The 140890-nt window shown below is 50.7% G+C and overlaps 6 protein-coding genes across 12 annotated transcripts; 2 read left to right on the top strand and 4 right to left on the bottom strand.

The window, feature by feature from the left end:
• The first annotated feature begins 5476 nt into the window (after positions 1-5476).
• Positions 5477-13628, top strand: LOC106834150 (zinc finger protein 709-like). Its single transcript, XM_014845623.3, has 4 exons — positions 5477-5635; positions 10944-11070; positions 11936-11996; positions 12407-13628. The coding sequence occupies exons 1-4, from the start codon at positions 5633-5635 to the stop codon at positions 13488-13490; spliced, it is 1275 nt and encodes a 424-aa protein (XP_014701109.1). The 5' UTR covers positions 5477-5632; the 3' UTR covers positions 13491-13628.
• A 13879-nt stretch (positions 13629-27507) lies between these two features.
• Positions 27508-42341, bottom strand: ZNF556 (zinc finger protein 556). Of its 4 annotated transcripts, none has more exons than XM_070491679.1 (6): positions 42173-42322; positions 40116-40238; positions 39330-39431; positions 31444-31570; positions 30817-31000; positions 27508-30430 (listed from the first exon to the last, which is right to left on the bottom strand). In XM_070491679.1, the coding sequence occupies exons 2-6, from the start codon at positions 40155-40157 to the stop codon at positions 29218-29220; spliced, it is 1668 nt and encodes a 555-aa protein (XP_070347780.1). In that variant the 5' UTR covers positions 40158-40238; positions 42173-42322; the 3' UTR covers positions 27508-29217. The 4 variants fall into 4 exon arrangements, with proteins under 4 accessions (XP_070347780.1, XP_070347782.1, XP_044608006.1 ...); XM_070491681.1 differs by having other exon boundaries at positions 27508-30427; XM_044752071.2 differs by lacking the exons at positions 39330-39431; positions 40116-40238 and having other exon boundaries at positions 42173-42341.
• A 16235-nt stretch (positions 42342-58576) lies between these two features.
• On the bottom strand, positions 58577-72097 carry ZNF555 (zinc finger protein 555). 3 transcript variants are annotated; one of them, XM_070491678.1, is made up of 4 exons: positions 72002-72097; positions 63379-63505; positions 62770-62953; positions 58577-62148 (listed from the first exon to the last, which is right to left on the bottom strand). In XM_070491678.1, exons 2-4 carry the CDS (start codon positions 63410-63412, stop codon positions 60582-60584), a joined length of 1785 nt encoding a protein of 594 aa, XP_070347779.1. In that variant the 5' UTR covers positions 63413-63505; positions 72002-72097; the 3' UTR covers positions 58577-60581. The 3 variants fall into 3 exon arrangements, with proteins under 3 accessions (XP_070347779.1, XP_014701111.3, XP_014701110.3); XM_014845625.3 differs by lacking the exon at positions 72002-72097 and adding an exon at positions 71490-71651; XM_014845624.3 differs by lacking the exon at positions 72002-72097 and having other exon boundaries at positions 63379-71483.
• A 312-nt stretch (positions 72098-72409) lies between these two features.
• On the bottom strand, positions 72410-88945 carry ZNF554 (zinc finger protein 554). Its single transcript, XM_070491464.1, has 6 exons — positions 88906-88945; positions 88678-88787; positions 83085-83159; positions 79932-80058; positions 78527-78718; positions 72410-77776 (listed from the first exon to the last, which is right to left on the bottom strand). The coding sequence occupies exons 1-6, from the start codon at positions 88943-88945 to the stop codon at positions 76590-76592; spliced, it is 1731 nt and encodes a 576-aa protein (XP_070347565.1). The 3' UTR covers positions 72410-76589.
• Positions 88946-97005: 8060 nt separating this feature from the next.
• THOP1 (thimet oligopeptidase 1) lies at positions 97006-117276 on the bottom strand. The gene is made up of 13 exons (XM_014845627.3): positions 117063-117276; positions 114063-114275; positions 111425-111573; positions 110141-110248; positions 108427-108529; positions 105112-105272; positions 103360-103495; positions 102634-103000; positions 102161-102362; positions 99283-99469; positions 98935-99063; positions 97942-98078; positions 97006-97467 (listed from the first exon to the last, which is right to left on the bottom strand). Exons 1-13 carry the CDS (start codon positions 117076-117078, stop codon positions 97312-97314), a joined length of 2064 nt encoding a protein of 687 aa, XP_014701113.1. The 5' UTR covers positions 117079-117276; the 3' UTR covers positions 97006-97311.
• Positions 117277-118746: 1470 nt separating this feature from the next.
• On the top strand, positions 118747-136257 carry SGTA (small glutamine rich tetratricopeptide repeat co-chaperone alpha). Of its 2 annotated transcripts, none has more exons than XM_014845629.3 (12): positions 118747-118919; positions 125298-125435; positions 126680-126786; positions 127037-127121; positions 128478-128577; positions 129621-129725; positions 130684-130822; positions 131552-131614; positions 133055-133092; positions 133598-133687; positions 133915-134037; positions 135011-136257. In XM_014845629.3, exons 2-11 carry the CDS (start codon positions 125336-125338, stop codon positions 134027-134029), a joined length of 942 nt encoding a protein of 313 aa, XP_014701115.1. In that variant the 5' UTR covers positions 118747-118919; positions 125298-125335; the 3' UTR covers positions 134030-134037; positions 135011-136257. The 2 variants fall into 2 exon arrangements, with proteins under 2 accessions (XP_014701115.1, XP_014701114.1); XM_014845628.3 differs by having other exon boundaries at positions 118779-118919; positions 127013-127121.
• Positions 136258-140890: the final 4633 nt, after the last annotated feature.

Raw genomic sequence — 140890 nt, 5'->3', positions numbered from 1 at the left:
CTACCTTGTAAAACAGAACTCAACGGTGAGATTAGTCGCTGGAGAGCTGAGGGTGTCTGGGGTCTCCCATGGGTGGCGAGACTTTCCCAGCTCTGGTGTAGTTCGGGCTCCCAGTGTATGGTTAGAAGGTGGCGTCTTGAGCTGGGGCCATGTCATCTGAGGCAATGTCATCTCCAGTGAGGTCTGGGGTTGGCGTGGTGTCATCTCCAGTGAGGTCTTGGACTTAGGCCACGTTGCCTGGGGCAATGTGGGGCTGGAATATCCTTTCCAAGTGGCTCCCCACTTGGGTGGATGTGCAGTACACTTCTGTGGCCTCTGCGATATTGTCATGAGGCTGAGCCGCTCGCAGAATCTGAAGGCAACATTGGGCCTAGGAGCTTGACTTGCAAATACCTTGAAATCAAGGTGCACAGCTAGCTAGGGTGACAGTGGCATCGTGAAACCACCATCCTTGGACCTGACTGGCCCAAGTCAAGCCCCAGGTAAGGGTGGCTGCGTCTAAAAGCTCCCAATGGTCCCGGGTTTTGCCCAGAAGGGTGATGAGCTGGTTCTGGTACAAAGAGATTTTAAATCACATGGTCTGCCTTGGATGTATGTTATTCATAGAGTGTCAGCTGGTTTGCCAGTTAAATACCTATGGCTGAGGCTGGAGCTCCAGCATTAGTCTATAAGGATTTAGTTAATAAGAACACATCAGTATTGGTTCATTATTTGTAACAAATGTACCAGACTAAGATATTAATCACAGGGGGAAACCAGATGTGGGATATATGGGAAATCTGTACTATCTGTACATTTTTTCCTGCATATCTAAAATCATTCTAAAACATAAAGTGAATGTTAAAAAAAAGTTATGACATTGTGATGCTATAACATGGATGAGCTTGGAAGACATTAGGCTGAGGGAGATAAGCCAGACAGAAAAGGACACACACTGCGTGGTCCACTCACAGGAGGTCCCCAGAGGAGCCACATCCACAGAGACAGAAAGTAGACGGGGGGGCCAGGGGCTGGGGGAGGGGTGGGGAGTCAGTGTTTAATGTGGACATAGTTTCAGTTTGGGAAGATGAGAAAGTTCTGGAAATGGATGGAGGGGATGGTTGCATGACAGTGTGAGTGTACTTAACACTACTGAGCTGTGCGCTTAAAATGATTCAGATGGTCAATTATATATCATGTTTTACCACAATAAAAACAAAAGTTATGACAAAATGAGACCAAATGTATCATGCATATTAACAAGTGTGAATTGGCCTAACTCACCATTAAGTAGGAAAAGGTTCTCAGTCTGGCTCAGAAAACAAGATGCACTTACAGACGGTAGGCAGAAGACACGTGTAAAATGAAGTGATTCAGGAGGCAAGAAGGAGCGAGAGGTACAAAGATGTATCAGGGAATTGAAAACAAAAATGAGAGGTGGGGTGGGTATAGTGATGTGAGAAAACATAAAATTCAAGACAAGACCATTGGATGAGATAATGAAGGACACTTGTTGATGCTAGAAGTCACAATTCAGGACAAAGATAAAACATTTATGAACAGGATATAGTTCATGGATCTATGGAACGCAACACCGTGACAAAAGACAATATGAATTTGTCTCAGGTGCCACATTCCAAAACACAGATTATAAATTAAGGCATAAAGAAAACATCCACAGTTTCCAGAAAGTAGAAATACTCTCAGATCACAATGCAAAAAATAAATATAAAAAATGAGAAATTGTGAACAAAAACAAAAACCAGAAAGGCCTTTCCACTTGGAAAAGTAAAAACCTTCTGTTACACAAATCTTGGGTACAAAGGGAAGTAGAAACTGAAACACAAGAATTTATCCCAAGACACCCAGGAAACCACAGGTGTGGGCTTAGGAGAGACCCCTCTGGCGTGTTAACACGCGCGGGTGCAAAGGGAGTTTCAGCCATCGGCTCACTGAGCCCACTCGTGCTTCCAGACGAGCTCAGGCCTGGACACATACATCCTTTTCCCACTTTGCCAGTTTACGGTCCAGCGGATCAGACAACACCCAGCTGAGGACGCTCATCACGGGTCCTTGTTATGCGGTGGCCTCATAGTCTGGGGGCCACTGGCAAACCAGGCTCTTTTTCAAACTGAGAAGATTTTTCACCAGAAGGGAATGTGACCTTACGCTCAAGTTCCAGGTTTCTGGGCTATGATTTCCCTATCTGGGGTTCCAGAAACCCCATAGATCATCCTCCAACACACCATTTGTTCCGTCGTGTCATAAAACCCAAATGGAAGGGCAGTTGCACTGAAACATGAAGCTGTTTCAGATTTGCCCTTGTTGTGGTTCTCGGCCACACTCAAAATTGGCACTCGCATGTGTCACCTGCTATGAGTCCCAGATAGCAGGCCCAGATATGGTACGTGTGGCCTCCATAACCTGAAGCTCCCCACCAACTTTGGTGCTCCTTAATTTCAGCGAGCGGCACAAAGTGCAGTAATTTATCTCCCACGTGTCATCCTGTTCTCGGACAGCCCGACCCCTAGGAAACTCAGTAATGTGACAGGCTCATGAACTTTCGCTGCATTTCTCTTCCACTGTCCGACGCGTGTTTCCGTCCTCTATTTGGACAAAGGTAGGACTGTTGATCGAGCAGGAAGACAACACTGGAAAATACACCGAGGGGCCTGCCAAACAAAGGGAAATGAATCCTGACTGCATCTCCTGGCAGAACGGGTGGAAGGCATTTGCTAAGCGATAGATGCCCAGCAGATGCTGGAAACCTGGGCTGTCTGCACCAGTAAAGACACACACGTGGAATACAGCTGTGACGAACATCTCAGCCTCATCAAGACTCTGATATCCCAAACTCGCCAACAACCGAAGGTTGTAATGAAAGAGCAAGGTACTTCGACGGCAGTACACGCTAATCTCTGAAATTCCTCCAGGAGCTAGGTGTTCCTTTGGCTTTGCTATCTTAAGGAACAGTTCCAGAAGCATCCCCTTGACCTTTCCCCAACAATAGGCTTCAACAGCCAAGTTAGGAAACCAAAATGGCTACTTTGCTAGTTAATACGCACATCTATTCCTACTATCCATCCTGGGCCTGAAGAGCTAACCTATTTTCATGTCTTTATTAGGCACATGTTGTTTACAATTTTGTAGGTTTCTGAGCATAGCCTTTGCACATTTTAATGGATTTTTATATTTTGGTTTTGATGTATAACAGCTTTAAAAATATTAACGATACTGCCTTTTTCTCAATACTACTGACATTTCCCACTTGGTGTTTCTTTCACCTTGTATTATTATTTGCGACATTTTAACTTTTTAATTTTTCAAATCTAGTCATGATTTTATATACATTTTTTTCTTTGTCCTGACTTTCACTCACTAAGTATACAGGAATACGGATGTTTTCTTCAGCATTTTTATGTTGTCTTTTTTTTTATGTTTAAATCTTTAGTCCATTGGGAATTTATTCAGATGTAGCAGAAAGGACGGCTGCAGATTGCAAAGCGTCACATATTTTATTATATTCTTGTGTCTGTTTAAACTCTCACGGGCGTATGTGTTCATTCCAGGATTTCTCAACATAAACACTATTGATATTAGGGGTCAGATAATTCCTTGTTCTGGGGCCACTTCAATTATTTGTACTCATTAATTATTTTAATTGGTGATCTGATCAGAAAGTTCTTCCCCCCACTTCGTTTCCAAGATTTGCCTGGCTATTCCTTGCACTACCTTTCAGAGATTCTTCCAGAGTGATCTTACCAAGAGGCACAAAGCTCCTGATGCAAATTTGGTTGGGAATTTCTCTAAATTTCACGGCTGTGTTTAGAGAGCCCTGCGTCTGCACGGAGTTGTCTTCAATCCAATAAGTTGTCTTCAATCCAATAAGTTGTTTATATGTCCATGAAGATGACACCTCGGGTCCCTTCATCAGGAAACACCTGTAATGGTTCTCACATGGATCCTGCACTTATGTTAATGCACATGATTTTATATGTTTTTATATAAAATGTATATTTTATATAAAATTTTATATATTTTTCCAGAAAGTGCCATTTTAGTTCAATAATACATTTTATGATGTCTATTGCATATACTTAATAACTAGTAAATTGACTGTCATCAGTTCTAACATTTTTACAGTTGTTTGGTGTTTAGTTTCTCAAGAAGGCAATGCTATCACCTCCAATCACATTTCCTTCTTCTGTCCTGTTCTTTCTATCGATCATTGCGTTTTTTTCACATGATCTTATAGATTAAGGCAATGAAGAACAATTGTTTGCTTGTTCCCTTCGGGGGAAGTCTTAGTGGCGCGGGTTCCTCTGCAGGTACGGCTCTCAAACACCTTCTGGGAGCAGGAGCCTGGCCTAGCAGTCACTGTCTGAAATTGATCAGAGAAACTTTAGCACTTGAATGATAGTAATAATAATAGGGGCACTCCGAATGGTGCTTCAGTGAGGTCAGGGAGACAAGACAACAAGCACCTACACGAGCTCATATAAAAACGATGAGTATAAATGCAGAGACTCCTATGAGAGCGATTAACAAAAGGAAAGAATGCGCCAGAAACGGCGGAGGGAGGCAGAGCCCTTGAAACCAAGACCAAGGGGCAGAAGAGGAGGCGCCGATCGCGGGGGAAGGAGGAGGGACGAGTACCCTGCAGGGGAAAGGTCACTGATTTTGCCACTGATTAACTGGATCTGGGGTGGGGGGTTAGGGGGGTGGTGCCGGACCCACGCGGACCTGCGGCTGCAGAAGCTCGGGCAGGCGGGGGTGCCGCGTGCAGACACTGTAAACAAAATACCCGAGAGAAGGACAAAGTATAAACGGAAACATTGAGAGGAAAAATTCTGACCACACATTCAGATGATATAAATGAAATCTTAAAGAAGCAAATCTGAATCGGATCTAAGTGCTCTTAATTTTTTAAAAAAATCAACAGATTTTGAGACCAAACTAGAAAAAATAGGTTTCCCCTGAAAATTCAGGCATGACGATTGCAATTTTCAGTGTCGGTGCGGAAACTCTAGAGGTCGCGGTCCGCAAAGCTCCAGGCCGAACCCTGACCTCGGAGGTCACCAGGCCCTCCTGACCCGCCATGTCTCATCTTGTCCCGGCTCCGCAGGAAGGGGCGTTCCGCGGGGAAACTGAGTCAGGACTTCCCGGTCCAGGGGGAGGACAAGGAGGGGCCGCCGAGGGAGGGGCAGACGCCGGGCTGGCCGGGCAAAACCCGCTTCTGCTCGGACCCCCACCCGGGCGGGCGGGTCCGAATCCGGGGAGGCGGAGCAGGTAAGGGCTGAGGCCGAGAACCGGCACTTCCGCCCGGCTTGGCCGCGTGATGTCAGGCCCCGCCCATCACAAGGGCGTGCAGAGGGGCAAATTGCCCAATCAGCGGCGTCGAGGCCAATAGCCCTGCCCAGTCAGAGTCTCTGGGAGGGGGAGTGGCTGGACTACCGCCCAATCAAGACGTTGAGGGCTGCAGCGCCGTCCAATCAGGCCCGGGGGCGGGCGCGCTCGCAACCGCGTGGACGTCGCTCTCGTCCGGCCGCGTCCCCGCGCGCACCTGCCCCGCGCAGCTCCAGGTGTCCCATCCACGCCGCTGTCACCTGCCGGGGCCGCGGGGAGGACGCTCGGAGAGTCGGAGCGGGCGGAGATGGTGAGTGCGCGGGTCGGGCCGGGACCCGGAGCGGCTGGTTCGAACCGGCGGGAACCGGCCGCGGGCCTGGGTCTCCCCTCGACCCCCGGGGTCCCCGCCCTCGACTGCCGGGTGGGTCCAGGCGTTGTGTCCCTGCTCCCGTGGGGGTCCCGGGTCCCCGCGGGTTTTTCCTTACTGCGTAACTCACCTCGCTTCCTAGAAATAAAGCTTTAAAATGGGCGATGAAAAAAAAAAAAAGGAGATCACAATTTCTCATTGGTTTCTCGCAGCCACAGGGGACAGGGTCTGGCACGCATCATGCACCCAAGATATCGTTCCTGAGCTGGGTGGATCTGGTGCCCCTGGGGCGGTGTCTCAAATGTGAAAAGCTGGGATTCGAATCAGCCCTTCAAGTACCAGGAATGAGTGGACATTTCCTGGAACCTGTCTGTGGGCTCGAGGGCGCATGTACATCCTTAGAGGACTGAGCTTTCCAGCACGTGGGCTTGGCCTGTCTCTCCACTAATTTCGATCTTCCCTCATTTCTTTCAATGTCGTATTGTTTTTGTCTTCAATGTTCTACAAAATCTTCCTTAGACTTATCTTAAAATTCTGCTACTGGTACGTAGGAGTACATTCATGTGGGAGCATGATTCTTGTCACTACTGTCCTTGTTAAGTGGAAGTAAGATTTTAGTTATTCATATATAAATTCTTTGAATTTTACATACAGAAGCTCACCTGCCAATAATGGTATTTCAGCTTTTTTCTTCTGCGATCATTTTGCCTTTCGTTTCTTTTTCTTCCCTTAATGACTCACCAGGACCTCCAGTTCCGTGTACAATGAGGTACGCCGTGTCTTGTCTTCCTGAGGAGAGAACTGTTTGACTATTTCAAAATTTTTCCTTTAACATTGCAGTAGGTATTTTTATGCACCGTCTTTCCCAGTCAGCCACGTTCCTTCTAGTTCTGGTGTATTAAATTTTGATTTCCGTTAATGATGGTAATATATCCGTCACTGTTCCGGATCTAAGAACATGAATTATGATTTTCTATTAATGTGGTAAAATGTATTAATTTGTGGATCAATTTTTAAACATTCTTGGAGTAAAATGAGCTTGGGTGACATTATGCACATTATTCATTACTCTATTAGGGTACTAATATTTTTTATAGAATTTTGCACTTGTATTTGTTAATGATATCATATTTCATTTTTTTTTTCAGTTGTATGGTTCTGGGATGTGGGATTTTTTTCTTTCCTTTGTGTGAATATTTTAAAACACCTTTTTTCTTTAAAATATTTTAAACAACTGAATACTCTGGAAGTACTGAGAATTTAAAAATTTTGGATCATTCCACTTGCCTCGTGTTTAACCCCTAGAACATCCCTAATTATGCCTGCGTCTTCATTCGTAACTTTATTTGCGTGCGCATGCTTTGTTTTTCTTGAAGAAAACTGCGAAAGCTTTGTCAGTTTGATTAGTTTTCAAGAGATGTATTTTTCGCCTCATTTTTGTATTAATTTTGCCCTTCACATTTCTTCCTCCTTTCTTCATTTATGCTACTGCTCTCTTCCACACTCCTGAGTTCACCTTTAGCCCATCGATGGTGTTCTTTCCTTCTTTTCCCGGAGCAGACGGTGTTTCTGCCCTTGGCTGGGGACACTTTGATCCCAGTGTCTCCCAGCTGGGACATGGTGAAGCTGACTAGCAATGGAAACCTTTCCTGAGATTTGGTGAAATCATTCTGTTTCTTATTCTTAGAGCTGAAAAATGCAGTGGCATTTTTAAACCACCAGGCCAAGGTATCCAGTTGCAGTGTCACTCAGAGGGTTATTTTTCTGCTTGGGTTGACCCTGCGCCACTTCCATCTGCTCATTCTGTTTCTCATTCCAAATGCCTTCCTTGTCCTGTATTTTATTTACAGCGCTGACATACCCCATCTACTGGATTATATTTCCTTTACCTATTGTCCTCCCCAATGAGAATTTAAGACTCACGTGCTTCAGAATTTCTCTCTTAAGTGCTGTATCTCTGTGGCTGCACACAGTAGGAACTATCATCTAAATAGATTTTTAGCACATGAAATGGGTCAGAGTTATGGGCAACGGAGAAGCAACTTGGCTGAGACAAAGGGCTTTGCCAGAAGAAGGAGCCCAAGGATGTGGGAAGTGAGGAGGATGTTTCGTTTTCTGGTTTCCACAGTCCTTAGCAGGGTCTGGATCTGCACTGTCCGGAACAGTAGCTCCAGGCCATGTGTGGCTCTTGAGCTCTTGAAATAGCTGTCAAAACCGAGTCGGGCTGTAGGTGTGAAATTCATACCAGATTTGTAGCACTTAGTATGATGTAAAAATATCTCAGTAATTATTTTATGTTCATTACTTATTGAAGTGATATTTGTATTTAGTGGACAAAATAAAACATACTATTAAAATTAACTTCAGGGGCCGGCCCTGTGGCTGAGTGGTTGGCTTTGCACGCTCTGCTTTGGCGGCCTGGGGTTTCACCGGTTCGGATCCTGGGCGCAGACATGGCACCATCACTCATCAGGCCATGCTGAGGCGGCATCCCACATGCCACAACTAGAAGGACCCACAACTAAAAATACATACAACTATGTACTGTGGGGCTTTGGGGAGAAAAACAAAAAATAAAATCTTTAAAAAGAAATTAATTAATTTTAATACTTTGAGTTTTTTAAAGTGGCTACAAGAAAATTCAAAATTAGGTATGTTGTCTGTATTGTCGTCCTATTTGGTGGCACTGCTCTAGATCAGAGGTTGGAAAATTACAGCCCACAGGCCAAAGCTGCTATCTATTTATGTATAAAGTTTTATTGACACACAGCCACGTCCATTCCTTTCTGTGTTGTCTGTGGCTGCTTTTGTGCTACAAAGGCAGAGCTGAGCACGCTGAGCACCTGAACGAAGACCACGTGGCCAGAAAAGCCTGGACAATGTCCTGTCTGACCTTTCTAGACAAAGCTTACTGACCTCTCTGGATCACGTCACTCATGTTGAAGACTCATCGCCATGACCAGACTGTAAGGTGTCTGTCTGTCCAGGAGCGAGGCTTTGAAGGAAAGCTGACTTAGAACATTCTAACTGGGTAACACTGAGTGTGTCATTAATTGACTCTGTCCTCTAAGTCTCCTCTGCTCTGTACTGACTGTAATGCTGTCAACTTAGGACATTTATTATGAGAAATAAATGAGCCAGTGTGTGCAAACTATTTCACACATCATGGGTGTTTGTCTTATTTTAAATAAATTTTTAATAAAAATAGCATTTTATTATTATTATTGTTGTGAGACTGTTAGGGGTTTTGGTGGCTTTAAAATGTCACCTGACACAGCAGTGGAGGAGTTGGTTGAATGCCTCTGGGGCTAGAAGTTTGTTGTGAGACGACACCAGATAGCAGTGTACCCAGCGTAATTAGAGATGCTCGAGGCAGCTGGCTTTACTACTCACCTTATGAGAAGAGCGGTCCAGTTCTGGAGCTTTCCAGTGCTGCAGCTGTTTGTTGTACAGGTTGCAGCACCTGCCTTTGGGTGTGGCAGCCTGTATTCCCACCTCTGCGTGTGGAAGCTGATGGAATGATGTACTTCTCAAAGGCCAGGCTTTCTGGGGACTGCAGGCCATCAGAGCCATGCTCAGGAGCTGGGCAGTTATGCTGGTGTGCATGCCGAGGTGGGGCAGAAACGATTATTGTGTGTAGAGCCCCCAGGAGGCTGGTGATTAAGTCAGGGCCTCTGGATTTTCAAAGAGTGGGAGTACACGTTCTTTTGGAGGACGGTGCTGCCCGGTCCTTTCATGCATTTTATGGTCTTGGCAATTCACAGCCAAGCCCTTCTGGACTTGAGTCAGTTCCCTTCTCCAGCGGGACTCATAACCACCTCTTCACAGGCAGGAAGGACCAGGGCACTCTTTTCTGGGCAAGACAAGGCTGTTCTGGCATCTTGTGACCTCAGTCTTTGTGTGTGTTGAGGGGGAGCTTTCACCCATAATTGGTGGTTCTCAGCACCCAGGCCCCTGAACGCAGGCATTGTGCTGAGGTCTGCAGTCTTACACTTCCTTTCTCTTGCCTGAGCTCCAATTTGTCAATACACTGTTTCTTGGAGAGGATGGAGGGAGAGAAAGAGTTGCTGTTTTATAGGAAAATAAGAGATAAGTAAACATCAATGCTTCTCACAAAGAATATTCGTATTTCACCAGGTGGACCTGCCCGTTTATAATGCATTGGAGCTCTTCAGGGAGGTATATCCATCCTCGTGCCTGGGGGGAAGATTGGGCATAACCAGGCCTCTTGAGAATCAAGTTGTGGGTGACGGGAAAGACAGGAGACGCTCCCAGGCCCTCAGCATGTTGTTATCCATTAACACCTCATCCAGGGCTTACCTTTGCTTCATGTCATGCTGAGGCCTGTCGTGAACAATAAAGGAGATGAAATAATTTTCCTCACATGGAATTGATGTTTTTCAAGAGGCAATAATTGTTTTATTTGTACAGACGGTCCCCAACTCATGATGATTCGACTTAGGGTTTTTCAACTTTACGATGGTGTGAAAATGTTATGCATGCAGTAGAAACCATACTTTGGATTTTGAATTTTGATCTTTTTGCAGGCTAGCAGTATGTGGTGCGATGCTCTCCTGCAATGCTGGATAGTGGCAGCTCTCAGTCAGCTCCGTGATCGTGAGAGTGAACAAGCGATACACTTAGAACCATTCTGTTTCTCACTTTTAGTACAGTGTTCAATAAATTACATGAGATGTTCAACACTTGATTATAAAATAGGCCCTGTGTGAGATGATTTTGCCCAACTGTTGGCTAATGTAAGTGTTCTGAGCACGTGTAAGGTGGGCTGGGCTAAGCTGTGATGTTCAGTAGGTTAGGTGTATTAAATGCATTTTTGACTTATATTTTCAACTTAACAATGGGTTTATCAGGATGTAATCCCCTTATAAGTTAAGGAAGATCTGTATAGTATTTCTTTCATTTCTCCAATGTATTGCGGACTGTCCTGGATGCTTCAGATGGAGAGGAGCAGTGGATGTTGTCACAGTCAAACTGTAGAGAGATGAGTTCATTGGAGATGCTGTTAAGTCTCTGAGGCTGGCTGGGATCACTGAGGAAGTGAGTGCTGAATAGGATAGAAGGGATGGGATCTGATGACTGAGCCCTGGATTGGATGGGAGTCGGCAGAACCATGTGTGAACTTGCTGTGAATCACATCCCAGTTCCTCAGTGCTGTCAGCCTACGTCTTCCTCCTGCACACGCTGGGGGAGAATGGTACTTTGTTGACCCAAAATTTGTTGGATGTTCTAGGACTCACTGGTCTTTGAGGATGTGGCTGTGAACTTCACCCCGGAGGAGTGGGCTCTGCTGGATGGTGCTCAGAGGAACCTCTACAGAGACGTGATGCTGGAGACCTTCAGGAACCTGGCCTCAGTAGGTAAGGCTGGCTTCGTTCCTTCCCTTACTCTCTAGGGCACAAATATTCCTTAGCTACTGAGCTTGTTCTAAAAGTTGGGCTGAACAATGGGAATTTACTACTGACTAAGACAGACATGGGACATCACTATGGAGCATATGGTCTAATAGCTTTTTCATGTATGTATGAAACCTACTACTGTCTCTCTTAAATGCTTTGTCTTGTTAAGGGTTATAATTCTGTGCTTAAGAGGAACAGCCCCTATCAAGGAGCATTACATTTGGAAATATTAATTTAAAAACTCAATTACTCCTCTTCCTGAGGAAGTTGAATTTTGCCGGATACTCTTGCTTCCTTTTCTTGATTTTTCATCCATCCTCACAAATGTCCTTGTCCACATTGAAAGCCTTTCCATATTTCCTGTTTTAAAGTTAGTGTTCTGGCATGTGCATTTTGTCCGTTTCTTTCCCATGTTGCTTTCCTGATAACAGGGTGTTTATGTCACCATAAGGCTCAGTCTTCATGGAAGTATTTCCAGTAAATCACCCACCGTTTTGACCTTCTTGTCCTCATTATTGTTAAAGTCCTGAAACAGCCAAACTCCTCAAAGTCTTTTTGTGCCCAAGAGTGCATTCTTCCTTATGAAATCTGTAGACTTTTGGGATCACTATTTGAAAAAATATGTACATGTTCCCTACTTCTTTCCTTGTCTTCATCCCACCAGTTCTTTCCAAGGAAAGTAATTTTGTTACTATTTTTCATATTATGACGCTCAACATAAAATCAATGGGTCAAATCTTCTACAGTGTTACGTTTGGGGAAGAAATACGAAATGAACAGAATAGAGTAAGATTCAGAAGAAATGATTCCTGGTTCTTCATTTTAGGAGAAAACTGGAAATGCCATGGCGTCGAAGATCAGCACAAGAACCAGGGAACACACTTGAGGTGAGTGACATACACGTGAGAGACAGCAGGTCTCAGGAGAGGACGAGAGTGCCACGACGTGGATGTGTAAGTGTGTGCATGTATGTGTACATATGAGACAGATATTAGGTATTCACAGAGAATTTTCACGAGACCATTTTATAAAAGTGATGCAGATGTTAACTGTTAGAGGCTCAGTTCAGTTGTAAACAGTTGTCAGGAAACAAAATCCCGTATATATAAAACACTGAAATGATGCCTGGGATTGAGCCCTCTGCCAGCATTCAGCTTACACCACTTGGACACAATTCTAACAGGGCAGAAGACATACCCATTCACTGAAAATGGTAACAATGTAATAATATTAATCATTAAAAGATATCGGTGAATCACTAATAAATCATTGATAACATGATCCCTATTTTTAACAGATGTCACGTGGTAGAGATACCCTTGGAAACTAAGGAAAGTAATCAATGTGGAGAAACCAACCAGATTCCAAATCTTATTGTGCATAAGAGACTTTCTACTGGAGTAAAATGCGATGAATACAATAAATTTGAAAAAGCCATCCTGGATACTTCATCCCTGCAGAGTCCCATAGCATCGCCTCAATGTGGACAAAAACCCTATCAATGTAAGGAGTGTGGGAGAACTTTTCTCTGTTACTCATCCTTTAGGGCACACATGAGAGCTCACACTGAAGAGAAACCCTACGCATGTAAAGAGTGTGGAAAAGCCTTTATGTACTTCTCCAAACTCAGAGTCCATGTAAGAACTCACACTGGAGAGAAGCCGTATGAATGTGGAAAATGTGGGAAGACCTTCAGATCTCCCTCAAACCTTTGGACACACAGAGAAACCCATACTGTGGAGAAACCTTACGCTTGTAAAGAATGTGAGAAATCCTTCCCTTCTTCGTCCTCTCTTAGGAAACATGCGAGGGTTCACAGCGCCGAGAAAGCCTACGAGTGTAAGGAATGTGGAAAAGCCTTCCTTCATTCTTTTTACCTGATCATACACGCAAGGATGCACACCGGAGAGAAAGCCTATAAATGTGCAGAATGTGGGAAGGCCTACAGTTGGCCCTCAGACCTTAGGATTCACGTGAGAACACACTCTGGAGAAAAGCCGTATGAGTGTAAACAATGTGGAAAATCCTTCAGTTCTCCCTCGTCCTTTAAGGGACACTTGCGAACTCACACTGGAGAGAAACCGTACGCGTGTAACCAATGTGGGAAAGCCTTCAGCAGTCCTTCCTACTTTAGAACACACGTACGGATTCACACTGGAGAGAAACCCTACGTATGTCAGCAGTGTGGGAAAGCTTTCAGTTGGTCCTCATCTTTTCGAGGACATTTGGGAACTCACAGCAGAGAGAAACCGCATGAATGTAAGGAGTGTGGGAAAGCCTTCAGTCGGCTCTCATCCTTACAGAGACATGTGAGAATACACACTGCGGAGAAACTGAATGTAAGCAGGGTGGGGAAGCCTTTGGTAGTCCCCTATACTTAAAGAAACACACGCGAACTCTCACAGGAGGAAACACTATGCCAGTAAGCAATGTTGGAAGGCCTTCACGCAGATGCCCTCACTTACTGTGCACAGCAAATCGTGTACCATTAGAAAATCTTTATAAAGGTCTTAAATACAGTCTTGGCCTTATTAGTGCCTTATTCTTAAAGTAGAGCCCTATTGCATTCTTTCTAGTTCTTTCTGAGAAAAACATCTAGGAGAGAATTTTCCTTTAAGTATTACTTTGCCAAGGCTGCGCTAACAAAGTGCCACAAAGCTAGTGGCTTAAAAAACAAATTCATTCTCTTCCACTTGTAGAGGCCAGAAGCTGGAAATCAAGGTGTCGTTAGGGTTGGTTCCTTCTGAGGGTTCTGAGGGAGCATCTGATCCATGCCACTCTACTAGCTTCTCTTGGTACCAGCAATGCTTGGTGCTCCTTGGCTTGTAGATGCATCCTTCCAGTTTCTGCCTCCATCTTTTTTTTTTTTTTAAAGATTGGCACCTGAGCTAACATCTGTTGCCAATCTTCTTTTTTTTCCTCCTTCTCCCCAAAGCCCACCATACATAGTTGTATGTTATAGTTGTGGTGCCTCTGGTTGTACTGTGTGGGATGCTGCCTCAGCGTGGCCTGATCAGTGGTGCCATGTCCGCACCCAACATCTGAACCAGTGAAAGCCTGGACCACTGAAGCAGAGGGCACAAACTTAACCACTTGGCCATGGGGTTGGCCCCTCTGCCTCCATCTTAACATCCCCTTCTCCTCCAAGTGTTTTATCCAGTTCTCCTATAAACACACTTGTCAGTGGATTCAGGGCCCACCCTAATCCAGGATGATCTCATCTCGAGATCCTGCTTCCAAATACCTTCCAACCTGTCATAGTCACAGGTTCTGAGTGGATATATCTTTCGGAGGGCTACCATTCTATCCACTACTTACCCTGTCAGCCAAATTACATACCTTTTTTTCTCATTATTTTAAAGATTGGCAACTGCGCTAACATCTGTTGCCACTCTCCTCCTCCTCTCCCCTCCTCCTGAAGCCTCCCAGTACATAGTTGTATATTCTAGTTGTGGGTCCTTCCACTTGTGCTATGTGGGCCACTGCCTCAGCATGGCTCAATGAGCGGTGCCATGTCGGCGCCCAGAATCCGAAGCCGCGAACCCACAGGTGAACCCAACCACTCAGCCACAGGGCTGGCCCCCAAGTTACATACATTTTGAGATATAGTATTTTAATTGTGAATTGCGTACATAAAAACTATTTAGGGGCTTGCCCGGTGGCACAGCGGTTAAGTGTGCACGTCTGCTTTGGTGGCCCGGGGTTCGCCAGTTCGGATCCTGGGTGCGAATGTGGCACCACTTAGCCAGCCATGCTGTGGTAGACATCCCACGTATAAAGTAGAGGAAGATGGGCACAGATGTGAGCTCAGGGCCAGTCTTCCTCAGCAAAAAGAGAAGGATTGGCAGCAGTTAGCTCAGGGCTAATCTTCCTCAAAAAAAAAAAGTTTAAATTTACAGTTTCAGATCTTTTGGCCCCACTGATCTTCTGAAGTGTGTTTTAAAATATGTAACTGTTGGGATTTTAGATAGTTTTATTTATTTCTAATTTTCAGTATGTCATGAACATGTGGTTGTTATGATATTGGTACTTTGGTATCACTGGAATTTTATTTCTGGCCTAATGCTGCACATACTGGAATTTGTATACTTGACCTCTATCCTCTCTTTCCTCCTTTCTAAGAAAAACAGTATTTTTTAAATTCTCAGTCTTTGGTATCAAAAATGTCTGTTTGACATTTTTTTCTAGGTATTGGGCACAGTACTTCATTGTTCTGGCAGAAATTCCTCAGTGTAAAGCTGGTGAATGAGGACACTTCATCTGACTTTCCCCTTTTGCCCATTTCTGTCTATCCTAGCTCCTGGCTGGGAATCAGATACAAGGCTTTGAATTAGAAACAGAGACCTTGTTACTTGAATATATAAAAGCTAGAATAGCTGTGTTGTGCCAGATTGTGATGTGTTGATGTGGGTAAGCCTGGAAGTACATTTTATAGAATCTCTTCCCTAGATTGTTCCAGATTAGAGCTGGCCAGAAGCAAGCCTTGCATGAGATCAGGAAGGCAGAAATGAAGAATCCATCATACTTTGTTTTTGGAGCTCTCATACAGGCAGACAGGTGCATCAGGGCTCGACGGGCACCAATTCCCAGCAGATTTTCCTGCTTTCTGGGCTATTGATCAAGAGTGTCCGCAAACCAAACACCCAGTATTTAACTCTATTCTCTCAAAGTTGGTGCCTTCCACAGGCACCAACTCCAGTAGCCCTCCTGTCACTGGATCCACTTCCATCCTCACATGTCCACAGTGGATTTTCTTGTCAGCTCCAACATGTCCACCCAGGCCACTGATGTATACTTTCTTGGCTGGTGGCCTCTGACACTCCGTGTTTTCTCCAGTTCTTACCATATTTGTGTTAGGCCTAGTGTAGGGAGCCTCTCGTAATATTTCTAGTGGCCCTGACTCAACCCTGAAAGTTACAATTGTGGTGTCAGAAAACACGGAGGACTTTGTTTCCTGATTGCATATTGAGTGGTTGCATTTACCTTCTACTTTTGTTTCTAGATAATTCCATATGAGAAACAGGCACCTTGTAGATATATGAAGCAAACTGTGGGAATTTGGGGGTTATTCACAGCTGAATGCAATCTGTAAACAATAAACTTAATATGTGTTCAATTATTACAATTCTTATGTTTGCAAAATAAGCTACATGTTTTTCAGTTAAACATGAAGTTCTGTATATATTTCATAGAAAAATCCTAGTAAAACTGGTTTTATACTTGCTGTATACTTAAAACATTATCTTTCATGTACTGAGAGGATATGTTAAAATATTCAAAAACAATATGGATTGTCAAATTAATATTGTGATTTTGTCTTTTTAAACATATGTTCTGAGGTTGTAATACATAAATATTTTAATTTTTTAATTTAAATTTTCCTGTTCTTTTTTTTCTTTTTGGGAAAGATTAGCCCTGAGCTAACATCCACTGCCAATCCTCCTCTTTTTTGCTGAGGAAGACTGGCCCTGAGCTAACATCCATGCCCATCTTCCTCTACTTTATTTGTGGGATGCCTACCATAGCATGGCTTGCTGAGTGGTGCCATGTCTGCACCCCGGAGCCGAAGCAGTGAACCCTGGGCCACCAAAGTGGAACGTGCGCACTTAACTGCTGCGCGACTGGGCTGAAACAATTCCCCCATTAAAACCACTTATCCATTCTTAAGAATAAAAGCTTGTATATTGGTTATGTCAGTGCCCACCAGCCAAAACCTAGAGAAACACACCTGCACTTGAACAAACCTGGGTTTGTTGACTTATTGCAGTGGGGAGTGGTGACCTCACAGCACGAGGAGCATGGGATGCCTGAGGAGTCGTGCCAGAAAGAACTAAGGGCAGTTAGACTTAGGTGATTCGGAGGCGGCATCAGGGAAGCAGGCTTTGCACAGGGTTGGCTGTTGTCAGGAAGTGTGCCGAAGAGTGTTAATTCAGCAGCTTTGGGTGCTCAACCTCTGCCCTTTTCAAAGAAAGCAATGGTCCTTAACGCCTGGAAGATCAATTCTGAGTCCTTGGAATATTCTGCCTGGTAAGAGTGTTGTCTGCCTGAGGCCTTGGGCCACACTGTATGGTTTGACTAGTTTGTGCTAAGCACAACTTAGGATGCACACCTGTTATTGTATGGCTAAAGCCATGGGTGATGCTGGATCAGTCTGACCTCTCCTCTGAGAATGGGAGCTGGGGGCTGAGTAGCTGAGCTCAGTTATGGGACTGCTGCATGGCCACGTGACCCCCCACCCCCGCCACAAGATCCAGCAGACCAAGGCTCAGGTGAGCTGCTGTGACTGGCAATACTTCACAAGCTGGGGGTGCCGTCCGTGTGACTACTGAGAGAGGACAACTGGAAGCTCGTGCCTGATTTCTCCTGGGCTGCACCATGTACGCCTTTCCCCTTCACTGACGTCAATATATATTCTTTCGCCATACTCATGAGTATAATGGCCCTTGTGAATCCGGTCAGTCCTCCCAGTGTATCATCAACCCTGAACGTGCTCTTGGGGACTTCTGACACGGGGAGCGAGTGTATCTGTATGAGTGGGAATTTTAATAGTCCTCTTCTGGAAGGCAGAAGGGAGTGGGACTAAAATTGACTTGTAAAGAAGCAGGAGTCCGTTTTAATAGCTAGACTAGGGGAATATTTAATCATTTTTGTGATTTGCATAATTTTCTTTTTACTCTATGTAATGACATGACTAGAGAGTGCTCTTATTTTTGCCTTGCTCCAAAATAATCACCCAGCGGCCTTGTCTGATGACAGTGTTGGGTAAACTTGTTTCTGTTCAACAGAACACCATGGCCCAGGAGTGAAGGCCGGGCCCGGTGGGTCCCAGTTCTCAAGGGCCGATTTTTCTTTCTCACTATGTAAACAATTGAGTATGCTTACTATATATCTGACACTGTCTTATTGTTTTACATAAATTAGCTCAGTTAACCCTCCAAAACTATAATGTAGACACTTGTACCTCCTTTGTGAGTTAACTGATGTCTACCGATTACAAAGCTAACAAGTGGTAAAGACAGGCTCACAATTCAAAATAAGCCCTTTGAGCTCAGAGACCATGTTCTCCACTTCGTGTTAAGTTTTGAACCTTTTCAATCTACCAGCCATTCTAAATTCAAAACAAAATCAGGCTCAAAACTACCCAAGGCATGCATGGTGGGCTCTCCACGTAGAGGCAGAAAACAAGTCCTTGCAGTTCTGGTGCATACATTTTTGTGGGAAAAGCAATGTAAAAAGAGGTGAAGGTTTTTTATGTAAAAAGTAGTGATTTGGTATAAAAATGGAAGTATGGTTCTTGGTGGAAAATAATCCATAACAAGGGAGACAACAGGGAAAGCAGGAGGGCGTAGTCTGTATTTTTTCTATGGAGGGTAGGGGCCTCAGTGAGTGAGGATGTTTCATTAATTTATATTTCCATCATCTACGATGTCTGAAGTGAACAACGTTACACGAACTGCTCAAGGGTGTTTGTGAACATAGTGTGGAGTGATACACAGTCCTGCATTCATGGAGTTAACCGAGTAAGGAGTCTCTATAAAAATAAAATCCTTCTCATGGTTCAGCTTTATTTTTGCAATAGTTAAAAGCTTTCAGTCACATGATGTGTATTTATGAATTGGAATGGGTTTCTGTCACCAGAGTCACACCATTTATTTTGGCCACAAACAGCAACTGTTTATAAACCTTTTGAAAGAGCTGTAAATCATGGTATATATTTGGCATTACCATCTTGCTACTACAGTCCAAATGACAGAACTTGTATCCTAAATCATAGAGTTGCCCCTAGTCTAAAAAAGGGCTATACGGTCAACCGCACAGTTACACCCCAGCATGTGCCCTTTCCTGTAAGCAAAATGATAGCTACACAAGGTTTCAGTGATCTCCAGGTAGATGCAAGAAGAACTGTGGATGGTGAGTAAAAATTTCCTAGGAATAAGGAAAGTGAGCTGGGGTGTCATTTTGAGTATCATCCTAGTTTAGTATGAAAGAAGGTATATTTGGCATTCTCAAACATGGAACATTTTAATACTCTTATAGGAGAAGGTGGAAGATTTGTTTCGGTGATGTGTAAAGCTTTTCACAGGTGTTAATTCCATCTACCGAGTCTTCCAGTACATTTTAGGGTAAAGAAGAAATATAACATCTCTGCTTAAATAGCAAATGATGTCAAACTTCTGTCTATTTTTTCCAATATTAACGTTTTCATAACATTGCAGATGTTTTAATGTCATTCGATCATTGTTACCTCATTTGATCCCCACCTCCATCTCCACCAACCTCCAAAGAAGAAAATTAAGTACAGGGAGCACAGTTTGCATAAGCTCATGTAACTTATAATAGTAAAGGAATGTCAGTTTTGAAGACTTAATGTGTTTCATGAGCTACATTAGGCAGTGCAGAAATCTAAAACTTGGAACATCACTGAAAGGCAAGTATACTCAATTTTACAAATATGACATCAAACATCTATCTTCTATTATATGGCATTTTGGAAAAAGTTAAGGTCAAGGAGTCTAGAACGGATCAGGGTCTTGGGGGGGGAAGGGCTTGACTATGGAGGGGCGGCGCTACTGATTCTTTGGGGGTGACGGGCTAGTCTGTATTACGATGGTTGGTACCATGGTACGCATTTGCGAAAACTCAAAGAACTACACCGAAAAGACGGAATTTTACTCTTATAAACAGTATTGCATATTCTTACATCAACTACAGAAAACCCACTCTTCATGCAAATCGAGAGGCAAACACCTGAACCTGGATTTTTATTTATTTTTATTTTTTTCCGATGTACATCATATTTTGAATTCTGTATACATTACATCATGTTCACCACCCAAACACTAATTATAGTGCATCCCCTCACATGTGAGCCTAATCACCCCTTTTGCCCTCCCCCCTCCCCCCTTCCCCAGTGGTAACCACCAGTCCAATCTCCAATGCTATGTGTTTTTTTTTTTTTGTCGTTTTTATCTTCTACTTATGAGTGAGATCATATGGTATTTGACTTTCTCCCTCTGACTTATTTCACTCAGCATAATACCCTCAAGCTCCATCCATGTTGCCACAAATGGCCGGATTTTGTCATTTTTTATGGCTGAGTAGTAGTCCATCATGTATAAATACCATATCTTCTTTATCCATTCGTCCCTTGATGGGCACCTAGGTTGCTTCCAAGTCTTGGCTATTGTAAATAAAGCTGCAATGAACATAGGGGTGCAAGTATCTTTATGCCTTTGTGTTTTCAAGTTCTTTGGACAAATACCCAGCAGTGGAATAGCTGGATTGAACCTGGATTTTTAGATAAGCAAAAACAATTCTTTCCACCTCCTTGAAAACCTTAGTGGCGATATAAGAGAGAGAGAATCTTGAGCCATCAGGCCTTTCTTGGAGCCCAGTAGGAAATAGAGACATGCCCTTACCTCAGAGACTTAGCCAGGGGAAGGGAGTGGGCATCTGTCCTCCAAGGTCCTGGGGATCCAAGCTCTGGACACACTGCAGGTCTGAAACATGAAGGTGGACCCTGGTTTTCTCCAAGAGGGCCCTCCTGGGCAGGATCCTAATCTTTGGCCATTGCATCATAACCCATTTCAGCTCTCAAATTCTCATCCCAAGCCCAGTTCTGTGTCTTCTTGTTGGGATGCTTCATTAAGAGACCCGCTCTGTTCTCATCTTGGGAACATTTCCCTGGAGCAGCAGGAAGTGGCATTGAGGCCACAGGGAATAGGAAATGAGGGCAACCAGGCCTCGGGACAGTTACCCACACCCCTTGGGCAGAGGAACCGGCTCTGGCACCATTGGTTCAGCAGCACGTGCCCGGTCGCCACGCCCACATCACAATCTCACACTCCACCCACTGACGCACATGCGCACTCACAGCCCCTGTGTCCCAGCCAATTACATACATTTAATTTCCACATACAGCTCCCGACTCAGGGGCAGAGGTAAACTCTTGGCTCAGCAGACCCATGTTTGTGGCTGAGATGCTCTCAAAAAGTGGGGGTGAAGCTGCCTGGCTGGCTCGGCTCAGATCCACACGCAGAGAGGGGTGCACAAGTGGGACAATTACGATCACAAAGCCAGGTGGCAAGAAATGGCAGCCTGTTGTCCAAAGATGCTTGGCAGAACCCAAGGGTCATAGGTCGAGGCTTTCACAGAGACACACAGCCCCAAGTGTGTGCAGCGAGGGAGGCCCCTGAGCTGCAGCCTTGGCCTGAGCAGCAGCCTGAAGCCTCCAAAAATGCGCTGCCTGGAAACACTCGAGGGGGCTCCACTCGCTATTGCAATCTGACCGAGGCGCTCTGCTGCCATCTAGTGTGCCTATTGGTAACACACCCCCACACCCTAGAAAATGACAACCAAAGCAGCTGCTTTACAAGATTGGAAAAGACCACTCACAGCAGTTTTTAGAGTCCCAACCAAGAGAGTATCTTTGTCCTTTTACAGCCTGGTTTTGATTTTGTTTCAGACTAGATAAAGACCAGATTTACCGATGGTGAACTCCAAAGAACGCTTTTGCTAAAAGAGGGGAAAAAAGTTACTGTACTGTTTTATGTGTTAACACTGCCACTCGCTGTAAACTTCCCATCCACAGGATAAAAAGATAGGGTAGGCCCTGGAAAAACTGGGCTAAAAGAACACTCCAACTGGCTCGAGTGGGAGGTGGAGTGGAGCAGAGATGTCTATACCCAGCCCCAGCCAAAGAGCAGATTTGTTAGCAAAATAAACGTTTTAATCTGTAATTTTTGAGGTGATATTGTTATGCAGCAATAGATAGCATATTCCAGCATTAGATGACAAGCCTTTCCCTCCACCGCAGGGATAGACTGGCTACTATTGGATGGATTGGGTTCGGAATTTGAGATAGCTGTATTCGTAAAAATTGTGGTAAAATACACATAACATAAAATTTACCATCTTAACCATTTTTAAGTGTACAGTTCAAGGGCACTAAGTACGTTCATGTGGCTGTGTAACTCTCACCACCATCCATCTCCAGAGCTCTTTTCATCTTGCAAAACTGAAACTATATACCCATTAAACTACAGCTCCCATCGTACCCCCTCCCTGCCCCACCACTGGCAACCACCACTCTACTTTCTGTCACTATGTACTCGTCTTTTTCATGTCTGGTTTATTTCACTGAGCATAATATTTGCAAGCTTCATCCACATTGTAGCAGGTGTCAGAATTTCCTTCCTTTTTCATTCTGATTAACATTCCATTGTATGCATATATCACATTTTGCTTATTCATTCATCCATCAGTGGCTACTTGGGTTGTTTCCACTTGTTGGGTACTCTGAATAACGCTGCTACAAGCATGGGTGTACAAAGATCTGAGTCCCTGCTTTCAATTCTTTTGGGTATATACTCAGAAGTGCAACTGCTGGATCATATGGTAATTCTATCTTTAACATCTGAGGTACTGCCATACTGGTTTCCATAGCAATTGTGCAATATTATATCCCCATGAACAGTGCACAAGTGTTCCAATTTCTCCACATTCTCACCAACACTTGCTATTTTCTGGGGGTTTTTTAATAGTAGCCACCCTAATGGGTGTGAAGGGGCTGAAACAGTTGTATCTTTAACCACTTTAAGAATCCTTTCTCCATCAACAAAATGAACACGTGACAAACAGAATGGGAGAAAATATTTGAAAGTCATGTATCTGATGGGTTAATATCAAAAATATATAAAGAACTCACACAACTCAATATGGAAAGAAAACTGTTTAAAAAATGGGCAGAAGGGGCCAGGCCCAGTGGCATAGTGGTTAAGTTTGCAGGGTCCGCTTAGGCAGCCTGGGGTTGGTAGGTTTGGATCCTGGGCGGGACCTAGCACCGCTGGTCAAGGCATGCTGAGGCAGCATCCCACATAGCACAACCAGAGGGACCTACAACTAGAATATACAACCATGTACTGGGGGGGTTGGGAGAGGAGAGAAGGAGGAGGGGGGAAGGGGGAAGGAAAGAGAGGAAGGAGGGGGAGGAGGGGGAGAAGGCGGAGGGAGGGGGAGGAAGGGGAGGGAGGGGAGGAAAAGAAGAATAAAATATTAGCAACAGAGGGTCGGCCGGTGGCTGAGTGGTTAAGTTCACCTGCTCTGCTATGGCAGCCCAGGGTTTTCTGGGTTCGGATCCCGGGCGCGGACATGGCACCACTCATCAGGCCTCGCTGAGGTGGCGTCCCACATGCCACAACTGGAAGGACCCACAACTAAAATATACAACTATATACTTGGGGGCTTTGGGGAGAAAAAAGCAGAAAAAAGAAAAAGATTGACAACAATTGTTAGCTCAGGTGCCAATCTTTAAAAAAAAAAAAAAAAGGATTAGCAACAGACATTAGCTCACAGCCAATCTTCCTCACCAAAGAGCATTAAGGGGTGGGGGGGCGGGAGAATGAGTAGAAAAAAAAGGGTGGTGATGCTGGTCATTTGGATATGCCAAAGAGAAGCTGTGAAGTGCTTGGTTTAAGTGAAAGTTCTCGGCTTAATAAGGAAAGAAAAAAATCATATGCTCAGGTTGCAGGATCTACGGTAAAAACAAATCTATCTGTGAAACGGTGAAAAAGGAATCCGTGTTAGTTTTGCTGCCAGACCTCAAATATGTATGTATAACAAAAAATAGTCTATCTAGGGTTGGGTACTAGCCCTGGCTTCAGGCATCCACTGGGGGGCTTGGACCCTATCCCCGGTGATAAGAGGGGACTCCTGTAAATTCTTATTAAAAGGCCAGGTTCACAGACACCCCCACCCCACCCTGGCTGCCTTTCCCATCTATCCGGACCCACAGGCTCACATCCACTTGGTCTGCCCAGACTGAACGATTATCCTCCCCATTCCAAACACTACAGGGTGCCCGTTTCCCCCAAAGGATCCTTCAGCGGACCTGCTTGGGGAGGGTCACCCTGCAGAACCCGCATCCTCACAAGGCCCGTGTGCACCCACCCTAGCCCCGCGTCTCCATGACAACCTGCGGGGGCGGCGGGGCATCACCCCCCTGTGATCCGAGCCTCAGGCCTGAGAGTCAGGGCCCCCCACGCTCCAGGCCGTCACCTGCTGGAAGGGGGGGGGGGTCCTCACTCCCTGACATCTCTTGGGGGTTTTATTCGATCCTTTGCTTCCCACCCGGAGCTCGGCCGTGAGGGGCCTGCCGCCCGCTACGCCGCCATGTTCTCCACTGCGGTCCCTCGGCCGCCATCGTCTCGGCTGCGCTCCTCTCGCTTCCTGGCATCCCCACCCCGTCAGCCCTCGGTGGGCTCCCACCATCGGCGCTGCGACCTTTACCGTCTGTCGTCGCAGGATCCCACGCAATCGCTGCACCCCTCCAGGGGAAAAAGTAGGCCTCTTCCGCTCTCCTGGCGACAGGCAGGCGACTTCCGGGGTTGACGAGCCAACCAGAAGCTGGTAAATAGGAGTGGGGGCGGGACAGTAGAGCGGGCTCCACAGCACTTCCGGTTCCTCCCGCAGATCTCCTGCGCATTCTCTGACTCTCTAAAGACCTTCCGTCTCAGCTTCCGCCACAGGAAGAACTCTCCGCAATAGGAACCTGCGCCTGCGCACTCCAGCGAATTCAGAACTCCCAGGTGTCTTCGCGGCACCAATGGGGGTGCGTCCGCGTTGCGTGCTGGGAGCGACCTGAGGAGCTGGATGCTAGGGTCTGAGGAGGCTTTTAGTCTAAACCACATTTCCCCGAGGACTTGAGATCCACTGAGTGGTTCGCACCTAGGAGGTGAGCGTGGTGGCAGCGGGGAGGGCTCTGGAGACCATACGTGGAGCTGGTGGGGTTTGGAAATGAGGAAGCCTGGGGTGTTGACGGCGCATGCGCGGCCCGGCGAGAAGCAGAGGCGGGAGACAGCGGGAACGTCGGTGTGACTGCGCGTGCGCACGGCAGAGGGCGCGTGGTTCTCCCCAGCACGTGGCACACGTGCTAGGTGTTGACACTGTGACAGATGAGAAATCGAGTTTGGCCAGGCGATAAGGTGCTGAGTTCATGTGCGGACGTGTTGCTCTGGATGAAGAATGTGGGTCGCTGTGTCACACGCCTTCCTCCTCGCTGTCTCGTCGCAGCCATGTGAAATTTCTGCAGAGAAATGACTGCTGGAAGGGCTCCAGCGTGCATCTGTAGTGAAGTTGTGCAGCAGTAAGGATGTGGAACTGGGTTAGACCCTGAGCTGGCAGGTGGTCTGGGCTGAGTGGCAGATGGTGTCAGTACAGGACATGGTGTCAATGCCCAAGAATTAGGAACCACCGCCACTTCCACTTCCCCCTGGAGGATCCCCTTGGGCCCTCTCTGGAATTCCTTTTAAGTTTGAAATCACAGCACTCCCAGGGTTCTGGCCCCAGACACATGGTGTGAACCTAGAGACACGATGCTCTCACTTCCCTCGGGTAAAGTGACTGAGGTGAGGGCGGGTGTGACCCTGGAGAGAGTTTCCTAACTTCAGACGGGGTTCCAGTACAGGCCTGCTGGGTCACGAGTCTTTGGGAGGTGGAAGTACAGTTGTTGCACACCTGAAAATCAAGGTTTGGGGGAGTGTAAGTTCTCTCTTAGTTCATAAGAGATTTTTCTGTGTTTTCTACTAATTCACTTTAAAATAGTAAAATTCACAATGGTGCTTGTAGTTCTGTGAGTTTTTATAAATGCATGCATGTACCACCATGATCAGGATACAGAACACTCCATCACTCCCAAGAAAACAACCTCCTAGGGCCCATTTGTAGACACATTGGCCACACTGTTAACCCGTGACCTCTCCTAGTTCCCTATACCTTTGCTTTTTTCCAGGGTGTCATGTAAATGTAGCCATCTTGTTTTACTATGTTTAAAATTTGATGCTATCTTTTGGAAATTGTGTGATTATACTTTTCCTCCAGAGTTGTTTTGAGATTTCAGTTTTGACAGTGCCCAGTACAGGTTGTAGCACATGTTAGGCCTTCAAAATAGAAGGATTCAATTATCATTATTGGGTGCATAAGCTTAGGCAGGACTCTGCTCCCACACTTAACCGTTGTCATCTGTACAGTGGGAAGGGCGTTGCAGAGCGGTGATCAAATGAGGTCATACTGATTATGACATGACACTGATCTCTGCTGTGCTATGAAAACAAGAGTTAACATGGAAAAACGGACAAAGATTGGACTTCATTTGCCCTGTAATTAAACACAGAGCTCTTTTATATTTTTCTCTTTCCAAATATGTGCTGGGAGTCTAAGCATGTGGAAACAATACCTGTGAAAAGCAAAATGGGCATTTGGGGATTTGTGCATCATTAAGACAAAAATTTAATATGTGGTGATGAATGTTAACTGGATTTACCATGGTGATCATTTCACAATATATACAAATATTGAATCATGTTGTACACCTGAAATGAATATAATGTTATATGACAATTACATCTCAATAAAAATGTAGAAGTTTACACCTTCTCCTATAAAAAGGCATTAAAATTTTCCCTATTTGAGTATATCTAATAAATTGGAATGTCACTCAAAATGATACCCCCTGTCTGCAGCTCACTTCACTTATTCCTTGGGTAGTTCCCCTTTTTCCATCCATAGCTCTTCTTGCTTCTACCAGGAAATCATAGCGAACTTGCATAGATATCTCTCTGCTCAAAGGAAAAGACTCATGAGAGCTAGAACTGTGCAGATAACCACAAAGCTTCCTCAAACTGTGAGGAACTCAGTTTTCTGCAGAGCAAACTTTGTCAGGCAAGGTTTGAGAATAGCAAAATGATAATGCCAAATATATAATGCAACTTCAAATTCTTTCACAAGGATGGTAAACACAAACCCCTACACAGTGGTGCAAATCAGTGTGAAGATTCTGGTCCCGGATACCAAAGTCCAGTCTCATAAACACATATGACATGCCCTAAAATTTTTAATCATTGCAAAAAATGGGCTAAACTATCACTTTATTTTTGTGGGGAATAATTACTGTTAACTCCATGAGCTGAGGATTGTTTCTGTATCACTATCCGTTGTTGACTAACACCCTTGAACAGTTCCAGAAATGATGTTTAAGGCATGTTAGATGGTATAAAAATATGTGAATGATGATATCCTTACTCACTGAGGCCCTGGTCCTTCATTCTGCCTTTCCTATGATCTCCCTTGTTATAGCTTCTATTTTACTACATTTCTGCTTTGGTATTCTCCAATAAAGGTTAAAATTTTTGCTCATCAGGGCATTTTTATATCCTTACTAGACTTATTTAGTACTTAATTAAATTGGTAAAATAATTTTTACCATTATGAATGAATAAGAAGTTATATTGATAAAATTGTAACAATATAAGAAACAAAACTTACTAGAAAGAAAAATGCCTAAACTTGTGTGCACCTGGTAATATTGACTCAGCATAGTACTTAAATTCACAAGTTATAAAGTTGATTTGACAACTCATGGTTGCAATATTTTAATATATCTTTCCAGTAAATGAAAAATAGAAATTGACATTTGTTAGTATACAACTCATTTGAAAACACAGTCAATATATTTCTCAGAAACATTTTATATATATAGTATACTTTTTTGAAAACAGTTAATAGGCTATTTCTCAGAAACACAGCTTTTGTCCAACCAAAAAAATACACATTATGTTTAATCACACATAATCAAACTTAATAATTGAACACATACTGAGGAATTGTATTCAGCTCTGAGTAACAGAAAACCCACACAGTCTGCTCAGTATATCAGTAATGTGCTTATTTATCTCAGAGAAGGACTGGCCCAGGGAAGCCTGTCACAATGCAGCAGGGACACACAGTCTCATGTGTTCTTATGGCTGCACCATTATATCTGTTGTGGTGGAATCAGAAACACAGAAGCACTAGAAGTATTAAGAGAATGAGGTGTCCAGTATACAAATTAGACTGTATAAATATGGTAAGATCCAGAGAAAAGGGGAGTCAGAGCATCAGGTGAGATCAACAGCCGTGACATCCTAATCAGTGGTCTGGTGGACGGCATAGGAATTGCAGGAAAATGCAAAGTGGATGTCTGCCCATGGAGGTGCATTCAGATGGGAAAGCTGGTAGGGATGTCTGTGGAAGCCCATACCTCTCATAAAAGGGAAGTCAAGCCGTTGGTGTTTGTTTTGAGGATACTTTGAATCAGCAGGGCCAGCACTCAGGAAAATAGGCTGGAGGCTGATGTCCACAAAGTCCCCATGCAGGTGTCTCTCTCCCTGTAGAGTGGTGGCTTGATGAACTGAATAACTTCTTCTTCCAAATCTCACGCAACTTGAGTTATTACAGAATTCTATCATGGAACCCTATAGAGAAGGTATCCTGGGAAATGTAGTTGCTAGCCTTACCTACATTGATATAACAACAGAACCATCTCCACCTCTAGATTTCACTGTCTCTCTTAATTCAAACCTATCATCCAGTTGCCAGCCAGAAGCAAGACAAAGAACACACAGCAACAGATCAAAATAACAGTTCGTGCAAAACTACACTCTTTCAAGACTTGCATACTTACAAATTTCTGCCAACTTCCATTATTTACAAATTTGCAAGCCAGCAAAATGGAATAATGATCCTCTGGCCAAAAAGATAGCTGTTGATAACACATACTTTATGTAAGTATAAAGTGTTGACGTTAAAAATTGTAGGTTTTTTCAGTAAAATAGTAAGGTAGAATATACGTAATGGGTAAGTGATATCCAGTTCGGAACTCACTGGGCCAGTAAGAAAACCTCAACAAATACCAGTGTCTAATGGCTCCATACTTACAGGACAATTAAAAAACATATAAAAAGTAAACCTAATGCATATTTAAGATACACTTCAAATCACCCAATGGGTACATCACACTTCAAAATGGAAAAAAAAAAATTAATTGAATTTAAGAGGGGAAAACTCATTATATATCAAAATTCATGTACTATAGACATATTTAGAGAATTCTTAGGAATTCTAATCTTAATGTCTACTTGAAAAAGAAATAAAAATTCATTAGCTATGGGCCCACTTTAAGGATGAGGTACTGATTAAGGCAATACCATATTTATAGCTTTTATAAAATTTCTGTCCTGGTGTGAATTTTCTAAACTGTTATACTTGAATTAATTTGCATCAGACTTGCCCACATTACTTATATTTACAGGTTTTCTTTCCACTATGGGTTCTCACATGACCTTGAAAGGATTTGGGACAACTGAAATCTTTCCCACATTTTTCACATTTATAAGGTTTCTCTCTAGTCTGCATTACTGTTTGGGAAGGATGTGGGCCGGTTGAAGGCTTTCCCACATTGCTTACATTTATAGGTTTCTCTCCAGTGTGCTTTCTGACATGTTTGTGTAAGGATGAGGGCCAACCAAATGCTTTCCCACATTTTTCACATTTATAGGGTTTCTCTCTAGTCTGCATCCCTGCATTTTTGGAAGGATGGGGGTCAACTGAAGGCTTTCCCACATTGCTCACATTTATACATTTCTCTTCAGTATGCTTTTTGGCATGTTTGTGTAAAGATGAGGACCAACCAAACATTTTCCCACATTTTTCACATTTATAGCGTTTCTCTCCAGTCTGCATTCTTATGTTTTTGGAAGGATGTGGGCCGGTTGAAGGCTTTCCCACATTGCTTACATTTATAGGTTTCTCTTCAGTGTGCATTCTGACATGTTTGTGTAAGGATGAGGGCCAACCGAATGCTTTCGCACACTTTTCACATTTATAGGGTTTCTCTCCATTGTGAATTCTCACATGTCTTTGAAAGGATGTGAGCCAACAGTAGGCTTTCCCACACTGCTTACACTCATAGGGTTTCTCTCCAGTGTGCATTATCATATGTACTCGAAAGGACTTGGGACAACTGAAGCCTTTCCCACACTGCTTACACTCATAGGGTTTCCCTCCAGTGTGCATCATCACATGTACTCGAAAGGATTTAGGACAACTGAAGGCTTTCCCACATTCCTTACATTCATAGGGCTTCTCTCCAGTGTGACTCCTTATATGTCCAGTGAGGGAATGGGAACGAATAAATGTTTTCCCACAAAGTTCACACGCATAAGGTTTCTCTCCACTGTGAGTTTTCACGTGGTTTCTTAGGTATGAAGAACAACTGAAGGCTTTCCCACATTCCTCACATTGATAGAGTTTGCGTCCAGTGTGACTTCTTTTGTGCCTCTTAAGGGACGAACGATGCCTGAAGACTTTTCCACACTGACTGCATTCATACAGCTTTAGTCTAGTAGAAGTTTTTCTGTACAGTTTACGATTTCGAATATGACTGAACATTTCTCTATATTTATTACCTTTACTACTATCACAGAATCTCTCCACCATATGATTTCTGCTAAAAAAGGAGAAGCATGTTATTAATGGTTTATGTATTAATATTTATTAAGGAGTAGTAGGATACATTTTTACTACTTTTGTGTAAATGTAGATTTTCTGTCCTTTTTGAATTACTTCAAAGTGGAGTAGACTAAATACTCTGGAAGAAGGCTTGACCATAGCTCAGTACTACAACAGTGTTTCTCACATATGGGGTTTCCTGATAATTGTTTCCAACTGAATTATCTTTCAACCACTCAATGTCTAAGTCACATTAAGAAAAATAGTTGGGAGGAAAATTATCTGTCAATAAACAAATTTGGAGCTGGGTTTATGGGGTTGTTTTTAATTTCATGAAATACTGAGGTTCTCTCTGGGATTACTGATTTTTCTCCTGTCACTCACCTCAAATGTCTCCCCTGCTTGTTGTGCTTGTCTTCAATGCACTGGTCTTCCCAACTTTCTGTTAAAACGGAGGTCCAGGAATCATTTTTTGTGAACCTTGCTATTTTCTGTTCATTGGATAATTTTTCTTCAAAAATATCCCGCTGAGAAATGGACCCATTGGTTTTAAGTTGAATCTCATTATCTGAAACCAAAAAAGTGAACAAATCTCATGAGGAAGGCACTTGAGAACAAAGAAACACATTCAGGAGCTTAGCTGTTTCAGGACTTCATTATTAACAGGCACAAAAGGTGAAAATGGTAGGAAATGTAATATGCACAGAAAAACCATCACAAGGTTTCAAACAACAAAGCCCTCTGTGCTTGCAAAGCACCCATGGATATATACCCGCACTGATGACACTAAAGGACCATAAGTCTTTTAGACAGAAAGAAAAACACAGGTTAATAGGTAGATCTTTATTATCACAGAGAAAGTATTAGATTCTACGTCCATGACAGCTGTGACAATGTCTGTCTTATTTGCCAATGTAGTTCCCTTCTATATTGCAAATATTGGAATAGGCTTGATGAGTGAGAAGTATTTATTCTCTAAATAACTAAGTGACAGAATGATGCCGTCCTTACCTACTGAGACCAAGTTTCTGAAGGTCTCCAGCATCACGTCTCTGTAGAGCTTCCTCTGAGCACCATCCAGCAAAGCCCACTCCTCCGGGGTGAAGTCCACAGCCACATCCTCAAAGACCAGCGAGTCCTAAAACAGACCACTTAGATGTAGGAGAATGGGTGACACTGACAACACAGGGGAATTGGACTCAACTCACAGGAAGTTCAAGTAAGCTCCTGTGGTCTCCCCACATGCACTCTGTGTCCACACTCGCTTCCTGTGTCAGTTTTAACAGCACCACTAACTCACTGAACTTCTCTCTCTCTGCATTTCTACTGTGACCCTTCCTATCTGATTCCTCTCTCTTCGCAAAGTCTGGAATAGTCCAGAACACGCTGGATGCTCTATAAGTGAAACAGATATTTCCATTTTATGACTACCAATTCCTTGTGACACGGCTCTTTCCTTACTGCCCACTCCCTCACTCAGCACTACACGAACCACAAGTTCAAACCTGGAGGAGGTTCTAATAAGAAAAAACACACTGGACGAGGTTCTAATGAGTAAAAACACACTGGACAAGATTCTAATAAGAAAAAACACACTGAAGGACTAGGAGCTTTTCCTACTTTTCCCCTTAACGACCATGAGAGGCACAAGGGTCTGTGGAAACCCAACTTGCAAGGTGGGCCAGCTAACCTATGTTTTGATGTACTCCACGCCACCAGAATTAGATCCAGTTGGCTACCTGAAGACATCTTTCTGGAGAAATGTTAATTTTAACTTATATGTGTATTATTTATCATAGAATTGGTTGCTACTCTTCCTTCTTCCATGTCCCTTCAGTTGAGAGAGAAGAGGTATTGAGAAGGAGGAGAAAGGAAAAAGAAGACATGAGAACTTAGACCTTTCCATAATCCCCAAATTCACGAACCTTAGTATTCCTGTGCACCAGTTTTGAGTACACACACACACACACACACACACACTCACACGGAGGTTATAAGATGCCAGAACAGCTCTTTCCACCAGAAGCATAACAGAGAAATTACTATTGGTCTTCTTGACATTGAGGAACAGGTTAAGAGTCCTTAAAAAGGGGCTGAGAGAGATGCTTCATCTTTTCCACATGTGAGGACACAGTGAGAAGGCACCAGCTATGAACCAGGAAGAGGGCCCAACTAGAAAACGACCATGCTGGTCCCTTGATCTTGGGCTTCTCAGCTTCCAGAGCTGTGAGAAATAAATTTCTGCTGTTTATAAGCTGCTCTGTGGTATTTTTCTATAGCAGCCTGAATGGGCGAAGACACACAGCCAGAGACTGGGCTGACTGGAGCACAGTGAGATGGGGAGTAACAGTCAAGGACAGTGGAGAGTGACGGGAGGGGGCACATCATCTTGTGGGAACTAGTTGGCTTGACTCTGTGAGAAATGCAGAAGTACTTCAGGGTTTTGCACAGACGAGTGATGTCATCTGATAGCTTTAATGATCCATCAGTTGCTTTGAGACGAGACTGTAGGAGGCAGATGTAGAGGCCAGGACACCTGCTAGGAGGGTAACGCCATAACCAGCCTGGGTGACCACAGATGAGTGTGCAGGGTAGACACAGGTAAGAGCTACAGAATCCTGATGGTCTGAAGTTGGGGCAAGACAGGAGAACTGAGGATGACTCTGATGATTTCATGCCAGAAACCTGGAATAAAGGAGTTTTCATCCACTGAGATGTAGGCCATACGTGGATTATGTTCTTGGGAAGAGGATGGGGAACCAGCATAGGGCGTACTGAGATGCGGATGCGAACAAGACATCCAAGTGGATACATGCATAAAAGTTTTTAGAAGCACTGACAGTAATGGCAAAAATTTGAAAACGCTCAAGTAGCCACTAGCAGTAGAGTTAATACACAGTAATAGGATATCCCTGCAAGTGAGGACAAGAGAGCAATGAAGGTGAATGAACTGTTTTTACTCCATGGAAGACCATGAACAAAAGAAACCTGACATAAAATAGTATACACACTGTGATTTCATTTGCATGCAAAATTAGAGTATCTTTAAGGCTGCATACACAGGTGATAAAAGTATAAAGAAAAGCATGGATATTACCATCATATAATTCAAGATATTGGTTACTCCAGGAGAGTGAGGGGGCCTGCCACTGGGAATCATTTCCAGTGGGGTGTCTGATGTCAAGCATCGTTCTAGATCTAGGGCTGGGTCTTATTTCACAGGTGCTTATTTTTTATTATTTCTATGGACCGTATGTATGTCTTATGCACTTTTCTCCATATATGTTATACTTTACAATGAAACTCTACAGTCAATTAATATAATTTACCTAAAATCATCTTAAGAGTTATAGAAAGTCACTTTATAAAATTCAACAGAAATACATGAAAAAAACTCATAGCATTTGCGAACAGATGGTAATATGCACAGGCTGATAAAGGGCATACTGAAAAACACTGTTCAAAAAGGATCATATAAATGGTGTGAAGTCCATTGTTTCTACCCAAAAAAGTACAGAACTAGCTTCCTATTGCCTTATTCTTAGTCAACATTATACTAAAGATCCAACCTGGTGACAGCTAAAAATAAACAAATGTACAAGAATTACAAAAGAATCAAAGGTTATTGTTCTGCATAGCACTAACAAATGTACCTGTAGGACCCAAACAGAACAAAATGAGCCATAGAATAAGAATTTTAGCAAGATTCTAGAATAAAAACACAATATAAAAATGAAATTCATTGCCTTTCTATTTAATAACAAAAGTAAGTTGGAAAACTAATGTTAAAAATCTAACCCAGCTGCATGACAGTATGAGGAGCTCGGTGGATCTGCTCCCCAGTGAAACTGGTGAAAACTGCTTTAAAAACAACCCTTTAAAGCCTCTGGAAATAGTCCTAAGAGCATATTGTAAATGAAGAAACAGCTATTCAAGAAAACCTATGAAAATTCAGGAGGAAAAGCGAGAGTCTGTGGTATTGGAACCAAGACCACTCCCTCTCTCCCTGGATTTCCATTTCAGACTGCAGCCACGAACACAGGCTCCCTGTCCCCAGAGCTCCCAGTCAGAGGAGGAAGAGGAGATCAGCATTTCCCATCCTGCCCCAGGTAGCTGTTACTGAGATGAAGTTCCACGGGAGTGCAGTCAAGAGGTGGGGCCCCCTCCTTCCCCCCAACCCCCACTTGTGGAATGGAGGCTCTGCGGTGAGTAGGGGTGCAGAGAATACTGGGGACCCGATTGCTTCTGTTCTGCCTCATAAGGTGTGGGTTCCACACCCAAGAGAGGCAAACTGAGAAGAGCTGAAGCTACTCCCCTTTTCTCAGCTCCTAAAGCGGGGCTGTCACTCAGCTAAGAAGCGTTCCACTGCCCCATCCTGCTCCAGTGCCCAAAGACTTTGGGGAAGAATCCAGCTGTAAGACAGATCGCTCCTAGTCTCTTCCCAAGGAACTAACTTCATTTGCAACAGAGCCTGAAGAAGATCAAGCCTAAGGGTGCTCTCAGAAACAGAGGTGGTGGTGAAAGGCAACTGGAAGGAGATTCAAAATACAGGCAAAATTGTAATCCACCTTGTTTGCAGGAGAGGAACAGGGAAAGGGGCAGCTGGGAGGAGCCCTCCTAGCGTCTGAACAATTAACAAACTGACTTATGGAACTATGCCTTCAAAAGAGCCCAAATTTGACTGGATTAGTCTATAGAGCAAGGAATGCACCATGGCATGTTCAAAACAATAAAGCAATCAGCCTACAATTAGTGGAGCCTGACAGCTGCGGATGGTCGGGGAAGAAAGGAAGAAAGCCCTGTCAACACTACTGCCATCCCAGGGTGTCTGTGGGCGTACACAGAGCGGTGCCTCCCTGAGGAGGAACATGAGAGACTGGACACTACAGGAGGTGGGGAGAGGAGTGACATAGACTGGGCTAAGATAATCCGGCCAGTCACCAAGCCAACACGAATAAAAAAGCCCAGCAAGCCCCAGAGGAGAGGGGCCAGTACCCAAAGTTGCTACTGTATATTATCTATAATGTCCAGTTTCTAATAAAAACTACAAAGCATTCAGAAAAAGGAAATTGTGACCCTTACAGCAGAAAAATAAGCAGGCAAGAGAAACTGTGAGAGTGAAGAGATGCTGCATTTAACAGAAAAAGCCTTCAAAGTAACCATTATAAATGTTCTAAGAACTAAAAGAACGATTAAAGTAATGGAAGGTGTGACGACAATGACGCATCAAATAACATCAATAAAGAAAGAGAAGTTATTTCAAATGAACCAAATGAAAATTCTGGAGTTGAAAAGCACAGTAACTGAAATTAAAAAGGGGGACTCGACAGCAGACCTGAACTTGTCCAAGAAAATACTACAAATTATATTATTCCATTCATGGGAAATGTCCAGAATAAGGAAATCTATAGCGACGTTCATGGTTATTTATGGCTCAGAGTGGGGAATGGAAGGTGATAGCTGAAGGGTAGGAGGTTTCCTCTGAGGCGATGAAGATGCTCTAAAATTGACTGAAGTGATGGTTGCACGTATCTGAATAAACTGAAACCCACTGAATTGGACACTTTAAATTGGTGAATTGTGTGATATGTGAATTACATCTCATAAAACTTTTTTTAAAGCTAATACATAATGAAGGATTCTAAGGAAGGCTATAAAAACATTCTAGAGGGGAAAAAAACCTTAACTTTATCAGATAATATCAAAGCAAAATAAAATAAAGGGAAAGATGCCGTACATATGTTCTTAGAAAGAACTCAATGTCACTAAGATTTCAGCCCACCAAAAGAAACCTCTAGTCTCTGTGAAATTACACTAAATCCCCAAACCTGATTTTCTACAAAAATCAGTCAAAACTATTTCTCCAAACCTAATAGGAAGAACGAATGTCCAAAAAAGACAAAATTTCCTGAAGAACAAGGTGGAGGCCTGCCTGTCATACCACAAGTACTTTTAAACTATGCTAATCCAGGCTGTATGGTTTTAGCAGAAAGATAAAAAAATAGACTAATGGAAACAAAATAATTCTGAACAGACCCCTGTGTAGCTGGAACTTTGATTAATGACAGAACAGCCATCGCAGGGCAGTGCGGAAAAGATGGACACTTTAATACACGAGGCAGGGAGAAACTGGCATCAAATTGGGGAAAATGCATTTTATTCCCATCTATTTCATGGACAGTAATCAATATATGGTAGATTTAAATATGAAAGACAAAACTGGAATACTGTCAGAAGTTACAGGCAGATATTTTATAACATAGAAATAGGGAGAATTTGCTCACATAAGAAAAAAGAGTAGGCTATAAAGGATGAGATTGAGGATTTCAACATTATTAAAATCATGGGACTGAAAAGATAAGCCACAATTTGAGAGAAAGATATTTGCAATACATACAAATATAAAAGGATTAATGTGCAGAGTAAAAATGAATGATGAAACAAATTAATTTTAAAAAGAGGAAAATGACCAAAACATATCACCAAAGATGAAAGACTACATATTAAAAAGAAATGCAGGGGCCGGCCCAGTCGCACAGTGGTTAAGTGCGCACATTCTGCTTCAGCAGCCAGGGGTTCACCGGTTCGGATCCTGGGTGCGGACATGGCACCGCTTGGCAAGCCATGCTGTGGCAGGCGTCCCATGTATAAAGTGGAGGAAGATGGGCATGGATGTGAGCTCAGGGCCAGTCTTCCTCAGCAAAAAGAGGAGGATTGGCCACAGAGGTTAGCTCAGAGCTAATCTCCCTCAAAAAAAAAAAAAAAAAAAAGGCAACCTCATTGGTATTGAGCAAATAGCAAAATAAAACCTCAAATAGATCCCATTTCAAACCAATAAAGGCAAACAAATCTAGACAATCCCATGTGTTGATGATCCTATGGAATAAATAAGCAGTGATGCACAGATGTTTGGAGAATCTATTGGTATACTCCCTTGGAATTTCCTAGTACATCTAAACTTAGCCATGATCTAGAACCCAGCAATTTTTCTCCATTATGTGGAAAATTTACTGTGTATTTGCACTTGGACACTGAAACAAGAATCTAGGAGCAGCATTTTTCACAACAGGAAAACAGACGTGAAAACCCCAAACCCCGAAAGCAGTGGAGTGGAAGAATAAACTGGATGGTCTGCGGCCACAGACACCAGCATGTAAGCAGCAGACTGACGTAAAGAATCCTCAGGAAAGCCTGTTCACTGCAACTCCATGAGTAGTTACTTATTGAAAGTTCTGAAGAGTCAAAACTAAATAGAACACTGCTTAGTGGAAAATCCTAGATGGTAAAGGCATGAAAGTTAAACAAAGAAACAGTGATCATCAAGGTGGCAAGACAGTGGTGAGTTCAAGGAGGGGCACACGTCAGGAGAGTGTAACAGCTACCCAAGACCCGTTTATAAATCTAGATGGTGCGTCCGTGGATATTTACATTGTTAGTTTTAAATCTTCCCGTAAAACTTTTTACGCATTCTGAACATGCTAGATTTCACAGTAAAAAGTAAAAGCTTCAGTTAAGGTTGGAAAATAATATGCTTTTTGTATGCTCGTTTATATGTAATGTGAAAATGGCAGTTTTGATTCACAGCCTTTGGTTGTGAAATATTAGAAACGGACCAAGTGACTATGCAGACAGAACTGATTGCATAAACTTGAGAATCAAAGGCATCAAGTATTGATATGAAAAGATCGCAGGACTATCAATAGAACAAATAAGAAAAGCATGTTGCCATGTGTACACTGTGTTACCTTTACTATAACAAAGGAAGAAAAAATAATAACGTCTGCTGCCAATCCTCCTCTTTTTGCTGAGGAAGACTGGCCCTGAGCTCACATCTGTGCCCATCCTCCTCTACTTTATACGTGGGACGCCTACCACAGCATGGCTTGCCAAGTGGTGCCATGTCTGAACCCGGGATCTGAACCAGTGAACCCCAAGCCGCCCAAGTGGAACGTGTGCACTTAACTGCTGCGCCACCAGCCCGGCCCCTAAAATAATGTATTTTTAATTGCTTGTTTTTAGATAACCACTGATAGAATGCACAAGAAATTATTACACCTGGTTGTCTGAGGGTGGCTGTGGTAAGAGGACTGGAGTAGACCAGGATATGCTGGCACAGAGTCTTCTTAAGTTAAATTTTCAGTATTTTACAGATCTTTTTTTTCTTTTTACTTTGCATGCATTATTTATTTTACATAAAGAGAAATATATATAAATCATATTTTGCTTTTTAATAATTTTGTTTGGTGAGGAAGATTGGCCCTGAGCTAACATCTGTTGCCAATCTTCCTCATTTTTGCTTGAGGAAGACTGTCCCTGAGCTAACATTGGTGCCCGTCTTCCTCTATTTTGTATATGGGACGCTGCCACAGGATGGCTTGATGAGCAGTGTGTAGGTCCAGGCCCAGGATCTGAACCCACAAACCCCAGGCTGCCCAGAGCGTGTGAACCACTATGCCACTGGGCTGGCCCGCTTTTTATTAATTTTTATTTGGAAGGCACTTTTCTATGTAGGAAACCATTTTAATATTTAATCCCCTGAACACTAAAGTTCATGAAAGTGCAGATCAAAAACTGAAATATCTCAAACCTCTTTATAACTGAGATGACAAGTGACAGCCGAGTCGTTTGTTCTTCCACTCTGTCTCAAACTGGGGAGTATTGTCAAGAATGAGTAGAATATTTAATACATTAGGGGTTTGGGCCTAACCTATTAAATGTACTATGATTTTCAAGGATTTACATATCCTTTTAGTTGTTTTCCTTGTATCAGTTAAAATAGGAATTGTCTTAGGAATAGAACAATCTTTTAAATTTCAAAATTCTCTAGAGACAATAACTAATGTAAAAAAAAAAATGTAGAAAGTGAAAAATGAACCTGAGAATTTAAATACACCCACCCCATATCTGGAAGATCTCTTGCCAAAAAAGGAAGAAAAATTCTGTGTGCTTCCAGAATTCTCTTGTCTTACATTTTTCTCTCTCAATTCACTTACATTCACCTGTGGAAATTAATAAAAGAATCTTTAACTAAATTGGAGTCAGGAAGGCCTGTAGGAGGAGCTCTCACACCCTATCATGTGTCAATTAACATCATACAGGAAGAGACATACACTTTCATCTCCGACAGGAAGTGGAACTACTTTACTACTGAAGGAAGATTTCTCTCCCAGCCTGGCAACAGCCCAGCCAATGAGAAGCCTCCACAGCTCAGCCAATGAGAAGCCTCTGCAGCTCAATAAGAAGCCTCTGCAGCTCAGCCAATGAGAAGCCGCCACAGCCCAGCCAATGAGAATCCCCGCAGCTCAGCCAATGAGAAGCCATTGCTGCCCTAAACTGCTACTTTCCCCAATGGACTTTCCTTTAGAACAGCCCCTCCCTACTCCCCCTTTCCTCCTATAAAAGCCAGCTCCTCTCCTTTGTTTTCTGGATCTGCCTGTGGTTCGCCATAGCATGCGCATCCTGAATTGGAATTCTTTGGGCTATGCCTGAATAAACTCATCCTGAGGGTACAATAAGAGGCAAATTTGCTTTTTAAGTTAACACAACCAAGAAAATAGAAATCTTACACACTCAAGGAAATAAAATTACCAAATGCTTAGGGAAACTGCAGTTAGATGGCAGCAGGAATTAGAGGGGAAGAAAACCAAACATTTGCGTTAGCTCCAGTAAAGCCACTGGCTTACCCACAGCTTGCAAGGAAAACCCACATTCAGAAGGTGAAACATTCACAAGCTTGGAGTCCACTCTTACTGCAGAAATATCATCGTTCCGCTGGGTCAGTCCCCAGTGAAGGAGGGTAGAGGGACCTGAGCAGACACAGGAATGAACTCTGGGGCTCCACACATCCTCCTCACGCCTCCTCACAGGGTGGAAATGCTCCCTCTCCAGGCTTCAATTCTCACTAGCTAGGGAACTCTCGGCTGGAATCTGTTTCAAGTTTTAGCCCAAACCCCCAAATTCATAAACTCTTTCTCCAGGAGATGGTCTCCAGAAGAGTCTTTCTCTAAGTCTGACCTTCAGAGACTTTCTCAGTTTTCCTAGTGCACCGCCTCTGTGCATGCCCAAGCGAAACCGACTATCTGGAGACAACCAAGACAGTGGCAAGCAGAACCTAGAAAGGGCATCACCCACAACACACACACTTTCCACTGCCCTGCAGCTTCTCTCGGAGGACAAAGTTCCTCCCCTGATTGTGTGGGCACGCTGGGACACGGGCACAGGGGACAACCCTTAGGAAGAAACCACGTCCTTTTCTCTCCGCAGGCTCATGACTGGCCTCAGTTTGGAGTCCCTGGGCAAAGCCCCACTCCAGCTTATTCACTCCTGCTGAACCCCACTGATTTAAATGAAACAAAACCAGGGTTTGAAGAATCCAGCAAAATCACTCAAGCCAGTGTTTACGTACAAAGGAGGGAAGAAAACTTTTAAGCACTTTTTATAGCTCAGAAGAAAACTCACAAGTCTCTATTCCTTTCAGAAAATTAAAGATGTCACTTTATTATTTTCATGGGAACAAAACGTTTTCTAAACCATTAATCATATTTCAACACTTCTAGGTGGCACAAGATTCAGGACATAGGATTTAGCATTAATCTCTGAAGCCCTGATAATATGAGACAGAACAGAATTATCCATTGTCAAAAATTCCCCACGCTGCCAGAGGAGAATAACTGACATTTTGGCGAGTCTTTGTAACTCACCGATTAATATACCAAAGACTCTTTGTGTGCAAGTGTATTCATTCTTCTGCGGTCCATAATGGGAGAAAGGTTTTCTCTATTTCTCTCAGATTCCTTTTCCCAGTAGCATTCTCAGGGCTAAGCCCTGGAATTCCATTTGTCATCACCGAAGAGAAAACAACAGATGTGAGAAACTCAACCACACATGCTCCAGGAGAGAAAAAAGGCACAGAAGAGTTTTTCACAAGTGGAATGTAAGATTAGAGCGATTTTTATTTCTGAAATTCACCTCTTTCTTGTTTCTTTGGGAATACATTATCTTCTCTTTCAAAGTCTATTAGCTGTGGATTTTATATTTACTGAAAAATTGGAGGCGTAAATAGCCAAATAAGTCTTTCCAAGGTGACAAATGCAGGGAGGGGCCGTGCTGAACTGGAACACTGACACAGATGACTCAAGGGTCAAGCGCGGCCATCCTACCACGTGGGACATCCACCCCCCGCCACCTGTTCACTGAAATGCTCCCTGAACAGCCTCCCAAAGGACACCGGCCCCTCCCCTCGCTGTGTCTCAAGTGCATTCTGCTTTGCAGGTTGTGGCACCACCTCACCAGCTGGGCTTTGTCATTTGGGCTAGTTTCTCTCCCTCTGCTGTGAGAACCCGGGGAGCAGGAACCATTTCTGTCTGTTCCCCTCAATACCAGCGTCTGGTCAGCTGACAACTATGGTCCCTCCAGGGAATGAGAACTGGGGTGGGGGGAAAGAAACTCTCCGCAGTGCCCAGGGGTCAGTTAGGGACCCAAGACCTATCAAGAGACCCCTCCCAGCCCCGGGCACCCAAGCCCGTCTCCCCAGACTCCCCGCCCGCCCCGCAGGCTGTCCTCTGGGAGGAGCCGACCAGGGGCTGATATTCCCAGACACCCGAGAGGATGGCAGCTGTGCGCATCTGGGTCACTCCAGACGAGGCCGGGACAGGACGCGGGGACTCCCACCCCGCGGCCGAAGGCGGAGACTCGGGTGGGACCCCGGGGGACGTGGGGAGACCCGACCCCAAGCACTCACCATCTCCCGGTCCCATCCGGACTCTCCGGGCGTCCTCCCTGCAGCCCTGCGGCCCGAGAAGATGAGAGCGACCTGGACGCGACACCTGCGACCGTGCAGGGCGGATGTTCCCCGGCACCGAGGAGGGCGGAGAGCGGAGTCCACGCGGGCTGGGAGCGCTGCCCGCCCCCGGTCCTGATTGGACGGTGCTCCAGACACTCCTCCCCCCACCACGGCTCCTGATTGGACAGTGCTCCAGGCCCCGCCCCAGCTGTCCTAACTGGATGGTTAGGCAGCGCACCCCACTGCCGCTGATTGGACAGTTCCCACGACCGGAACACTCGTGGGGCTGACGTCTTCCGGTTGGCCAGACCAGGGGCGTTTGCGTCGAAGTGGAATGGGCTGTGGGTTCCCAGGGTGAACTCTGGAGTCTTCCCGCAGCTTGGTGGCGCCTCCTGCATCCAGATTCCGTTTCCCCATGGAGCGATCGCCCTTGTCCGGAAAAGGAAGGGTGCCCAGGCTGGGCTGGAACAGGGCAGGATGGGCGGGCCTGGTGTCCTCCCGGGGTCAGGGGTGGCCTGGAGCCGTGAGGTCACCCATGGATCTGTGCTCTTTGTTTAAGGACACATTTGACAGTGATGTCACCACGTGCAGTGCAGGGGCTGATACGTTTGATGTTTGACCGTTGACAGTGTTAAGGCCTCACCCATCCTTCCCCACCCCACTCATCTGGTGCTTCAGATCAAGAAACTCCAGCCTGCAGTTGCTGAGGGCCGGTGGGAAGTTTGAGGCCCCGCAGCCTGAGCCTGTGCACAGGAACTCTTCTCAGAAACACAAGTTATGAGATGTGTTCATTAAAATTGTCAGGTTCACGTTTTACACTGGAAGGAAATTTATTGTAGATCCATTTTTTAGTATATCCCTAGAGAACTCTGAAATGGAAAAGGCTGTGATAACCGGAAGGCAATTAAACTGAGAGAAGAAAATAACAAAAGCGTATATAAATTTGGAGTGGAGCCAGAAACATAATATACTTAACAGATGGGGTCAAAACTCCTGGTGCATTTAACATGCTTCCCTTTTCAGAGAATACTTTCCAGTTTAGGAGCCACTGGAAGTAAAAACTCTGATGTCACTTAATTTACTTACAAACAAAATAGAAAAAAATTCACGTTTTATAGTTGGCTAAAAGTATTGTCCACTTTCATAAAAAGTAGTGCTTAGAGGATTAGCATGTAGAAAAGAGGCTTTCCCTTCAAAATATATTACTCATTTGATTTATAAAGTATTTAAAAATAAAATTTAGCTAATTATTTTTGTTACTTACTTAGAAGTGAGTGCCAAGTTTAAAAAAATCAGCCTGAGACTTAGAAGTCTGAAAACTCGCTACAAGCATGTCCTCTAACATTCATGTCCACTTGCCCCATGCCCCACTAAATCCAATTTTATTAGTTTTTTGTCCATATGGTCAGTGTTGATGGAGAGAAGCATTTTCAACTATGTATTATTCTTTATTCCCTTTGACATACCAAGGTAACATGGTTTACACATTGATATACACTTTGATTTTTTTGCTCAGAAATAAATCCTGCAGTTCTTTTCACATCAGTAGGTGACTTCCTTAATTTTTATAAAGGTGAATGTAAGTTTTTGTAACCAGTTCTCTCTAAATAAACACTGGGTTCAGTCCCAATCTTTTTCTACTCAAATCCTGCTCAAATGAATATAAAAGTAAATTTAGGGGCAGGCCCGGTGGCACAGCAGTTAAGTGCACACGTTCCGCTTCAGCAGCCCAGGGCTCGCTGGTTCGGATCCCAGGTTCAGACATGGCCCCGCTTGGCAAGCCATGCTGTGGCAGGCGTCCCACGTATAAAGTAGGGGAAGATGGGCACGGATGTGAGCTCAGGGCCAGCCTTCCTCAGCAAAAAGAGGAGGATTGGCAGCAGATGTTAGCTCAGGGCTAATCTTCCTCAAAAAAAAAAAAAAAAAAAAAGGTAAATTTAAATGGACCCAGTATCAAAGACTTGAGAATCCCTTCCAAACTGAGACTGAAGTCAAAACTGGGCAGGCGGTTGAATAATATGGCAAAATAAATATTTTTAAATTGTAATTTTTTCATAAGCAAATAATTTACATTTTCGTAGTGAAGTATATCATACTTAGAAAAGAGTGCATAAAATGTTTTTATTTAAATATTAATATTGTGTGAACTTTGTAGACCGAACACAAACAATACGAACAGACTTTGGGCAGATGATAGACCCCCAGAGCATCCACCTTGCCTCCATTTCCCTCCTACTCCCGGACGTGCCCACTGTGGGGAATCTTATGGGTAGTCTTCATAGCTTTACCGCCTATTATTTATCACTAAGTAGTGTTTCGTTTACCGTGCCTCTTTTGAGATTTTTACGAAAGGATGTTAATAAAATTATCCTTAACGTGGCCATCACTGGTTCCTTTACCTCAGTCCGTTTCACATATGCTGGTGTCAGGTCGTGGGCCACCCAGTTTACTCATCCATTCCCGTCTTTATGGTCTTTGGGCTGTTCCACCCAGTTTACTCATCCATTCCCGTCTTTATGGTCTTTGGGCTGTTTCAAGCTTATTTTTTGCTTTTGTGAAAAATGCTGCTCCTATCATTCCTGTTTTTTCAGTTTCCAAGTGCCAATGCATAACAAATTCTCTACATATTGGAGAAAAATTACTGAGTTGTAGACTATGGATAATTTCAAATTTACTGAAAATGCCAATGGAGTGTGAGTTTACCTTCCAAACATTTTTTGCATAAATTTACTCCACATGATTGACATTGGAATTGCTGAACTTATTGATTTTTGCCTATCTAGTAAGCGTGAAACAGGATTACCTAGTTATTATATATTACTTTCTACTAATTACTGATGATATTGAGCATTTTATATATTTCATCTCCTATGAAATATTTATCAGTCATTCTCTTGTAACTCATTTGCATGTTTGTTGGTTTCTTCTGATTTCTTTATATACTGTAGACATGACTCTTTTTCATTTGTAGGTATTGCAAACATTTTCTCCCAGACTGTGGTTTATCTTTGTACTCCCTTTATTCTACGTTCCAATGGACTGTTCTCAGTTTCAAGAGTTGAATTTGTCACTCTCCCTTTGTAACATACTGTTGTTTCTTATATTAAAAAAAAAAAAAAACTCTTGCTATTCTGAAGTCATAAAAACACTTGCTGTAACTTCTCCTAAGAATGTTCTAGTTTCCTCCTTCACATGTCAATGTTCAGTAGGTTATTATATGTGAAATTGACAGGAAGAAGATTCCTTATTCCTCTGTAGAAAACCACTTGTTACTGTCCATGTGTTAACGTCTCCATCATTTCTACCACTGTGCAGCAATGCCTGCTGCATCTTTTTGGTGAAATATGATGACATTTGTATTTTATAATATAGAAACATTTTTATCCCTATAACGAGCTCTACTCCTTAATAGGTATCTAATATATTGGGAATTCTACCATCCAATATTCCATTTATGATTTATTCTTCATTCAAAAATGAGTTTGGTGGTTCATTTATTATGATCACAGGGATGGGTTCGTGAACCTATACATGTGCCAAAACTTACTTACATATCTGCATTTTATTTCAGTTATTACTCAACAAACCTAAGAATTTAGCTTGATTCCAACTTTTCTATTTCATGCAGCATCAAACTTATACAAACAACCAAAAATAATTGTGAAGCTTTCAAGTTTTTTCATAGACACTGGAGAAATTTCATAATGCGATAATTATGCGCCTCTTAAAGGGTAAATGCAACTCAACTGTAAATCTGAGCCTTTATATTTATAAAGACCTGAGACTGTACATCAGGTCTTTATATTTCATTACACATAGACTGGGAAACACCACAGCCACCCAGTGAAACACACACAGATGCTCAGACACTCCTGGCTGGACACAGGGACCACCACGTGGAACCTCCCAGGCATACTAATGTGGCCCCACAGACAGACCTGCAGAATCACCCACTTGGTCACTAGGAGAGACAGGGGGACACACCCTGAGAGATAATGGACGCAGAGGCAGTAGCTGACTCTCCCACAGACACACATTGCCCAGGCCCTCGGCACACCCCTACTCCCACCTGTTACTATCCTTAGGAATTACCGCCATCCGCACAATGTACATTTTACTTATATCCCTTGTTTTTTTGAGTCCTAGAATGTCAGTTTCAAGGGAATAGTGACATTTTGCCTATTCTGTTCACTGCACAACCTGGAACATAATCTCTTACACAGGAGAACATCGAGAAATACTTACTGAGATGTCTGGGATCACAATACATGCATACAGGGGGTTTGTCCACAAATATCCCCATAGGGCCACATCCCCTGGAACTTCAGAGAATGAAGTGTTCTCATGCCCAACCGTTGTGGCAGAAGGACAGTCCCCAGCCCCCAAACAAAGGTCCTTCAGCCATTCTGGTAGGGGAGGTCCTTCCCGAGCCATCGCCGGCCATATAAGAACTAGAGAAGGGGGATCTTGAGCCCCCGAGTCAGGATCAGACACAAGAGGAATTATGCTCCAGCCCCTCCCAGTACTTTAGCATTCTTCCAGAAACGGGCCCTTCACTACCACACCCAGAATGCTCAGTTAGGGCATTATTGGTTGTCTGCCCCCTGCCCGGCCATCATGTCCTCCTCTGCGGTCACCTCCGACGCCATCATCTCCGCTGTGGTCTCACCTTCCCACCATGGAAGCTCCGTTAGACCGTCAGGGCCCTCCCTGTCAGTCGCTGTTGCCCAAAAGTGGGAAGATGGGAAAGGATGAAGAGGATGTAGGCCTTAGAAGCTTGGCCCACCCGTCCAACCGCCACAAACACGCAGCAAACAGAACCCAGCCCACCGGAAGCTGGGATGGGGAAGAGGCGGGGCTTCCACCACTTCCGTTACACCTTGGGTAGGTACGCCTGCGCACTTCAGCAAGGCAGAAACTCCCGGACGTCTCCCCCGCACAGCTATTTTCAACGCAGGCCCCTGTTGCATGCTGGGAACAATCTGAGGGACGAAACGCCCGGCTGTCTGAGGGGCTTCTTTTCAGAACTACATTTCCCACAGGCCAATGGGAGGGGCTCAGTGCAGCGGCGGTGGGAGGGTGGAATGGGGGTGTTCCACCCAGAAAGAAATGCGCACGCGTCACAGTTGGCCATTCCCAAGACCCTCCCTGGAGTGGGCAGATGAGGAAGACGCTGAGATGCAGAATCTGGCGCGTGGTCGGCGTTTGAGGGGCTCAGAGCTTCAGACCTGAGCGTGTGGGGAAGTCGCGTCAGGTGACTGCGGAAGAGTGGGTGTCAGTGACTACAGGCGTCTTTGTGACGTCACACGCGGTTTTAAGACTCTTGGGGTGTGTGATTGTGCTCGTGGGCGCTGGGCAGACGCATATGCGGCAGCGGGAGTTGGTCCAGGGCCACGTGTCCCCATGACATGGCTTCTGGCCCTGCTGCTTCGGAGCTCTCACCTCCCAGCCACGTGGGCTGCCACAGCGTTCCAACGGCAGAAGGGGTGTCGGAACCCATAACGGCGTTTCCCACCAAGAAGGCCCGGGACTGGCCTGATGGGAAGTTTAGAGGTGGACACGTTCTCAAGACAGGCCCTGGAAAGACACGATGCCGATGCCCGAGGATTAGGACGCCTCCAGGCAGGGTCCCTCTTGGGGGACGACACCGGGGTCCACCTTTAGGTTTCAGAACCAGAGCGTTGCGAAAGGTCTGACCCAGAGAAGCTGGTGTCAAGTCACAGGTGGATTCCAGGAGACGTCTCACTTCCCTCCAGGTAAGTGTGTGAGGTGCGTGTCCCAGAGGGTGTTTTCTAACTACTGACTCGCTTCCAGGAAGGGCCTGATGGGACACGGGTCCTTCCCAAGTCCAGTAATTCTTCCCAAGAAGGATCCCCGCGTGCTGGGAAGACCGCGTGTTGCACACGATACACCCAGGTTCAGGGGAGTTTGGAATTTCCTCTTCGCATATGAAAGCAGGTTTTTCGGTGGTTAATTCTGTTTTTATTGTACATATATCAACATCGTTATTTTAAGTGTAGTTCTATTAGTTTTCACAAATTCGTAATTGTACCACCACAATCAAGATACAGAACACTTGATCACCCCCAAAAAACGTTCATGGTGCCCATCTGTAGTCAACCCCCCTTCACCCCTAATCTGTTCTGAATCTATCTTTGCCTTTTCCCAAAGAACATCATATAAATGGAACACTACGCTGTCTTTTGAGTCCTATGTGTAAATTTTGATGCCACATTTGTAAAATCATGTCTATTTACTTTGCAGTGCTAATCGGACTTTTAAAATTTTCGACAATGCCCAAGGCTGGTGGTGGCCCATGTTAGGCTTTCACTCTTAAAAAAAAAGAAATGGACTGGGGCTGCCCCATGGCCGAGTGGTTAAAGTTCTGTGCGCTCGGCTTCAGTGGCCTGGGTTCCTGGGTTCAGATCCCCAGCGCAGGCCTGCTCCACTGGCAGCCATGCGCTGGAGGCATCCCACATACAAAGTAGAGGGGGACTGGCAAGATGTTAGCTCAGGGTGAATCTTCCTCACACACACACAAATAAATAACATAAATGGAGAGATTCCATTATTATTTTGAGCCACATGAGCTTAGAAAGGCTCTGTGCTCCCTTTGCTTAACTTTCTTCATTTGTATGATGAGAGGGATGACGGGGAGGGTGATCGAATGAGATTCTAATGACTATCCAGTCGCCTTGATTTCTACAGCACTAAGAAAACGGAGTTAACACGGGGAGAACGGACAAGGATTAGGCTTTATTTGTTCCTTAATTAAGCAAAATGCTGTTACATTTTTTTCACTTCCCAGCACATACCGTGAATCCACAAATATGGAAATGATACCCGTGGAAAGTAAAATGAGGCTTTTGGACCTCGTGGATCATTAAAACAAAAAGCTGCCACCTTCTTCTCCTATAAAAGGCATTAAAATTTTTCCTGTTTGAGAATGTCAGGTATATCTATTTTTTACTAAATTGGGGTGATACTCAAAATGGTACCCTCTTGTGCAGCTCATCTCATTTATTCCTTAGATAACTGCTCCCGCCCACTATAACTCACCTTGCTTGGACCAGAAGATTACAATTGGCTTGAATTAATTCACTATGCTTATAAGAAAAGTCCATGATGGGGCAGAACTATGCAGATGACCATAACACTTTATCAAATTAGGTGCAAACCTATGGTTTTTTGGGGTACAAATTGTGTCAGTCTATCGTAGTAGCAAAAATATAATGTCAAATATAATATAATTTACCATTTTTTCACAAGAATGTTAAACACTTACACCCTATAGTCCAAATCACTGGAAAGGATCTGGTCCCAGATACCCATGTCCAGATTGATGGAAGCATATCACATGCCCTGAGACATTAACTACTACAAACATTAAGCTGAGCCATGCCTATACCTTTATTTTTATGAATAATCATTACTATTAACTCCATGAATGCAGCACTGTCTGTATCACTTCCCACTATCTACAAACACCCTTGAGCAGCTCCTAAAACAGTGCTCATTAAAGACAAATTATATGGTGGAAGTATAAATAAATTAATGATGACAGCTTCACCCAATGAGTTCCCTGTGTTCCACTGGAAAAATATACACCAGACTCCCTGCATTCTCAGTTATTTCCTTGGTCATAGTTTACTTTACTTCAAAAACCTTATTTCCATCTTATAAGCCTAAGTTTACCATTTGTTAACCATTACTTTTTTTCCCACAAAAACATAAGCACCAGGACTGCAGTGACCTGTGTGTTTCATGCCTCTCCATTCAACATAATACAACATAGAGTACATTTGAGCATATTTTGAGCCTAGAGTGCACAGCATATAACAATGCTCAAAATTAGCATCAAGTAAATAGTATGGCCTCTGACAATAAGGGCTTGATTTGAAACCTGATTGCATTTATCTCTTGCTATCGTTGTGATCTCTGCAATTTATGTAGACATATACTTCTCAGTTAACTCATAAAAGGATATAATAAATTCCCTTCCTTATAGGATTTGCTGAGGATTCAATGGAATTATATATGTAAAATGACTCACTCCGAGAAAAACACTAAAACCAGTGTTTGATGAGTATTTCAGTATATACATAAGCAGCCCCAGACAATGCAGAATTAGCCTGCCAATCATTGCTAGGCCTAGTCTTCCACTGGTGAAAAGAAACAATTTCACACAACACCATCATTAGATAGTGCTACTCGGTGACCAGGATGGATCAAGACAAAAACAAGGGTGCTCTAAACAGATCTGTAAAAAGGCTAGGAAGAAAAAGGGGGTGGGGGAGCCGGCCCCAGTGGCCTAATCTTTAAGTTTGGCACGCTCCATTTTGGCAGTCAGGATTCAGTTCCTGGGCATGGACCTAGACCACTTGTCAGTGGTCATGCTGTGGCAGCGACCCACATACAAAACAGAAAGACTGGCAACAGATGTTAGCTCAAGGCAAATCTTCCTCAGCAAAAAAAAAAAAAAAAAAGTCCCAAGTCCCCTTTTCTTGCTAATACAACTGACTGTTGCTTCTTTGACAATTAGAATTATTGATACTCCATTCTTCTTGCCTTCTAGATAAAAACTATTAAGGTTACATTCAGTTCCTGATCGCATCCTATAGAGAGCAAACCTCAACTTCCTGAACACAACCCAAATCAACTAACACAAGCACAAATCATATTATAAGTCTTTTTGAACACTGATTTAACCCAAGTCATTAATGGTGTGTCGCTAGAACTTGGAACACTCAACATCTTTGACTACAGGTATGATATTGGTTGTCTTTTTCTAGAGGGTACTGACAAAGTCATTAAGTTTTTATTGTTATTAATGAATAAGAGGTTATCTTAATGACAAAAACTTGAAATACATAAAAATAAAGTCTACCTGAAAAAAATGCCTAAACTTGTATGAACCTGGTAATATTGACTAAGACTTTATAATGCTTAATTTGACAAAGTTACAAAAACCTTCAAAAACTGCTAACAAACTAAATCTAGCAAGATCTAAAAATGATTATACACCATTACCAAGAAGGACTTATCCTAGGAATGCAAGATTGGTTTACATTGAAAATTAATTAATGTAATACACCATATCAAAAGAATAGAGAAATTAATTAATGTACTATGCCATATCAACAGGTTATAAGAAACCACATGATAGTCTTAATCGACAAGGAAAAGCACATTTGATAAAAATCTAACACCCTTCATGATAAAACACCCAGCGAACTAAGACTAGAAGGGAACTTCCTCAACCTGATCAAGAAAAATCCCAAACTTAACATCATACCTAATGCTGGGAGACTGAACGATTTCTCCCTAACATCAGACACAAGACAAATAAGTCTGCTTTTGCCACTTCTATTCATCACTATAATGGAGGTTTTAGCCAGGGAAGATAGGCAAGAAAGTAAAAGACATCAGATTAGAAAGGAAGAATTAAAACTATGTCTCGGGGCCGGCCCCGTGCCCGAGTGGTTAAGTTCGCGCACTCTGCTGCGCTGGCCCAGGGTTTCGCTGGTTTGGATCCTGGGTGCAGACATGGCACCGCTCGTCAGGCCATGGTGAGGCAGAGACCCACATGCCACAACTAGAAGGACCTGCAGCTAAGACATACAACTATGTACCAGGGGGCATTTGGGGAGATAAAACAGGGGGAAAAAAAAAGATTGGCAACAGTTGTTAGCTCAGGTGCCAATCTTTAAAAAAAATAAAAAATAAAACTATGTCTCTTTGTGCATGGTATGATCTTATACGTAGAAAATCTTGTACACCAAAGTAATTACAGTTGATAAACCACTTCAGCAAGGTTGCGGGGTACAAGATTGAAAAGCAAAAGTCAATTGTGTTTCTATACCCTTCTAAATCGCATAAACCAATGGAAAAGGATACTCTGGAAATAAACCCATATATTTAAAGTCAACTGATATTTTACAAAGGTGTCAAACTAATTCATGAAAGCAAGCATAGGGGCCGGCCCCGTGGCCGAGTGGTTAAGTTCGCACGCGCCACTTCAGTGGCCCAGGGTTTCGCTGGTTCGGATCCTGAGCGTGGACACGGCACTGCTTATCAGGCCACATTGAGGTGGCGTCCCACATGCCACAACTAGAAGGACCCACAACTGAAGTGTACAACTGTGTACTGGGGGGATTTAGGGAGAAAAAGCAGGAAAAAAAAAAAGAACATTGGTAACAGTTGTTAGCTCAGGTGCCAATCTTTAAGGGGAAAAAAACAAAAGAAAGTAAAGCCTTTTCAACAAATGGTGCTGTATCAAGCAGACATCCGTTTATGAAAACAAAACAAAGCAAAAAAACTCTCACTCCCTTCCTCACACTATTCACAAAAATTAACTCAAGATTTATAATAGACCTAAATGTACGATAAAAACAATGAAACTTCCAGATAAAACAAAGAGAAGAATTTCTTTGTGACCTCGGTTAGGCAAAGATTTTTAACAGATAACACCAAAAGCAAGATGGAACAAAATTGATAAGTTGAGATTCATCCAAATTAAAAACTACTTTCCTAAAGACACCAATAGGAATATAAAAAGACAAGCCACAGGGCCCAAGAAAATATTCTCAAATCATATGTCTCACAAGACACTTGTGTCCAGAATGCATGAAGAACTTTGACAAAACCATAATGACAAAGGCCCCAGTAAAAAGTATGACCTTATTTGGAAATAGCGTCTTTACAGATGTGATCAGGTTAAGATGAGGTCACAATAGTGGGTCCTAATTCAATACGAATTGTGTCCTTTTAAGGAGAGAATGATGCCATGTGAGTCTGGACACACACGGAGGATGGCTAGTGATGACAGAGGCAGAGACTGGAGTGATGCAGCTCAAGCCAAGGAATGCCAAGGATTTAGGGCTTCCACCAGAGGCTAGGAAGTGGCAAGCAAGGATTCTATCCAGAGTCTCAGAGGGAGCATGGCCCTGCTGACACACTCATTTCAGCCATCTAGTCTCCGAAACTGAGAGAATAAATTTCAGCCACCTAGTTCAACAGTCCCGCCCCACACTCTGGAAATATATGCCTTCTTTTTCAAGTAACCCTTCACAAGAGTTTTAAATGCTCCAGGTAATGGTCATCAAGGTTACCTGCTTTACAAAAGGGTAAGTCACCTCCTTTTTGAGGTTTTTGAAGCTGATCCAGGAGCATAGTTGGAAGTAGCATACAGGAGCTTTTTCAGGCACAGGTTTGCATCTGGAGGAAGTCCGTCATAGCATGAGACCATCCAGAGACAAAGGCAAGGAGGGCAAGGGAACTCCCAAGGGAGAGGGGAACCAGAGAGACACTTAGGTGTTTAGATGACATCGCTCTGCAGCCCAGCGCAGAGGGAAGTCTGGATGAGAGAGCTCCAAAGGGTGGCAGCAGCCCAGGTCCTTTATAGCAACAGGGATTATCTTATTTATGGCTAGCAGCTGTTGGGCACAGTTTCACAGGGTATGAAAAGCAAGCAGCCTCTTAATAGCTAAAAACCTGCTTATTTGGGCAATCTTTAAAATAATTGGATCTGTAAGCATTTTAGGTTGGGGCCAGGGGGCTTTTGGGCCAATGGTTTGCCATAAAGAAAGAAACCACATGGGGCCAGTGTACAGAGGCCATCTTTGTCTCAAGTATATAATACCTAAAGATTCTTTGTGCCTCTTGCTGGAAGTAACAAACAGTCTCTGAAATATTCTTATCAAATTATCAGAGGTGGATATGGTCACACCTCTCCTGCAAATATAGGAACAAAAGGAGATGCTGAATAACAGCATGGACATGCAATTAGAAAATCCATCCTATCAAAATATCTTTGTGATTTATTCAACAGTTACATTACAAAGGAAAACATATGATAATGTAACTATAGATTAAATAAATATAAATGACATAAATTGAAATGTGTGGATCTTATTGGATCCCAAAACAAAAATCTAACGGCAAAAGTTTTAAAATTATGTAAAATTAAGGAAATTGGCCAATGCCTATCTATTTGAGTATATTAAGGAATAATTGTTCACTGTTAGGTATGACAGTGGCATTTTATGGTTATGTTAAGCGAATAGATATATTCCAAAATATTCAAGGATGAAATGATATGCGAAGAACTGCTTCAAAACTATCCAGAGGGACATGGGTGTGACAGAGAAGAAAACTGATGGAAGCCAAGGCAGGTAATGAGTATATGAGATTTTCTTAAACCATTCTCTCCACTTTTACAAAGTTTTAATTTTCCCAAAATGAAATACTTAAACAATGGAGACCTACTTATGAAAGAAATCTTATGTTCTCTATAATATGCCGTGTAATGCAGTCTCTTCCCTAACAGGATATTCAGATGGTGCGGTAGATTGCATTATCGATTCCAATTTTTCATCCCTGTGAAACAGACTAGCGATGTCCTCATGGTAGCAAGATTGCAATTCTTCTTCCCTTTCATTTTGAGCCACGTGACTTGCTTAAGTCAATGCTATGTGAGCAAATGTGATGGGAGAACCCCTGCAATGTGTTTGTGCATTTGGCTTTCCTCTATTCCTCAAGCGATCCATCATGAGGAACCTTCCTAAGGTGACTGCTCTCCATTCAGCTTCAGCCCCAGGATGGACATGCTTGGATGAGAGCCAGTCGGCGACCAGAATGGACTTGAAGACCCGCCCCTTGTAGCAACCTACCCAGGCCAACAGCTAGACCCGTGAGCATGAAAATAAACATATAAGCAAAGTCTGACTAATACAGTTTTTTACACAATTCCAATAAATTACAAAATTTACACAATTAACAAGTTAATGTCAGACAAAGCATGCCATTATTATTAAGTAGAAATGGTAGGTCCGAGAAGGAAGAAAATTTAGACTGACAAAGGATCAAGAAAATCTTCACGCAGGAATGCTTAGTGGGTGCTTGCATTTCCTCATGCTTTGCAAACAAGATTAGGTGAATCTGAAGTATTTGGAAACAAAATGTTACTGAAATAATGATACAAAATAAAACTGATTTTTCAAAGATTGAATGAATTCAAACTGAAATGTAAATTGTGTTTATACTCTTGCCGTGGAGCAGTCTGTCTTTGGCGTTCTAGAACTAACAACACGGCACTGGGTCAACCACATTACCTTATGTACACTTTGGAGAGTCATGTTGGTGTCATCTGTTCTATTACTTTAACGACAATTATCACAATCTAAAATATCTCATCAGATGACAATTATCATTCAAGAGTTTATCTGATGGAACCACTGTTGGTGTTAGAAAACTAGAGTAAAAGTCAATATATTTGGGAAAAAATTAGACATGAGAAATTCTACAGAGAGGTCCACACTACTGCCAGCGTGTGCCATGCTGTTAATGTAGAAGTACGCCCTCTGTGAAATGTTGGGGCTCATGAAAACCTACTGAAAATGACTGCGAAGCCGTCTCTTTTTATATATTTTGTTAGAATTTAATATTACAATAACTATTTGCCTCTTAAAAGTTAAATATAAGCCATTTGTAAATCCGTCTGGGCTTATTGTGTGTTTAAACGGGTCTCAGTACGCACCCAGGGGCAAACCCAGAGAGACAGACAAACACTACAGCCACTCAGTGAGACACACGGACAATCAGACACTCCTGCCAGGACACAGGAACCACCAGACACCTGAGCTCTCCCAGACATACAAAATCACACAAACTTACTGGGACATATAGGTGGACACAGACACACAATTCAGACACATTGGCAAAGATGATGTCTCGAGAGAAACTAATACATTCCCAGAGACACAGCCCAGGCCCTCTGCAAACCTCCGCGCGCCACCCACAGCTCTATCTACTTACAGCTAAGCGACATCAGATGCACTGTGTACTTCTCTCTCTCCTCCTGGAAAGGGGACCTCACACTTCCCGAAGCTGCACGGTACAAACAGCCTCTCTCCAGAAGAACCACAGACGGGATCCCGAGGAAGCAGCGTCAGGGGCCCGACGCGGCTGGGGTTAAGATACTCCAGCCCCCCACGCTGCTTTAGGATTCTTCCAGAAACGCACTCATCACGACTTTGATCCTGTGTCACTTCGCTTTTCCGATTGAAAGCTCAGTGAGGGCAGCCACGACGTCATCTCATCGGCTGGCAGCCACTGTGTCCTGCCCTGCGGTCCCCTCGGCAGCCCGCTGCTCTGCTGGCCCCACGTGCCCGCAGACCCCGCTCTGTCCGCCTCGGCGGCCCCAAAGTCCTCACGGAGACCCGAGGGTGGACGCCTCGGGAGCCCGGGCCACAGAGACGGCTCCTGCAGGACCCAGGGGAGGACAAGTAGCTGAGGCGAGAGCCGCACAGCCAGGCCTCCACCTTTCCCCGCGCATCCTCTTCTCTGAGGCTCCGCCCACCCGCGTGCGCCTGCGTACTTCCCCGCAGGCCGAGAGCGCAGGCGTCCCCGGGCACGTTTCCTCACCGGGCGCGTTGCATGCCGGGAGGAGTCTGAGGGCGGGGCTCCGAGCGTCTGCGGGTCTCCCTCCGAGATCTCCATTTCCCACAGGCCACCGGGGCTGAGACCGCGCAGAGCGCGGGCGTCGGTAGAAGTGCGCATGCACGGCGGCGGGGTGGCTCTGGGGACCCGGATGGGCCGTGGGGACGAGGCGGGAGCTGAGGTGAGGCGTTGGGCCTGTTAAGTCCTGAGTCCCGGGCGGGCGGTCGAGACCGCGTGGGGCGGCGGAGGGAGGGCGAGTGGGCGGGAGTGCGCGTGCGCGCCCACACGAAGGCGGTGGCGGGAGGTCCCTTTGTGACGTCCCTGGAGGTCTGAGACTGGCGGGCGCGACTGGGCTGGGGGCCTGAGCTGATGCTCTGCTTCTGTCACCTCCCAGCCCGCTGGGCACGGCCCGCCACAGTGCTCCCCCAGCGGAGCGTGGACCCCTAAGGACGTCTCCCGGCGCGAAGGCACAGGATGGGCCGGATGCCGCTGTAGAGCCGGGGGCCCTCGCGACAGGCCCCAGGAAGTCCCGATGCTGATGCCAAGGCCTAGGATGCCCCCCCAGGCAGCCTCCTTGGGCAGGACTGTGGGGGCACCTGTATGTTTAAGGCCACATCTTCCCCAAAGATCCGACTGCAGGGCCCTGGCGTAAACTCGAAGGCGGATCCTAGGAGCCCTGCCCCGTCCCTCCAGGTCTGCGTGGCCCTGGGGGCGTTTCCTAACCTCAGGCCGGGTTCCGAAAGAGGTGTTTGGCCAGGAGTCCTTCATCCCCAGTCCTTTACTTCTTGAGCATCCCAAGATGGTGCGGGGAAGTATTCAAGGTTCAGGAGTTTGAATTTCCCCTTAGCAGATAAAAGCTTTCTTCGTTGATTTTCTATTATTTTTCATATACGTGCAGTAAATCCACTATTTTAAGTGTAGTTCGATGACTTCCCATACGGACGTAATTATACCAACACAATCAAGATAAAGAACACTCCGTCACCCAGGAAAGAACACAGGTGCCCATTTTTTCTAAAATCCCCCAGCCCTAGCCACTGATCTGTTCGTTTCCTGTACCCTTGTCTTTTTCACGTTCCATAAAAGGAAGGCCATTCAGCCTTAGGACTCTTTTGGCAAAATTCAATGCCGTAGTTCTAAAATTCAGAAATTACCCTTGTTTTCCAGTGTTCTGGGTTTCCAGCGGTTCCCAGGAAAGATCACGCACAGATCAAGCCTTCACACCTGACATCCCGTCTTTATGAGCTACGTGAGTTTGAGCACCTTTGTGCTCCCTGCGTTTAACATCTTCACCTGCATGATGAGGGAATGATGAGGGGGTGTAAAATGAGATACAAAGGACTGTCAAATCACGTTAAATTGTGGCATTTTATGAAAACATGTTAGCATGCAAAAAATGGAGAAAGACTAGATATCATCTGCTCTTAAATAAAACACTGAGGTGTTACATTTTGTCCTTTTTCTGGCGGAAGTCTACAGAGATGGATTTGAGAACTGTGAAAAGTAAAATGGGTGTTTGGAGCTCTGTGGATCATTAAAACAAAAAGCTTCCAGCTTTTCCTATAAAACATTAAAATTTCTCCTGTTTGAGGATGTCAAAAACAACTTCTTTTCTACTACATGTTACTCAGATGATCCTTTATGTTCTGGAGCTCAGCTCCAAACCACAGAAGTGATTAACATTCCCCTCTCTCAGTAATATGACTGACTGTGACTGCGTTGACCAGTTTTAGCTCAGCTCAATTATTTCTGCCTTCTAAAATCACCGAACACAAGCCAAAATTTGAAAATATATCCTTTTAAACACTCTGATACATCCCACAGTCCTTTGTTCATTCAAATTGCTTTAACTTAATACATGAAATTTTCTTTGACTTACCAGCATGATCTTGGTGAGTTTTCACTAGAGAGCAGTGACAAAACCGTTATTTAAGCTTTTATTATTAACAATGAATAAGCAATCCATTTAATAACAAATGTTCAGGTAATAAAACAAAATTTACATGCAGAAAAATACCTTGTGTACACCAGGTAATATTGATTCAGAATGTATAATGCTAAAAGTACAGTTGATTTGAAGTCCATAACTGCAATGGAATACTTTAATATATTCTCGCAAATGAAAAAGAGAATAACATTTGCTAGTGTTACGGATTGAATTATGTCACACTGAAGTTCTAACCCCAGCACCTCAGAATGTGACCTTATTTGGAAATAGGGTTGTTGCAGATGTAATTAGTTAAGATGAGGCCCTGACCCAGTGTGTGTGATGTCCTTATAAAAAGAATGCCATATGAAGGACAGACATGCACCCAGGGAGAAGGTCATGTGAAGATGACAGTTATGCTTGCCACCAGCCAACCAACTACCAGAAGCTAGGAGAAGGCAGGCACAGACCCTTCCCTCGCACTTTCAGAGGAAGCGTGGTCCAGCTGATACCTTCATTTTGGACTGCAATTTGTGAGACAAAAACTTCTGTTGTCCTACGTCACCCAGTTGTGGTACTTTGTTACAGCAGTCCTAGAAAACTAATACTATACAAGTGATTTAAAAACAGTCAATGAGATATCTCTAAGAAATGTCTACAGGTGATTTTCTTTGAAAATAAAATGCACGGAGTTTTTACTGACACATAATCAAACATGATAATTATACCCTTATCAAGAAAGGGCATTCAGCTCTGAGTAACAGAAATCTCCCAAAGTCTAATATTTGAGGAAGGTGTTTGTTCTCACATAGAAAGCCTAGGTCAGCAGACTTCAAAATGCAGTGGATCAGCAAAGGTCCATGGGGTGGTTTGTTTTGCTGCAACACTGTAGCTTTTGTGGTGGAATCAGGATCAGAGCCATTAGAAGTATTGAGAACAAAGTGTTCACTATACAAATTAGTCCTTGTAAGAGACCTTAACATCTAGAGAAGAGGGGAAACATAGCATCAGAGATCACTGACCGGGAGTCTGAATTAGTGGTCTGTAGGACACGTTAGGGTTTGTAGAAAAATCCAAATTGTCAGTGCCTGACACCCAAGTGGATCCTAGATACTGAGCTCATGGAGGCATTTGTGGAAACTTATGCTTCCAAGAGAAATGGAAATCAATCATTTGGCATTTCTTTTGAGGGTACGCTTGATTGGCAGGGCTGAAAATCAGAAAAATAGGCTAAAAGCTCATGTCCAAGAAGCCCCTATGCATCTGTCACATGCTAATGTGGCTCCAAAAACTTAGTTACGGCTTCTTCAGTTCTGCCTTCGAAACCTCATGCCAATTTAGGGTACTGGCGAATTCAAACATGGAATCATAAAGGGAAGGGATTCTGGGAAATGTAGTTCCCAACACTAGCAATGTTGACATAACACGATCCAAGAGAACTAGCTCAAACTCTGTCTCAGGGTCACATCACAAGTATCTCCTAAGTAAAAGCCTACTGTTCAATTCCCAATCACAAGCAAGGGCAAACAGCAATGGGGAAAAGTTGAAAATAACAATTCACATGAGACTATACGCTTTGAACAACTCTGCATAATTACACATTTCGGCCAACTATTTATAAGGAAAATGGAATAAGGCTCCTCTGGCCAAAAATAAATAACAACTCTCTTGATGAGAAGTGGAAAATATATATGGGTGATATCCAGTGAGAAAATCCCAACCAATACCAAAGTATCATTGTGCCAATAACCTCTTCTTAAAGAACAATTTAAAGAACTAAGACATTAAGACTATTTACATATTGAAAATACACTTCAAATCACCCATAAGTCCAACAAACTGTAAAGGTAAGTTTTATTTACTGAAATGTAAGAAAAAATAATACCTGCAAAGTTTATGTACTATAGTTGTAATACTTGGAGCGTTATCTTTCACCTAAAGGTTTCTTTGCAAAAGAACTGGAAATATGCTCCCTGTGGGTCCATTTTATTGATCAAGTACTCATAAAGGCAATACCATATCTATAACTTTTATAAGATTTCTCTCCTGGTGTGAATTTTCTGAAGTGCTGTGCATGAATTCATCTGCAGGAGAATTCCCCACATTACACATGTAGTGTTTTTCTGTAGTGTGTATCCTCACATGTCTTCTTAAGGATGAGGAACAACTGAAGGCTTTGCCACATTGCTTGCATTCATAAGGTTTCTCTCCAGTGTGCATTCTCATATGTATTGGTAAAGATGACGGCCATTTGAAGACTTTCCCACATTCCTTACATTCATAGGGTTTCTCTGCAGAGTGGGTTCTTACATGCTGCTGCAATAGTTCGGGCCAACTGAAAGCTTTCCCGCACTGCTTGCATTCATAGAGTTTCTCTGCAGTGTGCCTCCTCATGTGTTTTTGTAAGGATATGTGGCAATAGAAAGCTTTCCCACATAGCTTACATTCATACGATTTGTCTCCAGGATGCATTCTCACATGTTCTCGAAAGCAAGCAGGCAGATTGAAGGCTTTCCCACACTGTTTACATTCGTAGGGTTTCTCTCGTGTGTGTGTCCTCATATGTTTCCGTAAGGATATGGGCCAGTTGAAAGTTTTTCCACACTGACTGCACTCATAAGGTTTCTCTCCAGTGTGCACTCTCATATGTCCCCTAAAAGATGAGGGATGGCTGAAGGCTTTCCCACACTGGTTACACTCATAGGGTTTCTCTCCACCGTGAGTCCTTTCATGTCTTCGAAAAGACTGGGGATAGATGAAGGTTTTCCCACATTGTTTGCATTCGTAGGGCTTCTCTCCAGTGTGAATCCTTTCATGTCTTCGAAAGGACTGTAGATAAATGAAGGTTTTCCCACACTGTTTACATTCATAGGGTTTCTCACCAGTGTGTGCTATCATGTGCCTTCGGAAAGCTGAGGAATAACTGAAGGCTTCACCACATTCCTTACATTTGTGTGGTGTCTCCCCTGTGTGTGAAATCATGTGTCTTCGAAAAGTGGAGGAATAACTGAAGGCTTCACCACATTCCTTACATTTATAGGGCTTCTCTCCAGTGTGCGTTATCATGTGCCTTCGAAAAGTTGAGGAGTAACTGAAGGCTTTCCCACACTCCTTACATTTATATGGCTTCTCTCCAGTGTGAGTCCTCACATGACTAGTCAGACTTGAAAAGTCAATGAAGGCTTTCCCACACTGCTGACATTCATAGGTTTTCTCAGCAGTGTGAATCCTTATATGCCGATTGAGAGAAGAAGTACGAGGAAAAGTCTTTCCACATAATTTACACGCATAGGGTCTCTCTCCATTGTGGGTTCTCACGTGCGATCTGAGGTGGGAACGGCAGCTGTAGGTCTGCCCACATTCCTGACATTGATATGGTTTGTGTCCAGTGTGAATGGCGACGTGACTCCTGAGGGATGAATGATGCACGAAGCCTTTTCCATATGCACTACATTCGTACCGTTTTACTCCAGCAAGAGTGTTCTGGTAAAGATGATGATTTGGAGTCTGACTGAAGCCTTCCCCACACTGGTCATTACTTTCACAGAGTCTCTCCACCACAAGATTTCTGTTAAAAACAAGAAGTATGTTATCAATGATTTGATTAATAATGATTTATTATTTATTAGTAAGTATTAGGATTACATTTTTCACCAGTTTCAGTGAATGGGTAGGTTTTATACCCTATCTGACTTGTTTTAAAGTGGAATGAACTGAATATTATGGAAGGGAGCTCAACCACAGCCATTACTGAAACAATGTTCCTTAAACATGAGCTTTCTTCCTAATTGTTTTCAACTGAATTGTTTCTAACACTCAACATCGATGTCACTTTTTTTTTTTCCTTCTTCTCCACAAAGCCCCCCAGTACATAGCTGTATAATCTAGTTGTGAGTGCCTCTGGCTGCACTAAGTGGGACGCTGCCCCAGCATGGCCCGATGAGCGGTGCCATGTCCATGCCCAGGATCCGAACTGGTGAAAGCCCAGGCCACTGAAGCGGAGTGCAAACCCAGCCACTCAGCCATGGGGCCAGGCCCCTCAATGTCACATTTTAAGGAGAATTTTTTTTGTGTGAAAAACAATCTGATCTAGGCTTATGTGGGTTTTTTGTTTGTTTTGCTTTTTAAATTTCAGGACAAACTAAGATTCTCTCCTGGAATACTGCTTTCTCTTGTGAGTGCAACTCACCTCAGGTGTTTCCCCTGGTTTGTGCGCTGATCTTCAATGCTAAGTTCTTCGCAAACTTTTCCTAAGATGGAGGCCCAGGAATCATTTCTGGTGAACTTTGCTATTTTATGTTCCTTGGATATTTTATTTCCATAATTATCCTGCTGAGAAACTGACCCATTGGCCTTAAACTGAGTTTCATCATCTGAAAGCAAAAGGAAAACAAATCTTACAAGAAAAAGGTACCCGTTAGCCAAAAGACACTGAGGACTTTAGCTGTGTCAGGACTTCATCAAAAACAAGTACGAGGGGTCAAATGGTAAGCAATTTAATAAATGCAGTAAAATTCTCACAAGGTTACATAAACAAACCTCAATGGGCCTCCTAATAACCAATGAAACACATTCACCAGTGACAGTAAGAGAGCTTTCTTTACAGAAAGAAAAACCAAGTTTAATACATAGATTCTTCTTCTCATGGAGAAACAGACTCCAGCTCTATGATGGCTGTGACCACATCTGTCCTATTAATTAATGTGTTCCCTTTCCACACTCCAAATCTTGGAACAGCTTGATATGCAAGCTATGCTTGTTCTCTAAATGACTAAGTGAAGGAATGAGTCATCCTTACCCACTGAGGCCAGGTTTCTGAAGTTTTCCAGCATCACGTCTCTGTAGAGCTCTCTCTGAGCAGAATCCAGCAGAGCCCACTCCTCCACGGTGAAGTCCACAGCCACGTCCTCAAAGACCACTGAGTCCTGAAACAGCCAACACATGCAGGAGGATGCGAGAGATTCGCAGCACTCAGCAACTGGACTCACTTCACCGGAAGTTCCAACACGATTCTGTGTCACCCAACACCCACTCCATGACTCGGTCATCAGACCTCTTACTGTACGTCCACACTCACGTCCTCAAAGGTTTAACAGCACCACTAACACACTGATTGTATCTCTACATTTTTACTGTGCCCACTTCAAGTCCTGTTCTCTGTGCAAAGGGCTCAGACCACATTGGAGGATTCGAAGACATGCTACACGCATGAAACAAATATTTGCATTTTAAGACCCACCAATCCCTTGTGACACAAACTACTTCAGCTCCTTCCACTGGCGCACCACATCCCTCAGCCCTACATGAAGCACAAGGTCACACCTGGATGAGGTTTTCAGGGAATAAAAGCACAGTGAAGGACTTGGAACTGTTCCTTCTCACCAAACACGAGAGGCCAACAGCCTGCTGGAAGCCAACTTGCAGCAAAGGCCAAGCAGCCATATTGTCTTAAAGAACTTCTGGCTGTAAATAGGTCCAACTGGTGGAATGAAAAATTTCTTTTAAAGAATATTAATTTTACCTTATTTGTGTAATACTGGGCACAGGCTTAATTTCTACTCTTCCTCTCTGTGCATCTTCATGAAGTTGGAGCTCAGGAAAGAGGGAAGAGACACGGGAACCTAGGCCTCCATACATTCCACACACTCCTGAGTCTGAGTGCTGCTGCCCACCAGTTCTGAGGACTCTCTCACACTCACTCACACACACACACACACACACACACACATGCGTGCGCACACATACAGAGTGAGGTTATATGATGCCAAAATGGCCCCTTCCACCAGAGCCATCAAAGAGAACTCTTGCTGAATTTGAGGATAAGGTTAAGAGCCCAACTTTGCTAAGGCGTTAACTGAAGACAAAAACATCCAACAGTGAATTTGCGCTTGATTATAAAATACATAAAGGATTCGGCAGTTCCTTCCTACAAAGGAAACACTCCACATCTCAAACTCCAGGAGAAAGTGATTCCCCACAAACCATCCTGGAGGCTGCCCTCTCAGCGTCTCTCAGCTGCATGTCCCTCCTCCGTTGGGCACGTGAGCATGTCAGGCCAACCCCTAAGCTTATGATCTGCATGCCTCCCTTAAGCCCTGGTCTTTTAAAAAGACCATCAATGCACTGACACCCATGAGCAGGGACAGAGCAAATACTCTCATGCACAATTCTGGTGCCAGCATTTACCTATTCGACAAGCAGCAGAAGAGGAATAACCCTATTGTTGCTAAAGGAGCGACAGGAGTGTCCCGAGTCAGCTGAACTGCTGTCAGTCCCGTTATCTGTAGTGTTTCCTCTAATACAGTCCCCTCACCTAGTGGGCAGAAAACGAGCTGACCGTGCAGGCCTTAACTTAGCCTTAGAGACGAGCACTGGAAGGCTGGCCTCCGGGAACTGGGATTTCGGGAGCTTTCACACCACCCTAACTGAAGTGACTCGCTGAACGTGCAGCCTCGCTGTGAATGCCGCACCTGCGTTCCTCCTTGGAGTCTGGAGTCCCGGCACCTGTGAGGCAGCGGGTGCTCACAGGATCCGCTGTCGATGAAATGCTGGCCACTGTGTCTCTAATGAGCTCCCGGCAGATGATTTTACATGTTGTCACAACTCGCAGCTGGTATCAGGGACATTCTGTGCGGCTCCCGTGGGAGGGGACTCTTGGAAAGCATACACATGGTTTCCCTCAGATTTCTCCCCCGCCGCCTTTTCCCTCTGCCGATCTGGCTCTAACAAAGCGTAGTGGATTTGGTATACGCTTGTAATTTGGTAAAAGCTAGAGGGGTCACCCTAATAAGTAGAGAGAAAAAGTGTCCTTACAGGAGGAAAACGCCTTGTGGAGACAGAGACACACAGGCCAGACGGCCACGTGAAGAGGGAGGCAGAGACTGGAATTATGCTGCCGCAAGCACAGGAAGGCCTGGGGCTCCCCGAAGCTGAGAGACAAGGAAGGGTCCCAGAGCCCCCGAGGGCTCCAAGGGCGCGGGACGCTGCCAACACCTTGATTTCCGCTCCCAGCCTCCAGAATGGTGAGAGGATGAATTTGTGAGCCACTCGCATTGTGGTCCTTGGTTACGGCAGCCCTAGGAAACGGATCCAGGGTGAGAGTGAATTTGCAGTGAGGAACAAAGAGGGGAAGGGGTTTTTCTACTTAAAATGGTTTTGTTCTGCGGCTGTTGCACCAGCATGTATCATAAAAACTGATGCAAAATGGCACGTGCTTGTAATCTGATAAATACTAGAGGGACCGTCCCCATCAGGACAGAGAAACAGTGTCTGCGAGACACGACCTCCTTGCTTTCTGCCACGGCACATGGCTGGAGTTTAAACTCTAAGCTTTAGAAAAAACCAGATTACGTCTCCACCTCTGATAATTTTTTACTATGAAGTTTACCCACTGGAGGTTCAAAAAAAGAAGGAAACAAAATGGAAAAACAGGCAAGCTCTAAATAGAGATTTACTTTTGGAATTTTAGGTAGAAGTTTCCAGATGGCTCACGAGCTCTTAGGAAAGCCTATTTCTGATGACCTCGAGGCCGCCGGCTGCCCAGCAGTCTAAGCCATCCTCAGAGCTGGACTCAAGGGCACAGAGGACACCAGGGCTTACCACAGGTGGCACACAGCAGCGTCTCAGCTTTCTGCTGTGAGGAAGCCCCCAGCATTTTCCAGAATTCTGAGTCCGCAGATCCTAACTACCTGAACTTGACTGCAAGCTCAAACCCGAGAGGATCCAGGGGGCCGCTGCGGCCTCAGTGTGCACCGTGCCGCCCTGAGCAGGCATCAGCTCCACCAAGAGGACTCGACTCAGGGGACACAGGCATGCTGCGCTTTATTGCACTTTGCAGATACTGCATTTCATACAAGATCCTCCACCAGCAAAACAATTACAACTCGCTGAAGACTCAGATGATGGTCAGCATTTTGCAGCAATAAAGTATTTTTTAATTAAGGTGTATACATTGTTTTTTTAGACATAATGCTATCGCACATTTAACAGACAACAGTATGGTGTAAGCATAACTCTTATATGCAGTGGAAGCCAAAAAATTTGTGTGACTCCCTTTATTGCATGGTCAGGAACTGAACCCATAATCCCGGAGGCCTGCCGGCCCTGCAGATTTACAGACTTCTCTGTGAGGCCCTAAACTCTGGAACCTTCCCAGGTGCTGCTGGCCTGTCTAGGTCACATGCAGCTGCCCACGAGGAAGGCCTGTGTTCTGATGGGACCTTCTGCAATCGTGCTGCTCATTCTGGAATGGTTACTATCCACACAGATGGCCTCCGGATGGCGGCCACACCGGGGAGGTGGACGAATAGCACCGCAGATTACAAAACCGAAAGTGCCCGCCTCAGGCAGTCCTGATATGAGGATGGGACTGAACTACTCGGGCTGCACAGAGAACTCTGAGACCGGAGGGCCCCAGGGAGGCCCCAGTGGGGGCCCTGTTGGCCAGGCTGTCTGACTAACGCCTGTCCTGCTGGGGGGCCCCCAACAACTGTAAACTGGGTCTCGGGGGCCACAAGTGCCCTGTGCGATTCCATTTCTCGGGTGTGCGTCCTGTCAGCACACGGCCTTACCCCCGGAAGCCACTCAGCTCAGCTGCAGGCTCCAGGCCCAGGCTGTGCTCTGCGGGAATGAACTGAGGCCAGGCAAAAAGAATACAGAAACAACCAAAAGGCAGAGAACACAGAAGCTTGAGGGAGTAGCCCCCTGGCTACCAGGGTTTACCTGAACTGGTAAGTCCGGGACCCCCAAAGGACAGAACGGATCCCAGTACCGCAGGATGGTGTCGCCCCACTGCCCAGGGTCCCACTGAGAATAAACCTGCTGTGAAGGTGCCCTGTCCAAGGGCCCAGGGCCTGAGTGCGCAGAAAGGGTCCACCGAGCAGGCCTGAGGGTCCTCTCCTTAGACAGGCCTGCCGGCAAGCTGCCTCAGCTGGCGCAGGGGAACCTGGACTCCGGGAGCTCCCACCCCCTGACAGCAGTGGCTCCCTCTGCCTTTTTGGGCAAATAATCTGGTTTACGCAGAAGAGCGGTTTTCCTTCCAGAAGGCTGGAATCTCGGCTCGCTGAGGCAGAGGGTGTCCACACAACCAGCCCCGGTACCCGCGTCTCTCATCAGCCTCCCGGGTAGACAACACTTCTCACGTTGTCACTGCTGGCTGCTGGGGAATGAAGCACGTCCCATGTGATTTCACTGGAGGGGACCTCCGAATCCTGCTCCTGTCTGCTCAGGACTCGTCCCAGGGCCCCCTCCCCTCTGCTAACGTCACTCTACTCTTGCACTGTAGTAGTCACAGCTGTGACTGCAACCACAGGCGGAACCCGGGAGTCCTCCCAGTGAATCCGTGAACCTGGGGGTTGGCTTGGAGACTGCTACAGACCGACGGTTGTGTCCCCAAAGTTCATGTTCACACCTAAGCCCCAGCGTGATGGTATCAGGAGCTGGGGCCTGTGGGAGGGCACTAGGTCATGAGGGCAGAGGCCGCGTGATGGGACTTGAGTCACTGTAACAGAGACGCCGGAGAGCTCCCTGCCCCTTCCCCCACGTGAGGACACGGCGAGAAGACGGCGTCTACTGACCAGGAAGCGGCCTCATGAGACACCGAATCTGCCGGCAGCCTGGTCCTGGACTCACCAACCTCCAGCACGGTGAGGCATAAACTTCTGCTGTTTAGAAGCCCCCATCTCCAGGATTTTTGCTTTAGCAGCCCCCGCCGACGAACACAGGGACCCCCAGCACACCTCCTGAAACCATCGCACAGCTGAACCCCCTGTGCAACACTAACTTTTACAATGTGCCACTGAGCATCCATTACATGAGAAAGACTTTGCAGAGAGCTTCGTACACATTAGCTCAAATATTCTAACGATAACTGCAAAGCAGACGTCGAAACTGGTTCACAGCAGAGGAATGCAGACAGTCGGCAATGTCACGCCAACTCCTGACACCTGCCCTTCTTCCACATCCACCTTCCAGCTGGTTCCCTGTAGTGACTTATTCCCCAGTGTGATAAGGAGATAAGCTCATGGTTGCCGGGCACGATGGAGAGTGGCCGCCAGGAACCTCCGACTCCACTCTGACATGCTCACGCTCCTTCTCCCGGCCAAGCCCTGCATCTCACGAGAGACTGCTCGCCAGAAGGATCTCACCTCTGGCTCTGCCATCTCGTCAAATCTATTCAGCTTCCGGCTACACAGGTCCTAGGATGACAGGCACTGGGGCTACAGACTGAACAAAACAAAAACTCTGAACACGTGGGTCTGAAACTCTTTCAGCGGAAAACAATAAATACGCGAAGCCAATATAAGTCCTAAGGAAGATGTGTCACAGCGAGGGGATCAGGAAGGAGACAGACATATTTACACATGTGCGTGCGTATTTATCCATATTGATAGATAGATAGGAATGACTGGTTGCAGGGCAGAGGAAAAGAAAACAGGAAAATAACCATTTGAGACAACAGTGCAAATTGATAACTAAATTGCTTAAAAAATATATATATATGTCTACACAGCTAACAATATACATATAGGCATAACTATATACACACACACACACACATATCTTCACAGAAGTGAACATGCTGCAGAGTAAGGGGGCCTGCCGTGGGGATTCACTGCCAGTGGGGTGTCTGGCGTGAAAGCTTATTCAACACTTAGGGCTGAACTTCATTTCACAGAGGATTATTTTTTAGCATTTCTGTCAAGTGTACATATGGCATATGCATTTTCCTGCACTGATGTTATATTATACAATGGAAAACTCCAAAATCAATCAATATGATTTACCTGTACTCATCTTAAGTGCTGCCTAAAACTATTTTATAACTCTCAGCACACGCACAGAAAAGACTCACCACTGGGACGAGAAGGTAACGTGCACAACCTGATAAGCAAACGCTGATACGAGGCTGCTCAAAAAAGAACAAAAAACATAGAAATGGCATGAAGTTCACTGTTTTCTCCAAAACAATTGCGTACAAACGAAGTACGCCTAGTACCTCGCTTAGTCCACATTATCCTAGAGAGCCAATCCAGAACCACCAGAAAATAAACAAATGTACAAGAAATGGAAAAGAAAAACACGTGTCTTAGTGCGTAACTCTAACAACTGTACCTGTAGGACACCAACAGAACACAAGGATAATCACAGAATAAGATTGTTAACAAGATTCCAGGATAAAAATGCAGTATACAAAGAAATTACATTACCTTTCTAATTAAAAATGACAGCAAGTTGGGAAAATTCATCTTGAAAAGATAACACATATCATGGTAAAAACCAAATTAGTACTAAATAATTCTAATGAAGGCTATAAAAAGAAGTGAACGGAAAAATTAAAAAGTCTAAGGATGGTAACAAAATGAAATCAAAGGAAAGACAGCACACGTTCTTAAAAAGAACTCGGCGTTACCAAGACAGCAACCCTCCCAAGAGAGATCTCTGATCTTCAAAAAATTCCACTGAATTCCCAAACCAGGTATGTTTCTTCGGACTGGACAAATACTAATTTTACATTCCTAATAAGAACAGATGTCCGAAACAGCCAGAATGTTCTGAAGAACCGGGGCGGGGGAGAGCTTGCCTATCACACAGCAAGGACTTTAAAGCAACAGGCGCTGTTGCTGTGATCCTGACGTGATGGACAGCTGGACTGGACGACTAGATCCCGGACAGGAACAAAGCCGGGCAACAGGCCCACGTGTAGGACGAAACTTCATCGCAACAGGGCAGCCGCTGCAGAGCAGGGGCAGAAATGACAGGCACTTCAATAGACGGGACGGCGAGAGACTCTTGTCTAAATAAGAAAGAAGCCTGTACTCCCACCGCTTCCATGGACAATAATCAATTTATTGTGGGTTAAAGCAAAGTGTATTACAGACAATAGCAAACAGTATTACCTACTGTCACAGATTCCCCACGCTGCCAAGGAAAATAACTGGTATCTTGGTGAATCTTTATAATTCCCCAATTCACCTGCCACACTTCGTGGGAACGTCTTCATTTCTCTAGAGCCACAGTGAAAGGGAGAGTTTCTCTATTTCTTTGACATCCTTTTCCCCAGGAGGATTTTCAAGGCTAAACCCTGGAATTCCATGTGTTATCAAAGAAATAGACCTGAGAAACTCACTACCCCATGGGAGGCATTTAAAAATGCATGCTTGAACGGACTGTAACACACATTTTTCCTGAAATTCGTCCCTCTAGAAATATTTTATCTTCTGTTTCCCCACTCTATTAATTAACTGTTTTTACATTGGCTGAAAAACTGAGGTTCAATGAGTGAACACAGCTTTTCGAGGGGACAAACCCAGGGAGGGGCGGTGCTGAACTGCAACAGACAAATGGCCGTCCTCCCACGTGGACCCTCGCCCATCGCTCACTGGAGCGCCCAGAACAAAGGCCACCGGCTCCTGTCCCCGCCGGGTCTCAAGTGCGTTTGGCTCTGGGGCTGGGGCGCCGCCTCCCCGGGTGGGCGGTCCTTGTCCTGCGGGCTGGTTCTCTCCCTCCACCGGGAGAACCCGGGGGCCAGGAATCATTTCTTTTCCCCTCAAACCAGCGTCCGGGGAGCTGACAGCTAACCATCCAGGCCGTAACCGGGGCGGGGGGTCAATTAGGGACCGAAGACGGTTCAGGAGCCCCTCCCGGCCCAGGGCCCCCAAGTCGGTCTCCCCAGACTCCCCGCCCGCCCCCCAAGGCCCCGACCCGGGGCTGAGAGTCCCAGATCCCCGGACGGATGGCAGCTGTGCGCATCTGGGTCACCGCAGGCGGGGACGGGACGCCGGGACCCACCCCGCGGCCGAGGGCGGGGACTCGGGGGGCCCCGGGGGGCGCGGGGAGACCCAGTCCCGCGGCCGGTTCCCGCCGGTTCGAACCAGCCGCTCCGCGTCTCGGCCCGGCCCGCGCACTCACCATCTCCGCCCGCTCCGACTCTCCGCGCGTCCTCCCCGCGGCCCCGGCAGGTGACAGCGACGGGACGGGACACCTGGGGCCGCGCGGGGCAGGTGCGCGCGGGGACGCGGCGGGATGAGAGCGACGTCCACGCGGATACGAGCACGCCCGCCCCTGGGCCTGATTGGACGGGGCTCTGGGCCCCCGCGTCCTGATTGGATAGTACTCCTGACTCTGACGTCTTGATTGGGTGGTGCTCCGGGCACTCCCACTCCAAGGCTCCCTGATTGGACAGTTTCCCGAGACCCGCCCCTGGCACCCCTGAGTGGACAGTTCTCTGGGTCACGCTCGTGCGTCCCTGATTGTTTCCCGGGCCACGCCCCTCTCATCCCTGATTGGACAGTTCTCCCAGACCCGCGTCTCCCGCAGCCTGAGTGACAGGCCGCTGGGACTCACGTGGGTCCCGGCCGCTGCCCGCAGCGGTGGCCCCTCCTCGTCCTCCTCCTGGGCCAGGATGTTCTGACTCAGTTTACCTGCTGAGCGACCCTAGTCTGAAGCCGAGACAGGACAGGACGGGAGGGCCTGGTGACCTCCGATGTCAGGGGGCCGAGGTCACCGTGGATGTGTGCCCTTTGTTTAAGAACAGAGGCAACAGTGACGTCACCGCGGGCAAGGCGGGGTCCGGCTCCGTTTTGACGTGTGACCCTTGACACCAGAAGCCCCTCCTTCCTCCCCGCCCCGACGTTGGGGCTTGAGGTCAGCAGACCACCGCCCTGGGTCCTTTAGCTCTGGGAATGCGACCCCGCGGCCCCAGCCTGCGCGCAGAACAACCACTGGACAGACACGTGTGTACTAAAATCCTCAGGGGTACACTTTACACGGCGAGGAAATTCACGTCAGATCAGGCTTTTAGTGTCTCCCCAGAGAATTCTGAAAATGAAAAGCCCCTGTATCCCACAACGGTATGAACGTACCTGATTCTACTGAAAATGCATACTTAAAAATGCTTAAGATGGTAACGTTTCTCAGGATTTTGCCACAATATTTTTTAAAAAGTTTTATTTTTTAAAAAGAGTATTATATCCTAAGGCAATTGAATTCCTGTTTGAACTGATATAAAACAACAACAAGCTTATATAAATGTGGGATGGACTGGAAAACTCTTAATACACTTAATCGACGGGGGTGAAAAACCTAATGCATTTAATATGCCTGCTCCTTTTAGAAAACATTCTCTCCCAAGAGATTAAGGGGACGTCCAAACTCATATCACTTGTCATTTTATTTACAAACAGAATTTTAAAAATTTACTTTTTACGGCTTGCCGAAAGATTCTAGGCTTTCATAAAAATTAGTGTTTAGAGGATTAACACATAAAAAAGCAGATTTGGGTTAAAAATAAATTACTCATTGGATTTATAAACCACTAAAAATAAAATACGCTTATATGCATTTTTTTTGTTGAATATGAATAATGAATGCCAAGTTTTAAAAAATCAGCATGGAATTTGGAACTCTGCCTTAAGACTGGTGCTGGCAGGTACCCCCAGCACAGCTGTCTGCTTGCCGTAATGTGTTCAGACAGAGACCCCGTGGGCAACGCTCCTGAAGAACAAGTCATTTCATGCACTAGGGTGAAAAATGAGGCCGGTCTCTGAATTCTTCAAAAGATACTCATCGCCACAGGGGAGAAAAGCAACAAGTAGGACAATCTGAGGGAAAAGAAGTGTGACTCAAGATATTTAGACGATGCTGGGATGTCATTCATGTCTAGAGGTAACAAAGACAGTCTCAAACACGCAACGAGTGACAGGGAAAGGAAGGAGCAAATTCTTCTCCCGTCTTCCTCCTCCAGCCTCCCACCCTCCCTGCAAAGACTTGTGAGCAGGGCCCAACGGGAAGCCGCTGGCAAAGCAGAAAGGTGGTTTACGGCATTTCCAGCAAAGGATGAAAGGGTAGGGGTGGGCAGCGGAGTGACAGCCCCCATAAAGGCGTGTACATCCTCATCAGCGGAACCTGTGACTATGTCACCTTACAAGGCAAAGGGACTCTGCAGATGGGCTAAGTCGAGGCCCCTGGGATGGGGGTGACCCTGGATTCCCGGGGCCCAGGGTCAGCCCAGGGTCCTGAGCAGAGGGAGGCGGGAGGGTCAGAGGCCGAGATGGAGACGCTGCGCTGCTGGCCGTGCGGACGGAGGAAGGGGCCCCGAGCCCAGGACGCGGCGCCTCTGGAAGCTGGAGGAGGCGGGATGCGCTCCTCCCCTGGGGCCTCCGGGGGGACCAGCCCTGCCCGCCCTGGGTTTAGGACTCCCAACCTCCAGAAGTGTTACAAGAATAAATTGGTGGTTTCAAGTCAGTAAATCTGTGGCAATGTGTTACCGCAGTCCCGGGGAACTCACACAGTGGGTCTGGAGCGAAGATACCATTGCTTGGTGAGGGGCACAAATAATTCCTGTTCCCATCCCATCTCGCATGAGATAATTCTGAGCTTTCCACGTGCTCCTTCAGCATGGCTCTGCTCCTACTATCATACAGACAGTTTTTCAGAGAACATCTTTGCGTCTTTCTGTTTGAAATACAGTCGTGTCACTTAACGGGGATGCGTTCTGAGAAATGCATTGTTAGCTGATTTTGTCATTATGCAAAGATCATAGAGTGTATTTACAGGAAATAGCCTGCTACACACCTAGTTTCTAGGATACTAGTCTTACGGGACCACCATCATGCATGCGGTCCACTGTGGACTGAAACATCGCTATGCGGCACGCGCCTCTCTAGCTCTTCGGGACTGAGGATGTTCTGACCAGAAATTTTATCCCAAAACATTTGGAAAATAGCAGAACGTTAGATTTCTGCATTCCTCATGAAGGCATATATTAATAATAACCACAACATAGGGAGAGGGGGGACACTTAAAACTACTATGAAACATTTCAATCATACAGAACAGGCAGGAAATAACATCTTGAATACTCATATATCTACCACTAAGCTTTCCTAAATTCTATCGGTTTACTATATCTATCAGATTTTTTCTTTTTTTTTTGAGGAAGATTAGCCCTAAGCTAACATCTGCTGCCAATCCTCCTCTTTTTGCTGAGGAAGACTGGCCCTGAGCTCACATCCGTGCCCATCTTCCTCTACTTTATATGTGGGATGCCCGCCACAGCATGGCGTGCCAAGTGGTGCCATGTCCGCACCCGGGATCCGAAGTGGTGAACCCCGGGCTGAGGAGAAGCGGAACGTGCGCACTTAACCGCTGAGCCACCGGGCCAGCCCCCAGATTTCTTGAAAGAAAGAAAATATTATAGATAGAGTTGAAATGTCTTGTGTGTCACCTCCAGGATCCCATTCCCCTCCATCTCCTCCCAGGGGGAAACCATAATCACAAGCTTGTGTTTATTATTGCCATGCCAGACATACAGATCCATAAACTGTATATAACATTATTGTCCCAGTTTTCAAATTTTATAGAAATGCCATTATGGTATACATACTCTGCTTTTGACTTCTCCATCCCTCAAAAATGGCTTAATGTTGATAAATCACAATATATGTTTAATTATAATGTTTACTGTAACAAAATAAAATGCCAAAGAAATTAAAACAGGAAATACACCTTCTAAAATTACCAGAAATATACTCCTCCAATACAAATAAAAGATAAGGTTTCAAAAATGACATAAAATACATTAGCAGAACTAAAGGCAACATCATTTATCACAGCAATAATTGGCATAAATGTATTCATTTAAAAAAAAAAAAAGAATCCTAAAATAAAATCCAACTATATGGTAAAGATGAGACACAGGAGATTTAAAAAGTTGAAATTCAAAGGAGGTGAAAATTTATACCAGAAACAAACAGATTACTTTTGTTTAAAAAGCAGAGGTGGGGGCCGGCCCGGTGGCGCAGCGGTTAAGTTTGCACATTCTGCTTCGGCGGCCCGGGATTCGCCGGTTTGGATCCCGGGTGCAGACACGGCACCTCTTGGCAAGCCATGCTGTGGTAGGCGTCCCACATATAAAGTAGAGGAAGATGGGCACGGATGTGAGCTCAGGGCCAGTCTTCCTCAGCAAAAAAGAGGATTGGCAGCAGATGTTAGCTCAGGGCTAATCTTCCTCAAAAAAAAAAAAAAATCCAGAGGTGGAAAGTAGACAAAAAGATCACTTCAAAATGATACACGGTATAATTCACAATGAAATGCTGTCACAAAATAGTTACCCCAAGACAAGTGCTGGCGTGGGACCTGGAATATGGTATGCACCCAAAAAATATTGATGGTGATGATGCCGATGCATATCAGGGCTCTTGCTCCCTACTCTGGCAAGTACATCTCACACTTGGGACTTTTCCCAGGCCACCAAAGGTCGCTCCACCGCTGCCTGTCCCAAGTTCTACCCACCATCTTGGTACACATAAGCCTCCCTGACTGGTTGATGAAACTCGAGATCCCTTGAGGTTGTTTTTTAGTCACAGTCAGAGTGATTATAGCATAACCAAACAAAACAGAAAAATGCAGAAAACCACAAATAACCAGATAACCCTGACGAATAAACTCTGTTCACGTCTCCACACCTCTGTCTGGCCTTTGTCCATTTACGTGGATATTTTGACTTCACTTGATAGAACTGCACATTCCAGTTTGCACTCTTTCTTTTTCACCGCGCAGCCAAGGCACTTTCCATCTTCGCGTACGCCCTGCGTTTCCACCGTAGTGCGCGAGACGAGTCAGAATCTAGCTAAGCGACCAACAGGGACGGACGGATTAAGTAAAATATTGAAACAGGACATTGAAACGAAAATATTGATTTTTGAAACAAAAAGTGCAAACAGAATGCCTTTTGTTTCAACCACTAAATTCATGTGATAATTCTCAGCAAAACCCCATTCCACGTTTGTGTTCGCATTTCCCGATCTTTTCCTAGAGGATGGCGCTCATCGGGTACAGCTCAATGGCAATTTCCCCCATTAAAAGGCCCTTCTCAGATCCGGGCCTCAGTGCTTTCCTTCGAGAGCGTGGCATAAACCTACTGCTTTTCCAGAAGTACACCAGAATGAAGTCTAATCATATTTATGTGGTAGAGCGCTAAAAGATGCTTTCCGGGGGAGCGAGCAAGCTCTAAAATCCAATAAGGTGGCTGCTCTGATAGAAAGCTTTCCCACAATCAATCATTTTGTAGGTCTTCTGACTAGTGTGAGTTTTCTGATGGGTGACAAGGGACGAGCTCTGGCTGAACGCTTTTCCGCATTCGTTACAGCTATACGGCTTCTCTCCAGTGTGCGTCCTCTCGTGCCTAACCAGGGAGGACCTCTGGCTGAAGGCTCTCCCACACTGACGACAGTCATAGGGGTTCTCGCCCGTGTGAGTTCGCTCGTGCTGGTTAAGAGACGACCGGTCGCTGAAGGCCTTTCCACACTCGTGACACTCGTAGGGCTTCTCGCCCGTGTGCGTCCTCCTGTGTAAGATCAGGTAAGAACTCTGGCAGAAGGATTTCCCGCAGTCTTCGCATTTATAGGGCTTCTCCCCCGTGTGGATCCTCTGATGTTGGGTAAGAGATGAGATCCTGTTGAAAGCTTTCCCACACTCACTGCACGTGTACGGCTTCTCTCCCGTGTGAGTCCTCAGATGTCGGGTGAGGGTGGAGCTGTGTGTGAAGGCCCTCCCACACTCCTGACACTCGTACGGTCTCTCGCCCGTATGAATTCTCTGGTGCTCACTCAGAGAATGCCTCCGGTTGAACACTTTCCCACACTGGCGACATTCAAAGGGCTTCTCCACTGTGTTAATTTTGTTGTGTATCGTAAGAGCCATGCCGCGATTAAATGATTTCCCACTTTCCTCGTATGCCGACGTTTTCTCCCCTCTTTGAGTTCTTTTGTGTTGAACGATGGGACCATTTTGGCCGAGGTCTTTTCCACATTCGTTACTTTCACAGGATCTCCGGTCTGTATATCCCCTCTGAGGATGGTTTAAGAATGGATCAGCTACCAGATTCTCAATATCTAGGTCACAGTTTTGGAAATGTTTTCCTACAGAACCTCCCTGGGATAAAACAGGGTCTGAGCTCCGATTATAGTTTTCCCCAAATTCGTACTGCGCAGTAGCTCTCTCCTGAGCAAATGCCTTCACGTGGATGTACGCCATTCGCCTCAAAAGCCTCTGGGGGTCTTCCTGATTCTCCTCAAGTCGACCACATCCCCAGCCTTCTCTGGGGAGCTTTATGATGTTCATACCACCAGGCGGTTCTTCCCGCCAAACCACCTTCTTGTAAATTGACTCATGGTTTTCCGGTCTGTTCTCCCAACCTGAAATAAATTGAGGGGGGAATAAAAGGAATGAAACTTCTAACTTAAGAATGGTGGGACAAAAGTATTTCCAATGTATACAAGGCACATGTGGATTCATTTGCAAATATCAGCTTTCAGCATGGAATAAGGATAGGAAAAGAGAGATGGATCAGTATGCTGGTGTGCCGAGGAGAGGATGCAGCCGAAGAAGTTTGACGACGATGGGAAATGGGAAAAAACATAAATGTAGAAGGAACCACTCTACAAATAGGGGAATAAGAATGGCAGAGAGATGGGGGCCGGCCCAGTGGCGTAGTGATTAAGTTCACGCACTCCACTTGTCGGCCCAGGATTCAAGGGTTCAGATCCCAGGCACGGACCTATGCACCACTCATCAAGCTGTGGCAGTGTCCCACATACAAAATAGAGGAAGACTAGCACAGATATCAGCTCCGCAACAATCTTCCTCAATCAAAAAGAGGAAGATTGGCAACAGATGTTAGCTCAATGCCAATCTTCCTCACCAAAAAAAAAAAGAAGAAGAAGAAGGAAATGGGATGTTCTTTTCTCTGCACCCAAAGAGAGGGAGTAGAAGCAAGTACGTAAAAGGAGAAGTTGCTGGAGGATGAACTGAAGGCATCTGGGAAAGTGCCACCAAGGACCTCGGTTTTCTCCTTATACAATTGGTGCCTCTGTGGAGAAATCTCTGACCAACAGTCCCCATGACGCTGCTCCCATCCCAATGGCTCATATCTGCCTACTTCTCACCTGGACAAGAAGCTTGGGGAATCCCTTTTTCTCCCATCCACATGGCTTCTCCTTGTTCCAAGTGGAAAGATACCACTGGTTGAAAGAGTGAATATGCAGTCCACGGAGAGAGAGGGGTGACTCGAGAGGTTTGTACTGGGGAAGAGATACCATCCTCAGCACCTGATTCAGGAATCAGGTTCTTCAAGGCTTCTGAGAGAGAAAAAGTACACTGGAGTGGTAGCACACTGACCAAGCTAAAGATTTTATTTTCCTAATTAAAAAATTGTGGATCTTACATTTTCCCCAAAGAAGACATACAAACGGCCAATGATGCTCGACATCATTACTCATTAGGGAAAGGCAAATCAAAGCCCCAGTGAGATGCCACTTCACACCTATTAGGGTGGCTAGAATTTTTTTAAAAAGCAAAAAGAAAATAAGCATTGGAGAGGATGTGGAGAAACTGGAACCCTTGTGCACGGCTGCTGGGAATGTAAAATGGAGCAGCTGCTGTGGAAAACAGTTGGAAGTTCCTGAAAAGTTAAACATAGAATGACCATACGATCCAGCAATCCCACTTCCAGGTATAGACCCCAAAGAATTGCAAACAGGGTCCCAAAAAGATGTTTGCACACCTGTGTTCACAGCAGCATGATTCACAATTGCCAAAAGGTGGAAGCAACCCGAGTGTCCATCAACAGGGGAATGGATGAACACAATTCGGTCCATCCACACACTGGAATATTAGGCAGCCTTAAAGAGGAAGGAGATCCTGCCACCTGCTCCAGCGTGGATGGACCTGAGGACGTGATGCTCAGTGACATGAACCAGACACAGAAGGACACACACTGTGTGGTCCACTCACAGGAGGTCCCCAGAGGAGCCACATCCACAGAGACAGAAAGTGGACGGGGGGCCAGGGGCTGGGGGAGGGGTGGGAGTCAGTGTTTCATGGGGACAGAGTTTCAGTTTGAGGTGATGAAAAGGTTTTGAAATGATGCTGCTGGTTGTACAACACTGTGAATGTAATTAATGCCACCAAATTGCACACTTACAAATGGTTAAAAAAGGCAAATTTTATGTTATATATACTTTATCATGATAAAAAAATGTTTTTTAATTACAGCTCTTCTCCTGGGCAGAGAGAGTCCAAATGCCCAGACTCTGTCCCCACCAGGAATCAGCGATGCCATCTACGCCCTAGCTAAGATCAGCATTTCACCAGGAGCTCCAGCTATCACAGACCGAAGAAATCAGGTTATTCACTGTGTTGGAGAAAGCAGCAGACCGTGAGCCCCACGGGGGCAGGGACCATGCTGTCTTGTTCACCCACAAACCCCCACTTCCTACCATCACTCTTGACACCCAGCGCATGCTATGAAGCGTGAACTGAGCAGCACAGGAAGGACGGCACCGGCCTTACCCAGGGAGGCCAGGTTCCTGCAGGTCTCCAGCATGACCTCTCTGTAGAGTGTCCTCTGAGCCGGGGCCAGCAGCTCCCACTCTTCCTGCGAGAAGTCTACGGCCACATCCTGGAAGGTCACCAGCTCCTAAAAGGCCACATGGGTTCTGCTCAAGAAGGGCCACCCCACCCACGCTCGCAGGAGGGGGGCTGAGGGTGGTGGCACCGGGGACTTCAGACAGAGCAGGGAGCACGTTCAGAAGTCAGATGCCACTAGCACCTGGGGGGGTACCTGTCATCGGCTTACTGTCAGAGGATGTCCAGACCCTGGGCCCGCCGTAAACACAGCAAGGACGCCCGCACACAGGTCTGACGGGATTTCGCCCATTTCTTCTTGAACTGCTGATTCTAACTTTTGGATCTGTGAGTATGACACTCGCACTTGGGAACCTCCCCCAGCTGACACTGAAAATTGATAGACCCGCGGCTCTGCCATTGCACGGTCATGAGATGGATGGCAGGTCTCTTACTGACCCTTCTGGGGTCTGGCCTCACGTTTAATGGAGAGGAGATCTCAACCTCACAGGGTTGGAGCGAGGGCTAATGAGTTCACGTCGGCCACGGCACCCGCCACTGATCCGGTCAGAGAACCGAGAAGCCGCAGCCAGCATCCATGTGACCAGGGGGGTCATCACCCCCGACTTGAGCTCAGTGGGGACTGGTTCTCGGCCGCCATGACTCGGAGGGGCATGTCAGAAGGCATAGATGGAGTAACAGGCGGGATCTGCCACTCCACCCCCGACTCGCTGAAATGTGGTGAGAGCATCCTTTGGGATCAGGCAGGCGGAGGGGGCGTGTGGATGTTTGCTGCCTGGCCGGCTCCTGCAGCATCCTCGTTCTGAACCAGAGGCCAGGCTGCTGTCTGTCACGAGGGCTGAAAGTTACCCACGGAATCTGAAAATGACAGATCCACTCCAGGGGAACGGGCCTGCCAGGTCCGCCCCCCCCAACTCCCCCCCACCCCTCCCGCTGGTTTGGGCCAGCCTGGCTGAAGTGAGGGTTTTTTTTTTTAAATAAAAGCTCATTTCTGGTGATGCCTTTGGTCTCTTTCCCCTCCCCTCAGGAGGAGAAAGGGCTGGAACATTCCCAAAGGTGAGCTTTGAGGTGGACCAAAAATATTCAACGTTTCTGTCGCTCATTCCTTCCAGCGGGAGAACAGGTTAAATTAGTTCCCAAATTTTAGACGAAGCAGAAAAAAACAGCCTTTCTCCAGCCAGCTGCAGCTGCGGCTCCTCCTCCTCTGCCCCCGCATTCCAGCTGGTTCCTCCCAGAGGTTTCAGGTTAACCCTATGATTGCTAAGCTCGCTGCAAGGGTTTGAGTAACTTCGCAGTTAAAAGAAAAAGGCACAAAAATGACGGCTTTGTATTTTGTGACAATTACATATGGATGTATAGTAAAAAGTTAGCATGAAATATTATTGTTTTTCTATTTATTAAATATAATAATATATTCACATTATTATAATATATAATTATATTAAAATTATTATTATGCAAATATATTATTATAATTTCACAATAGAGAGATCATCTCAATCAAGGAAAGCTGGGGGAAAAAAGTCCTAGTGGGACACAGCTTCTTTGCTTTTTGCTGTTCTGCTGGGCAGGTTAAAATGTAGACTCTTTAAATATTAAAAACCAAACAGGGGCCAGCCTGGTGGTGCAGTGGTTAAGTGCGCATGTTCCGCTTCAGCGGCTCGGGGTTCGCGGGTTCGGATCCCGGGTGCGGACATGGCATCGCTTGGCAAACGCCATGCTGTGGTAGGCGTCCCATGTGTAAAGTAGAGGAAGATGGGCACGGATGTTAGCTCAGGGCCAGTCTTCCTCAGCAAAAAAAAAGAGGAGGATTGGCAGCAGTTAGCTCAGGGCTAATCTTCCTCAAAAAACAAACAAAGAAACAAGTCTCCACAGCTCGTGATTTTTTCTGCGGTCCGTCTCTATGTGGACGCTGAGACAGACAAGGGCCCAGCGGTCTGGCCTTGAGGCGTCTCTGCTTTGCTGCCGGGAAGACAAGCTGCGGGCTCCCTCTGGAATCGTGCACTCACAGATCCTCTCTGCCTGCACGGGCGCCGGGCTGAGACCTGACTGTCCCCCAGGCTCACCTGGAAGCTGGTCCAGGTGCAATGACCAGGGCTTTGACTTGGGGACCACTGCAGATCTAGGGGCCCTAACCATGACAACATCATGGATGCTGGCTGAAATGTCCACAGAAAAGGGCTGGACCATCTGGAACCGAACAGTCGATCAGCTCTATATTTCTGACGCAGAGACCAACTGCCTTCCGAAACTTGCGGCTGCCACCCAAAGCCTCGAGGTAGGGGGGTGGGACCCCGTCACCCACTTCTGACGCATCTGATGTCCCAAGTATCTGATGGCTGCCTCTGCTTCACTCAGCTTTCTCCTGATACACACACCTTACCGAGGAAAGCAGTTTCACTATTAAACACAGTCGTCTCCAGCCTTAAAAAGGAAGGAGATCCTGATGCCTGCTACAACGTGGATGGACCTGGAGGACGTGATGCTCAGGGACATGAGCCAGACACAGAAGGACACACACTGTGTGGTCCACTCACAGGAGGTCCCCAGAGGAGCCACATCCACAGACACAGAAAGTGGATGGGGGGCCAGGGGCTGGGGGAGGGGTGGGAGTCAGTGTTTCATGGGGACAGAGCTGCAGTTTGGGGAGATGGAAAGTTCTGAAGACGGATGGAGGGGATGGTGGCACAACCGTGTGAATGTGCTTCATGCCGCTGAGCTGGGCCCTGAAAAACGGTTACGATGGTACATTTTATGTTACGTGTATTTCACCACAATTTAAAAAAAATTTAAGTAAAGAGGATGGCACCTTCCGGGGTGGCCCCTCTGGCTCTATAGGCGAAAGTGTGGGGTCTCAGGCTGCGCGGATGCCCCCAGCCCTAGGAAGGAGGCACAGCTCCCCTGTCTGGAGAGATGCCTGCTGGATGCAGTGGGCGTCTTTGCTACACTTACGAGAAGCGTGAGGACCTGGACGCAGACGCTCACAGGGAGGTCCCCCTAGGCCCCGGCATAGCAAGGGGGCTGCCTTCCCTCTGGACACATGGACGCCTCCTGGGGGAGGAGGAAGTCCCCACTCACCTGGGGCCAGGGGGGCAGGTGCTCAGCCATCCTCTCCTCTCGGAGGGGAAGAAGCAGGTTTCTGGGCAGGCAGAGCTGTGGGGGAAGAAAGGCCGAGTGAAGAACAGACCCAGGTCGGTCCCCAAGCCCGGAATCTGGCCTGGCGACCCCTCCAACTGCCCGAGGTGACTCTCACACACAGATCGTGGTCAACGGCCGCCAGGACAGAGGCCAGGAGTCTTAATGGCTCCAATTCATGGATGAAGACACTGACGGTCTTGGAAGCAACCAATTCAGCTGAGTTTACAAAGTGCACGAGTTCTATCGTGAAGCACCCGTGCTAGGGTCCTGGGGCCACGAAACAAAGGACCACACACAAGGGCCTTAAAACAACAGAAACTTGTCCTCTCTGTTCTGGAGGCCAGATGTCTGAGGCCAAAGTGTTGCAGGGCCGCGCACCCTCTGGAGGCTCCAGGAAGGAGGGTCCTTCCTGCCTCTTTCAGCTTCCAGGGGCTCCAGGCATCCCTGGGCTTATGGTCATGTCATCACCCGTCACTGCCTCATCATCACGTGGCCGTCTTCTCTCTCTGTCCCTCTTCTTCTTATAAGGACACCAGTCCCTGGATTAGGGCGCACCCTACGCCACGGTGACCTCATCCTAATTTAAACCAGTTATCTCCGCAAAGACCCCATTTCCAAATAAGGTCAAGTTTCGAGGTTCTGGGCGGATGCGAATTTGGGGGATACCATTCAACCCAGTCTGACCTCCCAGAAGCAAACTCTGGAAGGCTCTGTCCTGATGCCGGCAGGTGGCCCACCCCCTCGCCCGTCTCAGGGTCACCCCTCCCTCCCCACAGCGGGCCCCCAGACTCCGCCTCTCCTGGACTCCTCTCTTTTCTGCTGGACTCCTCTGCCAAACCCCGCCGGCACGGCAGCAGGAAGGATGGAGACGGGTCTGTCCCCACCCACAATCCTGGCTCCATGTCCCCTAGATTTGGGTGTCACCGTGGAAGCAAAGAAAGGAGAGTTGACCCAGGGTAGCGAGCCCATCAGTGGCTGTTACCGGAACGCGTCAGCTTGAAATGACGGCAGGGCAGCGGGCGTTTATTGAGTGCCTTCTGTGTGCGAGGCTCGGTGTGTGAGGTCCCACCTGTTCGTCCTCACCGTGAGAAGCAGGAACACGTGCCCCTTAGGCCTGGGGGCGGGATTCTGAGCTCCCCACACACCCACGGGGCCCCCTGCCCTTCCGGGGGATCGGGGCTGTGTCCATTCTGACGCCTCTGCACAGTGACAGGCCTTTCTCCTGGACCAACTTCAGTCGGGCCCTCGGAGCCCTCGTCTCAGCTGGGCCTCAACCTCCGGGCTTCCCAGGGCCTCTGTGCATCACTCAGTCTTAGCAAGAACCCTGCTAAGTCACGTTAGCCAGAACCCCCCGCCCTCCCTGGTATATGATAGCCCTGGACATTTGATCAGACCCCTCACCCCCACCCAGGCCAGGTCGGATGGCCGGCCTGTCTGCAGCGGGAATCAGGCCAGGTGGGTGAGGCTCAAAGGAGAAGCAGGACATTTGCACAGCCCCAAGGAACGCTCCCACGATATTTATTAATTACCATCACGGTTTTCAGATATGTCTGTACAGTCGTCAGTATTTCTCCTTCCGGGAGGCGGCGCAAACGTCCCTCCCCTTCAGCGTGGGCCGACTGACCCGCTTCCAACAAACAGAGCACAAAAAGGGAGAAAGAGTGACCTCCGGGTGGGGAAGCTCCACAGACCCCACCTTCACCAGGTGATCGAGGTTCGGATCACCGGGGATGAGGGGTGGGCATCAGGGACCCTGGACATGACACGAGGAGGACGCCTCGTCCCTGGGGTGTCTTCCCCCAAAATCACGACACGACGTCAGACACACCCCACCTGCAGGCAGGCCGTTCTACCGAAGCCCAGCCCGGCGCTCTCGAGTGTCAAGGCCATGGACCACAAGGAAAGTCTGAGGAAGCGTCACAGACGGGGGCAGACAAGGACTACACGTCACATGGGATCCCGGATGGGGTCCGGGGCCAGAAAAAGGACATGAGCGGAAAATCGGGGGAAATCTGAATAAAGTTTGCGTCTAGCTAATAGCGCAGAAGCAATGTTAATGTCTTAGTGGGTTTTTTAAAAAAAATTGTATTGTGGTGACAACACCTGACACGAGCTCCATCCTTGGAACAAATGTAAGCGTACAATGCAGTGTCGTATTGACTGTAGGCGCAACGTTGTCCTACCTCCCTGGAGTCGTGCATCCTGCTAAACCGAAACTTTACACCTGTCGATGAAGAACGCCCCGCTCCCCTCCCCCAGCCGCTGGGAAGCACATTCTGGCTAATGCCTCAGTTTTAATAAACGTTCCACGATAAGATGTTAACATCAGCGGATGCGTTCCACCGGGGCAGTGTCACCCCTAAGGGGGTGCAAATCCATTCTTAGAGGGTGGGGAAGAGGAAAAAAAGCGTTCTTTTTATACATAAAGCACAGCGATCCATACAGTGCATAAGCAGATATACAGTATGTCTCTTGTTACGGCCTAAAGTGTGTCCCTAAGCCCCAGGACCTCAGAACGTGACTATATTTGGAGACAGGGCTTTTGAAGAGGTAAAATGAGGTCCTTAGGGTGGGCCCTAATCTGATCTGGCTCGGGTCCTTTAAGAGGAAGAGACGAGGACACAGACACACACAGAGGGACGACCACGTGAGGACACAGGGAGACAGCGGCCGCCCACGCGGCAGGGAGAGAGGCCTCAGGGGGAACCAGCTCTGCCGACACCTGGACCCCAGACTCCAGCCTCCAGCGCCAGGAGAGAACCAACGTCTGTGGTTTAAGCTGTCCACCTGTGGGGCTTTATGGCAGCCCCGGTGAATTAACACATCCTTGGTGTTAAAACGTCATGGGGGAGATGGCGTCCATATCGGCGTGCTCTGGCTGTGTGAGACGCCACCACGGGGGAAGCTGGCGATGCATCCATGAGACTCTATCCTGTTTTTGCAACATCTCATGAGTCTACACTTAATTAAAAATTAAAAGTTAAAAAAAAACGTAGCCCCGCCCCCAGTAAAGAATTTCATGGAAAAGGGTAATTAAGAAAAACGCGTCTACAAAGGCTCCTTGGGGGTGATAATGGGGAAAAAAAAAAAAGAGACAGAGAGAGAACAGTGCCAGAGGGAGCTGGGGAAAGGGACACAGGAAGGCTCCGGGCCACCTCGGCAATTCTTCTGTGATCTAAAATGATTTCTAAACAAAAAGTTCACTTAAAGAAGAGACATTCCTCCAAATGGCCGATAAGCACATGAAAGGATGCTAGACTTCAGGAGTCGTTAGGAAATGCAAATCAAACCCACAGTGGGACAGCAGCTTACCCCAGCCAGGATGGCTAAAACCAAAAAGACAGACAATAACAAGTGCTGACAAGGACGCGGAGAAACCAGAGCCCCGTGCACGGCCGGCGGGAATGGAAAACGGTGCAGCCACTGTGGAGAACAATCGAGAGGTCTCTCAAAAGGTTAATCATCGTTTCCATCTGACCCGGCAACGCCACTCCAAGGTGTCCACTCGGAAGAAATGAGAATACACGTCCACACAAAACCTGTTCACAAACATTCACGGCAGCATTATCACAATCGCCAAAAGGTGCAAACAACCCCAGTGCCCATCAGCGTCCAACAATGTGTCCATCCGCACAGTGGAATATGACTCAGCCATGAAAAGGAACGAAGCGCTGACACACGCTACGACGTGGATGGACCTTGAAGATGTCATGCTAAGTGCAGGAAGGCGGACACAAAAGGCCACATATTGTAGGATTCCATTTATACGATGTCCCCCAAAAAGATATGTTCAAGTCCTAACCTCCAGACCCTGTGAATAGGACGTTATTTGGAAATAGAGTCTTTGCAGATGGAATTAGTTAAGATGAGGTCATACCGGAGTAGAGTGGACCCTAATGCAATATGACTGGTGTCCTTTAAAAAAAGGGACACAGACACACAGGGAGAAGGCCACACGACAATGGAGGCAGAGATGGTGGTGATGCAGCTACAAGTCAAGGGGCACCACGGGTTGACAGTCACCACCAGAAGCTGGGAGAGGCAGGAAGTGTCCTCCCTGAAGCCTTCGCTGGGGAACTCGGCCCTGACACACCTTGATCTCGGATTTCGGGCCTCCAGAACTGGGAGAGAATAAAATTCTGTTGTTTTAAACCCCTAGTCTGTGGTAGCCCGTTACGGCGGCCCCAGGACACTTGTACGAACACTGAAGGCACAGAGAGGCCACGCTCCTTGCCCACCCCGTAGCCTGGGTGCCAAAGGGATTCTCTGCAAGTGCCCGGGGGGTTGACAACCCTGCCCCCACACTGCCTGGGGTTCCCTCTCTGCTCTTAGGACTTTAAATTGCAGTTCATGGCCATGGGTCCGAGACCCAGTCTAGGGCCTTCCTGGCTCTTCCAGAGCCATGCTCTCCCACCCATCCTCCTCCCTCAGCGGTGGATGTCAGCCACCCCTTTAGGCCCCCTCACCCACCCAGGCCTGCGGCACCTGCCTCAGGATCCTCCCTCTCAATGCTCAAACCACCAAAATTCACCCTTTTTTCACAAGAAAGGCCCGATGGGGACTTCCTCGCAGGGAAAATGGAATCAACTCCAGGGAAGGGGGGAGGCCAGTGGGCTTGGTGCTGGGACATTGGGAGAACGGCCAGCTGCTCCCTCATTCCTTGGCAGGTGTGCCTGGGCATGAATGCAGGGGACCCGTATAGCTCCTGGCTAGAATCACATTGCTAAAGTGTAAGCCAGGGTCTCCCCATCGCACTCTGGACACTGGGCCGGGTTGTCTCTGGGGGCCGTCCTGGGGGTTGTAGGGGGATGAGCAGCATCCCTGGGCCCACCCACTGATACCAGGAGCACCCCCATTGTGACAGCCACAGATGTCCCCGACACCGCCCAGTGTCGCCTGGGGGAGGGAAGCAGAATCGCCCAGGTGAGACCCCCTGGCCAGCCCAAGAAGGAGCCCGAGTGGGTCTCCATTCAGAAGTCCAGGCGTTCCAGCCCCTCTGCCTTTACCAGCAAACGGCTTTGCCCCATTCTCCTTTCAGATGCCTGGGAGCTCTATTCCGCACAGAACAGGTTTGCTCCCGCGGGTCTCTCATCCAAGGGCTTTCCCACAGGGTAAAGGTCACACTTTGTCATTCTGGGTGCTGGGCGGCCGTGGCAAGCTGCTCGGCCTCTCTGACTCTCCTGTTGCATCCAGAGTGACAGGTGGCGCAAACCCGCAGGGGAACGCCCAAGGCCACCCCCCACCCCGACCCCCGCCCGGGCCCCCGCCCCCGCCCCCTGTCCACCTAACGTCCCCGCCGGGGCCAGGCTCGGGGTGGCGCCGCGGCCCGGACCAGGGGGTCCCCAGCGCTCCGGCCCCAGGTGTGGAGGCAGGTGGCACTCAGGGCGCAGCGCTGGGGCGCCACCGGGTCCTGCCGGGGTCCGCCGCTGCAGAGGTGCTCCGTGCACCCCGTTTTGGGGACCCCCCCCACCTCCGGCTCGGCCCCACCGCGGCCGGAGCAGACGCCCCCCGCCCGGGCCCCGCATTAACTCACGCCGCCGCCGCCGCCCCGGACGCGCGCCCAGGACGGCTCGGCATTGCGCCTGCGCACCCCGAGGCCGCGAACTACAAGTCCCAGAAGGCGCCGGGAGCCGGACTGAGTTCCTGATTCAAGGGGGAGAGGGAGGGGAGGGGGATGCGAGTTGAGCCACAGCGCCCTCTCCTGGCGGGCGGTGTCTCTGCAGGGCTTTAATGTGTCCGGGGGCTGCGCACATCCTCCGACCCAAGAGCCCGCACGCGCTCCCGAGGCAGTTCTGGCGCATGCGCGGCCTGTCCAAGGAGGGAAATCTATTCAGTACGGTGTCTGAGAGAGAAATATTTGCCATTAAAATAATTATTATTGCTATTTGTTAACAAATTATATAAATATATAACCCATTATATACTTAGTAAAATTGTTTTAATAATATTTATTATTAATATGTTGACATTAATATTCCATTAAAATAAAACTACTACAATTAATATATTGATATGGTATAAATAACATATTCTTACTATACTATAATGTATAATATGATAATTAAATATAATTATCTTTGTAATGCCATCACATTGGGCATTAGAATTTCAACATACAAATTGGGGGGGACACAAAACATTCAGCCCACAGCAGATTCATCCTGCATATCCATAAGAGAACAGAGCCTTTATCGGAGAACAACTCTACACTATTTAAACTCACCACAAGGTCTAATTAAATTAATCTAATGTCTCATCTTTCTACTTAAGTAATTGTCTTTAGTCCTTGTCTCCTTTACTCATTGATGGAGAGCAAACCTGCGATTCCAAATGTGGATAAATGTGAAATTACGCAGTGATTCAAAGTTAATTGAATATTTCGAACTTTTAAATCACATTTGGTGTGCACAGCTTCACTGAAGGCCATGTGGTGTCCTATGCCTCAGAAATGTGCTGTTTTGGGGGTCGGCTCTGTGGCCGAGTGGTTAAGTTCGCGCGCTCCGCTGCAGGCAGCCAGTGTTTCGTTGGTTCGAATCCTGGGCGCGGACATGGCACTGCTCATCGAGCCACGCTGAGGCAGCGTCCCACATGCCACAGCTAGAAGGATTCACAACGAAGAATATACAACTATGTACGGGGGCGGGGAGGGGCTTTGGGGAGAAAAAGGAAAAAAGTAAAATCTTAAAAAAAAAAAAGAAATGTACTGTTTTGGTAATGACCATATCAACTGTCTTTTCGTCATCTGTCTTTCATTCAGCGGATAAATGGCGTTTCTGCGTAGCTTTTATCAAATCGGAGACCCTGATTTTTTCTAACCCTCTCTGGATGCATCATTCTGGGGCAATTCCTTTAGGTGATGGATAAAACATTCAAGATCGTTTGTTTGATTGCAGTTTGCAACAAGGAACAGGATGCCCAGCTCAAACTACCTTCATAAGGAGGAAATTCTTTATCGCTTAACAAAAAACGGAGAGAAGTCGTGGTCCCAGGGTCATTTGTTTCAAGCGTTCATCGACACCATCCATGCGACAAGTTCATCCGGTCTGTCGTCCATCTCGGCGACTTGGTGAGGTCACGCGGGGGGAGCCCACTAAAAATGGGTCATATTACAGGGGACCTCTCCAACACTTTGGGCTGGAGACACAGGTGTTATCATCAGATCCACGTTATAACAGGGGAAGTGGGCACAGAGAGGCCTCACCGGGAGCGACTAGCAGATTTCTGTGTGTCCTAGCGCGGCCCAGCATCAGCACAGACAGCCTTCACGCCCGAGGTTTCCTTTGCCATCTTCTGGTCCAGTAACGCGCTGTCCCATACAGTGGGCGCTATTGCGTCTTGAAAGGTAGCTATTCCACGCTGAGATACGCTGTGAGTGTTATAAAATGGATACCAGATTCTCAAGACTTTGTTCGAAAAAAAAGACTATAAAATATCTCATGAATAGCTTTTTCTATCAATGACATATTGAAATAATATTTTGGATACATTGGGTTAAATAAAATATATTATTAACATTAACTTCACCTGTTTCCTTTTACATGGCTACTGGAAGATTTAAAACAACACACGGCCTATATTGTATTTTTTCTGGACTGGTGTAGGAGAGCAAGACACCTGTCATCCATCTTAGAATGGCTTCCATCCGGGGACCTTCTCTTAGCGTGAGCCTTGAATGGCTACATGTGGGAAGGTTTTGCCACCCGCTGGACACACCCAGTACTGCTGTCTGCCTCCTCTATTCACTGATTCTGCAAGTCTTGATTGGATCCCTCCTAGGGGCTGCCAATGGGCTCGGTGGGAGAGTGAGCTCTGAATATGCATGTCCAAAGGAAGAGCCAGTGCAAAGGCCCTGGGGTATTTCCAAAACCCTTTCCTCTTCCTTTTCTTGCTGAGGCCTGGGGAAGCGGGACAGAGAGCTTCTGTAACTGCATCGGACAGTGGAGGAAACTGAGGCCCAGAAAGATGGTGGCCAAGACTACTCAGCCCTCCTTCTCTCCCCTTCTTCAGCTCGAGCTAACTGTGCTTCCCATGGCAAACAGACTTCCCTCCTCATGTCTTGCTGAAACTGCCCCACAGTGGCCACTGGGGACATCCCTGTCACTGAATCATTCTCATGCACAGACCCCACCACTGAGGAGCTGACATTGCCTAGTTCCGGCCAACGCTGAGTCAGCAGATGCCTCATGGGTGGTGCTTCTGGGAAAGCGATGGTTTTCCTGATTTTTCTTTTTTTAAAAAAAAGGAGAGACAAATCTGGCACGTGCATGTTGCCTGTGTCCTTCCATCCTCCTCCTCCCTGGAATGCGGCTGCAATACCGGAATGCAACCATGAGGACAAATGCCACCCAGAGCTGGGGCGTTGGCACCACCAGCCCATCTTGAGATCTCTTGCTATTTGACGGGAAAAATGCTCTCAATTCTTTTGGGTATATATTCAGAAGTGGAATTGCTAGGTCTTATGGTAATTCTATGTTTAACTTTTGGGCGAACCTATAAATGAGTCTTTTCGCCTGATCTTGAACTTCGTAGAAATGTAAGCCTATGGTACCTACTCTTTTTGGTCCAGCTTCTTTTGCCTAATGTCGTCTGTGAGATTCATCTGTGTTGACAGCCCAGCGGAGATGAGTTCCATTACTGCTGTGTAGACTTCCATTGTATAAACAGAACAGTATCTTTGGTAGATGTGGCCAGAGTTTTGCAAAATGGTGGCACCGATTTACATTCCTGCCAGTAGTGTATAATTATTCCCTTAGCACATAGTCTTGTCTAGTTTTAGACATCCTGGTGGATGTGTAGGAGTATTCCATTGTGGGGTTTTTTGGGGTTTTTTTTGTTTTTGTTTTTGAGGAAGATTGGCCCTGAGCTAACATCCTCCACCAATTCTCCTCTTTTTTGCTGAGGAAGATTGGCCCTGAGTTAACATCCGTGCCCATCTTCCTCTATTTTATATGTGGGATGCCTGCCACGGCATGGCTTGACATGCAGTGCATAGGTCCACGCCCTGGATCCGAACTGGCGAACCCCAGGCCACCAAAGTGGAACACGTGAACTTAACTGCCGCGCTACCGGGCCGGCCCCTCCACTGTGGTTTTAATTTTCATTTCTCTAACGACAGCTGATGTTGAATACCACTTTATATGGCTGTTGGCAGTGTGGTCTGGTTCTTTGGTGAAGCATCTTTTGCCCATTAAAAAAGGTCTTTTTCTTTTTGGCGTGTCTGGCGTTTTTCTAAGCGTCAAGGCGGCGAGTCCTTTGCTGGTGAATATTTCAAAAATCTTCTCCACCCTCTGGCTTGCATTTTCTCTCTTAATATTTGGGTGAAAGCAGGTTCTTAATGTTTACAAGTCCGGTCTGGCCATCTTCTTTCAACGTTGACTGCTCCTTGTTCCTCACTTAAAGGAAGAAAACATTGACAACTTCCAGGGTCTTGAGGACCGTCCTCTTCATGTTTCTAAAAGCTTTAGGGTTTTGCTTTTCACATTTGGATTTGTGACCCATTTAAATTAATTTTTGTGGATGGCGTGAGGTAGGGATCAGAGATCGATATTCTCCATTGACAGGTCCATTTGCTGAAGAGGTCGTCCTTCCCCACCAATCTGTGCTGATGCCTCTGGTGCAGATCAGGGGGTCTTTCACGTGGGGCCTGTTTCTGGGCGCCTCTTTGTTTTCCTCCATCGGTAAACCCATCCATCCTTGTGCCAGAACCAAACTTTCTTAATTACTGTAGCTTTACAAAATTCTTGATGTCTAACAGTGTACGTACTCCAAATTCATGTTCTTCTTCAAGATTGCCTTGGCTCTCCTAGGTTCTTTGCATTTTAATACAAATTTTAGAATCACCTAGTCGGTTCCTACCAAAAAAAAAAAAAAAAAGTCCGCAGGGATTTTAATTGGCATTGTGCTAAATCTGTAGATCCACTTGGGTGGGAACAGGACCTATGAACCTTCCACCTCCGTGGACATGTTACATCCCTCTGTTCACTCAGGTCATCTCTCATTTCCCTCCACAATATTTTGAGTTCCCGTGTAGAGCCGTTGTACATCCTACGTCCAACTTATTGCTGGGTGTCTGATGCTATTATAAATGGTGTCTTCTAAACACGTAAATACTTCCTTTTCCAAGTACTGACCGCTAGTATATCGAAATGGGTAAGAGGGGCCGGCCCCGTGGCCGAGTGGTTAAGTTGGCGCGCTCCGCTTCAGCGGCCCAGGGTTTCTCCGGTTTGGATCCTGGGCACGGACATGGCACCGCTCGTCAGGCTATGCTGAGGTGGCGTCCCACATGCTACAACTAGAGGGACCCACAGCTAAAAATATACAACTATATACCGGGGGGGCTTTGGGGAGAAGAATAAAGAAAAAAGAAGAAGATTGGCAACAGTTATTAGCTCAGGAGCCAAACTTAAAAAAAAAGAAATGGGTAAGAGATGCCAAGACTTCGCCAAAGGCATGTGGATGGCAAACAGGCACAGGAAAAGAGGCTCAACATCCTTAGGGAAAAGCAAAGTCAACCCGCAAGGAGATGTCACGTCGCACCTCTTAGAAAAGCTAGAATCCACTTCTAGGTGTTTCCCCCAGAAAGATGAAACCAGGAACCAGCCTAGAGCCGATGAATCAATGAAGAGGCCGTCCTGGGTGGTTTCATTTATATAAAATTTTAGAAAGTTCACAGCATCGATAGTGACAGAAGCAGATGAACGGATGTGCGGGGAGGGTGGTGGGAGGGACTGCACAGGCCCCGGGGGACTTCGGGGTGGTGAGCACGTCGTGGGCAAGTCCTGCCTCTCTCCCTCCCCTGCCCCGTCTCCTGTGGCTACAGGGATGTGAGGACCGCTAGATTCCCCCCAGGCAAGAACCTTGGGTCTGGACCTCCACTCAGGACCAGCACAGGGTTGCAGGTGACAAATGGCCACTCAGAGTGACTCAAGCAGAAAAGGGCATGCAATGGCTCCTAAGTGCGAAGTCTGAGGGGCTGGGACCGGGTGCACAGACGGTGTCCTGGGGAGGCGGCCCTTGCAGCTCTGGTGTCCTCGGGGCTGCCTCTTCGAGAGGCTGCATTTGCCCAACTGCTTATATTCTCCAAGTTTCAAGTCTGCACGGTTTCAGCAAGACACAGGCCTGTCAGCACCAGCCCCAGTTGGGCTCTTTGTCCATCCGTGAGCTGGCCTCTGGCCGGGGAGATGGCCCACACTGCCTGCCTTAACCAGGGGCCCACGACCTTTGAGACAGAGCTGACCCCAGCTTCATGGGCTGCAGGGGGCTGCACGGAGCGCCCACAGGAGCTTGGTGGGGTGTGAACATGGGAGCATGGCACTGGCCTGTGGCACTGTGCCTGGAGCCACGGTGAGCTGGGTGACCCTCCTGGCCCAGGCCGTGCTGGAAGCTCTCCCCACGGCCCCACCACCCGACAGTCCAACCCTGGGACTTGAACCCAGTCTCCCGCCGGCCAGCCCAGGCTGGAGCCGCTCCCCGGGCCGTCCAGCAACGTCTGCATTGAACTCAAGTTTAGGAGACGACGTTGCTTATTCCCGGGCCAAGAGAGAGGCGTCCTCGCCAGTGAGGCCCCACGCGGACCACCTCTTGCCAAGTTGCTGCTGGATGAGGACACCGGGAAGGAGTGGACACTGGCCTTGATCCGAAGATGCCCAGCCCGTGGGGAGGCAGCCAAACCCAAGCCCTCTGTGAGGAGTCCTACGATGTCATGTCCCCTGGCACCATGGGCCCCTTCAGGGGTGGCGAGTGGGGCTGCTGGAGGCCACCAGCTAGAAAGGCCCCACGGCTCTTCCCGGAGTCTCGTGTGTGACGGGGCTCCTCGAGATCCTGGCTGAAGTTTCCAGACGGCAAGAGCAGCCGTGAAGCCTGGGGTGCGGGCAGGGATGGGAAGCCGCGGGCCAACTCCTCAGGCCCGACCCAGCCGGAGGCGGCCCGCCAGGGTGCACAGGGGCCCCCTTTAGTGTCCAGGTCTCATCAAAATCCAACAAGCAAGTCTGTATGGAAATGTTACAAGGATGGCAGAACACACAGGCTCCATTCTTGTTTTTATTTCCCTTTTTCCCTCGTAGGGGCGAGGCAGGGGTTGGCGCGGATCCTGACTCCAGGCTGTCCTTGGAGTCCTGTGGGAACCCCGGGAGGGGACGGGGCAGAGGAGCAGACACTGCGCAGCACCGGGGCCTCCTGGAGCGCCCGCAGGTTCCCAGCCCCAGGCCCCCGGCCCCTGCTGACAGGTGCCAGCTGTGCTGCTGCTCCAGGGGTCAGAGCCGTCACTTCAGCCTCAGGGACCAACCACCTACAGGTCCCAGAGCGGCTGGGAGAAACACGGACACTTCCGGTGAGGCCTCCCTCAAGCGCACCGCGGCTGTCCTGGATGCACCCACCAGCCACGCTCTCTGCTGGCGTCCTGACCTGCCCGCGTGGGGACCCTGCGGCCCACGAGCCTGAGGTCTGTGGCTCCACCTCCCACTGCCCCCAACTGTCTAGCACACAACTGGGGGTGCTGACCCCACGGCTGGACTTTGCATGGGGACCAGAGGGAGGCCATGCGGGCGCTCAGTGCAGGAGAAGGCGAGGAGAGCCCCCAGCCCCCTGACACGACACCTCCATCCATTAGGAGGTGCCCAGATGGCTGCCTGGGTGTGGTCTCTGCTGTATATTTTTTCCCCTCTTTTGAGACCCAGGTAATTCAAGCATAAGCCACAGCTGCCCCGAATCCCGCTATCAACTTCTGCCTCTTGGCACAGCCCTCCCGGCCACAGGGAGCCCACCAGCTCTGGACAAGTGACCAGCCAACAACACTCACCCCCCTGCCCCAGTTTAAAAGGTACAGAAGTGGGTGCAGGAAGCTGAGCAAGCCCCCATGAGGCTCCACAGCTGGACTGGCCCAGGGCTGGTGAGGATGGATGGTCAGGGGCAGACAGATTGTCCCCAGGGAGGTGCGGCCAGTCACCTGAGCCTGGGGGAGATGGGTCAGGGCGCTGTCTGGTCCCTCACTCCACTGACCCTTTGCAGGGACGAAGGACGCGAGGGGAGGACGCAGGGGCAGGAGGCAGGCTCTGGAGGAGCTCAAAGGCCAGGGAAGAAGACACGGGGCGGTCTGGACCAAACGAGCCAGGGGGACAGCCACCCGCCTGCTCAAGTGAAGGACCAAAAAATACCACCAAGCTCTTTCTGAAGACTCGCCAGAGGCCCTGGGAGGCCGCTCTCCCACAGCCCAGACTTTGCCACGCTGCCAACAGCCTCACGGCCAGAGGGAGCCGAGCCCTGAGCGGGAGGACAGGCCACGTCTGCCTCTGGTCTTCAGGGTCACGTGGACAAGAAAGGTCACGGCCGGGCTCCAACAGCTGTGCTCATTAATCAGAGACCAGCCCCTGTCAAAGCCCTCCCAGAGCCTCCGGGCCGGAACCAGGAGGCCTGCCCGGTGACTCACATCCGGGCCGAGGGCGGGCGGCTGTCGCGTCCTGGTCGCTCGTGCGCAGGCTTCTCGGAGGAGCTGGGCCTGCCCTACATGGGTCAGCGCGGCACTGGGGGCAGGCGGGGGATGTCCCCAGACACGTGCTAGGTGGGAGGCTGGCAGGAAACAGACCCCTCTGGGTGAGCGATCCCAGCACCCCAGCCCCACAGCCCACGGCCCCTGGCTGCAGTCGCTCCGACAGCTCAGCCGTCTCCCAGCGACCCAAGTGTGTCACAGTCCAGAATGTTCCAGCGCACAGAGAGTAGCCTTCAACTGCCCAGCGTTTCCAGCAGGAGGGCTGACCGCCAAGTTTAGGGCTTAACAGAAACCAAACAACTGGATCCCAAGTGTGACAACCAATGTCCGCTATTCTGTGCAGGAGGATGGGCGTGAGACACAGGCCAGGAGCCCCTCTTTTCTTTCTTTCTTTTTTAATGCCTGCATTTGAAAGAGGTGCCATCCCTTGACCAGGAGAACTCCCCAGGAAGGGGCTGCATTGGCGCCGCCTGGGGCAGGCCCTGAGCGGGCCCGGGAGCCCGCAGCCGCCTGGAGGACGAGGTCGTTCTGGCCCAGGCCGGCCACTGAGCGGGGCTGCAGAGACCACATGTGGGAACGAACAGGCAGAGCCAGCAGCCCGCTCCTCGCCCGGCTGCCCTGTGTCCCGGCGGGAGCCTGGCGGGGCCGAGTCCCCTAGTCCAGGGCCGGCAGGAGGCCCATGTGTCAGCAGGCCGGGGACTCGCTGCCCTCCACCTGCAGCCCTTTGCTCAGGAGGAAGGCGTCCTGCTTGGGGTCGCGACCCAGGAAGAGCTTCAACATGGCGCTGGCGTCCTGAGAGCCGCCGGGTCTGAGGATGCAGCTTCTGTAGTCCATGCCGACCTGCCGAGGGGCATAGGGGCGGGGCTGGGCGCGGGTCTTCACGCCCCTCCATACCGGTCCTTGCTCATCCCCTCCCCGCTCCAGGCAGCCCACGGGTGCCTGCATCAGCACCAGGAGGGCTCGTGCGTGCAGACACCAAGCACAGGGGTCCCCAGCAGGCGTGAGCGCGTGCGCACGTAACTGCGCGACTACTCGTGTGCAGGAGCCCCATCCTCCAGAAACTCCCCGGGGGCCTTCACCTGCACAGAGGTCGAAGCCCCAGGCTGAGCCTCGGGCCCAGGAGGGTCCCCGGTGGAGCGGAGGGCGGCCCGGCCCCGGCACCCCGAGAAGACGGGCAGGTGCCCCTTCTGCCTGGGCGCACACTCAGGCCCGAGGCCAAGGACGGCTGTTTGGTCCTGGGCCGCAGGGAGCACGCTCACAGGTCACCCACCTGCTCCGCACGCTGGCCCCTCCCGTTGGGCCAGGGCCCCTCACCTTGCCATTCAGGACACCCTCCTGCTTGAAGCGCGTGTGGAACATGTCCATGGAGTACACCTCGCTCCACAGGTAGCCGTAGTACTGCGCGTCGTAGCCGCCCGCCAGGTGGCCGAAGGTCGCGGGCATGTTGGTCCCTGGGACAGACCGGGGAGGCTCTCACTGCAGCCCCGTCGGGACCCCCAGCCCCCTCAGCACCCCTTCCCTGGAGAGGGGCCCTCAAGGCAGCCTGTAGGAGACCCCCCGCCTGGAAGAGGGGGGCCTGACATGTCTGGAAAGCAGGGCCAGGCAATTGGCGGAAGGAGAGAAGTGAATCTTTGCCCACTATCTGCCGAAGCTCGAAAGGGTTCGCACCAAAGCATTTAACGATGTCAGCTGCCATGCGCCGAGGCTCGACACCGGGAGGGCACAGGGCAAGTCAAGGCTCATCCACGCAACGGAGAGCATGCGCGGGCTAAAGCGCCTTTTGACTGCTTATGAGATAGTAAATCAACACACCACCACCTCCATTAAAATCCCAATTATCTTCACCCATGTGTTCGTGGGTCAAGCGTTTGAGCCGACGTGTGTATACATATGCACGCACGCACGCTCGGAAGGACATGCACCCAGACCTTATCTACTCATTATCTCCAGGGCGCGAAAGCACCTGTCTGCTCCGCGCCTTCCAGGCTTTCTAGAGAGCAACGTGCAGGAGGGTGCCCGCGGGAGGAGTGAGGGTGCGGAGACGATGGCAGCGGCCCGCAGTGCGAGCAGAAGGCGAGTGGGTGGGTAAGGACGGACCCTCGGGTGCCGACAGCTGCCCCCACTCTCCCGGCGGCAGCACACGCCCAGGGATGCAGAGCAGAAACGAGGCCAGAGGCCACCTGCTTCCCTCCAGGCCTCAGCCGAAGCCCAGACTGGCCCGACCCCCCTGACCCGTTATCAGATCCTTCTGACCCGGGATGGCCGAGACCCCGAACTCTAAGCAGGGCATGGCTCTCGAGCGGCTACCTGGCGTGGCTGGGACCCCAAGGATCTCCTGGCAGAGGCGGGCGTACTCCTCGGCTGGGTCTGCGGCCGTCTGCGTGTGCAGGGCCTGGTCCACCTTGGCCAGGACGATCTGGCGCAAGTTGAAGAGGCCTGGGCGGGAGGAAGGAGACGGGGGGCTGGCTCTGTGCCCGCCCTGGCCGCTGTGGCCCAGGCGGGGCAGAAACCCCCGAGGGCACATGCGGGCCTGGCTGGGTGCCACAGGAGGACCAGGGACGCCCCTCCCTTCCCGGGCCTCGGGGTCTGGAGAACGGGGACTGGGCGGGAGGGCGGTCCCCGAGCAGAGGGCCCCCGGCGGGGTGCGGCGCGCACCTGTGTTGGCCTGCCGGGACTTGATGAGCTTCTCGAGCAGCTCCGGGGGGATGGCGCTGCCCGTCCGGTAGTGCTGGGACATCCTGAGCAGCGGCTCCTTCTCCCATACCCAGTTCTCCAGCATCTGCGAAGGCGCCTCCACGAAGTCGCGCTCCACGTGCGTGCCGCTGAACATGGCGAACTCCGCCTGCGGGGACGGGGCAGGGCTGCAGGAGGGCCCCGACCCCGCCGGCCCGCGCCCTCCGCCTGGCCTTCCCTGGGCGCCCTCCTGAGCGCAGCTCGGCAGGCGGGTCACATGCTGGGCTGCCTCCCCCCGACCTGGAAGCCTGGCTGCCGACGGGGACAGTTGAGGCTCCCGGAGCAGCCCAGCACACAGGGAGGCGGAGAGCAGCCTGTCCTGCTGGTCACCCACGTCCCGCTCTCCCATCCACGAGGCCAACGCTCTCAACAGACCCTGCACCCAAACGGCAGAGGCCTGGAAACACCGAATCTGGACGGTACACTGTGTTCTCTCCACTTTTGAGTGGCTGAGATTTTTCCGGAAAAACACAGCGCCAGACCCAGTCCAGCTAGAACCCAGGTCTGGCGGCTGATTGGTCACACAAGCCGCCGAGGGGTCCTGGGCAGGTTCCTTCAAGGGCCGGAGGGAGGCAGGGAAAGCGGGAGAGCACGCGGGGGCCCTCCTTGGATTCCGTATTTGTGAACCTGTGACACGCTGAACTTTATTTGCAACCCCGACTTGACCCCTGCAGAGCCTGCCAGGTCATTCGATGCGCCGCCTTGGGGGTTGAGCTCTGACTGTGACAAGTCTCCTTTGCCTGATCTGCTGAGTGCCCCATTCTTTGCATTTTTGCGGACGACTTTGCTGTTTCAAATGGCCCCCAAATGTCGTGCTCAAGTGCTGCCCGGCATTCCCGGTGTGAAGGCTGAGATGTGCCCCAGGAGGAAGCACGTGTGCCATGAGCTTGGATGGGGGTGAGCCACGGGCTGCTGGCCCAGAGTCCGTGTTAATGAACCAACAGCGCGTGTTAAGTGAGGCGTCTTCAAACAGAATCACACGTGACACAAGATGACGTACTGATCGGCTGATGACAATGTCGTGGCCTGACACCCACAGGAACCTAGCCCTGCGCCCCCCAGGAACAGGGGCTCCATATTTACGTGAGCTTTAGGGAACAGAACTGCCATGAAGAAGGGGAGTCAGACGTGTGTGTCAGGAAGGACCTGAAGGAGCTGAGGGAGCTGTGAGGGTCGCTGGAGGAATAATGTTCCAGATATGAGAAATCATCCATGAGTGGATTGTGCAGAGAGAGACAGGAAATAGCAAGAGGGGACGCACATGCCCCGGGTGCTGCAGAGACGGTGGCTTTGTCGTGGGGACTGTTGGCGGGCGAGCAGGTGACCCTCACACCACAGACATCACAGACAACATCAACTCACAATGGACAACAGGCCAACTCGAAGAGCTAAACCTATAAAACTTCTAGAAAAAACAATAAGGAGAAAGTCTTAGTGCTTTGGGTGAGCAAACGATTTCTTCAACAGAACATAAAAAAGGGCAAACTGATAGGCCGGCCCAGTGGCACAGCGGTTAAGTGCGCATGTTCCACTTCTGCGGCCCGGGGTTCGCCAGTTCGGATCCCGGGTGCGGACATGGCACCGCTTGTCAAGCCATGCTGTGGCAGGCGTCCCACGTATAAAATAGAGGAAGATGGGCATGGATGTGAGCTCAGGGCCAGTCTTCCTCAGCAAAAAGAGGAGGATTGGCAGCACATGTTAGCTCAGGGCTAATCTTCCTCAAAAAAAAACCCAAAAAACAAAAAAAGGCAAACTGAAAGAAAAAAGCTTAATAGACTGAACTTCACCAAAGTCAAATCTTCTGCTTATCTAAAGATAAGTAGTCCATCCACACGCTGGAATATTACGCAGCCGTGAAGAGGAGCGAGGCCCTGACACAGCCACACGTGGACGGACCTGCACACACGACGCTCAGGGAGAGAAGCAGACACAGAAGGACACACGGTGTGTGACCCCCATTGACGGGAAATGTCCAGAACAGGCAGATCCATAGACAGCGGGCTTGTGGGGGCCAGGGGCTGGGAGTGGGGCAGGGAGGGTAGAGGGAGGGGTGGTGAATGAAAACATTCCAAAACTGGACAGCGGTGATGCACAATTTGGAGAACTGACTAAAAATCACGGAGCGCCCCGTTCCCACACACTCCGGTTCAGCCCCTAAGAACACTCCTGCTCAGGAGAAAGCACTGACTACGTGAGAGGCAGAGAGCGAATGCACTTGGACAGCTGGGGTCCTGGGGCACGGACACCAGGCTGGGGGCCCAGAAAACCCGGGGTGAGCCCTGTGCTTGCCGCTGAGGGCCCATTTGGGGCAATTACTTCAACTCTCTGAGCCTCCGGGTTTCCAGCAAGAGCCCAGCACCCCGACCTCCTCGCGGGGCCCGGGGGAGCTCACCGGATCCGGAGCCTTCTCCGGTTTTCATTGCCAGCTTTCGCTGGACCGTTCCAGCCACACTTCTTCATGTCAGCTGACGGGATGGGGCCTGAGGCGCCAAGCACCGTCCCAAGCAAGTCACACACGTGCACCATTTTCCCTAATCCTCCCAGCAGCTCTGAGCGCTGCCACGGGCTCAGATGCGCCCCCCGCACATTCCCGTGCTGAAGCTGTGACCCCAGGACCTCAGAAGGTGACAGCATCTGAGGACTGGGTCATTAAAAAGACGGAAACCAAGTCACATGGGTGGGCCCACCGTGGCTGTGGGACTTTGTGATGGAAACTGATACAAAAGGGTGTCACCCCATCTGTGGTGACGTCAGATGGAGGATCCGACAGGGGGGACCTGCCTCTGGCCCCTGCACCCACCTGAGAGCAGAGCTGGTGCATCACGTGCCCGAACTCGTGGAAGTAGGTCTCCACCTCGTCGTGCTGCAGCAGCGAGGGGGCGTCGGGGGTGGGCTTGGTGAAGTTGGCCACCATGGCCGCGATGGCGATCTGGCGGCTGCCGTCCTCCCGCAGGCAGCCGGGCTGCAGGCCGAAGCAGGCTGCGTGCCCGTACTTGCCTTCCCTGCAGAGGGGGCAGGGTCAGGCTCCGCCGGGGGGCTGCTCCGCCCACAGCCTGGCCCCAGAACGGTCCCCAATGCTGCCACTCGCTGACTCTGCGTCCCTCGGGCAACCCGTCTGCCCACTGGGGCGAGTGGACACACTGAGCGGCTTAACTTCCTTCTCAGCAGAGAAGCGAGCGCCCAGGGGCAGGGCTTCTGCCACCTGGCCCACCCACCTCCCCTGAACGGTGCCCCCGGCGCCCCTCAGCCCGGCCCTGTCCAGCTCGCACCCACCGCGGGTAGAGATCCAGGTAGAACTTGCCGATGACCTGCCCGGAGCCCACGTCCCTCACGGAGTACAGCTTCACGTCCTCGTGCCACACGGTGGCGCTCTCCTCCAGGTCAAAGGTCAGGCCCAGCAGCTCCTGGTAGATGCCCAGCAGCCCCCGCGTGACCACCTGCATGGGGAAGTACTCCTTGAGCAGGTTCTGGTCCACACTGTAGCGCGTCTCCTCCACCTGGTTCATGTAGTAGCGCATGTCCCAGGCGTTGATCTGCCCGTCGAACTCCAGGCCGCGCTGCTCGCACTCGGCCTTCTTCAGCTCCAGGATCACCGCCCGCTCCTGCTCCCCGAGGGGCTTCAGCTTCTGGGCCAGCTCATCTGGGGGGCGGGGGGAGAGGCGTGGCTACCTCCCTGCGCCGGGCTCCCCACGCCGCCCAGCTCCCCCCACCCCAGCTGCCCCCGACACGCCCAGGGTTCTAGCCCGCGGGCCTCGGCTTTCTCAGGCGTCACGAGGAGCAGGGGACAGCTGGACGGGGGGACACGTATCCAGGGCCTCACGCCAGGGCCCCAACTCAGCTGTCAGATTAGGGTCCCTCAAGACCAAAGAAAAGGGTCAGGGGAGGCAGCTAGGCTCCCACCTCAAGGGCCTCAGAGGCAGCATCATGTTGCGGTCAAGGACAGCCCCGAACCCCACTCCCGGAACGCGGGGCGGGAGGCTGGGGGAGGCCAGGGGTTACCTAAGAAAGTGGCCACCACCTGGCTGGTCTTCGCCATGTTCATCTCCAGCACGTAGTCGGCGTGCGTGCTGAATCCCAGCAGGCTGGACTTCTGCGCCCGCAGGGCCACCAGCTCCCTGAGGATCGCGCAGTTCTCCTGGAATGACAAACGACCAGCTCTGTGGGCGCCGGGCGCCGCTGCCTCCCCACCGAGGGCTCCCGGGCCAGCCTCCCAGCTCTGTGGGGCTCAGGAGCTGCAGGGGCTGCCCGGGCCCCCTGGTGGGCACATCTGAGAACATGCGGACTCAGCCAGCTGCGTCTGGCCTTCCTTCCCTTTCCTGTCGGCCCAGATTTCTAGGCACTTGGTCCTGTCGTAACACGTAGTCTTCAAAAGCCCTCAGGTCCCTTCCAGAACCATGAACGGCTCTAAGGCTGTGAGTGGAGGCCATGCGAGGCCTGGTGCTCTGGGAGAGGCCCTGGGGGCGCTGTGAACCTGCGCGCTCCCCACTGCGCAGGGACTGGCCTGGGGTACAAGGGCTTGGTCGCGTCTCTGCCAGCACTTGAGGGGTCGACCCAGCCAACCAAGCTCATGGGACCAACACAAAATGAAACACCTCTGATTCATTTACAAGGAGAAACAGAGGCCAGGGCAGAATGGAACACAACTCCCGCCGGCCCGATCCATCCGCAGGAAACCAAGTTACAAGTGAGAAGGTGAGCAGAGACCCTCACATAGGAGGGGGCTCAGGCTGGCGGCCAGCAGGGCTGTCTCCACAGCGCCGGTCCACACGCCAGGACCCTGGGACCCAGAACTCCATCTGCCCCGCGCTCTGCCTCGGTCGGGTCTGGGGGCCAGGATGGGAGGATGAGGTGATGCCAACCACCCCCCAGTCCTGATCAGCCTGCATCCTGCCACCTCGGGGCCTCCTCAGTATCACTTCACTGCTGACGTCCAGCGGGACCCGAACTGCTGCCGCCTCATCACTGAGCCACCCACCTCCACAGGAGGGCACCTGTGGGCGCTGCCTTCTCCAGGGCCACATCTCAAATTCTGCGGTGGGGGAGCCCCCACGTTACCTTCAGACCAACGTGGTCTGTCATCAGCCCAAGAAAGTGCAGAGAGCCAGACCTCAGGTTTTTCCTGCCGCCCCACAAGGGAATGGCTCAGACCTCCCGCTGGTGGCTCGTCGTTGCCGGCCACACGAGCACCAGGCGCGTCCACAGGGAGGGGAAGGGCACCCTCCCACGACCCCACCTGTTCGAGATGCTCCATCGGAGAAGCGCGGACAGAGGCCACAGGGCCACATGTCGGGGTGTGGACACGAGCACAAGCGCCATATGGGAACGGACGCCTGGGCACAGAGGCCACGCCCAGGGCTGAGCCGGAGGCCCGGGGCACGGCACGAGACGCAGAGCAGCAAAGGGCACTTGTGCAAACCCAGGCTCGAGTCCGGGCAGCGCCACCGAAGAGAGGGCGCTCTCAAGTGAAGGCGCACTGGGACAGCTGAGGAAGAGGGCATCGTGATGTACGCAGAGCATGTGCCCACCAGAGCAGGACGAGCTCAGGAAAGAGGCCTCAGACACTGTTGCGGCCGGGGACAGAGCCAGACCCATATGGAAACCTCCACAGGGCAGACCAAGCTCGCTGAGGGGGCCTCTGCCCGTCACGACAGCTGGCCTGGCCGACACGGGTGACGCTCTGCGGGCCCAGTGGCACCGGCCACCCAGGACAGGTCGGCGAAGGGGCAGGCGTGCCCCGGCGCTGCCTCTCACCTCCTTGCAGCGACAGTTGAAGGCCGCCTCCACCTTCCTCCGGGTCTCGGGCACGTGGCACTTCTTCAGGAGTGGGAAGTAATGCGGGTACTTGAGGGTGACCTTCAGCTTCTCACCCCCGGCCTTTTCCAGCGAGTTCAGAAAGTCCTCGGGGAGCCCTCCTGTGGGGACACCATTGGGGGCTGTGAAGGACCACCGAGCTGCTGGGACGGTGCACAGACGTGGCAGGGGAGCAGGCCTGCTCCTTCGGGAGGCCGGCGCGGGAGTCAGTGGGGGCAGCAGCACCAGGCCGGCCTCCCCTCGGAGCTCTGTGACTCCAGCCCGCGCCTTTCCTGCTCCGCCCCAGAGGGAAGACGTCGAGGACGCGCCCCCTTGGAATCGCGCTGCCGCCCCATGAGGACTCCCCCAGGAAGGCAAGGCCACACCCGGCCTGATGCGGGCTTTCAGGGGCCGCAGCCTCCTCCCGTGGCCGTTCTCTGTAAGTGGCACCAATGGGAGACAGAACCCGCCGTGTCCCATGTGTCCCCCCCGGGCAGCGTCTCCCCCCCGTCCCCGGGCCCACAGTGCTGTGACAGCTCCCGCCTGGTCTCCTGCACCGGCACCGTCCTGCTGAGACAGAGATCCAGGGACACTGCCTCCTTCAGGGGCTCCCGCCTCACAGCTTAGGAGACGCCACGGCCACACCTCACGCCCTGGCTGCGCCCTGGCCCATGGGCCCCCAGAGGCCAGCTGGCCCGGGACCCTCCCCCCAGTACAGTGAGCAGGGATGAGCTGGGCTAGGGTGCAGTGATGGACGGGGCACCACTGGGGAGGTCCTGAGCGGCCGGGCTCAGCCCTGGGGGCGTGGGAGGCGACGGAGGCCTTGAGGATTCCTGCGAGGCTGCGGCTCGGGGCGGGCCCCACGGCAGGCAAAGCTTCTGTCCTTCCCGGCTGGGCTCCGGCACTTGCGCAGGCCTGACAAACGTCTGCCGGGCGAGTGAACTGCGCCAAGCCCAGCTGAGGACATCGAGCTGGTGTCCGTGGACCCAGGGCCCAACAGGCAGCATGAAACAGGCCAGAGAGCTGCCCTCGCGCCGGAACAGGGCCCCTGCCCTCCTAGGATCGTGAGAGCCCCAAATACCCTCTCAATGGCTTTCTCCCTGCTGGAGACAGCGGTGAAAACGCGGACAGGGTGACACCAGACAAGCCGGGGGTACCATGCTGGAACTGACAGCATCAACGTGCGCTCAGGGCGTGTGCGTGCGTGCGCCTGCGTGGACCGTATCTATTTCTTGTCTGCTGAGACGCCAAGAAACACCAGCCACCAGCAGCAGCGAGCACACCAGCATCCAGATCTTAGTTTCTAAGCATCAGGCCCGGGCCCAGGTGGGCAAAGGACGAAATGAGCCCGGGGCATCCTGTGTCAAAAAGAGGGTGCTCAAAGGATAACGGACACGTCAAGCCTGAAGGGACTCCTCGAGGTCAGACTGGGACAATCTGAGCATTAAAACACAGGATGACAGCACGGACTCTACCTCAGGGAACAAGCTAGGATCCGCAAGCCCACCGATACAGACACAGATCATCGGTGAGCAGGCGGAGGGGATGTCCTGACCTCAGGAGAGAGGACGTGCACAGAGGACGCTGTCCTTAGAGCATCATGCAGGGACGCCTCGGCTAGTGGGCAAAACGTGACGAGCAGCGGCCTCAGAGCACCGCTGGAAAAATCACTGACCACGAAGGGAAAGTGGCAACGCTATAGTGGGCACGCACGGTGGAGGGTTAGGTTCAGCAAGCGGTGCAGACTCAGGAAAAGAGAAAAGGGGACAGAGAAACAGCCTCCGCATTTCGGTAACATAACACCAAGAATCCCTTTCGCAATCGGGAGAAAATAAACAAACGCCACGCTCTTGCTCAGCTGGACCTGCGACAGGGCCAGACCCTGCCAGGCAGGCCGGACACGTCCTGGCCTGGCCACCAACCCCGCCCCCAAGGGACAGCGTCTGAGGCCAGCCTGAGACAGCAGGGCCCCCCAGACTGTGCAAATAGGTGGGTGAGAGGGCCTGTCTGCTCATTCCAGAGGCCCCGGGCCCCCTTTGCTCAGGAAACACAGCCCTAAACGTCGCTGTCCTTGCCCAGGAAACACTGTCCTTAAATGTCAGGAGCCACAGGGTGGGACTGAATGAGAACAAAGGGCAGCGGAGTTTGGTGGCAAGTGGCCCATAAGCACTTGTTGAGGAAAATTGTGTCTGTGGGCACGTCTGTGATCGAGCCCCCCCGTGGAGGCCTCGGGCAACGAGGTCCCTGTGTCACGGGCAACGTCGGGTGGGGGCAGATGCTGCCGGAATACAGGCTCCACTCTCACGTAACCTTACACTCCACTGCAGTGGACAGGATGGGTCAGAAGACCCAGGGTCACCTGAGTCCCCTGGCAGAGCCCTGAGGCTGCGGCACCACAGCTGACCCGGCGTTTTCACAACTGTCAATGCCAGGAAAGATGGAAACACATTTTCGAAAGGCTGAGGAACCGTTCGACAGGAAAGAGCCTGAAGGGACACGAAGACTGGATGGCATGAGTGCTCCCCGGCTGGACCCGGTTGAGGAAAGAGTCCAGGGAGCGTGGTCGGGATGGCTGGGCAGGGACACCTGCATTCGCAACACTGCTGTCTGCTGCTCGGTCTCCCGAGCGTGAACCGCAGGAGGTGACATGGGAGGACGTCCCCATTCTCGGTGATGTGTCCTGAGGCCTACAGACAACTTCTGGAGGGTTCAGAAGCCACACCTACACGGGGATCCACACAGAGGAGGGCAGGAGCAGTGGCCAGGGCCCAGTCTAAGTGAGGCACACGGGTTCTCCGTTGTGCTATCATCACCAATTTCCTACGGGCGTGAAACATTTGAAATAAAGCATTTGGGGAAGAGAGGGAGAGAAGAGAGTGGAAACTAGAAAGGAGGGCCAGGCCCCACCCCCTCACAATTCCCACACACAGTAGGTCAGAACAGGACCCTGTCAGTCCCCTTCACTTTGTAAGACTAAGAAGATGAGCATCACAGAGAGCGGCGGGTGGGCGGGGCCTGGCTCTCAGAGGGCACCCCCGGCTAACCCGGAGAGGCTGAGACCGGTGGGCTCCTGCCGCTGCCCTGGGTGCTTCCTGGCCAGGAGGAATCTCGGTAGGCAGACCACGGCCCTCCCCAAGGAAGGATCTAGAAGCTCAGGTTCCAAACCACTGAGGGGGGTGGTATTAGATCCAAACGCATGGGCCTCCCACCATCCTCAACCTCAGAAGCCCGCGGGAGGAGGCAGAGGCCCCCATGGGTCCCAGAAGTGCCTCCTACCCAGCTCGTCCCGCGTGAAAGGCAGGAAGGTCGTGTCCTCGTTCAGGTTCTTATTAAAGTCGATGCACAGGAGGCTCAGCTTCTTCTTGATGCTCTTGATTTTCTGAAGGAGAGAAGAGCCGTGAGAGGAGGCGGCGGTGGGGGGGACAAGCAAGAGGAGGGGGGACGGGGACAGAAACAGAGGCTGCCAGACGCAAACACAAAGGCCTGAGACTGGTTCGCGGCGGCGTGAACTGAAACTGAATTTCTGTCCTTTCAGGGTCAAGCTGGATTTTAGAGGCAGTGGAAAATGGACCGGATTCTAACTGGGTGGGGGCCCAGGTCCTGAGGCTTTGACGCCTCGGCCTCGCTGACCTGGAGGGACAGCCCCTCCTTCCCAGGGGTGCCAATCGCTAGAGACAGGAAACCTGCCCGAGCGCGGGGAACGCAGACCCCGCCTACGAGCCGCAGGAACCGGGCAGGCGCAGCCCTCCCAGCGCCGGGGCCAGGACACGCAGGGGATGCCACCTGGGACATTGTGACTTACAACAAGAAATGTATGTCGGGTCTTTGTCCCCACTCCTGGTGCACTAAAACCCTTAGAATTTCTTAAGTGATAAGAAAAAACTGAAGTAGCTCCTGAGCGACAAAGGCGAGGCAGCACCTTGTTCTCCTGAAGAGCCCGTCAACCACGCCTGAGTGTACGCAGACGCAGGGACTTCTGGAAAGCACCGAAGAATGGGGACTGGTGGGGGCAACCAGCCACACCTAGAGGACAGTGGCTACGTCAGCTGCTCTGGGAGGGGAGCAGGGCGGGAGGCTGCATCCAATCTGTCATGCCAACGTTATGAGGCTGCCATGAAAACCCCAACCAGGGGATGGGGGGCCAGGCGGAGGCGCGGGGAGGCCGAGGGGCCATCTGGCTGTTTCTGAGTTGCATCTTTTAAACAGTAATCTAGCAAGTAAACTGGTTTCCTGAGTCCTGCGAGCCGCTCTAGCAAATTAAATGAACCCGAGGGGGTCGTGGGAACCCCGATTTACAGCCAACTGGACAGAAGCACAGGTGACAACCTGGACTTTCGATTGGCATCTGAAATGAGCACAGTCTCATGGGACTGAGCCCTTAACCTGGGGGACTGATGCCATCTCTGGGTAGACAGTGTCAGAACTGAGTTAAATCGTAGGTCAGAGTCACCTATGTGGGAACCCCACACGTGTGGGGTCAGAAGGGAAGCCATGGGGCCGGCTAGTGGGCAAGTGGTTAAGTTCTCGAGCTCTGCTGTGGCGGCCCAGGGTTTTGCTGGTTCGGATCCTGGGCGCGGACACGGCACTGCTCATCAGGCCATGCTGAGGCGGCGTCCCACATGCCACAACTAGAAGGACCCACAACTAGAATATACAACTATGTACTGGTGGAATTTGGGGAGAAAAAGCAGAAAGGAAAAAAAAAGATGGACAACAGTTGTTAGCTCAGGTGCCAATGTTTAAAAAAAAAAAAGAAGGGAAGCCGTGTTGTTGCAGGGCACTGAGACTACAGCAGGCCCACGGGGAAGTGACTTCTTCCTTAACACCTCTGCACCAAAGCCACGGGGAGGACCGAACGAAGTGCGATGTGCGACCGTGCAGAAGCGGGGGCAGAGGGACCATCCTTCCCGGGGTTCAGGCCCGAGGCCGGGCCCCCAGACGGGCACAGGAACGTGAGGGCCCCCCGCGCCCCCGAGAGCCGGGCCCTTACCTCCTGAGTCTCCGCAGGCAGGTGCAGGCCGTTCCTCCTGCCCAGCTTGATCAGGCGCTCCAGGTACCGAGAGGCCTCTGGCCGCAGCGAGTCCTTCTGAACTTTTTCCTAGAAGAAGAAAATCCAAGTCCTGTTCACACGAAATACCGTGACGCTGCCAAACGCTGGCAAGGCAGCAAGAAAACGGACCTCTCGGATGTCAGGGGAGGGAATGTGAAATGGCGCGGCCGCTCTGGAGAGCACGTTGGCAGTTTCTGAAAAAGCAAAATGTGCCACTGCCACACGACTCAGCAAGCACACGTGGGCGTTTATCCAAGAGAAACGAAGACTTCGGTCCACACAAAACCTGCACAGGGAGGCTCCCTTATGGGAACAGCCCCAAACTGGAACCAGCCCAGAGGGCCTCGGACAGGCGAGCGGTCACCCAGGAACGGGGCGCTGTGTCAAGGTCAGTGTCCCGGTTGTGATACCGACTTTAGTTTTGCAAAATGTTACAGTGGGGAGAAATGGGCAGAGTGTAGACGGGACCTTACTGAATCATTTCTTACAAGGCATGTGAAGCTACAATTGTCTCAGAAATTTCAAATAAGAGAAACGCTGCTTGTGCTTTTCACAGGCCACCTGCCTATGTCGCCCCAAGGCACGCGGTGCGTTTTCCTGATCCTGAGGGAGACATGGCAGCAGAAAGCTCTAAGAGAATGAGCAAGAAGCGACAGGAGAAGGGCCTCTGGTCCACCTCTGCGGTCCCTCCGACGTCAGCAGCAAAGGTTCCGGGCCGGTGTGCCGCGAGGAGCGTCGACCGAGGCAGGTCACCCTGCGTGTGTCAGTCGACCCCCCTCACCACCCACAGGAGACAGGACGTCATCCCTAAGTCACGCCCAGTGGGGCCGGGAAGGTGAAACGACATGGCAGACGTGGCAAAGGAGGAAGGAGGCCCAGGTGTTCCAGACCTTTCTCTTGTGCTTCTGCATTTGCCTCTGTCGTTGTCTTAGGTTTTTCATTATGGTGAGACAGACACAACGTGACGCTGACACCTTAGCCGTTCTGCAGCGCACAGCCCAGGAGCGTTAACCCACTGGCAGCGCTGTGCAGCCACCCACCACCCACCCAGTCTCTTCGGCTTTCCGCCTCTGGCACCCAAGGAAGCAGGGTGATGGGTCTGAAGAGGCTCCGAGCAGCGGGTGCCCGTGGGGAGACCGCTGTGCCCCGGGTTCTCTAGCTCCAGCGTGCCGGGGCTGCGTCCCCAGGGGCCGAGTGGACGCTGCGCCCTCACCGCCCCCTCACCTGCAGCCAGACGATCCTCTGGTACACGTCCTGCCGCATGCTCATCTCCACGTCAAACTCCGACAGCTTCTTGTCCGCCTCCGTGCTGGCCGTCCGGATGGCCTTGGAGGGGGAAACGTGCTGGGGGAAGTCGAGGATATTCCTCTGGACTGAAACCGGAGACAATGGGAGACGGGGTGAAAACGGGTCCCGATGGACACCGGCAAGCGCCTGCCTCACTCCCTGGGCGTGGAACTCATCGGGTTTCCCGATTCACTCAGCAAACACTCCCCACGCAGGGCCCCGGGGTCAAGAGATGGGCGCTGGTATCCACGTCCTCGGGGACCGCACAGGCCCGAGAGAAACAGGCTCAATCATGACACTCCAAGGCAAGAAGGACCGTAACAGAGAAGGATGACAAGCCCAGGAGAGGCCAAAGGGACGAGATTCTAGAAAAGGAGCCATGGCTGCTGATGACCATATTTTAAATTCATAAACGAAGTCAAAGTTTACAGAGCACGTCCACACTTCATTGAACAGAGGCGGTGTGGTGGCTGTGAGGGCATAAGCTTGAACAGAGTGACCACACGACCCAACAACCCCACTCCTTGGTGTCTGCCCAGAGAAATGACGTCCGTCCACCCAGGACACACATGCACATCACAGCAGCGTGGTTTGTAATAACCAAATAGTGGACACAACGCAAACGTCCATCATGGAATCATGGATCCACACATGTCCATCCACACGCTGGAGCACGATGCAGCCATGAAAAGAAGCGAGGCCCTGACACAGCCGCACGTGGACAGACCTTGAACACACGACGCTCAGGAAGAGAAGCAGACACAGAAGGACACATGGTGTGTGACCCCATGGACGTGAAACGTCCAGAACAGGCAGATCCACAGGCAGAGAGCGGGCTCGTGGGGGCCAGGGGCTGGGGAGTGACTGCTGACGGGGACAGGGGTTTCTTTGGGGGAGAGGGAATGTTCTGGAATTAGTGGTGATAGTTGGACAACAGTGTGAGTATACTAAAAACCACTAAAAGGTACGCTTTAAATGGGCAGATTATATGGTGTGTGTATTAAATCTCAATAGTGTGGCTGAAAAAAAAACATATACTTTGCATCACGGAGAACTGAATTTAAACCACGGTTTGGTCACTTCCGCAGTCCTTGGCCGGGGAAAACGTCCCCAGGTCTGGGTGCACTTGGCTGCCCCACAGGGATCTCTGTAAAGGTGGCGACAGGACTGCCCGCCCGGCCGACTCCCATGGAGCACGTAGGGCTGCAGGACGGCCCGACACTGGCTGCCCGAGAGGCGACAGTGACCAGGACAGGACAGCTTCTGTGCGTCTGGGCTGACAAGCCACCGCGACGGCACTGAGTCAAACAGCTAAACAGTATGGAGAGGGAACGGGGGCGCGGGAAGGGGCTCCCGGGGGAAGAGCTCGTCTGTGACCGGCAGGAGGGAAGGACTCCAGGCTGCATCTGAAGCCCGGAGACGGGCGAGCATGAGAAGGGCAAGGAGGCCGCGAGGCCGGACACGACGGCCCGGCGGCAGGTGAGAGGGGACAGACAGCAGGGCTCTGAGAGCCACCTTGAGGACTCTGGCCTCCAGCGAGAGGGCCGTGGAAAGGCACTGAATGGCTGGCCAAGGGGGTACCAACATTCAGTTTTAGTTTCTTTAAAATGACTCAGCCTCCCGGGTGGGGACGGAAATAAAAGGCCGAAGGGGCGGGGGTGGAGACCAAGTAATGCCGGCGGGACCGCGCCTGTAAGTGGGAACTGGCACTCCTCAATCCTCAGAGGCTCCCGTGAGACGAGATGGGGAGACTGAGGCCCATCCCGAGGCCGGAGGGGTGGGAGGCAAAGCCAGGCCTGCAGGCTCTCGACCTGCTTCCCGTGTGGCCCTCGCCCCGCGGCCCACAGCGCACCAAGCCACTCAGCAGCAGCAACCATCTGGTGTCTGAGCAGCGCAGCTGGGGGTCGGCACACCCGACATGGTGGGGCCTCAGGGACACGCGAGAACCCCGAGCTGGAATTCAGTGATTCCTGATGCGGCCTCGAAAAACAACTTCTGCTAGAGACCCAGGGGCAGGGGTTTCCTGGGCTCGGGGTCCAGACTCTGGGTCTTTCATCCCCACACTGTCGCCGCTACAGAGGGGGCTCCGGGAAGCGGGCTTTGTATCTGTTTCCCGAGCACCTCGCTGCTCAAAAAGGAGCAGGAGTGAAGGAGCCAGCCAGGTGGTGACGAGGACACCAGGCGGCATCAGGTTACCCTAAGGCAGGGAAGGACGACAACCCAGGACGAAGGGGCCAAGTTCAGTCGCTCAGAGAGCAAACACCCCCGGGACACGGGAGGGCTGAGCAGGGCTTCAGCTTCAGGGCCAACACCTGAGTTGGCTCCTGGAGGTATCCTGTTAGACACGTGCAGTCTCGGCCCTCAGATGACACAGCCCTTGGGGACTGAGTGTGCCAGGCGGCGCAGTGGCGTAGGACCTTCAGGGACTTGCCAGCCAGCACCTGCCACATGCCTGTACCCCGTCAGCACCTTACCCAGCACGGCCCCGGGGAGCAGGGGCCTCACCACGAGCAGGTCCAGGAGCTCACGGCCCGAGCCACCCCTGGCTCCCCGCTGGAGCCTCGCGCGGACTCACCCGTGTAGGACACCTCCACGTCGGCCAGCGCCTTGAGCGTGCTCTCGTAGGACACGTCCTCGAACGCCTGCGCGCCCACCTGGTCGTACACCCGCTTGGTCTGCTCGATGAGCTCCGCCGTGCGCTCCCCGATCTGCTGGGCGCTCAGGTCCCATCGCAGGTAGTTCACCACGGAGCACGCGGCCGCCGTGGCCAGGCCGTCTCCCGCACAGGCTGGACAGAGGAGACAGAAGCCCGCACCCCGCATGTCTGCTTGGAGCCCGGAATTAGGGGCAGTCACTGGGGGTGGAGGGACAGGAGAGGACCACCGCTTCCCCGGGCAGATGGGCGAGGCCCACGGGCGTGGTGGGGACAACAGGCTGAGCAGTCTTCTAGAGCAGAAGGTGACTCTGCCCACCAGGGGACGTTCATGGTTGTCACAACTGGGGAGTGAAGCTACTGCCTCAAGTGGGTGGGGCCAGGGATGCTGCTCCACACCCCCCAGTGCCAGGACAGTCCCCAAGAGAGTGACCCGGCCCCAGTGTCAGCAGTGCCGGGGTGACATTTGGTGTACACGTGCCTTTCACTGAAACAGTCACTGTGTAATGACAGGGTGCTGCCCCCGAGCTCCTCGGATGTGACACGTGACACGCATACTGTGTTACCGTCCTAAAGCTGGGGAAATCCTGACTCTGAAACACCCCTGGCCCAGGAGTTTCTGGGTGAGGTGGTGGTCTTACCAACAGCCAGCCCTTCCCAGCTTCCCCGTGGGCTGCAGGGTAAGCTGCTTGCTTTCGTGCCCTCGCTGAGCCCTCCGACGGCCCTGGACTCTGCGTCCCGGGCTGGCCCCATCTTCCAGACGGGGATGCTGAGATGAGGAGAGCTCAGGGCTCTTGCCAGGACCCCGCAGCCAGCAGGGCAGAGGCGGGCTTCATGCCGCAGTCTGACCCCGGCTCCTCCGCGGTGCGCCAGGGTGCTGCCCTCACAGCCACCTTTGTCCGCCTGCACCTCTGGCGGGCAGGGCTTCCTGTCCCCTTTCCAGGGCTCACCCCACACTAAGAACTGAAGTCCAAACCCCTCTCAGAGTCCACACCACCGGTCAGCAAACCTATTTTTGTACAGCCCCCGAGGTACGAGATCTCCAATGAGACCGAGATGGGGCATGGCCGGCCCAGCCTAAACCACCCAGTTTGCTGACCCCTGGTCTACAACACTCCGCACGGCGGGTTTGGCCGGCTGGTTTGCCAACTTCTCTGTGCCCAGTCACACCGCCTTTCTTCCAGAAGTCTCCCGGGTCTTCCCAAAGGTTGCCCCCTCTGCCCTGAGTCCCCACTCTGCCAGTCTTCCTTGCTACCTCCCTTTCTGAGAGGGGCCCCCGGCGGCATTCCTGCAGCACCTGGAGATCTCCTGAATTCCTCACCGAGTTAACGAATGGAGGCCTCGCGTTCCCCGTGCTGGGTGCAGAATGTGGAATAAGGAGAAGTGGCTGCCCCAGGGAACACCCACCTGTGCCTCACTCTCCCCTTCTGGCACGGCAGGAGTGAGCAGGGCCACAGCGGTCCTGGACTCCCCCCTTTTGTGAACACAGGGTGGGGGGGGTGTCTTTGGAGGTGCTGCGAGCTCAGACCTACATTTGGTGTCTCTAGAGCAGAGTTTTTCAACAGCATTATCAACATTTGGGGCTGGATCACTCTCTGGGGGGCCATCCTGGGCGCTGTGGGGGGTTGAGCAGCATCCCCTGGCCCCCACTCGATGCCAGGAACTCTCCCAGTGTGACAGCCACAGGTGTCCCCAGACATCACGCAGCGTTCCCTGGGGGGTGGGGGGGTGGCAGGGGCACAATCACCCCAGCCGAGGAACCCTGATATAAACTAAGCGGGAAAAAGAAACACTCTTAACTCAATACAGGTCAGATTTTCCAGCCAAATGACTTTGCTGCAAAATCTTTCCGTTTACAGATTATTTTGGGTTTCAGAACTACGGACAAAGGACTGTGGGTCTCCATTAAATTTGATGGTCAAGAAAGGCTGCAAGAATGCTCAGGAAACATGGGGCATCAGCGCAAGCTGGAATTATCAGAAAAACCTCCCCCAGGAGCTAGGATTTGAAAACCTTAAGCAGACGCACTCCTTCTGGGATATTTACGGGTTGCAACCTATGTGCAAGGTCTCTGAGCTGACAGCCCTGCTGCAAACAAGGCTGACAACATTCCTGCCTTCCTGAGGCCCGAATAACCCTAATTATGATTATTGTCATGAACACAATTATCGTCAACATCCTTGCAACCGGATGGAAAAAGAACCAGGGGAGGACGGGCAGGCAAGAGAAAATTCCAGGAGGCAGCTGGCGACAACCCGGGCGGTTTTCTAAAGATCAGGACACGGGTCACATCACTCCCCCCAATAAAACCCTTCTATAGCGCCCCTTTGCCCTTAAAATAAAAGGGACCCCAAACTGTGTTCTAGCCAAAACGACTGGGTGCTCTCCAAACCCGTTACCCGTCTTCCTGTCTCCCTGCCACCTTTGCCCTCACGGTTCCCGCCAGCTGGGACGTTCCTGCCCTACGTCTTGGCAGTACAGCTGCTTCGCTGAAATGCCACCTCTTCCGGGAAGCCCTCCAGGACCGCCCTCTCTAAGGAAGCGCTACCAGCCCTAGCAGCAACCACTCTCTACAGCCCTCGCCGGCCTCTTTGCCCGCTGAACGTCTGTCTCCGGCTCTAGAACTCCGCCCAGAACTTTCGGTTTCCCCCAGAGTCCACCCTAGGGCCAGACCCGTCCTTAGCAGGAGATACCCAGAGTTTGTTGAATGAATGAAGCGCTGGAAAAGCTGGTTCATTCACTCGTTCCGCCACCGACGGGGCGGGATCCCGGGCTCGCCGATGCCCCCCCCACCTCCCCGGCCCCGGTCGCTCGAGGGTCACCGGGCTCCGCTCTTAGGCCCAGGTCGCTCCCCCGAGAGGCACGAGGGTGCGGGGCGCCCGGGTCTGGGGAGCGGGCACCGCACCAAGGGGCGGCCGGTACCTGCGGGGGGCTTCATGGCGGGCGGTCGTGCCCCGGGGGACGCCTTCCTCCACCTGGTCCGCAACCGACCGCCTGAGTCCTCTCAGTGGCCACCGCCGTCCACACCGAGCTGCCCGCCGCCCACTCGCCCACTCGCCCACTCGCCCACTGAACGCTGGGAGGGCGCGTGCGCCGGAGGCCAGGGCGCATGCGCGCCCAGGCTCCGCCCACAACCGGAAGCGGCTCGGCTCGGCACTAACGCGCTCTGCGCACGCGCCGGGACACGCCCTGCCCATCATTGGCTCTCGGCCGCAAGAGGGCGGAGCCTTTGGGAGGCAGGGGAGGGGCGTTTCCATGGAAACATAAAACACACACACGCACGCACACACAGACACACACACACCACCCCCACACACCACCCCCACCCCCGCTGGCGCCTCAGAGCTTCCTATAATTTTCCGCTCATTCTGCCCGTACTCTGCCTGGGCTTCTAGCTCCCGTATGAATTTGTACTTCCATCCTTTCTACCTTATAATCGTGCATTGGGCTAGTTTTGCAAGTTTTCGGGCGCTTTTTGGCTTTTTGTAGATTATGGCATTCCTAGCATCCTGCCCATCTTCCAGGATCTAATGAATAGAGAAGATGCGTCACATATGTCAACGGAATCCGGTTAATCAGTTAAATTAAACACACACACAAAAAAACCCAGAAACGTAAGCAATTGCGTATCACGGAGAAAGCTTCAGTAAACGGATCCAGGATTGCAAACAACAGGTGTTTGGGACCTATATCTAGTGTTGTCAGTTAAAACAAAGTTTTGCGTCTAAGACACCTGGAAAAAAATATTTTACTGGATTAAACTGGCTGAAACACCCACCTCGTTTATTTCTGCAAGAGAAATTAAAATAACCCAGGGAGTTAAAAGTGCACGCGTTTTAAACAGGATAAAAATGAATTGGGAGAAGACTTCGGGCAGCTTTAACAGAAATAGTAGTCATTTCTCAGTCATTCTACGGAATTTCTCATCACTCAGCCTATTAAGCACACCAAGCTTAATCCTACCTAGTCCCTCACTTTTGCTGTTCTCTGTACCGCCAGTGCTTTTTTCCTCCTCCTCTAAGTCCACATCTGAAAGAGAGGTCCTTCTTCACCATCCAGCCAACTACCTCCCCAGTCACAATCACAACACCCCATTCTTTGTTCATAGCGCTTGCCCTTTAGCGAGATTTTTTAATGTACTAGTTTACTAGTTTATAGTCTGTTTACCCCAATATAAGGTAATGAGAGCAGACACTTTGCTGTTCTTTATAGTTGGTTTGCAACAAATATTTGGTGAATGACTATTAGGCACCTGCTGTAAACAAATATCTCTGTACTCCTTCACGTCTCGCGGATGGAATGAACGAAAGAATGCATTTGTGGGTGAATGGGTGGGTGAATTAATGAACAAGGATGGCTGGTCGATAACAGTTGCGCCCATTCACAGAGCGCCTGTGATGCTCTCTGGGCGCCAGATGCCCAGACGCAGCTGCACCACGTGGCCGGCGGGGCAGCACGTGGCCGGCTGAGCATACCTGCAGAAGTCCGCCACTGTCCCACCATGCACCGCTCCCTTCCCCGCTCTAGAGGACGAGTCAGCCCTGATTTCCGGCCTCCTTTCGGTCGCAGAGGTCAGTTGCCCTAACGACCAGCTCGTCCCGCCTCTAAATTACGTCACTTCCCCCCGCGCCCGCCACACTAATCGACGCGCCTGCGCAGAAGGAGAGCCAACAGGGGCCGGCTCCTTCTGCGCAGGCGTCGCGCCCGGGGGGCGGGACCGGGCGGCTCCGCGGTGCGCAGGCGCTGCCGTCGGTGGGTCGGGGTTCGGCTGCCGGAGAGGTGAGTGGGGGGCTTGGAGCCGAGCCGGACGGGCCTAGGGTCCGCGGCTCGAGCCTCCCGGGGCTCCGGGGTCCATCACAGGGCGTCTTTCTGGGGTTGGAGTCCCTGCGATCCGTGGGGTGCTGTGAGTGGGCGGCGTGGAGGGGAAACTGAGGCCAGACGGTGTCGGGCAGGCCCTCGGCGGCCCTGATCTCCCTCTCCCGGACCCCGGGCCCGGGAAACGCTGGTTCGCAGGCCCGCGGGGGACAGCGGGAGGTAAAAGCGCCCCACACGTCGTGAGCCCTCGCTGGGTGTCCGCTGCTGCCCGGAAACACGGCCCCTTTGAATCGTGGAGGTCCCGTCCGTGGGGCTCAGGTCGGGACCCCTGTCCCAGCGCCGCCGCTCTCTACCTGGCTGACCTTGGCCGGCCTCTTGACTTCTCCGAGCCTCAGTTTCCCCCTCTGTAAAACGGGTGTCGTCACGGTCCCTGCCTCAGGCGGTTCTTGGGGGGGCTTAGAGCCGCGGGGCCCAGCGCGAAGTGCGAGCTCCAAGGGGTCAGCCATTGTTCAGTCTTATTTCACCCTTAGGGTTTTCTGCATATTGTGCTAAAGGTGGGAGGGATCCGGGCTGAGGGCCAGCTCCACCACCGCTCGCTGGCTGTGTGAGCTTGGACGAGTCAGTTCTCTCTGGGGCGCACTTTCTTCCTACAGTAGGATCAGTAGAAGTATCTGGCACCTAGGGCCATTGTGAGGTTAAATACACGTACAACGTTCTTTAATCAGGTTCCTGGTGCTTGTAGAGAATGGCTCGTTTTGTTTTTAGATGCCAGAAAAGGTGGATGCACTGTGCCATCTCCTAAGTTCAATGATGTTCCCCTTTCTTCTGCTTCTGTAGCTGATTATTTGTTTTGTCTGCTTTTCCTCTCCCCAGACCAGTGGTTTTGTCCCCCCAGGGGACATTGGATGATGTCTGGGGACATTCGTGGTTGTCACACTGGGGGTGCTCCTGGCATCGAGTGGGTGGGGGCCAGGGATGCTGCTCTGCCCCGCACAGTGCCCAGGACGGCCCCACACAGAGAATATTCTGGCCCCTGTGTCCACAGTCCCGAAATTAAACCCTACCCTAGACCAGTGATTCTTTGCCAGCAAGGGCTCCACGGCGGGGGCGGGGGGGGGGTGTGAACCCCCAAGAAGTCATGCGCAAGGTTTTGTGTGGGTGCCCATTTTTGTGTGGGGAGGAAAGGGTACTTTGGAGTTTAGGTCTGGAATCAGACTGCCTGGGCTCCAAACTGCTGATTTGTATCTTAGCCAGGTGACCTTGGGTGGCACCCCCGTCTTTCTGAGCCTGTTTTTTCTTCTTTAGAATCGAGGTTAGGTTAAACAACGCAGGGTCTCAGCAAACTGTGGTCAGGGGCCCAAATCCAGCTGCTGCCGGTATTTGTAAACAAAGTGTTGTGGGAACCCAGCTGGGCCTGTGTCGCACAGCCCTGAAACTGTGGCTGCTTTTGCGCGGCTAGAGTAGGGCAGAGGAGTTGCCACAGAGACCCTGTCGCCTGAGAAGCTGAAGGCACTTATTCTGGCCCTTGTTGGAAAATGTTTGCTGACCCCTGAAATACTCCCATTGCACGTATAACACTCAGCTCAGGGGCTGCAAAGTTCTCAGCACTCCAAGGATTTCACCTGATGAGTGACTCTGAATGGGGGTTAGCTCTGCCCCCCATTCTGTAGTCTTACTTTATCCTACTTTTTTTTTGGCAAGACCCAGCGCTGACCCTGGTGGGCAATGCTCAGGGGGGGTTGGAGGAATAAAGGGAATTGTCGACAGGTAAGCAGCACACAGGGTTTGTTGAGGAAACCAGGACTCAAAGAGGAGTGGCCTCCCCAAGGAACTTGGGCCCGTGGCTCTGACTGTGACCTAACGTTTTCCCGGGTCCGTACGGGTCAGACGCCCCCAAGTGCTGAGGCTCAGAGGGAAGATGCTCTGTCTGACGGCTCACAGTGCAGTGGGGGAAGACAGGCCAGGACAGGGTTGGGGCGCCCGTTAGCAGATGCTGGGCAAAAGGCAGGACTAATACTTGGGCTTTGCTGGGAAAAGAGGGTGTCCCCGCTCTGGCCGAGGAGGCGACCGTGCAGCTTGGCATCGAGGGGAGGGAAAGATTTCCCAGAGCGGTCAGAGGAAAGATGAGTATTGAGTTTGAGTGTAGCACAGAGGGTTTAGTGAGGGGCCTCACGGGCACACTTGTGAAGTTTCAGGGAGCTATCAAGGTGTCTTAAGTGTGTGGGACATCCTGGCGGCATCTTAGAACAGGGCTGCACTGTGGGGAATGGATGGGTGACCCAGCTGGAACCCGAGCTCTATCCCTTGGGACCACCCTTTCCTGGGGACGTGAGGTGTCGTAGGTTGGGGGAGAGGAGCAGAGCGCCAGCTTACACACACTGGTGTCTGTGATAAGAGCTGTGAGGGGCCGGCCTCGTGGCCGAGTGGTTGAGGTCACGTGCTCAGCTTCGGTGGCCCAGGGTTTCGCCAGTTCGGATTCTGGGCGTGGTCACAGCACCGCTCATCAAGCCATGCTGAGGTAGCGTCCCACATGCCACAACCAGAGGGACCTACAATTAGAATATACGACTATGTAGTGGGGGCTTTAGGAAGAAGAAGCAAAAAAAAAAAAAAAAAGCTGTGGCTGCAGGATGGCTTCAGGATTAGGCAGAAAGTGGGTCCTTCTCCTTCCTGGGGTTTGGCGGGCTGGTCACTCATTGTCGTAAGTTGTGCCATTTTTTCCCTTTGAGTGATCAGTTCTGGGCAGGATAGTAAAAAGAGGCTGAACTTTTTAAAATTTGAATGATACAATGAAAAGGTGAACTGAGAACTGGAAGGGGTTCCGAAGACCACAGAGGAAGTGGCCCCGGGACGCCCCCCTACTCTCAGTGGCCGGCGTCAGTCCGGCCTCCCCAGGCTCCCTCGTGCCGCCTGCGCCTTTAGACCAGCGCCCAGCGGTGCTCTCCGAGAGCTCATAACGCCCTCACTGTTCAGAAAGAGGAGGCCTTTGAGACTTTTGTCCAGCAGCCAGAGCCCTACAAGCCGTGATTGTTCAGAAGACACTGGTGCCACGGAGCCGTCGAGGAGCAGTGCCGTCCTCGTGCTGGGCGGGCCCGGCTTTGGGAAGAGCAGAGAGGGCGTTCCTCTCAAAGCCGTGTGCACTAAGATTTGCAAACTTCCGTGTCCTCCCGCCTCACCGAGGAGGGAGGAAAGGCGACAGTTTTTTAAGGACGCCCGTGTCTGACACTGTGCTGGGTCCTTTGCTGTGGCCCCAGGCTCCCTTTTCCCCTACGTCTGAAACCCGAAATACTCTGCAGATGGAAGATTTTCCGACGGTTCGCAGCAAAGTCGTTTGGCCAGAAAATCTGACTAGTGCTGACCTGGAGCCTTTATTTTTCCTACTTAGTGGCTTCCGGTGGTTTCCACTTGGGCGTGGCTTGGCAATATCTGGAGACATTTGTGATTGTCACCACTCAGTGGGAGGGGGCCAGGGATGCTGCCCCACACCCCGCAGTGCCCAGGACAGGCCTGCACAGAGAATGACCTGGCCCCGATGTCCACAGTGCTGAGGAATGGGAGATCCTGTGTTAATTATTTGGGGGAAAATTGAGTCCGACCCCTGCTCACAGGAGACACCAGAATGAATCCCCTATGATCAGACGGCATAAACCAGGGCACCCTCAGTGTCTGTGAGCCCCCCCCTCCCTCCCACTTGGTGTATTTGAATGTGGTCAGCGTCCTGGGACTTCAGCAGGCCAGGTGACTATGGAGTCTCCCTGGGGTGGTTCTGGCCCCCACTCCCCGGGGGGACGCTGGATGGAGACCAGGGATGCTGGTAAACATCCTGCAGCATTCTGGACAGTGCCCACAGCAAAGAAGGATCCAGCCCCAGATGTTGATGGTTCCTGGTGGAAAAAGCCTGCATTAGGCCCTGAATCCTCACAGCAGCCTGTGAGGACACCTCTGTTACCCCATTTTACAGAAGAGGAAAGCGAGGGCATCACTGGGGCGCTCAGATGTGACACAGAGCATTCCTTAGCTCAGGGATGGGAAAGGAGACGCAGGGTGGGCCTTGGGCAGAAATGGCTGAACCTGAGGCCTTATGACTCCAGACCCTGTCCTCCAGGGGAATGGGACCTCCCTGCCCATCATCCATGCGCCAGGCCCAGGGCAGGCACCAAGTGGCCCTGACTCCTTGATACTCAGCGTGTCACGTTGAGGGGCCGACATTTGGGAGGAGATTGCGTCAACAGACTAGGAGAAGCCCCTGATGTGGGCAGTGAGAGCTCATACCAGGGAAGGCAGGCGAGAGTCGCCTCAAATGAGAGGTTCAGTGCAGGTGGAAGATCGGGACCCACGTGCAAAGGCCCTGAGGTGCACAGGGCAGGGGCAGTGGGAGAACAGAAAGCATGCCAGAAATGCATGTGGCTTCACCTTTCAGTTTTCTAAACCACTGATGACCCCCTGGGTCATCACCCCCTCCAGGCCTCACAGCTTAGTCCAAGAAGGCAGGAAACAGGGTGCTGGAGAGCAGCTTTCCCTGTTTACTCTGAAGCAAGCAGCTGTCACTGCCAGGATCCAGGGAGAGAAGATCCACCACACGCACACAGTGTGGCTCTTGTGTGACCCAGTGCTGGCTCCCGTGGGCCCAGCAGGGGAACCGTGCTCGCAAGCGGTGCCTGGAAGGCTTAGGGGGCTGTGGCCGTTGATCTCCCTGGGCCCCTCTGTGTCGCCCCAAAGATCTTCTGCCTCTGGGACTGGCTGTTTGTCCTCCCGCCCAGGCATGTCCCGATCCCAGACTTCCCAGTTCCAGGCACGCTCTCGGACCAAAGGCACTTGCTTGGTAAAGAGCCATTGTGTCCAGAAACGGGGGAGGAAAACTTGTTACCATCGCCAAAGAGCATTCTAGGGGCGGCCGGAACTCTGTCCAGCTGTACAAAACACAACTGCTTCAAGTTTTTCTGTTCTTAAAAATTGAGATATAATTTGCATACCATAAAAGTCAGTAGGTTTTAGTATATTCACAATGCTCCGGAATCATCACTGCTAATTCCAGAACATTCCATCTCCCCACAAAGCACCCCCGTCCCCATTAGCAGTCCCTCTCCATCCCCCTCCCCAGCCCCTGGCAACCAATAATCCACTGTCTGTCTGTGGCCGTGCCTGTTCTGGACATTGCACATCAATGGGATCGCACACCGCGGGGCCTTTTGTGTCTGCTGTGCTCTCGCTCCGTTTTTCTAAGAAGCACTTGTCCAGGGAAGTAGTTTTCTGTGAACCAGAAACAAAGCCCAGCCTGGCCAGCCTCGCACGTCTTGACTGCGCTCACACAGAGACTTGGAGGCGCCGGGCGCTGGCATCGTCTCAGTCTGATGTCAGCCGGCCTGTGAAGCCTGGGGGGTGATGGCCTGCTCGTCCCGATTTAGCTGAACCGTCTCTGGCTGGTGACAGGCTCACAATAATGTGGTCAGAGGGCCCGCTCCTCGATGCTGGGGGCGCACAGGCTGCTGACTCCAGTGGGGGCATTTTAGTGTGACCAAGACGCCTCACACCGCAGATCCCAGCCTGCCGGTTAGACCTGAGCAGCCCTGGGCAGATGTGTGGACCCCCCATCCCAAGCCTGTTTCCTCTCTAAACGTGCCTCGGGGGTCGTTGTGTGAGCTCTGTGTTGTGTTAGGTGCCTGACCCCGTAGGCCCTCAGATCGCAGACCTCTCACCCTTGCTTAGAATTCTGCTCCAGAGGCCTCCCCTCGGCACTGTGGGGCCCGGTCATCTTCTGGGGGACCATCCTGGGCGCTGTGGGGGGTTGAGCAGCATCCTTGGCCCCCACCCACGTGATGCAGGAGCTCCCCAAGTCGTAACAACCACAGAGGTCCCCACACGTCGCCCAGTGACCCCAGGGCAGGCCCTCAGACAGCCAGGAAGGGGTCGGTGCCTCTGGGGGCTTTCAGACTGCTCGGCACGCCCTCCTGATCCTTGTCTGACCGCTTGTGTCCCTTGGGTGCGTGGGCACTTGAAGCGTCCTTGGGCCAGTTCTCGTCCTGAGCACAGAGAAGCGGCAGGCGGGGCTGCAGTTGGCCCTGTGCTGGGGCAAGACCTCAGGGCAGGGTAGACCCGCGGGCCTCCGTGTCCCTGGGCAGCCCTGCAGGCCCTCTCTGGGCGGTGAAAGGGCAATGGCCTCGGCAGCCCATCCGTGGGTCCAGGTAATTAACGCTCCTCCCACCCCGTCCTGCAGATGGAATTAGCCAGGGTGCTTAGAGCGGCTCCCGAGGGGCCTGGAGATGGGCACAGGGTGGAGGGGTACCTGTCCAGCAGTGCCCGAGCCACAGTCCCCAGGCCTCACGCCCTCACATGGGTCTGCAGATCTGAAGACCCCTGACGTCGTCTTTTCCCATCTCAAAATGGACAACAAGAAGCGCCTGGCCTACGCCATCATCCGGTTCCTGCACGACCAGCTCCGGCACGGGGGGCTCTCGTCCGACGCCCAGGAGAGCCTGGAAGGTACTGTGCCACCCACCCGCCCTCATGCTTCCCTCCCTCCCTCCCTCTTTCTTCCCTCCCACTGCACAGTGCCGCCCCTTGGTCACTTCAGCCTGGGCCTCTGGCAGGTATTCTGTTAACCTCCCTGTCTTCTGTCAAACTGCTTCTGGAACATCCTCTACCCCCCTCCGCCCACCCACCTGTATCCTCACTGGTCAAAGGAGAAGGGCTCTCATGAGAGAGGAGGCAGCAGCCACAGGGGCCAGAAGCCACCCGAGGCTGGGGGTGGAGAGCCAGGCCAGACCCGGCCCTTGAGCAGCAGCCATCTGCCCGGACCCTGCTGCCAGTCACTCCAGCGTCCTGCCCCGGAGCCCAGCCCCCGCCGTGCAATTAATGTGATGTGGGGGCCGCCTTGCCTTGGGCTGGGAGGGTCCTTCATGCCCTCGTCCTGTCCCGGATCTCTCGTGTGCACGTGGTCCCCGTGGAGGGGAGGGTGGGCCTCTGCCTGGCTCACCTGTGTGTCCTCGGCACCCCCTGCAGGCAGAAGCCCGGGGTCAGGCTGAGCACCCTCGCTGTGGGCTGCCTGAGGAGGGGGTGGGACCGCAGCGTGGGGAGGAGGTGGCTCTGCTTCCCACCTTGGGGTCAGGACCCTGGGGCTCAAGAGGGCCCCACTCATGGAGGAGGCAGGTGGTGGTGTCCCAGGGCGGAGCACAGTCGGAAAGCTGGGGGCGCAGGCCTGGGTGGCCAGGGCAGCCTCTGCACAGGTGGCCCCCACGGGCTCCATGGACTGCCCACGTCTGCGGGTGGGCAAGCTGCGTGGTCTCTGGGCTCTGGACTGTTCCTGTCCTGCATGGGATCGTGCAGCCCCTGGAAGGAGCCCACCTGCGAAGACGTAGGGCCCCACAGAGTGGCCTGGGCACCTGGCCCCCGACGTGGTACTTGGGCTGGGCTAAGCCCCACCATTCCCCAGCCAGGCGGCCCGAGCAGCGTGACCCCACAGAGAGCCCTGATGTCACCTTCCTGAGCCTCACTGGGTGGGGACAGCGTCTTCCCTGGGCTTCCTGCTCTTGGGGCTCGTCCGTCTGTCCTGAGTTTTCTGAGACCGTCGGCAGATGGGAATGGGAGGAGTGAAACCCGGGGCCCGTGCTGTGCAGCGCGGCCCGCGGTCTTCACGAACACTCTCGAAGGAGAGGCAGGAGCCCTGCCCCCAGCCGCAAGGTCATGGACTCAGGGTTGCCCTCAGTAGGTCCTTGTCTCCCTCGCAGTGGCCATCCAGTGCCTGGAGACAGCTTTCGGGGTGACCGTGGAGGACAGTGACCTCGCGCTCCCTCAGACTCTCCCGGAAATATTCGAAGCCGCCGCCACGGGCAAGGTGAGCCTCGGGCTTCCCCAGCCACCACCCAGAACGGCCGCATCCCCCTGGGCGGGGCACCCAGGTGTGGCTCCTGGCTCGGGAGCAAGAGAAGCAAGGTGCAGGGCCTTGTCCTCTCCCTGCCGAGCTCAGCTGCCCTCAAGCATCCCCCAGGGGGAGGGGGTCGCCTGAGAGCTACAGAGCCTGCAGGAGCGGGCACAGCAGGGTCGCCCGCATCTCTTCAAAGAGTTCATCTTTGCTGTGGTGCCAGGAGATGCCACAGGACCTGAGGACCCCCGAGCGAACCCCGCCTTCAGAGGAGGACTCGGCTGAGGCAGAGCGCCTCAAAACCGAAGGTAAGAAGCGCCTGCCGTCGTCGCCGCTGGCACCTCGCCCGCCCAGACTGGGGCTGCTGCAGGGCGCGTGCTGGCTGGTCCCAGGCTCTGGAGCGGACAGGAGGGGTGATGTGGAGCAGTGGACGGCAGACTGGCCTTTGGAGACAAGGGTGGCAGCTTTCAAGAACACAGACACAAGAACGTGGAGAGGGGCCGGCCAGATGGTGCAGCGGTTACATGTTCCGCTTCAGCGGCCCGGGGTTCGCCAGTTCAGATCTTGGGTGCAGGCATGGCACCACTCGGCAAGCCGTGCTGTGGTAGGCATCACACATATAAAGTAAGGGAAGATGCGCACGGATGTGAGCTCAGAGCCAGTCTTCCTCAGCAAAAAGAGGAGGATTGGCAGCAGATGTTAGCTCAGGGCTAATCTTCCTCAAAAAAAAAAAAAAAGTGGAGAAATCGGACCCTCGCATGCCGCAGGTGGGAACATAAGTGTTGCAGCCGCTTAGGAAGACGGTCTGACGCGTCCACCTGGTTACGCACGGAGTGAACGCATCACCCCAGCAGTTCCACTCCTAGGGACGTTGTGTGCCCAGGAGAAATGCAGACACACAAAATGCAGACACGCATCCACCAAGATGCTTGTGTACAAATGCTCATGGTGCACGGTTAGTAGCAGCCGAAAAGTGGAAATGACCCAAATGTCCATCGACTGATGGCAGATAAATAAAACGTCCATGTGCTGGAGTATCACGCAGCCGTGAAGGGGAGCGAGGCCCTGACACAGCTAAAACTTGGATGGACCTTGAGGACACGACGCTCAGGGAGAGAAGCAGATACAGAAGGACACATGACGTGTGATCCCTTTGACGGGGAATGTCCAAAACAGGCAGATCCACAGACAGAGAGCGGGCTCGTGGGGGCCGGGGGCTGGGGAGGGGGTGGGGGTGATGCTGATGGGGACGGGCTTCTGCTGGGGTGATGAGGAAGTTTTTAAACTAGATAGAGGGGATGGTTAGATAACTCTGAAGGAATGAACACCACTGACCTGTACACTTGTGAAGTGTGTTTCGTGGTAGGTGAATTATTTCTCGCTAAGACTGGGCTGTTTCTGAAGGAAGAGGCAAAAGTGACAGCATTTGAGACTTCCGTCCCCAAACAGCACAGCCAAAGCCCTGAGAGCAGCTGTCACTGCGTGCTCTCCGGTCGGGCCCTGCAAAGCGCTCGACGCAAACCACACCCCCGACCTCACGCCACCAGCCCCCCGAAAGCCACTCACACCCTCAGCCCCGAGCCGGGGAACCTGCTACAGGGAGCTCTCGGACCCTCCGGGTCTCGCGTGAACAGCCGGGGTGCGTCTGTTTCCTTTCCCTCTAGGGAACGAGCAGATGAAGGTAGAGAACTTCGAAGCCGCCGTGCACTTCTACGGAAAAGCCATCGAGCTGAACCCGGCCAACGCCGTCTATTTCTGTAACAGGTACCGGCCGGCGGGGGGCTGGCCGCGCGGCCCCGAGCGTGTGTCCTGTAGGTGAGTGAGTGCCCAGCTGCGGTGCCAAAGAGCACGCCAGTGTCAGGCGGCCAGCGAGGTGTCAGCGAGAGCCGAGGGCGACGGTAAAATTAGGTGGCCCCGTTCTCGAGCCAGGAAAAGAAGCCAGGATTTGGATAGCGTTTCACGCACATGTTCACGGCGGCCTTAGTGACAGTGAAGAGCTGCGTGGGGCCCACTCTTTTAAAGGAAAAGCTGAGTAACCTCTCTCGCCGCCTCTCAGTGAGGAATTTTGTGCTTTGAGGGGCTTTTAACAACAGGAGGGACTGAGTAGAAACCAGGGTATGGCGTCAGATGCCCCATGTGGAAGCCGCGGAGACAGACACTGTAGACAAAATGAGAGGGGGTGCGCCAGAGATCATGCAAATCTCCAGGGTCCATGTGCTTTTTGATTTGGCTTTTTGGTTTTTTTCCTTTTAACTTTTTGTGGGAGTAATTCTCGGTTTACAGAAAAGTTGCAGAGACAGTACACAGAATTCCCCAGTTCCTTCACTCGCCTCAGCTGCTTTCCCCTTGGTGTTTTTCTCCCTAACACCTGTATGTCGTTCAGAATTAGAGGAAGCATAGAGTGGGAACAGTAAACACTACAACGGTGAGGAAAACAAGTGCATTTGGGGAGCTGGGCGCTTCCAGAGCTGGCATGTGCTGGATCTCGGTTATTTTAAACAGTACTTACATATTTGACAACCTAAAAGGGGCATGAGCGGCCCCTGCAGTGGGAACAACCTGGACGACAGAGCCCCGAGACTCCGGGTTCAGACCCTGGGCCTGTCGCGTTGGTCCCTGCTCCTCTGCATTTTTCAGCCTCAGTTTCCCCCGGTACACGGGGGCAGCACCCAGATTGTCGCCGCCTCTGCACAGGGGCCCAGCAGATGGAAGCCTGCATGCCATACCCCTTAGCAACGCCGTATCTGCCCCACCTCGCAGATGGGGAAACAGGCTTCTCCTCTCACCTCCCTGCTTTGTGTCCCCAGAGCCGCGGCCTACAGCAAACTGGGGAACTACGCCGGGGCGGTGCAGGACTGCGAGCGGGCCATCTGCATAGACCCATCCTACAGCAAGGCCTACGGCAGGATGGGGTGAGTGCTGGCGGGTGCCGGATGGCCGCTGCCCCGCGTCCAGCACATTCCTCCTCCTGTTGTGTAGTCTTTCCACACCAACAGCCAACTTTCCGGCACCAGCCAGGTTCAGTTCGGACACCCCCAGAGTTAGTGCAGACACCGCACGTTCAGGACCCAGCCACACGGGACTGTCCCCGCTTCAGATGCCAGTCGCAGTTGGTGGGGGCAGGGCATCTGTGCTTCTCGCCAACCAGCTGGAAATCAGGGCTTTCCCCAGCTCATCCTCAGGTTTGATAAGTCACTAGAATGGCTCACAGGACTCAGGAAAGCGCTTCACTCACATTTCCTGGTTAATTGTCGAGGATGCTCGGGAACAGCCAGGAGAAGAGGCACACGGGGCGAGGTCCGGAAGGGTCCTGGGCGCAGGAGCCTCTGTCCCCGTGGAGTCTGCGGGCGTGACTCCCGGTGCATGGATGCCATTGCTAATGTGGACTTTCTCTGATCTCTTGCCTCAGGAGCCTTATAACCATCTGCAGCCCCCTCATTCCCTGGAGGTTAGGGAGGTTAAGAGGTCAGGGGCTTCGAGGTCCCACCCTCCTGGCCACCAAGGCCATCACCTCGTTAGCGTAAACTCAGGTGTGATCAGAGGGGCTCGTTATGCATAACAAAGGGCATACCTATGGCTCTGGAAATTTCCTGAGTTTAGGAGCTCTGCCAGGAACAGGGACAAGGACCACCACTGACTGCGCCTTCAGAGCCCTTTGTGTTGGCCCCACCAGGGTGCCAGCACTACGGGTTTAAATCCTTGTCGCACATCCGTTCTCCCAGCGCCTCCCCTGGCCCCTCATGTGTCCTGTCCCGTGACCTCAGACACTGGACAAGGAGTGACGACACCGGGGCAGTTTGCGGGTGGGGGCCGAGGGCGGGGTGCACAGCCTCTCTGTCCTCTCCCCACATCCCCCCCCCCCCCCCGCAGCCTGGCGCTTTCCAGTCTGAACAAGCACACCGAGGCCGTAGCCTACTACAAAAAGGCCCTGGAGCTGGACCCTGACAACGAGACATACAAGTCGAACCTCAAGATAGCGGAACTGAAGCTGCGAGAGGCGCCCAGTCCCGTGAGTCAGCCCTGGGGATGAGGGTGTGGCGGCGGGGGCGCAGGGCGGCCGGGCATTCGTTGGCTGGGGCACAGCAAGACACACACGTGGAAATGCCAGTCACAAAAGGAGGAGTTTATCTTCACAGATCCCCAGACGCAGGAGGGGGACGGCCTCACAGGGCCGCACGTGGAAGCCGCGGGGTGGGGCAGGGAGGGGGCGTGGACCAGGGCCTGTACTGTGGTTCCCTCGGGAAGGAGCGGTGAGGCACACCCAGGATGGGCTGCTTGGATAATTCCACGGGCTCTGGGGCGTAGGGGCTGCCCGTGGTTGTCCAGCACCCGGTCCTGGGGTGACGGGCAGGGGACAGTGGCCCGAGTGTGAGGGGGCCTGGTCTGCATATGAAAGGTATGTTCCAGGGCCAGCTGTTTACTGTCTCTAGGAGGTGGCCAGCCCTGGCAATGGCCGTTCCTCCAGGGTCGGCGAGGCCCCGGTGTCTAAGCCTCAGAACGTGGAAGACATGGTCAATACACTGCTTTTCCCAAGCGGCCGGCAGCGCCGTGGTTTGTGCCTTTTACAGAGCGCCATTGGGCTGCAGGGCCTGGCTGCCCCAGTTGGCAGAACGTCCGAGCTGGGCGCCTCCTGGATTCCAGACGGGCCCCACATGGGATCTTACCTCTGTTCCTGGGGGCCAGCCGTCGCAGCCCTCGGTCCGGTTGCCACTAAACGGTGCTGCTCTCCTCCCCACAGACAGGAGGTGTTGGCAGCTTCGACATCGCGGGCCTGCTGAACAACCCAAGCTTCATGAGCATGGTGAGGGCCCTCCCGTCTCTGCCACCCCACGGCGTCCCTCTCCAACCACCCGGGCCCCGTCTGCCGTGTCGCTGCCTGCTACAGGCCAGGGCTGCCCGACCACAGTATCGGGGCTGGGTCACTCTCTGGGGGGCCGTCCTGGGCACCATTGGGGGTAGGCAGCATCCCTGGTCCCCACCCATTCACTGCCAGGAGCTCCTTCAGTGTGACAACCACAGATGTCCCCAGACGTTGCGCTGTGTTCCCTGGGGGCAGCACTGCCCTGGGTGAGACACCACGCACACACACACACCACCACCACCCCGCACTCCCCCCCAGTATTGAACACAAAGGGTGAACTGCCTCTCCCGGCCGAGTAACCCAGGAAAACTATGTCTGACTGCCAGCTCGGTTCCCTCGTCACGTGTGGGGACCGTGATGGCTCTGCAGCTGCACTTGCTTCCTGGGGTTCAGGCGAGACACCAGAGAGATTGATGCCCCCAGGGCAGAAGTGCCACTTAAGTCCAGAGGCGCTTTTTCTGTGCAGGGACATCCTTGGACCGCAGGCTCCCCTGCTGTGACCCACAAGGGGTCAGGACTGTCATTCCCGGGTGGTCTCGCTCAGCTGCAGGCCCGCACTGGTGCCTTCAGGGTGCAGGGTCTCAAACTGTCAGGGGGAGAAAAGTCTGGAACCCCCCGGCAGTCAGAAAAACATCCTGACTGCAGCGAGGAGCGCCCCTGGGTAGAGGATGACACACGAGCCCTCCAGAGAGTGTCCCGGCCAGAGGAGGACTCGGCCTGACGCAGTCACTCACTCCTGTGACCTCGTCCATCCGAGGTGGCAGACTGCTACCCGCCACTGGGTTGACTGGCACACAGCCATGCCCACACACTGTCCGTGGTGTACTGTACTGTCTGTGGCGGCTTTGTCCATGCAACAACAGCAGAGACCAGGGCCTGTAAAGCCGAAAATGTGCTCTCTAGCCTTTAACGGAAAGTTGGCCAGCCCGTGAGCCGCAGCCTGGGGCGCACCCCTTCACTTTCCTGGTCGTCCACCCCTCAGCATAGGTCCCCAGGGCGGCGTCCTCAATGGGGATGTGAAGGCACGGAAGGGTGCGGTGCCACGTGATTTCGCCGTAGAGCAAAGCTGGAGACTCGCTCACTCTCCTGCAGTCGCGGGGGCTGGAAGAAAGACCAGGACGCCCCACAGCCAAGCCGCGGCAGCCGGCGACCACTGGGCGACGTGCTGGACTCGCTTAAAACGAGAGTCCAGAGCGGGACTGGGGGTGAACGTGTGGCTCCCAGAGCGTGTGGGGTGCGGAGGCCAGAAGCAGGGAAGGGCCAGGAAGACCCTGCGCCTGGCGTGCCGGGCCAGGAGAGCCCAGCAGGTTACGGGAGGCGTTGTCAACGAACACTGTCTTCAGGGCTTTCTTTTTCTGACAAATCCCTTCTTTTCTCCAGGCGTCCAACCTAATGAACAATCCCCAAGTTCAGCAGCTGTAAGTGACAGCCCTGCCCTGTGGGTCTTCCTGTGGCTAGGTTTCTTTTTTATTGTGCTAAAGTACACATAAAACTTATATTTTAAAGTTTACAAGTCACTGGCGTGAAGTACACTGCCAGCATTGTGCAGCCATCAGTACTATCTAGTTCTAGAATATTCCATCACCCCTAAAGGAGGCCCCGTACTGTAGCAGTCACCCACCCCCCAGCCCCAGACACCCACGAGCCCACTTTCTGTCTGTGGATTTGCCTGTTCTGGACATTTTATGTCAATGGAATCACACTGTGGCCTTTCGTATCATAGACATTGCCCGGTGTTCCCCAGGGGACAGACTTGCCCGGTCAAGAGTCACTGTCCTCAAGCCAGGAAAAAGTGTCCCCGGGAAAGCTGAGGAAGTTCACAGGGGCTGTGGTCAGAGAGGAGGGTGGGCCGTGGGCAGATTTGGGCCGCGGGGATGGCGGGCTGCGGTTGTGCTGCCGGCGTCATGGGCTCCCTCCTTGCAGCATGTCCGGGATGATTTCTGGCGGCCACAACCCCCTGGGCACTCCGGGCACCAGCCCCTCGCAGAACGACCTGGCCAGCCTCATCCAGGCGTGAGTAGGCAGCTGAGGGGGGCGCACGAGCGGGGCGGGGACGCCCCCACGACAGGGAAGAGGGAGAGGCAAGTGCTGTTGCCTTGGCTCCTCCAGCGAGCGGCCACACCGCCCTCGGGCACGCGTGGGGGCACAGAACGAAGGCACAGGACACATGTCCGCGTGAGCTGCGGGGAGTGGCCAGGGCAGGGGCCTGGCCTCCCCCTGAGCCTGGGCGCCTCCCGCAGGGGCCAGCAGTTCGCTCAGCAGATGCAGCAGCAGAACCCAGAGTTGATAGAACAGCTCCGCAGTCAGATCCGAAGTCGGACCCCCAGTGCCAGCAACGACGACCAGCAGGAATGACCGCCCATGTGAGTGACCCCCGCGCTGGGAGCCCCGAGGGGACGACTCTGAGTCCTCCAGGCCGGGAAGGTCTCCGTGCATCCCCGAGGCTAGGGGGCCTTGTCTCCAGTCCTCAGGCCCCTTCCCAGGTGTTTCCACCAGAATTCTGCTCCTCCCCCTGCTGACCATCTACTGGTGGGCCGGTGGGCTTGTCACTCAGGTGGAGCCATGGACGGACGAGGGTTGAAACCCCCCAGCTCCCTGGAAAGCCTGGTGCCTGAGTGCAGACAGGCGACACCTGTGCAGAAACAATGACGCAGAGTGCGGTGGGAGGGCAGCTGCTGCAGGCGGATGTTCTGCCGGGTTTTGTTGGTTGGTTTGGTTTTTTCTGTGAACAGATGTTACATGTACGTTTGCTTAGAAATACACCCGGGGGTCCCAGGAGGGTCCCCGGCGGCCTTGGCTGGCTCGGTTAGCATCCCAGGGCCTTGGACCTCCATCCTGTCCCCAGTGGACTGTGTGCCCTGGGTGCAGCCTTCCTGCCCCCAGAGAGTTTTTAATTGTGATTTTTTTTTATAGAAAAATTTAAAAGAGAAAAACTTAAGCAAGCAGAAAAAAATAACTTTAATTTCTCCACCCAGAGAAACTAATGTTAGTATTTTGGGGGCTCTTCCTTTTTTATTTTTTTTTGAAGCTTTTTTTTTTTCAGTTCATTGTCGGTTGCAACCCTTATCCCGAAATTATCCTCACGACATTTTCTCGTCTGCGCCACCAGCACCGCCTGTGATGACGGCCGTGTTCTGTATCTGTGCTACCACGGCGGCCGCCAGCCATGCGGGGGCTGCCGACCCTTTGAAATGTGGCCATGGGGCCACGCACTGGCCTGAGGTTGACTTAGCTTAAGCAGCGGCCCTTGGTCCCCGAGCCTGGGTGCCAGCGTGGGTCCCCGGTCCTACCAGCGCGCCCGCCCTGCCTGACCGCCTCTGTGTCCTCTCCCTCCAGCCGTCCCAGTACCATCAGGCCCTTCCCGGCCGACTGGAAGCCTTCTGTTTTGCCGTTTTTTCCCGTTGGACTGCCCAGCAGAGAAAAAAGACAAAGAAATTGGACCTGCATGTTAAGATGGATTTTTATTATTTTTAGTTTTTCCCTCCGCCCCGGCCTCCCTTTTTGTACTCTCTCACGCCCCCCGGGCCCTTCTCGAAACAGAGCCAGCCAGCAAGCTGCAAATGCAGACCAGCACCAGTCTCCCTCCTAGCCCCCTGAAACCCAGTCACTAAAGTATTTTCTGGAATATTCCAGTCCTCGCACAGCTCTCCGAGAAGAGGCGAGTTTTATGTCAGTCCACATCGGGGGTACCCGCAGCTCCCGAAGCCACTTTCTGCCGCCCCGCCACCCTCGGTCGGTCTGCAGGGGCCTCCGCAGCCCCGTGAGAAGCGGCTTTCCGAGTGGACCCGGGTGCACTCCGCTCAGACGAGCTCACTGCCAGCCGCGGCCTGGGCACCAGCGTGCGCCCGGCCCTCGGACCGCGGGTTTTGCATGAGGAACTCTTTAGTTGCAGGCTCCTAAAAGATGAGTCCTGTTCCCCTGCGCCCCGTGCGGAACCGGGGCGGCCCGGGGTGCCCAGGAGCGGTTTCTGGGACTTTGCTTCCAATCGAGCGTTTTGATGGACACCTGTCTGATCTCCGATCCTGTTTCCAGTGCGCACGGCCAACAGACCATGAGGAGCGTGATCATGACCTTTCGGCCTGGCCCCCGAGCCCATCCCAGCCTGTCTATGTCCTGGCCCACTGCCCCGCCCACAGGTGGTCCTGCCTGCCCGGCGCATCTGGGTCCTTGGCGACCTCTCCTGTCCTGTTCAGGGCTGGGGACCGGCAGGCACCCCTAATGCCATCCACTGTGGCCTGAGGTTGCCACGCAGCCATCAGAGCTGCTCGTAGGGAGGGCAAGCCAGCCCAGGACCACCGTGTGGCCACTGCAGATGTCCCCATAGCCTCTGCCCGGATGGGACAGGAGAGGGCTGGCGCCACTGCAGCAGCGGCAGCGTTGGCTGCATCGGCCGAGGCTCCCAGTGGCCTCCGGCTGTCTGCAAGGTAGACCCAGAACCATGTGTGTCGTAGGTAACTAGTAGGAAGACAGGCCGCTGCCGGCTCCCTGCAGTCCGTCACACGTCCGCGAGACGTGTCCTGACTTGAGTGCTAGCCATGGTGATAAGCGTAACGTGTGGGGAATAAATAGACATCGTGATCTCTGCCCGTCTCTGCATGACCTCTCGGTTTCACCCCTCACCTCCCTGCCCAGAGCCTCCACACCACCCAGGCACACGCTAGGCGGAAATCACTGATGCCACGCGACCGTAAGCACTTCCTGGGCCAGGGGTCACAGATGGTTCCGGAAACATTTGGGCTCATTCTCTATTCCTGCCTTCCCTCACGTTTGTCTGCAGTCACTTCCCCCACCCCAGTGTAAAGGATGAGCCCAGGGTTCGGCCTGGACCCTAGGTTCTGGGGCAGAGCAGTAAGGTCAGTCTGTGTTGCTTTTCTAGTATGTTCTGACAGCAGATAAACTGCCCATTCTGTAACCCAAATCAAGTAACCACTCTGGGGGAGAGGTGGTCCCAGGCAGCAAGAAGCCCGAGAACTTTCCAGGCTCATCTCGGCCCCCGCCCTTTGGTGCTGGGTGGGGTCTTGTGGCGTAGAGAACATTCTGTAAATGTTAGATAAACTACGTTGACGCCCAGTCCCCGTTCACAGCCCGCCATGTGGCACCTTCATGCCCGGTTCACAGGCAGAGGTGCCGAACTTGGTCACCCAGCCTGTGGGCAGCAGACCTGGGGCAGCCGGCCCTCAACACAGCCGGAGCCCAACAGGCTGGCTGGAGACCCCACCCCTGCGTGAGGGTGAAAGATGAAGGAATGAAGTTTCCGGTTCTGCAGTTTACTCCCTAGTGCCCGCAAATGACAGGATACGGACAGGGAGTCAGCGGTCCCTGGGAGCCCGCCTTCCAGTAAGGACGAGATGAGGGAGGTGGAGAGCGCGGCCAGCGCGGGTCTTACAGGGTGGATGGGGTTCCCCGGGGCCATCCTGCCCCCAGGGCACACTGGGGAGCGTCTGTTACTGTCGCACTGAGGTTGCTCCTGGCATTGAGTGGGTGGGGGCCAGGGATGCTGCTCGACCCCCCACAGCACCCAGGATGGCCCCCCAGAGTGACCTGGCCCCAATGTCACAGTGCCAAGGGGGAGACCCCCTCTGCGGGCATCCCGGGCAGAAGAGTCCAAGCAAAGGCCAGGAGTTGAGGGCCTGCTGGGCAATTGAGCAGGAGTCACGGCCCACGAGCCATCCCAAGGTGGCGGCGCAGGAGATCAGCGTGGCCCCGCATCCCGTCTTGGGAAGTGTGTGCTGAGACCGGCTGGAGGACAGACGTGTGAGGCGACAGCCCAGGCCACACAGCCCGCGAGGGTAACCCAGTGGTGCTCGCTCCTGAGCGTGTCGTGGGCTCCTGTTGCTCCGGGCACCAGGGATCTCCGGTCAGATGAGACCGCTCGAGCCTGGGGCTCTGTGCCAGAGGGTGGAGTTGGGGCACAGCCGCAGAGACGGCCTCAGGAGGAGTTCTGTCCCATGCACCGAGTTTCTCCAAGGACCGAGAAGGGCGTGGGGGGCCAGGTAGCCTTCTCCAGAGAAACAGAGCCAGCAGGATGCATGTATCGAGAGAGAGGCACGCTAAGGATCTGGCCCACGTGACTGGAGGCTGACAGGTCCCCACACCTGCAGTCAGCCAGCTGGAGAGGTGATGTTAGTTACAGTTCAAAGGCCAGGAGGCTCAAGATCCGGGAGGAGCTGTTTCAGTTCAAGTCCAAAGGCAGGAAAAGACCGACATTCTCGCTCAGCAGGCAGGAGTGCCCTCTGACTCAGCCTCTCTGCTCTATTCAGACCTTCAACTGATTGGATGAGGCCCACCCAAATTGGGAAGCACAGTCTGCTTTACTCCCTGTAACATTCAAATCCAGAAACATTCTCAGACACACCCAGATCTCAGGACTTTCCATGGCTAAAGAGACTTGCGGATGGGTTAAGTCAAGGCCCCTGGGATAGGGGTGACCCTGGATTCCCGGGGCCCAGGGTCATCCCAGGGTCCTGAGCAGAGGGAGGCGGGAGGGTCAGAGGCCGAGATGGAGACGCTGCGCTGCTGGCCGTGCGGACGGAGGAAGGGGCCCCGAGCCCAGGACGCGGCGCCTCTGGAAGCTGGAGGAGGCGGGACACGCTCCTCCCCTGGGGCCTCCGGGGGGACCCGCCCTGCCCGCCCCTGGGATTTAGCCAAAGGGAGGCCCATTTCAAACTTCTGACCCCAGAACTGTCAGACAGTGAATCTGTCGTGATCCACTAAATTGACGGCAGTTTGTTAAGCAGCCACGGGAAATGAACCCGCGTGCGTACGAAGCGCGCATTCTGACGTGGCCGTAGTCCCCTCCAAGACGCTGACAGCAGTTGACATTCCTCATCTACAGTTTCCATTTCCACTCCTAACAGGGGAGAACGCGTATGTGGCTGAAAACCTCGTAAAGGTCAGTTGTGGCTGAGAAGATGGAGGGAGAAGCCCGAGCCGCCGTCTTTCATTTTCTGAAACTCCCTCTTCGGGTCCCCTTGGAGCCTCCGAATCAGGCGGTGTGTGCCTTTCCCGCGGCTGCTGTAGTGTTCCAGCACGTGCCGTGGCTTTTAACACCACACACCGTGTATCCCACGGTTCTGGAGGCCACAAGTCAGACGTGCGTCTCACTGGGCTGCAGTCACAGTCGGCAGGGCTGGTTCCAGCTGGAGGCCCGAGGGGAGAATCCATTCCTTGCCTTTTCCACTTTCCGGAAGCCACCACGTATGGTGTAGGCAGAAAGGGACGTCAGGACCTGCACTCGGCTCCCAGCCGGCCACTGGGCGCTAGAAACATCTTTGGCCCTTCAGCAGGGCGCCGAAACCCTACCCACCTGCGGCTGTGGCTTTCAGTGCAGTTAGATTTCCAGCCTCCAGCCACCTTGAACAGCTGTGACCTGCACAGATTACTTTGCTGTTTCCCTTCCCTGTTGGACGATGGCCAGTTGGAAAGAAGGACCATCAAGGAGAGAGGAACCGTGCCCAGAGCTGCTGGCGGCTGCAAGAGCTTCCTGCTGCCCTCACGCACCACGTTGCTCCAGGTGCCAAGCGCAGGCCAGCAGCGTGGGCACTGCCCGGAGCTGGTCAGGGCAGCAGGATCCCCCGGGCGGCCCTGAGGTCCCGTCCTGCGTTTACACAAACTCTCTCAGTGATTTCTATGCACATTAAGCTTTGAGAACCCCCGAATTAACGCAGTAAACTGGCATATACGTAGCTCCAGCTACTTGTGTAAGGACACGATTCAGTATTTTTAAATTGAGGTAATTCGCAACTTAAAACATAAAACCCACCCTTTGAAACTGTTCATTCAGTGTTTTCAGTACATTCACAGTGTTGTGCAACCATCACCACTAATTCCAGAACATTCCATCACCCCAGAAGAAGCCCCGTCCCCAACAGCACTCACTCCCCACCCCCTCCCCAGCCCCTGGCACCCATGAGCCTGCTCTCTGTCTGTGGATCTGCCTGTTCTGGACGTTTCACGTCAATGGGGTCACACGCCGTGTGTCCTTCTGTGTCTGCTTCTCTCCCTGAGCGTCGTGTGTTCCAGGTCGGTCCACGTGCAGCTGTGTCAGGGCCTCGCTCCTTTTCAAGGCTGAATAATATAGGAAGTGGGTCTTAACCCTAGCCAAACATTGAGTCATCTGGGAAACTCAACGACTATTCATAAGAATGAAGTGTTTTATAGAGAATATTGCAACTGGCAGGGACATCAAATAGCCATGTCTTCCTCATGAAAGTGACCATTTATTGCACACCTTCTGTGTGCCAGGCGTGTTGGTACTTTTTCTCCCATTCTTCAGAGTAATAAGCGTTCTATCCTGAATCCAGAGGCCCAGGTGGAGAGCTTGTCACGTACCTGGCTCTGGACAGCTTTCTGATATGCCCGCCTTCACATCCGATCCCACTAAAGGGACTGTGTTAGTTATGTTCCACTGCGTAGCAAATCACCATAACCTCAGTGGCTTAAAACAACCCACATTGATAACTTCCCAGTTTCTGTGGGTCTGAAATCTGCATGCGGCTCAGCCGGGTCTTCTGCTCAGGTCTCACTAGCCTGCTATCAAGGTGCCAGCCGCGGCTGCATTCTCATCTGAGGCCCGACTGGGGAAGGCTCCGCTTCAGAGCTCACCTAGGTCATGGCAGAGTTCCATTCTTATGGTTGTAGGATTGGGGGCCCCCGCTTCCTTCTGACAATTGGCGGAGGCTGCCCTCCCTCCACTCCTATAAGCAGCCTGCAGCTCCTTGCTGCCCAGGCCACTTCTATTCATTTCCTGGGGCTGCTGTAACAAATCACTACAAATTCGGTGGCTTAAAAAAACATACATTTATCCTCTCATCATTCTGGAAGCCGGAAGCGTGAAATCAGTTTCTGTGGCCCCAAATCAAGGTGCTGCAAGGCCATGCTCCCTTCCAGAGGTCCTAGGGGTGAATCCATCCTTTGCCTAGTCCCGCATCTGGTGGTGCCAGCACCCCTTGGCTTGTGGCCGCATCACTCTGGTCTCTGCCTCCATCTTCACATGGCCTTCTCGCTTTCTGTGTCAAATCTCCCTCTGCCTCCTTCTTCTAAAGACCCTCATAATGAGACTGGGCTCACCCAGGTAATCCAGGCTCATCTGCCATCTCAGGATCCTTAGTGGCATCTTCAAAGTCCCTTTGGCCACACAAGGTGACATATCTGCAGGTTCTGGAGATTAGGACGTGGACATCTCTGGGGTCATTATTTAGCTGTCTCTCCACGACT

The sequence above is a fragment of the Equus asinus genome, chromosome 20 (genome assembly GCF_041296235.1).
Source record: "Equus asinus isolate D_3611 breed Donkey chromosome 20, EquAss-T2T_v2, whole genome shotgun sequence".
Classification (NCBI taxonomy): domain Eukaryota; kingdom Metazoa; phylum Chordata; class Mammalia; order Perissodactyla; family Equidae; genus Equus; species Equus asinus.
Note: the sequence above shows the minus strand (reverse complement) of the source record. Positions and strands in the feature narration are given on the sequence as shown.

Bases quoted from the DNA above. Each gene is read 5' to 3' on its own strand.
- ZNF554 (XM_070491464.1), bottom strand. From the start codon at position 88,945: ATGCGCCAGAACTGCCTCGGGAGCGCGTGCGGGCTCTTGG. The intron at 88,788-88,905 runs GTCGGAGGATGT...CCCTTGAATCAG, and splicing joins GAGCGCGTGCGGGCTCTTGG to GAACTCAGTCCGGCTCCCGG. The intron at 83,160-88,677 runs GTGAGTTAATGC...CTTCCCCCACAG, and splicing joins TCCGGGGCGGCGGCGGCGGC to CTCTGCCTGCCCAGAAACCT.
- ZNF556 (XM_070491679.1), bottom strand. From the start codon at position 40,157: ATGTTTCACCTTCTGAATGTGGGTTTTCCTTGCAAGCTGTGG. The intron at 31,001-31,443 runs GTAAGGACGGCA...TTTTGGTTTCAG, and splicing joins CAGAAACTTGGTCTCAGTAG to ATAATGAGATTCAACTTAAA. The intron at 30,431-30,816 runs GTGAGTGACAGG...CTCCTTTTTTAG, and splicing joins AAGCAGGGGAGACATTTGAG to CAGAAATCATATGGTGGAGA.
- ZNF555 (XM_014845624.3), bottom strand. From the start codon at position 63,628: ATGACCGAGTCATGGAGTGGGTGTTGGGTGACACAGAATCGTGTTGGA. The intron at 62,954-63,378 runs GTAAGGATGACT...TTTTGCTTTCAG, and splicing joins CAGAAACCTGGCCTCAGTGG to ATGATGAAACTCAGTTTAAG. The intron at 62,149-62,769 runs GTGAGTTGCACT...TGTTTTTAACAG, and splicing joins AACCAGGGGAAACACCTGAG to AAATCTTGTGGTGGAGAGAC.
- THOP1 (XM_014845627.3), bottom strand. The intron at 103,496-105,111 runs GTGAGAGGCAGC...TTGTCATTCCAG, and splicing joins TCAACTGTCGCTGCAAGGAG to GAGAACTGCGCGATCCTCAG. The intron at 102,363-102,633 runs GTGGGTGCGAGC...CCCCCTCTGCAG, and splicing joins TACCTGGATCTCTACCCGCG to GGAAGGCAAGTACGGGCACG.
- SGTA (XM_014845628.3), top strand. From the start codon at position 125,336: ATGGACAACAAGAAGCGCCTGGCCTACGCCATCATCCGGTTCCTGCAC. The intron at 126,787-127,012 runs GTGAGCCTCGGG...ATCTCTTCAAAG, and splicing joins AAGCCGCCGCCACGGGCAAG to AGTTCATCTTTGCTGTGGTG. The intron at 130,823-131,551 runs GTGAGTCAGCCC...TCCTCCCCACAG, and splicing joins TGCGAGAGGCGCCCAGTCCC to ACAGGAGGTGTTGGCAGCTT.
- LOC106834150 (XM_014845623.3), top strand. The intron at 11,071-11,935 runs GTAAGGCTGGCT...TCTTCATTTTAG, and splicing joins CAGGAACCTGGCCTCAGTAG to GAGAAAACTGGAAATGCCAT. The intron at 11,997-12,406 runs GTGAGTGACATA...TATTTTTAACAG, and splicing joins AACCAGGGAACACACTTGAG to ATGTCACGTGGTAGAGATAC.